The 137,246-nt window shown below is 40.3% G+C and overlaps 6 protein-coding genes and 1 long non-coding RNA gene across 12 annotated transcripts; 3 read left to right on the forward strand and 4 right to left on the reverse strand.

The window, feature by feature from the left end:
• Positions 1-1,450: 1,450 nt before the first annotated feature.
• nsrp1 (nuclear speckle splicing regulatory protein 1) lies at positions 1,451-5,414 on the forward strand. The gene is made up of 7 exons (XM_080866958.1): positions 1,451-1,677; positions 2,520-2,610; positions 2,808-2,864; positions 2,963-3,091; positions 3,252-3,459; positions 3,589-3,691; positions 3,789-5,414. Exons 1-7 carry the CDS (start codon positions 1,658-1,660, stop codon positions 4,603-4,605), a joined length of 1,425 nt encoding a protein of 474 aa, XP_080723084.1. The 5' UTR covers positions 1,451-1,657; the 3' UTR covers positions 4,606-5,414.
• Positions 5,415-6,157: 743 nt separating this feature from the next.
• Positions 6,158-21,684, reverse strand: LOC308387150 (calpain-2 catalytic subunit-like). The gene is given in 17 exon segments (XM_080867047.1): positions 6,158-6,199; positions 6,527-6,579; positions 6,650-6,763; positions 6,875-6,953; positions 7,115-7,183; positions 7,328-7,386; positions 7,485-7,542; positions 7,629-7,697; positions 7,701-7,703; positions 7,802-7,847; positions 15,318-15,325; positions 15,327-15,521; positions 15,648-15,659; positions 15,930-16,087; positions 16,235-16,392; positions 16,574-16,751; positions 21,410-21,684. Coding segments are annotated over 17 exon segments (1,533 nt in total). The 5' UTR covers positions 21,657-21,684; the 3' UTR covers positions 6,158-6,172.
• Positions 21,685-26,863: 5,179 nt separating this feature from the next.
• Positions 26,864-29,257, reverse strand: LOC308387095. Its single transcript, XR_013969886.1, has 7 exons — positions 29,118-29,257; positions 28,637-28,721; positions 28,210-28,440; positions 27,959-28,013; positions 27,455-27,499; positions 27,209-27,264; positions 26,864-26,970 (listed from the first exon to the last, which is right to left on the reverse strand). It is a non-coding gene; the product is annotated as an uncharacterized lncRNA (long non-coding RNA).
• A 44-nt stretch (positions 29,258-29,301) lies between these two features.
• Positions 29,302-38,182, forward strand: rab34b (RAB34, member RAS oncogene family b). 4 transcript variants are annotated; one of them, XM_080866965.1, is made up of 12 exons: positions 29,302-29,558; positions 29,735-29,832; positions 30,265-30,322; positions 30,793-30,884; positions 31,497-31,562; positions 33,543-33,644; positions 34,050-34,114; positions 34,217-34,268; positions 34,358-34,439; positions 34,813-34,903; positions 34,996-35,103; positions 37,747-38,182. In XM_080866965.1, exons 2-12 carry the CDS (start codon positions 29,738-29,740, stop codon positions 37,803-37,805), a joined length of 870 nt encoding a protein of 289 aa, XP_080723091.1. In that variant the 5' UTR covers positions 29,302-29,558; positions 29,735-29,737; the 3' UTR covers positions 37,806-38,182. The 4 variants fall into 4 exon arrangements, with proteins under 4 accessions (XP_080723091.1, XP_080723090.1, XP_080723093.1 ...); XM_080866964.1 differs by having other exon boundaries at positions 29,302-29,832; XM_080866966.1 differs by having other exon boundaries at positions 29,307-29,832; positions 30,207-30,322.
• A 559-nt stretch (positions 38,183-38,741) lies between these two features.
• On the reverse strand, positions 38,742-55,811 carry supt6h (SPT6 homolog, histone chaperone and transcription elongation factor). Of its 3 annotated transcripts, none has more exons than XM_080866951.1 (37): positions 55,675-55,811; positions 54,218-54,328; positions 53,965-54,135; positions 51,944-52,017; positions 51,655-51,832; positions 51,474-51,555; positions 51,004-51,259; positions 50,812-50,913; positions 50,038-50,151; positions 49,843-49,932; positions 49,562-49,704; positions 49,313-49,458; positions 49,120-49,227; positions 48,753-49,033; positions 48,505-48,659; positions 47,517-47,712; positions 47,178-47,317; positions 46,941-47,058; positions 46,770-46,846; positions 46,526-46,661; positions 46,242-46,379; positions 45,153-45,320; positions 44,938-45,065; positions 44,590-44,797; positions 44,183-44,330; positions 43,873-44,015; positions 43,627-43,767; positions 43,258-43,453; positions 42,984-43,129; positions 42,700-42,792; positions 42,517-42,630; positions 42,269-42,393; positions 41,989-42,101; positions 41,817-41,894; positions 41,542-41,717; positions 40,788-41,047; positions 38,742-40,501 (listed from the first exon to the last, which is right to left on the reverse strand). In XM_080866951.1, exons 2-37 carry the CDS (start codon positions 54,315-54,317, stop codon positions 40,309-40,311), a joined length of 5,235 nt encoding a protein of 1,744 aa, XP_080723077.1. In that variant the 5' UTR covers positions 54,318-54,328; positions 55,675-55,811; the 3' UTR covers positions 38,742-40,308. The 3 variants fall into 3 exon arrangements, with proteins under 3 accessions (XP_080723077.1, XP_080723075.1, XP_080723076.1); XM_080866949.1 differs by having other exon boundaries at positions 53,965-54,138; XM_080866950.1 differs by having other exon boundaries at positions 53,965-54,138; positions 55,671-55,793.
• A 1,140-nt stretch (positions 55,812-56,951) lies between these two features.
• Positions 56,952-63,446, forward strand: sdf2 (stromal cell-derived factor 2). Its single transcript, XM_080866975.1, has 3 exons — positions 56,952-57,866; positions 59,419-59,615; positions 62,639-63,446. The coding sequence occupies exons 1-3, from the start codon at positions 57,683-57,685 to the stop codon at positions 62,936-62,938; spliced, it is 681 nt and encodes a 226-aa protein (XP_080723101.1). The 5' UTR covers positions 56,952-57,682; the 3' UTR covers positions 62,939-63,446.
• Positions 63,447-68,355: 4,909 nt separating this feature from the next.
• Positions 68,356-95,348, reverse strand: caln2 (calneuron 2; the record flags this gene model as incomplete). Its single annotated transcript, XM_080866984.1, has 5 exons — positions 95,210-95,348; positions 86,488-86,631; positions 84,496-84,608; positions 72,916-73,069; positions 68,356-68,483 (listed from the first exon to the last, which is right to left on the reverse strand). The coding sequence occupies exons 1-5, from the start codon at positions 95,325-95,327 to the stop codon at positions 68,356-68,358; spliced, it is 657 nt and encodes a 218-aa protein (XP_080723110.1). The 5' UTR covers positions 95,328-95,348.
• Between the last annotated feature and the right edge of the window lie 41,898 nt (positions 95,349-137,246).

Here is a 137,246-nt window from a genome sequence, read left to right on the forward strand (position 1 = left end):
GCTCTGATGCGACCCGAGTGCTCACACTGTGCCTCCATAACATGAAGGTTATAACAGAAAATCTGTCGCTCTCTCTGTCTTTCACTCACACAGACACACACACCACCACCATCAACTTTGCTAAATTGCTAATGAAAAACATGATCAGGCAGCTGTGATTGAGCAGCAATGTAAATCCAACTATTTTCATGGTTGTTGTGGTCGTGATAATTTTGTGATGCCACATCGAAAAGGCTCGGATGAGCTTTCCAAAGTTCTACAAGTTGTGCCTCCATCGCTTGTGTCCAGATCACACGCTGCACAGCCGTGCTGCGCCGTCTTTTTCACCGACGTTTACGTGTTTGCGCGCGAGCAGTGTGAGCGGCTGTGGTGACACGTCACGAGCGATTGATGATCGGGAGCTGGTCGTGAGGTGTTAATCGCTTCTCGTTACCCCACGTATACTACACGATGCACGATGAAGGCCAAAATCGGGCCGATCACCAAATCGGTCGCACGACTCAAAAATCGTCTCAAAATGGGCCAAAGATCGCACAGTGTAAGCCCAGCATCAGAGCAGCAATGTTTGTTCCCCTCAGAGAAAGAAAAAAAGGAGGAATGGGAAAAGGGAAACACCTGGCTGGGAAAGTGCACGATAACACCTATACAGCGCACTGCACTGTGTGCCGGCGCACTTTTTCCATAGGCATGCTTCTAGTGGTGGCACATGAAGAACATGAGGGGCGTGAAAGCTCGGGGAACCCTTAACCAATTTCTTGTCCACCAGGCCACGGCAGAAGCAGATATGATATGTAAACATTGGGGTTAATATGGGCATGTGCAGTGAATATCAGCGCTATGTGGCCAGAAGTGTGATAATATAATTTATTTTGTGTAATAAACAACTGCAAGGATAGATGATTACAACAAATAGATGACTAATACATAAAAGTAATACATAGATGAATAATGATGATGAGTTATGATGCGCAATCATGGGAACAAGCGGGTTTACAAACAGGAGCAGCTGATTAGCTTTAGAAAAGCTGAAATAATACCTCAACTGGAGCCAATTGTACTAAATGCACTATATGTGCACTGTTACAAGAATATTTTTCGTTCTATTGTTTTCTATTAATTTATATAATTTTAAGTTAAGCAGGACAGAGTTCTTTTAAAGAAAGATTTACTTATATTCTCAAAAGTTAAGCATGACAGGCTTCTGTTTAAGAAAGAGGCCTGTTTTACTGTGTTAATGTTGTCATTTTGAGCTAAAAAATAAATGGCTAAATGATCATTTGTTTCCCATACGGTCATATCACAAAGAATATGCATCTGCTTAAATCAAATTCAAGTCAAATGGTTAAAAAATAATTTTACACACAAAAAAAAGAGCTACCACACTGGGAAGGGTGAAGACAACTGGGTCGCCCGGCCCTGGCCACGAGGTGTCCCTTATTTATCTTTCAGGGAGTTGGCAACCCTATATGCGTTAGAAGTCCGTACATTTGTCAAGAGGGTCAAACCCATAACAGCAGCAAATAACACTCCCCAAAAACATGGATATGGCTCCTTCATGCGGTGACCTTATTTACTGCCTGCTGAGTTGAAGCTTGTGTTTGTAGCCGCTTGAAATTGTGTCGAATCTGCTGTGCGAGTCCACAGCCAGCGGAGCAAGATGGCGGTCCCTACGAAACAGTGAGTTGCAGACATGCTAGCATGATTATAACAACATGTTATTATATTGTTTCAGGTTGTTACGGTAAAGCTTAGAGTCGTGCTAAAAGAGCTTATTTCACTATATCAGCCGTGTAGTACCAGCTCGGGGTTTTGTATAAAAACGTCGGCTCTCCTTGCAGCTAGCGACCCAGCTAGCGAAATGCTAACGTTATGCTAGTCTCTCTCATAACTTATTAAACAGCAGCTCCTTAACGTTGGTTATCAAAAAACCCGTTTTGTGTTTTTCATGGTTACCACTCCTCTGTCAGCTTATTATTTTTTTTTAATTTTATTTTAACCCGAACAGATGGTTGTAGTTGGGAAGAGTTCACAGCAAATGCTAGTCATTCAAAATACAATTTGGTCTATTTCGTAAAAAAACAAACAAATAATATGCTTGCTTGGTGTCACAGTCAGTTTAAAGCCTTTGCTGTTGTCCCCATTGAAGATGCATAATCATTATGATAACCAGTGAAAGCTTGTCAAATGTGCCGTTGAATCTGTATGCTATACAGATCATTTGTATAACTCTACACATGTATACATCTGTGCGTTTGTGCGTAGTACATCTGTATATTTGCTCTCTGTATAGCAATATAAACATCTGTATACTTATTTGTCAGAATCCGTTCATAATGATTCCTACCTTTTAAACTACCCTTATCTGTGTATAATCGCACTTTTGCACTTACTGCTCTTGCACTTCTGATTCGATGTAAACTGTATTTTGTTACCCTGTACTTATACATGTGTAATGACAACAAAGTTGAATCCTAATCTTAATCCTAATTTAAGAACCTCTGTTTCGTGATTATCCTCAGGTATGGGCTCATTTTGCCACAAAAGAAGGGATTATCAAAGACCACTACCTTACCAAAACCCTCTGTATTCGATGATGACTCCGATGAAGAGGTGGGTAAACAGATTTGTTATAAACAAGACATTACAATTTGTACTTTGTCACTTAGTAAAATGAATTTTATTCAAGTATTTTGTCTATTAAGAAACTGAAAATAAATAATAAAGAAGTTTATCCACTAACTAGCTTGCTTGTTAGCAGGCTTCTTTCTAAATATACTGAATTTATTTTTGTATGTTTTTTCCCTCAGACCTCAGTTGGGGAAAGCCTGCAGAGAGAATCTATAAAAAAGAAGATGATGAAACAAGTAAGAAGAAAAATTAAAAGATTCAATTAAATTAAAAACAAACAAACAGTGATTTGATGCCTTCATCTTTCTGTCTTCCACTTTCCTTCTTTCTGAAGACGCGTCTGGAGATGCAGAAGGCTCTGGAACAGGACAGTACTGTATATGACTACGATGCTGTGTACGATGACATTCAAAAACAGAGACTAGAGACCAGCAAAAAAATCCTGGGAGGCACAGACAAAAAGGTAAATTAATTTATGCTGAATGCTTATAAAGCTGTGCTTGAAAACTAAGCAGCTGGAGTAGTAACAAAACCTCAGTGCTGCTGTTCGGTTCAAGTTGTTTTCTGATGTCCATTTGACGTAATATATGAGATGAAAATTTGTCTGTCTCTCTTTGTTACAGCCAAAATATATCCACCAGTTAATGAAAGCAGTAGAGGACCGAAAGAAAGAGCAAGAACGAAGGGAGGAGAGGAAGATTCAGAAGGAAAGAGAAGCAGAGGGAGAGAAGTTTGCGGATAAAGAGGCTTATGTTACATCCGCCTATAGGCAAAAACTGCAGGAACAGAAGGAGGAGGAGGAGAGAGAGAAGAGAGAGGCAGAGATGGAAGGTTGGAGTGATACTTAGCAGTTGTTATTAATGTCTGTGAATGACTGATGCAACTTTTTGTAATCTTTGAGCATTTTGGATATTTTAAATACAAAGTATGTGTGATTTGTTAAAATTTGTGTTTACTTAGCTGCTTTGGATGTGAAGAAACAAAAAGACCTGAGTGGCTTTTATCGGCACCTGTTGAATCAGACTGTAGGAGAGGAGGCAATACCAGATCGCTCTGCGAACAAGTCAGTCATAGCTTCTCATTACTTGCTCACCGATGAACATGTGCATGTTTTTTTGTTTTTTTTCGGAGTCTTTATTATATCACTGTTTCTTTTACAGACCTCAAACTTCAAAGGATTCAAAAGACACAGAAAAGACTTCACCTGCTTCCTCGCCTCCATCCAATGAAAATATCCCAAGTTCAAGCAGTGACATCGAGGAGGCACATGAGCAGAAATCTGGGTTTAGCAAGCCTGGGGGCGGCTCTGCACACTCAAAACGCCAGTACAGGCAGAGGTCACCTTCATCAGGGAGCGGTGACGAAAAGGAGAGGGAAAAGGAGAAGGAGCGAGACAGACATAAAAAGAGCCACAGAGACCAAGACAGAGCAAGGAATAGAGAGAGAGAGCGAGAAAGAGACAGAAACAGGGGAAGGGAAAGAGATGACAGGCATGGAGAAAGAAGAAGCGACAGAGATAGAAGGAGAGACAGAGACCGAGGTAGAGAAGACGACAGAGGTAGAGGAGGCAGAGGTGATACCGAAAGGGACGACAGGCATGGAAAGAGGGAGAGGAGCTCCAGAGAAAGAGAACGGGATAAGAATGGGGAGAGGGAAAAGAGAAGGAAACCGGATGAAGACAAGAGGAAAGACAGACATCTGGAGGAAGAGCAGGCACTACGGAAGGAACCAGAGAAGGAGAAGGGCATGAACAAGGAAGAAAATGAACTTGAAAGGAAGGAAGAAGTGGAATGCACAATAGAGAACAAAGATGAGCAGAAAAATCAAGGTGAGGAGAAAGAGGAAGCGGAGGAGAAGACAAACAAGTTTGCAAAGCGCAGCACAGATCAGACTGTGAGTTCGGCAAGAGAGAGGTACATGGCCAGGCAGATGGCCCGCTCTGCATCTAAAAGCTATATCGAGAAAGAGGAGGACTGAGAGCACACACAGAAAACATCTCCAAACTGCACTCTGTGTTTTGAGAATATTTATATTTTGTTTAAAAGACATCCCTTAAAAAAGCAAATGATTTTTTCTTTCTTTAAACACTTAGTGCTAACTGAACCTGTAGGGTGGTTCCTACTGAAAAATAAACATTTTAACATCTTAACATGAAGCTGTATGTAAGAGACTTATTTAAATGTTTAGGGGGAAAATCCTCAAACTGGAGGAAATTGGGAAAATGTATTTTTAAGGACTATTTTTCACTGTGGGTTAATGCATACATGGTGGACTAGTGGGGCTTTAAGACTAGAACAGGATGAACTGCAATGTTTGTGTTCATTTTAAAGACCATCCTCCCACTGCAGCAATGTGGATTTTTGATCTTCATAATGTTTCTGAACAGCAGTAAAGCTCAAACTGAGTAAGATGACAGTACTTGTTAGTAGGGTAAGTTTATTGTTGGTTATAGTCTTTTCATGGTTAATATGATTATAGTACATTACCAACCTTTTCCTGTAACCACCATACAATGAACAGACTGAAAGTGTGCAAATATTTCACAGTCCCTGGCAAAGAAATGCAGATTCGTGTTTTATCTTTGTAAAAATAAAAATGTTGAATATGAGGGGTTTTTTCTAGAGAGCCTCTTGTATCCTGTCCTAAATGAATGAGTGTAAATCGTACGTTTTATCTCAGCTGCTAAACTGCAGATTTGACTTCTGAACTGGTGATGTGTTCATTCACTTTTTATTTTTCTGGTGTATTCAGTGATGGACTAATAAAATAAGGTCTGATTCACAGTTTCTACTGCTCCTGGTCAGACTTAATTCCATACTGAAATAAGTACAAAAGAGAATTCAGAGGGTATCATTTTTTATTGCTATATAATCATTGCAAAGGAAAGTTGGAGATACAGAGAATTGACAGTTAAACATATTTATTTGCTTTCACCATTAATGCTGCTGAGTCACTATTATGCCTATTTCACAATATGTTTTACTTAACATGGGCATTTTTTTAATGTATAATTTGCTCAAACACAGATATTGATCACTGTTAACTGTCAAATAATCAGTTTGCTCATTTGTGTCACAACAATATTAAACAAAAAAGGAAAAATAAAGAAAATGGTTTACATTTTTTGGTCTAAATACTTTGGGGATTCCGCAAGTAACCCCCCCCTCTGAAAAAAACAAAAAAACCAAACTGCACCCCTTAAGCTGGCTCTAAAACCTAGTTCTAGTATGTTATAAAGTTACTAAGCACCAATTAGCAGGTATACCTATCTGACCATGGCACCCTAATAGTTTATGAATGGAACTTTTGCTAGCCATTGCTGGTAACTTGAATAATGATAACATTTTGTATTATGAAAATTATGAAAGGAAATGGACAAAAAAGATCACATTTTTGGCCTACAGTGGTTTGGTTTGAAAGAAAGAAAAAGCAAAAGGAAAAAAACATAATCTCAGCCTGGTCACCCCTGTAAAAGCTGGTGCATTAAGACTTAAAAGCAAGTATGATTGCAGGAATCTTTTTAGTTCTCCTGATTTGGTCTGGTCTAGTTATACATGGAGATGAGAGACCACTGAAATGAAAGAAAAGGCAACTTTTAGACGTACAATTTATTTCGTTTATGGCTAATTTCTGCACTGTAATGGTTCTGTATTACAGTTCTCTCATGTGTTCTGAATTTACTCTATAAAACTATAGTAACATGCATGATTATGCATGGATAAAAGACTGAAAGAGTCATTTTCTTAACACACTTACACTTAACACACCTATAATAGTAAAAGGCAATTCTTACTTATCCTAATATTATAATTACACACAATAGCAAAGGTTAATTAATAGTGACACTTTTATTAAAGTGCACCATTAAAGAGTATTAAGTGGTATTAAATATACTCGCCTCATCCCAGGTCAGGTGGATCTCACCATCAGATGATTTGCCCTTGAAAATGTCTGGAGAAAACCCCCATGCAACAGACGTCTAAGCACATTTTGGAATAGATAAAAGATGTGGATTTATTACCTGACATCTTATCCAGGCGCAACATGAGAGTGGTGAACTCCTCCAAAGAGGTGGTGGAGAAGCCTGAATACCGAGACGACATCAGCCCCACACTGGCATCATTAACATCCATTCCTGATAAAGACACGAGGAGACAGTGAGGAGTTCTCCAGTTATAACACGAAGCAAGCTCCAAATGTGTTACTACACTTAAATGTGTTCAAATGTGACAATAATTAGTGTTACCTGCGGCTTTAATCGCCTTCTGGAGCTCATCGTCAGACAGGGATCCATTTTCATTCACATCAGAGCGATGAAAGAGATTCTACAAGCAGGATGAACTTACATTTAGAAGCAAATAGTAGTTTGAACATATCTCATTTTTAAAATTTTAAACTGAAAGTTTTTTTGGGGGAAAAAAACTCTAAAAGTTGAAGAAATAATTAAATTATGTATTAATCTTGGAGACTATACTTGCTGCATTACTTTGTATTCTTGAATCTTCTTCCAGAGAATTGAGAATTCAGTAAAGGTCATTGTCATCCTTTGATCGAGCTGTGCAGGTTAAGGATATCTTACAAAAAAGTTCTTACTCCTAATAGAAATGTGGCCAGTTGTCAGTTTGATCATCAACTTTGATCATTTTGGGTGTGGCATCACATAAAAGCAAAAGGAAAATAACTGTATAATTTAGGATACATCCACCAAGGCAATCATACACCTGCGGGCATCCAAACTAAAGCCCCTGTGGCCATTCCCTGTTGAAAAACATTAATTTTTTCTATAAAAGCAAACAATCAACAACAAGATATGAATGATGATTTTGAACCTTTCATAGCACACATGTTCATCTTACCATGAGGGAATCTGTCATTCAGGAGCTTCTGGAGTTGTACAGAAAGCAGCTCATCATTCTACCAAGAGGCAGAGAAACAACTAAAATGTATCGATGCATATCAGGAAAAAGTAAAGATTTGAAGAAAGAGAAAAAGATTGACACCTGATCAGCATAGAGTTTAAATAAGGCATAGTTTGGATCCTCATCAGTGGCTTTCTCATTGTCTTTGTCTCAGATCTACAAGAGAGCAAAATTTATCTCTTTCTTATCAGCAGCAGTGTGAAATAGAGGCTATAACACTTGGAGGAAAAATATACAACACAGATTTTTCAAACCTCAGAAAGATGGTCATCTTTTTCATCTTCCCCTCCTTGACAGGGCCTAGAAGCAGAAGAGAAGGTTTAAAGCTTTACAATTAACATTTGTCATCAAGCTATTTCAAGATCTCAAGAAAACAGGATGTGACGTTTCAGGATCATGATAGCCATAAAGAGTCTTAGCAGGACTACTGAAGTCCACTGAAGGTGAAACCAAACCATTCTCCTTAAGTCAGTGGTTCCCAAACTGTTTTGCTAGGCCCCCCTTTGTTTTATAAGAAAAATGTTTGCCCCCCCCCCCCCCCCCCCCCACCACCACCACCACCTAAACAAAGATATGCTTCACCATATTTTCTAGTCTTTGGCTTGAAGGAAGTTGGTTTGGATTTGTGTGGGAACCCCGTCCATTATGCTAGCAATGTCCAAGCATTCTTTTTTCATACCACCCCTCCTGGAATGTACATGAAGGAATGTATATGATGAAATTGTTTCCCAAGTTTCAGTGTATGTTGTTCAAGTTAAATCAATGCTGACTAAATCTGTGAAGGTTCTCAGTCATCCAGGTCATCGTAGTCTAAGGAGCTTGGAAAGAAAAGCGTCTGGACGTTTCACCTCTCATCTGAGAAGCTTGAGAAAGAGGAGTGAAAGAAGCCATTTACGTCCACTGTGAGCGACCATCTTTGAACAGAGGTGGTGGTTTACGACACCAACTGTCTGCCATCTATAATCCAGTTTTGAGATCCCTTCCCAGACACCTTAACGCCCACTCACACCCTGGGCCATATGACCTCAGGAAATCACATGATAGGGTGGGGCTAGGTTTCACAATGAGCTCACCCGAAACCTTGGCTGATTGTGACCCACACCTGTTTTCACACCTTGGCTCATGTGTCTGTAAAGGTTCTCAGTCATCCAGGTCATTGTAGTCTAAGGAGCTTGGAAAGAAAAGCGTCTGGACTTGTTTAAGTTGCTTGAAGACGTTTCACCTCTCATCCGAGAAGCTTCTTCAGTTCTAAGGGTAAATGGTGGGGAGTCCCAGATTTAAACCCATTTTTACACCTCGGCTCATGTGATTAGATTGAGGATCCCTCTTTGGGGGGTAACTCGCACTGGGTTTAAATCTGGGACTCTCCACCATTTACCCTTGGAACTGAAGAAGCTTCTCAGATGAGAGGTGAAACGTCTTCAAGCAACTTAAACAAGTCCAGACACTTTTCTTTCCAAACTCCTTAGACTTTGCTCATGTGATTAGGTAAAGAATCATCAGGGGGTCCTTTTGTCCCTCTTTGGGGGGATACTCCCACGGGGTTTAAATCTGGGACTCTCCACCATTTGACCCTTAGAACTGAAGAAGCTTCTCGGATGAGAGGTGAAACGTCTTCAAGCAACTTCCATATTCATATTCCATATTCCAACTTCCAACCTAAACTTGGTTTATATCTGACCCAGATAGACTGCAGGTCATAATTTCTTACCTGAAGTTCAGTTCACCTGACACTTGGACCGGCGGCTGCCTCGGGTCTCTGCTCCTCCTTGACTCCCCTCTCCCTCATCCACCTGCTGGCCTCCACCACTTGTTAATTTTACTGAATCTGTGGAAGCTCCGCCATAGCCACCACCAAACAACTGAGTTATTTTTAGTAAAAAGAAGTAATTGTAAAAAAGTAATTGTCATTACTCAATGATGTCCAGTGGTCTCCTGTCAGAGCCACGCATTCTGTGTGAACTAAAGCCTCTTCTTTTTTCTTTTTCTCCGTTTCATACAGTTCGTGGATTCGAATTGTTATTGTGCTTCTCGCTGGGGGCTTGTAGGACGCGTCCTGAGATGCAACCTTTAAAACATCCGCAAAGCCCTTGTCCTCCACAATGCTTAGCGGTCTACAGTCCTTTGCTATCCATTTGGCTATATTGTCGGTCAGTTTGTCCAAAGAAGACTTACCGAGTGGCCTGCGTTCACTAAGAGTGGTCTGACGCAGGCCAGGTGAAGCAGCTGCCCCGACAATCGCGTGTTTGGCATTAAGGTGGTATTTTAAGGTCGAATTTGAACGGTGAAATTGAAACTCTTTACTACAGTGAGTGCAAATTACAACGCGTTTGTTTATTGTCCCATCTATGTTCTTCTTGTATTTAAATTCCCCATCCAGAAGGCCATCCTGTTCCTGCTTCTCCATTTTCAGTGGCGCGGTAAACAAATCAAGTGGAATTATGGGAGCGACTTATCTGCGTGTTGCGCTAAATAGTTAAATATTCTAACGTAATTAATTCCAAAATTTAATTATCGCAATTAACGCGTTAATTTCGACAGCTATAATTTTTACACATCGGCCAGTAGTGATGTGCGGATCGATCCTGAAATATCAATTCCTCCGATACCAATCATTTATGTTGTAGAATCAATTCTCACATTAAAATATTGATATTTTAGTAATTTAGGATAAATTTGTAGTTTATCATTAATAGGAACACAGTGGAAAGAAACTATAACATTCGGATATTCTACATTCAAAGGAACTACTTCCTCTTCCACCTTTCATAGTCATGTGCGAAATACTGCTGTATAAATGTCTCGCAGCCCCTTGGCGTGCGCACTCACAACAATGGCTGAGCATAATTGTGCGGATATACTTTACCTCCACAAACCGCTGAGACGTGGTTTGCGATACATGTGGCAAAAAAGTGAGGTGTTGTGGCCATACTTGCCAACCTTGAGACCTCAGAATTAGGGAGACATTCAAAAGGGCTGTTGGGCGGGGTGATAAATACATTTTACAGTGTTTATTTATCGGATAAAATACGTTAAATGTCACTGTTATTATTGGCCAGCCCGGAAACAGCGGTGGTGTCCAAATCCAGAGGCTGCTTCCACCTTCGCGGTCTAAAGAAAGCCGGGTAGTACGTCATGAGCTCCCTCGGTGGAGTGAAACTCTGCTGTCTGCTCCTTGCTATCTAAAATATAACCGGGCGCTGACGTAAACTCTCGACCGTCTCACACTTTGTTTAATCAGTTTTCTGTTTGACGTTTATTCAGCTGTGTGAAAACCCCAGAGGAACCCTCCCGAGGGATTAATAAATTGAATCTAATCTAATAACTTTAATCTCAGCCAAACCGATTTACTCATGAAGAAATAAAACACTGAAAAAGCCAAACAATAAAATTTTTAAGTTATCAAAGTGACTTATATATCATGTTTAACCCGAGTAGCGGAAGACCGCGGGGGTTTGAAGACGATGTGTCGGTCGGCTCAGATAGTTGAAGTTTACACAGCTACATTCTCACCTGAAAATATGTTAAAAGATTTTTTGCAACCCAGAAAGAGAAATAAGAGTAATATTAAAACTAAGTAGCTTCCGCCATTGTTGGAAACTGGAACTGGCTGGGCCGAGCTATGAATTCGGCGATATTGTTTTTCAATTTTGTTGTCCGGGTGGAGAAATTCGGGAGAACGGTGGCTCCGGGAGATTTTCAGGAGGGGCACTGAAATTCTTGATTCTCCCGGAAAAATCGGGAGGGTTGGCATGTATGGTTGTGGCAACACCACTAACCTTGTCAAACACCTCAGAGTAAATCATATCACAGAATATGACGAGCGTATGTTGAGGCGAACTGAAGAGGAGGAGAGGGACAGGTGCTGCTAGGGCGAGACAGACGTCTCTCACGGAGTCCTTTAGTGCTGCATGCAGGCACAACTTACGTTTTTTTATTTCTATATGATGAACTCTGCATTATTAAGTTATAAGAACAAGTAATCTGATGTCCTGTAATCATTATGACGCTATAATTTGAGATACAATATATAAAATAAGTTTTTGTACAAAGTATCGGTATCAGTATCGTCGATACCACCCTGAATTTTACTTGGTATCGGATCGGAAAGGAAATCAGTGGTATCGCACATCACTAGTTTTCAGTTGTTTTCACAGAGTTGTGCGTCCACATTAAAACGGCCAAAAGTGCTTACGTTTTTTTTTGCGCATGCGCAAAAGCGATTAAGTATTAAAGAATTTGAAGAAAGATCTGGAGCATGTATAAGCTGATATTAATCCTTTTTAGGGCTGCCAAAATTGAGAGCAATTAAAACAACTGCTGTATAATGCACTCCACTATCTTTGTTTATTTGGTCACATGACTGCATCACATGACTAAAATGCGTCATCGTTTTAGAAAGTCTGCGTTTTTGAGTGTCCACACTGCGACTGAACGGCTCTGTTTTGAAATGTATGCTCTGTCGGGGAGGGATTTCAAAACGTTGCGTTTTTCCTTGGACAGGAGGCCAAAACGGAGAGAAAACAATATGTTTACGTTTGAAAACGCATTAGTGTGGACGTAAGTCTGGCTTCATTAGCCATTTCCAGGTCCAAACTCTGCCTCTGGTACCTATGTCAAACGAACACTGCGGCATCGCTGAGAGTTAAAAAACTGTCTAAATTCTTTGATCTTTAATAAAATGAGCATTGTGGCTGCTCTACCCGGTGTAACAATTAAGTTTAAAATCCAGGCATCCATGAAAACAGGATTTATGAAGTATAACAGAATTAGAAGGTAGCAGGGCATTAGCTCGCTCGTTTCCATCTAAAGATAATATAGCATGTTCTGACTGAGAGATTTCTGAAAAGATTAAAACGTACAGCTCTGGTATCACTTCTGACATAAATTTAGGCAGAAAACTAAACAACAGTTTGTAGGGTTACTGCAGTTGGGCTAGCTCAGACCTTCACAAAGTGTGGGGCCCGCCCCCTAGGGGGGGCGCAGAGCCATTGCAGGGGAGGCACGGTATGAAAAGGGGGGGAAAAAACCAAAACGCTTGGACACTGCTAGCACAAGCGGCCACAGAAACGCAAAGCAGGAGATGAAGCATCGCTGAGTATGTTTCCAAACCAACTTCATTCTAAGCCAAAGACTATAAAATATGATGAAGCATGTCTTCCCTTTGGCTTCACCTGCACAAGTGCCAAGGTAGGTCTCCTCAGCAGAATTGGTTTTCCCTGCGTCGGGAGCACGCGCTGGGCTGTTCAAATCACGGACAAACAGTATCCCACATTCTTAATTTTTAGTTCACAAACACTTGTTGTAATGACTAACTACTCCTGACATGTTGGAGATGTTTGCTCTTTATACAGTAAAGTTACAGCGGGATACAAATAATATCAGGCTGATCCTGCCGTGATTTGTTCCCCTGGTTCAAACCACAGACAAACAGTATCCCACAGTTGTTTATGTTTTTGAACCCCTTTTGCACAGAGAGGCATTTTTTGAAAAATGTATTGATAGCAATGTTGAATATTATTACACAGGTAAAAAAACAACTACACATAAAATATTCACAACGTGACGCCTCTGCCTTCGTAAATGGAGGGACAGTAACTGCGTGTGTATGTAAGCCTGTAAAAACTGAAGATAGTCAGATTAACAGTATTTTGTCTCTATCCGCCATTCTGCAATTCATCTCATGTAAACAATAACGTGGCGCACAGTGTGACGTGAAAAAAAGGTACATACCTTTGACGTTGTGTGACAAACTCTGTATTCTTCGTCCACACGTAAACGCAAAAAAGGAGTTTTAAAAAATCTCCGTTTTCGGTGATTCAAAACGCTGTTTACGTGTGGACGAAACAGCTGCGTTTTCAAAAATACCCGTGTAGGTGTGGACATAGTGTAAAAGAGTTAGTAGTTTATTTTATTACTACCTGTCATTTTTAATTGTTTACTAAATGTTTGAGGTGTGAAATAAACCTCAATGGAGCAAAATAAGGGTGTGTGTGGTTGGAGGATGTGTTTGTGTTTCAAATTGGTCATGTGACTGCATGGCCACATCTGATTGGTAAAAAAGTTACCGGAAACTCCACTGGTGGCATGTTATTTAATGTGTTAAACTAATTATTTTTTTTAAAAAGTAACGAGTTGAATTTTGCAAATATAGCGGAGTAAAAGTACCGTTTCTTCTTCACAAATGTACTCAAGTAAAAGTAAAAAGTATCGTGCAAAAAAGGTACTTTCAAAGTACTTTTTTTTTTCAAAAACTTACTCAAGTAAATGTAACAGAGTAAATGTAACTCATTACTACCCACCTCTGACTGGCAGCCCTTTATAGAATGCTGCTAATTGGCCATCAAAACATACTATTATCTGGGGTTACATATTAAGCTAAACTAATAAGCTACACAAGCTTTATTTACACAAGCTTGTGTAATTTTCCAACTTTCTTTTTACCTTATAAATATTTTCCTTATGGCAGCACAGTGTGTGTAACGGTTTATACTGAGGATGACATCACTTAATGTTGCAAATAATATTTTCTATTGAAAGTAGAGGGGAAAACAAGAACAGACAGAGTCAGAGCTGAAAAATCATCCTGTTTTATTTTCAGTGTTGGGAAGGTTACTTTTAAAATGTATTCCATTACAGAATACAGAATACATGCCCCAAAATGTATTCTGTAACGTATTCCATTACGTTACTCAATGACAGTAACGTATTCTGAATACTTTGGATTACTTAATATATTATCATGCTTTTTACAACAACGTGAATGTACTATTGCTGTGTGATTTATTACTATTACTGAAGGTCCGCGACTCCGAACTGTAGTAAAGGGACCTCTGACTAGTACGGCGGGGTCCCTGTCGGCTCGTAGCCGAAAAATAGCTTTACTTTGTTGTGTGGGTCAACTTTTCTTGCGAGAGACAGAGAGAGGCGTCGAAAGTCTGCTCCAACGGAACTTGTTGTTTTCGGAGGAAAACACGAACACGGTGTACAGTCGAGTCTTAATAGCTTACTTACAACTGGGCTCGTCAGGCACTCTTCTTGGCTGAAGTGGTTATTATTATATTTACATGCTTCCAGCTCCCGTTTTTCCTCGATGACAACTCGTACCTTTCCACTCCCCTTTTTCTCCCTCCTCGCGCTCACAGACACATAACGTGTATGGCAGTCCATTCTCCCTGCAACATGGACTACACTGCCCATGATGCTACATTCTTTAGAGCTATGCTTGTAGCATTCTGCCTGTTAGCTTAGCACAACAACAACAACAACGAAAAGGCGCTCTCTCACCCAGGAAACACACAGTCGCAGAGAGAGAGAGAGAGAGAGAGAGCGTCGCCCTGTAACCATGGCAACCGTAACGCTGCCGCCTGGAACAACAGAACGTAGCTGTCAAACAAAACCCAAACAGTCCTGACCCGCGACAAAATGAAACGGGAAAGTACCGCAGTGTAATCCATTTATTTCAACAAAGTAACTGTATTCTGAATACCACCCTTTTAAATGGTAACTGTAACGGAATACAGTTACTCATATTTTGTATTTTAAATACGTAACGGCGGTACATGTATTCCGTTACTCCCCAACACTGGACTCATGTGACCATTTTGAACCCCACCGCCCATATTTCACAGCCAGCAGAGATAACACACCTGATGTCTGGCTAACAAATAGGAAATTACCCTATGGTGTCTTTTGTTAAGTAAATAATTCATGTAGTTTATTATCCTGAGTTAATCATATTAATCCTTCATTATGTGAAGGATTCTTTACATGATATTATTCATCAGTCTTGGTGTAGACAGCGAGAGCGAAATCTGCAGTGATGTTGGGTTCTTTGGTGGATGGGATGATCACATACTCTCCAGGTTCCAGACTGTGGAGTTCAATGAGATCTCGCCGAGTGCTGTAAGTCTTTTCTGCCTTCACAGGGCTGTTCCTCTGAAAGAAATCCTGTTGCAGGCGTCCTTGTGGGGTCTGGGAGAAATATGAAGGAACTTTAGTGAAATAGTCTTCTGAGTCTAAGTATACATTGTTATTAAAATGCTGAATTTACTTTTGGTGCACAGACAGTTTCATATATTTGTTATTGTTTTCACTTACCCCTGGTGGAATCTGTTAATTGGAAAATGGCAAGAATAACTTCATTAAACTGTTCCACAGGAACCATTTTCCATAGTAACTTTAAATAATGAATGTGAAATCAGTGAAGGCATTTTTTATTATTATTGTTTTACTAACTCAGCTGCTAAATTAGGAAAAGCGCTTGTGTTTTAATAACAGGGTGATACAATTGTTTTAAAGATTTAGTTTCTTGTCCTTTGGTAATCAGTTGCAGTATTTAACAAGTATTTAAATTAAAGGAAGCGGATTCAGAATGAATACCTTATAGATGGTAAGTGTAGTTTTGTGGAGGCGTATCTCAATGCGATTTCCCTGATGAGGTTTCTGCATCAGGGAGAGCACGATGTTTTTGTCTCCTGGCTCCTTCTTGTCTATAACAGTCACTCGAATGCGATACTGAGGGTTTGTTGCAAAGGTGGCTACAGAGAGGAAACAGTTTATTTGTTAGTTACAGGTTTTAGAAATTTATGGTGGGTTTTGTGTTTGTACAGGTAAATGAAAAATGTAAAAACCAAAATATTCCTTTAGTGATAGTTAAAGTTTAGATAGGAGTGAACTTGTCTTACAGTGTTTCACATTGCCACCTGCAGATGTCCCTGCTACCCAGCTCCCATCGTAAATCATGCAATTCCACTGACATTTTAAGTCTCCATCAAGAAAGTTAGGGGTCTCACAGCAGATGTATACTTTAGCAAAACAGGAACAGAAGTCCTCCATTTGCATCCTGACAGCCAGATGAGCAGATAGAGATAAAATAGGAAATAAACATTAAATATCAAGCAGTAAGACATAAACTCTTTGGTAATGCATCAAAATGATTGTGTGATTGTTTTGTTTGTTTTTGAGTTTTTAAAATGCTTTTTTAAAATATTGAGAGTAAACAGTGTGCAAAATTTCTAATTTACCAGAACTCTCCGTCGTCACGGTCGAAACACTTTTTTTTAACTTCTGGACTTACTTTGTCCCACAAATCTGACCTGACCTTTTGCATGTCAGTGGTCTTGGGTTTCCAATCAGGGATCTTGTCCTGTGTGAGAAAACTTGGCAGGTGGCAGCTAGTCCTCATGCAGCAGTCGCCCCTACCTTATGTCGGAGCAGGAGATATTCACCCCTATGCGTACAAACTGCAAATGAATTGTGCATGTGCAAAGCTGTTGCTTCCCTTGGCAACACTGCTCACAAAATGTCAAAGCAGCCTCTCCCTATTTGAAACTGTGTAAGTGTTTAGCCATTTACCTCTCCTGCCTCTGAGTTAACCCTTCACACTGTGTGCTTATATCTAACGAGGAGTGTATCAACTCTATTATTAGCATATATTGGAATCAATGTTAAAAAGAAACTATCAAAAAACTTCTTTCTAACAGTTACCTCCTACTGAGTTTTTATTAAGTGAGATGATGCAAAGAGAGCTGGATATGTTTTAACTTGCTTTGTAGTACATCCATCTGAACCACGTTTATATTGTTGTTGCCTTTTTAATGAAATTATTTGAAAACAAATGGTGAGACAGTGGAGGTGTCACATGGTGAATGTCTATGTTGCAGTCATATTTATATGAAAAAATGGTAGAAGGGACTGATCACAAAAGATTAACTGGTCTACGGTGATTCTCCAAGCAAATCAAAAAGGGTTATGTTGTCAGCCTTGTCACCCTGACAGAAAATGTCCTGCTTTCCCATTGGTGAAGGAAGACGTTATTCCTGTAACAGCAAGTCTCCTGATTTTGTTGGGTCTAGTTGTACATAGAAATGATGGACCACTGAAAGAAAAAAAAGAGGCTTTTTTTTTTCAATTTAAATTTGTTAGGGTTATGTCCAAAATCTGCGTTGTGGACAAAAAAAAACTAACCTGAATTGAAATTCAAATTAATACTTCAACAATCATGTTTTGCAGTGTTAGTCAGTAAGTGACTGGCTGCTCCCATATGGGATTAGAACGATGCCACCTTATCCCATAGTTCAGCCGATACGTATATACGCAGCGAACGTCATTGACAGGCTATGAAGTCCTTATGTGCCGACACCGGTGTTGGTCAAGTTACTTGAAAAAAGTAATCAGTAACTAATTACTGATTACTTCCCCAAAAAAGTAATCCAGTTACTTTACTGATTACTTATTTTCAAAAGTAATTAATTACTTAGTTACTTAGTTACTTTTTAAAAGCACGATTTACAACCTGAATAGGTAATAAAGCGATAGATCTTTCAGCCCAATTCTACTTTTTCTGCATAATCCATCATACAAAATGTAATCAAATGGAAAAGTCCCTTTTTAAAACTTGTTTTATTAGTTTTAATCTTTTAACTTTATGCATCAAGCAAAAATTAAATTATATGCAACATTCTCTGACTGGAAGAAATTTGTTTAACATTTAAACCTATTTTCTGCACATTCCAGCACATAAATTTTTTTGTGTGTTTACACTCACTCTTTCAAATAGATGCAAGTAAAACACAGCAGAAAATAAATAAAGTCAAAGACTAGCGGTCCTTTTGCTCTATTTTCACCTGTAAAGCAGGAGTGGCGTAGGCGGAGGTTTACCCTGGTGCAGGTGTGCCGCAGCGGTCAGTGGAAGAATCCGCGAGTTTCTCTGTGAGTTTCCCATTACGTGGTAGCGCACTTGGTGCTTGCTTGGAAGTTTAGGGGGTTTTTTTTCGCTGTAAAAAGAAGTTTTCTTCCCACGCGCAACGGAAACTAATGTTTTTGTCACTTTTTATGGAATCAAACTCAAAGTAAGGTCAGTACTTCCACGCTTTAAACGCTGCACGCTCATAATCTCTCCCGCACTGGATATATGATCCACTGTTGATCTGCACACAGCTTTTGTCACGAACATCACACTCGCTTCCGTCACTGTCATGAGACATTCTCGCAAAAAAAATAACGGTTTTAGTAACGCAGTAACGCAGCGTTCCTACGGGAAAGTAACGGTAATCTAATTACCATTTTTGCAATACTAATCCCTTACTTTACTCGTTACTTGAAAAAAGTAATCGGATTACAGTAACGCGTTACTGCCCATCTCTGGTGCCGACACCGGTGTTTTAGCTAGCAAAGCGGCGTGGCTGATGTGGAGTGAAGCCACGTTAATGACAACGTGTACAAGCATTGGAGATGTGAGCAGGACAGACGGAACAATTGACAGAAAAAGTGTTGACTTTATACCAGTTTTTAAATTGTGTTGATAGGCCACGTAAAACCAGAGTTGTGATAAAAATATGCAATGTTTGGTTTTCTTCCTGAATACTGTCGTTGTTTATATTTACTGCGGGAAGAAACGGTAAAAACGGCGTTTTATAAGGAAAACGCTCGAAAGCCTGTGAGCAAAAACAAACTCCACCCCCCACCTTTCCTATTGGTCCAAAAAAGTACCATGTCGACCAATCAAAAAATGATATGGCAACGTGGCATCTTGTTGTTAAGAAACGGGGGGAAGTTTTAGGAGTGACGGCGGTGTTTTGAGATGTGAGAGATTTGAGACGTTCAGCGCAAATCTTGTGTAGTCAGTGTGCAGTGTAGTCAATAGTTTTGTTGTGTGTGTCAGAACAATGAGGCGACTGCTGAATGTTACAGGTGTTACAGGAGTGATACATCTCCTGTTGTCAGGCCTGCAGGTATCAGGCTTTTTTTCTCTTTTATCTCATAGTGGACAGAAATGTTTTTTGGAGTGGCACAAATAATTTGTGTGGCATCAGATTTGATGCAGAACAGCTGATTGTTCTGTAAATAGTTTGAAATGTTTATTTAAAAGCGCATTGGCTGCGTTAAAAAAAAAAATAGCTGCAAAAAACTTTGTTGTTTGCCAAACTGAGTTACTTTTTTGAAGAAGTAACTATATAATTAATTGCCCAAAATTGGTCATTATATACTGTATTTTGCAGACAGAGAGTTACAGACTCTCTCCCAGACCACAGACTCATACTCATACGATTGCATGGTTGCCGGTTCGAGCCCCGGCTCGGACAGTCTCGGTCGTTGTGTCCTTGGGCAAGACACTTCACCTACTGCCTACTGGTGATGGCCAGAGGGGCCGATGGCGCGATATGGCAGCCTCGCCTCTGTCAGTGCGCCCCAGGGCAGCTGTGGCTACAACTGTAGCTTGCCTCCACCAGTGTGTGAATGTGAGAGTGAATGAATAGTGGAATTGTATAACGCTTTGAGGTTCTTGAAAAGCGCTATATAAATGCAATCCATTATTATTATTATTATTATTATTATTATTATTATTATAATACAAGTCAGAGCTTTATAAAAAAAAAAGTTGTGTTTTCGAAATTGGAGTTCAAGTTATTTTTACTTCCAATAGTGTTAACACAATACACAGCTCATGAACAAGATTTATTTATAATTTTTTATTGTAAGTGGGCTAAAGCAGTTAATTAAAAGTAGTCTAACATAAATGTAAACGCTGTAATTTGATTATTTTAATAAACCATGTACTGTAACTTGGATGGATAAGATGCCGGCGTGACCACAGTGCACACGTCTGATGTTGCTCACAGTGGTCAAAGGGATTGCTCAGGGAGTTTGTGTGTTCGCTCAGACACGTGAAAAATTAGAGGGAACATTGGTTATGGCTAATGTCTATGCAGTAAAATTAATTTTCTCTGTTTACTTGTGACTTAACTGACTCTGAATGTGTTATGGATGTTGGTACCAGAGAGGCTGTTCTGAGTATTTCCGAAACTGCTGTTCTACTTGGATTTCCCCGCAAAACGAAATCTTTGGACAAGATGGTCCACAAAGACCAAGTATTCAGTGAGGTGCTTGAATGGCCAGGCTACTTCAAGTTGATAGCAAGGCAACAGTAACAGCACTTGTATGCAGGTATTCAGGAATGCAGGAGAGCATCTCTGAACACACAGCACTTCAAAGGTCGAAGCAGACGGCCCAAAGATGAAGGATACCTCACCAGGTACCACTCCTGTAAGCTGAGAAAAGGAAAAATACCCTACAATCTTTATATATGGATGGTAGGTCATAAACAACACAAAAAACATGGACCCATTCTACCTTGTGTTAATGGTTCAGTCTGCTGGACCCTTAAGCATCCCTTCAACACCATAGCCCACATGAGTATTGCTGCTGACCATGTCCATCCCTTTAAGCCGCAAAATAACTGTTTTCTGATGGCTGTTTTCAACAAGATAACACATCATGTGACAAAACTCATCCCAAACTGGTTTCCCAAACATGACTGTGAGTTCACTGTACTCAGTTGGCCGTCACAGTCAACAGATCTGGAAATGGTGGAATCGTAAATTCACATCATGGATGTGTAAATGTGTGATGCTATCATATGAACATGGACCAAAATATTTGAGAAATAACCAAAAAAGAATTAAAGCAATTCTGAGGAAAAAAGGGGATGAAACCCAATACTTGCAAGTATAACTAATGACCATTGTGTATGAATGTTGTTTAGTTTTGTTTACACATTAAAAACTGTAACACTTGCATATTACACACAATTGTAAATGACAATAGTAACACTTATCAAAAGAAACTGCATATTTACATTTTAAAAAATGTATGGAAATTACGGAAATATACTTGCCTCATCCCATGTCAGGTGGATCACTCCATCAGATGATTTGCTCTTGAAAATGTCTGTGGAGAAAAGACCCATGCAGTCTAAGCGCATTTTAAAATAGATAAATGATGTGTGTTTATTCTTTTAAATTATGTGATGTGTGGTTGCCATGTCACTTACCTGACATCCTGTCCAGGTTAAAATGATTAAAATGATTTTACTGCTGGTCGAAGCCATTTCACTTCACTCTCCTGTGAGGAACTCATATCACCCAGGTCACCCAAAGAAAGACCGTTTGGTGGGAACTCATTGTCCACAAACAGTTCTCCTTTCCGGAGGCAGTCAGCTTTTATCTGAGCGAAGTCCTGATTTTTGAACTTGGCAGGGTTGGAGGGGCTTCCCTCGCTGCCATCCTGGTAATGCAAGTTGACGAGACAAGTTTCAGATTTAGCCATGATGATGATCAAAGTCTTCCGACAGATTCTGGTGCAAGGAAAATAATAATAATTCAGAGACACCTAACTCCGTGTGAGAGCTATCATTGAAAGGAACAGAGATTATTACCTGTGCACGGTGACAACCAACTGATCCCTCCTTGAAATTGCAAGATGTGACATGTGCAGCACACACCCTCTTTTATATATTGACAATGTAATACATAAGACTGGAGTCCCAACCCTAAACATGTAGATTGGATATAATGTAAAAAAAAAAAAAAGATAGAAAGGCCTCACTCTGAGCCTGCTGTTTTGTCAGATTTGATGAATTTCCACAAATCTATGTGGCAGACATGTTAAAGACCAGTTAGCTGATGCCCTTGGCCCTCTCGCTAGCCATCTCTCGCCCACTGTAAGAAACCTCGGAGTGTTCCTGGATGGCTCTTTTAAACTTGAGAAACAGGTGTCCACTGTGGTAAAAAACAGCTTTTACCAGTTGCGTCAGATTTCCAAAGCAAAGCCATTGGACTACAGGGAGTGCAGAATTATTAGGCAAGTTGTATTTTTGAGGAATAACTTTATTATTGAACAACAACCATGTTCTCAATGAACCCCAAAAAACCCATTAATATCAAAGCTGAATGTTTTTGGAAGTAGTTTTTAGTTTGTTTTTAGTTTTAGCTATTTTAGGGGGATATCTGTGTGTGCAGGTGACTATTACTGTGCATAATTATTAGGCAACTTAACAAAAAACAAATATATACCCATTTCAATTATTTATTTTTACCAGTGAAACCAATATAACATCTCCACATTCACAAATATACATTTCTGACATTCAAAAACAAAACAAAAACAAATCAGCGACCAATATAGCCACCTTTCTTTGCAAGGACACTCAAAAGCCTGCCATCCATGGATTCTGTCAGTGTTTTGATCTGTTCACCATCAACATTGCGTGCAGCAGCAACCACAGCCTCCCAGACACTGTTCAGAGAGGTGTACTGTTTTCCCTCCTTGTAAATCTCACATTTGATGATGGACCACAGGTTCTCAATGGGGTTCAGATCAGGTGAACAAGGAGGCCATGTCATTAGTTTTTCTTCTTTTATACCCTTTCTTGCCAGCCACGCTGTGGAGTACTTGGACGCGTGTGATGGAGCATTGTCCTGCATGAAAATCATGTTTTTCTTGAAGGATGCAGACTTCTTCCTGTACCACTGCTTGAAGAAGGTGTCTTCCAGAAACTGGCAGTAGGACTGGGAGTTGAGCTTGACTCCATCCTCAACCCGAAAAGGCCCCACAAGCTCATCTTTGATGATACCAGCCCAAACCAGTACTCCACCTCCACCTTGCTGGCGTCTGAGTCGGACTGGAGCTCTCTGCCCTTTACCAATCCAGCCACGGGCCCATCCATCTGGCCCATCAAGACTCACTCTCATTTCATCAGTCCATAAAACCTTAGAAAAACCAGTCTTGAGATATTTCTTGGCCCAGTCTTGACGTTTCAGCTTGTGTGTCTTGTTCAGTGGTGGTCGTCTTTCAGCCTTTCTTACCTTGGCCATGTCTCTGAGTATTGCACACCTTGTGCTTTTGGGCACTCCAGTGATGTTGCAGCTCTGAAATATGGCCAAACTGGTGGCAAGTGGCATCTTGGCAGCTGCACGCTTGACTTTTCTCAGTTCATGGGCAGTTATTTTGCGCCTTGGTTTTTCCACACGCTTCTTGCGACCCTGTTGACTATTTTGAATGAAACGCTTGATTGTTCGATGATCACGCTTCAGAAGCTTTGCAATTTTGAGACTGCTGCATCCCTCTGCAAGATATCTCACTATTTTTGACTTTTCTGAGCCTGTCAAGTCCTTCTTTTGACCCATTTTGCCAAAGGAAAGGACGTTGCCTAATAATTATGCACACCTGATATAGGGTGTTGATGTCATTAGACCACACCCCTTCTCATTACAGAGATGCACATCACCTAATATGCTTAATTGGTAGTAGACTTTCGAGCCTATACAGCTTGGAGTAAGACAACATGCATGAAGAGGATGATGTGGACAAAATACTCATTTGCCTAATAATTCTGCACTCCCTGTATAGTAACTCCCTCTACTCGGGCCTCCAACACTCTTCTCTTTGCCGGCTTCAGTTAATTCAAAATGCAGCTGCGCGTCTTTTAACAGGTACGAGAATCCATGAACACATAACTCCAATTTTAGCCAAATTACATTGGCTCCCTGTTAAATATCGCATAGATTTTAAAATTATTTTGTTCACTTTTAATATTCTGAATAATTTAGCGCCCACCTATCTCTCTGAACTACTCCACTTATACAATCCCAACAGAGCACTTAGATCGTCCAACCACAGGCTCCTAGCACAACCTAGGTCTCGAATGAAGTCGAGAGGTGACCGGGCCTTTGCATCCGTGGCACCCAGACTCTGGAATAACCTCCCTGTCCATATTCGTACTGCCGAGTCTATCCAGTCTTTTAAATCACATCTTAAAACTTATTTTTTTACTTTGGCTTTTGATTCTGTCTAGTTGGCTGGTCTAGCTTGTTGTGTTGTTACCTATTGTTTGTTGTCCTCTTTTATTGTTTTTTTTTATTGTATCATGCTTTTACTGACTGTGAAGCACTATGGTCAACACTGTTGTTTTAATATGTGCTATATAAATAAATTTTGATTTGATTTGATTTAAAGAATATACATGATCACTTGCTTTTATCTCACCCTGTTCCTTAGCATACTCCTCTGTCATACTAATGCTCTGCATGGCCTATCCCTGTGGTGTTCCCGTTTCCTTTTGTGTCATAGCTCCTTATTCAACAAACTTAGACAATGTTTCCACTATGCCTCCTAAACTTCTGAGTTTTTCTCCAACTATTAAACAAGGTATTTAATTTATCTACCGGTAGATAAATTAAATACCTTGTTTAATAGTTGATTCGACATAGTGAAGGCCTTCACTATGTTGAATCATGTTTCTGCAGCAGAGGCAATAAGATACACGTGCATTGCCTCTTTTTATTTACACCATCAGACAATATTGGTGACTTTTGTTCAACGCTCATCTGAAAAGAATGTGAGGTGTAGTGATGGGTCCAGCAACACTAACGCACAGGCGCATATATCAAGCTCACAGAGTGAAACCTGTATCGGTGCGTGTGTCGCTTTAAGAAAAAGTCACGTGATCGATACAGCTGCTGTATCGCTCATTTCCAACGCGCCAAACTGTGTTTAAAAGGTACCGAATCCGCATCCGCCAACGGAATGAGTCACCAAAACAACAACACGAAATTACTCTCGCAAAGATTAAAAAAAAAAAACAACAACAAACAAATTAAAAAAAATTACACATCTCTCCATAACAAAATGGAGCCCGAAAGAAAAAGAAATGTTTCTGCTGTGTGGGATCATTTTGATCTTTTAACTGCAAATAGTTTGTCTGTCTTTGTTTCAGTGTAATCCATCAGCGATGAGACTTGCAGTGTAAATTATTTATTTCATTTTATGCAGGTTAAATGTCGTATCTGTTCTGCATTTCTTACACAAACATAAACACCTCAGTGTTTAGGCATTACAGAGCCAAACATGAAAATGAGGAGACAAACACACCGAGAATGAACACAGGTAAACCTATATAGACACTGAACAGCTTTATCATCTTTTTTTTTTTTTTTGTATTAATGTGTGTTATTATTTTGAAAACAAGCATCTAGGAAGACCGTTCTGGATCAGGCAGTCCTGAATTGTATTATAGAGGACTGCCAACCTCTTAGTATTGAGGAGAGTGTCAAAGAGAAACATTCCAAGATCAGAGGATCCTTTAACGTACTGGGGGAATAGGATGACCTTTTCCACCTGGCTTTACATTTTTTGTGTACCCCAGCTTCATCTATGCCTGTCAGTTTTCCAAAACTGGGGAAATGGTGTCAACCCTCCCCCCCCCCAAAAAAAAAAAAACACGCAATAAACTGAATGCAAAAACTTATTTTTTTGAATAGAAATTTATAACAAACTCTGAGTCAATTACATTTAAATGGGTGATATTCAGAATACTTTGTTTAATTTTCACTTAATGTCATTCACAATATATTTTAAAGATGTCTACAATATGTAAAAGATATAAAATGATTCCATAGAAAGTACAATACCTTACAGTGTATACAAGAATGACTAGGTCATTAAATCAGTGTCTGTTGTGTCAAGTAAGTTGCCTGCAATGATATTTAAGGTCCAGCAGGTGTCAGTATGGAGCAAAACAGCAACACTGTGTCTACACAGTGTTGCTGTTTTGCTAGTTTGAGGAATGTGCTGAAACGCTTTATGAAGCCTCATCTACCCATTACTAGTGAGGTGATTACAGCCTTAAGAAACATGCTCCGTTTGCCATTTGTCCCTATATTTACAGCCAACTATATAAAATGCTTTGCTCTGCCAGCTGCAGAGAGCGCAACTGTTAAACAATTCTAAGATAAAATCACGAGTTCACTCAGTCATTAAGTAGTGGAAGGAGAGTACACACAACGTAAAGTATTCACCAGTCCAAACTTGTTAAAGACATTTTCCTGAAACAGACGCATTTGAGCTTTAGACTTCAATTTAAGTTGATTCAACTTTATTGCCAGGGCTGACTTGGAGTTGCTCATCTTGCTCATTAGATTCCGATGAAGAGCCAGGAACAGAGCTACCAATTCTGATTGTTGAAACATGTTCTGAAAAGTCAGTGACTTTACACCTAAGCTAGCTAAATTGCCATTTTTTGAATGACTTGAGTTCTGAAAGGTGCTATACAATAAAAATAAATCTAATAGAAGCATGATAAACACTCACCAGCCACTTCATTATTTACAGCAGCCAGACTGCTTTACAACTCAGTAAATGTATGTAGATTTAGTTCAAACCTGACAGTGATTATCCAGAGTAACAGGGTTGCTGATGGCAGGTTCTCATTTCAAGCTGCTGTGATGCAATCAGACCCAAATCTGATGTTCCATATATTTTGTCAAGTCCGTTGTTCATTTCAGAGCAGGACTCTTTGCAGTAAATTTGGAGTAAAGCTACAGTCACCTGATGTGGTTCAAGTCCAAGTCAGATAATATTGAAAGCCAAGCCATTAAAACACTTTGAGACTAAAAAGTAAGCCTGTATTTTACTGAGCGCCAACCAGGTGTTGATAATTCAAGCGTATCGGTTTAACACAATGATGAGAACACTGGTTTCATGTCAATATTTTATTCAAATTACAGCAACATCAGCTCTTAAACATCAAGCAATAAATGCTTTCCATCTTCACATAAAGATCCAGTCCAAGTCCTCTTTTCACCTGAGAGAAAGGAAATAGACTGAACGATGTGCAAAATAAAAAGCCAACACAGATTATAGTGAAAATAGGCTAACAATTCCAAAAAGTTTCTTTATTGCATCATGTTATTTTTCAAACTTCATCACTGCATTTCTCCAGCAGAGGTCACACTAAACAGACCACATTATTGCTAAAAGACAATTATAGGACTTAAGACATCTGACCCTTTAATCAATAACTCAACATGCATGTATCTTACCGAGCTCTGGATTCATGTATACTGAAGCAGCGTCTCTGCAGCCACTGAATCAAGTTCTGAGACATAAATAAGAGGAAGTTAATGTCAAGAAGCTTTCGTCTAACAGCAGAATGTAACGCTTCCAACTTTCTGTTCAGAAAACCAACAATCACCACTGAACAATCTGACGGTAATTCCAGCTTTTCAGTTTAGGTTTCATCACCACAATTAATGATAAGTACTTGTCATATAGAGGAAAAATGTTACCTGATAAATTCACTGGACAGTGAACTAAGTCATCATTTGACAGACCTGATAATAAAAAAGGGAGACATCAGAATATGCAGCACACTTTGATAAGCATCAATTTCTTTAATTTGAAGAGACTCAGAAAGGTGGATTAGAGACAATCGTCAGTTGTCGCATCTGACGGCACTTCCTATTCCAGGTTTTCATCATTGATACAGCCACTCAGGGCTCATAGGACTCTTAGGAAATGCATTTCCAATTAACTCTCCTTCGCACAACAAAGCACACTGAAGTATCACACAATGATGAATAGCATTGGATTCAATTTTAAACAGATTTTGTCATTGGACAAAATGTGGAAAGCTTTTTAGGATCAGACACAATTATACAAACAAATCCCAGCAGGATTTAAAATGATGTCAATTCCATGTGGTGCACAGTGAGTACTTTAAAAATCAGTCCTTGTTGTACAAAGGTGAGCTTATCTTTAAATACAGTCAGGTTTGTTATAAGTGTACTTACGAAGACTGGCTAGGCGTGTCTTCAGATGAATCTCAACCAGCTCACTTAGAGACATCTGAAACAAAGTTCAAAATGGTGAGCCACTTGAACTGATCAAGTCAATTCTAGACAAATTTATTCTCACTTTGTGTTCAGAAAACCAATGATCAACACTGAACAATCTGCCGGTAATTCCAGCTGTTATCAGTTTAAATTTCATCACAACAGAAGCAGCCAGTTTTTCTTGCTTATGGGCAGGAATGGAAATTTACCTGTGTGTAACAAATCCACATCTGTCCACTAGTTCAGCTGGGAGTGCACGCACCATGCAGACAAACATCCTTCACCGATGCTCAAGTTCTCTTCCTTTACCCGGAGGAGGAAACCGTGAGCGTGTGAGTTCATTTGTTTTGACATGCATCAGAACTACATGGGTTCAGAACTATTAAGCCAACCTATGATCCTGGTTTGTCATCCTCTTGATCTGGCATCTTCCGAGTAGCCTGAAGAGCAAACAGAAGTTAACTTCTACTCATGTGAACAGGCTTATTACCACAGAGCTTTTTTGAGACTGAGGCTCAGAACAGTGAGTGAGAAACATCGTCAGTTATCGCATCAGACGGCACTTCCTATTCACAGTTTTCATCACGGTTACAGATGTATCAGACAAAGAGCTGGGTCCACTTTATGGTCACTCACCTTCCAAGGACACAAGGAGACCACAGGATGACTTGAACAGAACAATTTTTGTACTCATACTGTGACCCAAAAGCGCTAGGTCCACCTGAGAGAGTGAGAGGAAAATAATTATTATTTTTTAAATCCTTCTATGGTGTTCATATTGTTACTCAGCCATTTGACAGCTTTCTGAGAATTCAAAATTCACTATTTTAGGTTCTTCACACAAAGATAAAGAGGATGAATGGGTTTGAAATAATTTGCACAACCACTTTTTATCAGTAGCATAAGTGCGTCAGACTTTCAGAAATATGATTTTCCAGACTCATGGCAGACATGAGACATCGAGGAGGCATTCAATGCTTGCATTAAGATATGCAGAAAGCAAAAAGCACAGGACCAGCAGTCCTCCCCACGTGGCTACAACATCACAACTAAGAACAATGCTAACCTTCAACTTTAACGAACTGAAATCACGACTTAAACACGCTTACAAACTAACCTTTAACGCAGGGCCTTTCATCTAAAACCACGGCAGCCTTCTCACGTATCAATGCACTTCGCAAGTTCAGCGAAACTAGCAACAATGAACCACACCGGACGAGAAGAGACCAAAAGGGCGAACAATGTGCGTTTGGGCGTTTTTATACTGCGGCTGTCGCGGAAATAAAACGTCAGTGCTACTTCGGCTTTCTTCGCATTTTGTCGGAGAAAACCGTCACTCACTTGCTCCAACGCCTCGCTAGCTTTGATAATCCTTTTCTTTTCTTTTCTTTTTTTTAATAACACTTTAATTGTGGTGATAGATACTTTTTTAAATGCGTGTATTTTAACCATTTGAACATTTTTGTTTTATTTATAACAACGTGCCGGATTTTTTGTTAGCATTTTAGCATTTAATTACCAGCTAAGAGCTGTATTATAGTGGTCATCACCTACTTTTGTGTGTTATTTATTTGTTTATGTGCTCAAGCTAGTAATTTATGTTTGTCCACTTAACTGTGAATTTTATTTTTTCTCCCGTTAACAAATGCAGCTATTTCTTAATATAAAATGTGACCTGTGACCGCACATTGTCGCTGTTTGACAGCTAACTCTGTGTCTCGTCGCTCATTTCAGAGTATGTGGGTCTTCTCTCTGAGGCTGTGGGACCGTCATTTTGTTCTGAATTTGTTTCCTCTGCGGACTTTGGATAACACATCTTCTGAGTGCTTCAGGTAAAGATTTTTACAACTTGCATAATCCTTGACCAGCAAACAGGCCCGTAAGGAATGTTAGTTTGGGGTCTGCAGTGCTGCCATGAGAAGTAGTAGTAATGACAGTAGTAACTTTGTTCAGGTGACTGTCTACGTTTCTACAACATTTGGTGAAAATCCATTAAGATTTCTTTGTTAAAAAGAAAAACTTTATTTGTTTGTGTATTTCTGCATTACTGTCCATTGACTACTAAAAATAGAATTTAAATTTTAAATTCTGACAAGCTTAGAAGGCATTGTGCTGCGTGGATTCTGTAGTTCTGTGGGTGATTTATGAGAAAGGGATAAATACAAGAAGTGCGTCCTCTTGCAGTGAATGAAACGTGTGCTTGTAGTGGTGATAGCGGCTTCTTGAAGGAGGTGTGTGTTCATGCGTGTGTGTGCATCGATCAGCTGCATCAGCATGTTGCCACCTGTGAAGAAGGACCGGGTTATTACTCAGCTCCCAAAGGTTAGTCAACACACACACACACACACACACACACACACATATATATATATATATATATATATATATATATATATATATATATATATATATATATATATATATATATATATATATATATATATATACACGCGCACACACACAAACCCCATGATTGTAGTTGAATCTCCTACCCTTACCTTATTGCAAACCTGAACCTAGTCTTAATCCTCAATAAAGGTACTCCACAATGACTTCTGTGTTTATCCCCATGGTAACAAAAATCTCCATGGATACAAAAAGGCACAGGCTGTTAACCTTGCTGCCATCTGGCAAGTGATAAAAAAAGTATCTCCAGCCGTGCAACCTGATCTCAGAGCATGAAGAGACGGAATCTCCAGTTTTACATCATGACTGAAATGAATGTTGAGTCTTTATTCCTGAATGGGTCAGTTTATCCAAGCATGATAAAACATGGACATGTTTTTTTATAGTGTTTTAGTGCAAATGCAGCACTGCACACCAAAGAAGGCTTCCACCCGCACGTGAAGGCTGCATGCCAGGTCCAGAAAGCAGACACAGTGAGGTAAGGTCACATAAGGATTAATAAACACTCTCTGCCTCCCATCATGCTACTACACACATCTCTACACTGTGGGTTTAAATTATATTAATGAGTTTCTGATTAATTTGGTCTTCTAAATCACATTAGACTGACTGTGTCAGCTGACGCTCCTGCCACATCTGACCACTTTCTGTTGGTGGTGTTTTTAAAGAAAAGGCTAATGGCATTTATTTTTACAAACCACTTTTTTTTTTTAAAAAAGGCCAAAACCATTGACTTTACTTAGATGTTTACTCCTCGTAAAGAAGTAAATCTGAACAAACTAGTCTCACGTAAATACAGTAAGGTTTATGTAGGATAGGTACATTTTAGCCTCTCTTTACCATCCCAGTGTGTGAAAAGGGAGGGGGGGGCTATGAATAAAAATAGCTGTAATTCCTGCATTACTGAGGCAGTGATGCAGAACTCCTTAAATTAAGTCTTCATTTCACTTTACTAAATTCCCAATGCTTCCAACATATCAAGTATTTATGTAATTAAATGTTTGAGTGATTTCTCCATGCTGTGGAATACCCTGCTGTGTATTTTCATGATTTTGAGTGAATGCTGACAGTTGTGGATTTCTGTTCTCAGCTTTAATGTTGCTAAGGTCATCGTCGTGGGTGATGTTGCAGTTGGCAAAACGTGTCTGATCAGCAGGTAAGAAGCTTTTATATAGCTACAGCTCTATATGTTATATAGCTTGATATATAGAGACATGATGAACATGACCTCCTGAAATTAAAACTGAATGTCACAATGGGGGAAGAAATGTGATTTAAGTGAACATGAATAGTTTTTGGTGTCAGACTGGCTGTTCTGAGTATTTCAGAAAATGCTGATCTACAGTTTACAGAGAATGGTCAGAAAAAGAATCTAGAGAATATCCAGTGAGCAGTAATTCTCTGTGGAAGAAACACCTTGCTGATTTCAGAGTTTAAAGGAGAACGGCCAGACCGCTGTTAGAAAGACAAAAACAAGTCAAGCATCCACTGGTATGCAGAAGACCATCACTGAGTGCACAGCATGTTGAACCTTAAAGCAGATGAGCTGCAGCAGCAGAAGACCACACCAGGTGTCACTCCTGTCATCCAAGCAGGAGACTGAGATTTACAATTCACAGAACCTGAAAAAATGTTTCCTGGTTTGATGATTCTCAATTTGTGCTGAAACATTCAGAGGTAGGGTCAGAATTTAGGGTAAATAGCATGACAACATTGATCCCACCTGCTTTGTGTCACTGGTGTAATGGTGTGGGGCGTGAATTTACCTAACACTTTTTGTTCACCTAAATTACACCTAAAGCATAACATACTAAGGCAGAAACTTTCAATCACACCTAAAGACACTGAGCATGTGCACAGAGCTGAGGCTCATTTGTTTTTCTCATCCTCATTTCTAGGGATGGGTATCGTTTAGGTTTTATCTGATACCAGTGCCAAACCGGTACTTTTGAAACGGTGCCGGTGCTTAAACGGTGCTCGAACCGGTGCTTAAAGAATCAAGAACACAAACTTTGTCCAAAAACCTCTCATGTTCAGCTATTTTTTATAAAAAGGGTTATCCCCTGCAGCTATAGGGCATATATGGTATCACTCTTTGCTGGAAGCAGTGGAAAAAACACAAACTTTGTCCAAAAACCTCTCATGTTTAACTGTTTTCCACTTTTTCTTTGGTCTTTTTAGCCTTTTTGGCCAGGGTGAAGGGAGTATCTGCCATCAAACAAGAGGACAGTCGCATGTAGCTATGATGATGTTTGCTAGTTCACCTTACATGCATTAATGTAATAACGTGGTTAGCCTACTCAACGTAAATTACACTCGAACAACATTAAGCTACTCACGCAGAGAAGAACGGCTGCTGCTGCATCATCATCCTCATCATTTCTGCTACACTGGCAGGGCTAGGGGCCAGGACTCTCCTCTTCGTCTTTTTGGGGGATGTTGCTAACTCCGGGTCTGATAACTGGCAACCCACCCGCAGTAGATGTGCTCGGTGTGAGGTCTCGCAGCAAGCTATCAAATATGGCGCATTTCTCGGCTTTTAAAAAAACGCTATGCATCGCCAGGTGTTTCATCAGATTCGAGGTGTTTCCTCCTTTTCACAGTATCACAGTATCAGCTTAAAGCACTTGTTGCAGGCTGCTGAGTTTGCATATTTTACTCTGAAGTACAGCCAGACTTTGACCGCTTTGCTTTGGGCATTTTTAATCTGTAGCTCTGCTCTAAAAGAACGTATGTACCTGGGCCCGCCTACTACGCTCGCAAAGGTGAAATGATTGGCTAGAATCCAAAGTGTATGACATCTTAGGAAAACAAAAGCACCGAAATGTGCGCTGCGTTTCGGTCTGGTTACTACCGTTTATGTCAGAACCGATACCCATCCCTACTCATTACAGGTTAATAGTTTCAGCAGAAACCATGCCACTCAGGATGAAGACTTTTATGATACCACAAATGTCATTTACATTTAATTACTAATGAATATTTGGAATATTTTGTATTTCAGTAGTAGGATGGAATCAGTTTACTGTATTGTTTGGTAAAAATGCTTAAGAAATGAAGCATTTTATTCAACAAATGTTAAAAAGATTTTCGTTTTACCTTTCTTAGTCTGCCAGCTGTCCCCTGTTGCTCTCAGGTTCTGTAAGGGTGCGTTTGAGAAGAACTACAAAGCGACTATAGGGGTGGATTTTGAGATGGAGCGCTTTGAGGTGCTTGGTGTTCCCTTCAGTTTACAGCTGTAAGTGTACTTCTTAACCAGAGAGAAACATCCAGTTCGTAGACTGAGCCCTAGGGTCATATGAGTAATCTCCACGAAGAAGTTCAAATATGAGCAGTCTGTGTGTAATGAGATCACATAAATAGATAATTGTGGGGCTGTGCAGCATCCGCCTGATAATTTCACGATCTGGTTGTTCAGGCTGCTCAGTGCGACTTAAATGACATGCCTTGAATTCACTATGTCACCTTCAGATGTGCGTGTACCTGCTGTGAGTGCACATGTAGAATCAGTGTAATATTAAGGTAATCATTTTGGCATCTAGTCAACATTAGGACTCTAGTTCACTTTTAATCCCACTGTTTCTTTCACATTCACCAAATATTCCAAAGACGACCATTAAAGCTCTCGTGTGATCTGTTTTAGGTGGGATACAGCAGGTCAGGAGCGCTTCAAGTGTATCGCTTCCACCTATTACAGAGGAGCACAAGGTGAATGAAGATTCAAAATATTCATTTTTGTCTTTTAACTAAAGCTGGTGAAAGATTCGTGTTCTCGTTCTGACCCATATCAAACTGTCTGCATTTCTCCAGCCATTATTGTCGTGTTTGACTTAAGCAGTGTGGGCTCACTGGCTCATGCCAGGTAAGGCGTTTCCATTACAATGTCATTGTCAGATATTTTCTCTAAAAAGCCGATAAAATGTATGTGTGTGTATATGTGTGTGCATCCAGGCAGTGGCTGGAAGATGCTATGAAGGAAAATGACCCGTCCAGTGTCTTATTGTTCCTTGTCGGTACCAAGAAGGACCTCAGTGTGGGTGAATTTTATGAAAAAATTATGAAACACTGAGATTTGACCTGACATTTTTAATGTAATAGTTGATTAATAAGTTGAAAATGTGAGGTGAGATTGTGAGGATTGTTACTGATTCAAAGCCTTTCATTCAAAATGAAAGGCTTTGAATGATAGGAATTTTTTAGTTAATAATAAAAACTCTTGTCGTCATACATGACAGACTTTAACAGTAATAAAAATATTTCTGCTTTCAATTTTAGCCTTCTGTAAAATGCCAGATATTGGGGAGTTTCGTTCTGATCAGTCAGATTGTTGATAATGGGTTGACTGGTTGCTGAAGTTGCCCTGCAGTGACTCATCACTCTCGCTCTGTCTGTGTTTTGCTCTTCAGTCTCCTGACCTGTTGGCTCAGATTGAGCAGGAAGCCATGAGGCTCTCTGAGGAAATCAAAGCAGAGTACTGGGCCGTGTCTGCAAAGTCAGGTGGGAGATAAACAGTCGGTCATCAAGCCTGAATGCTTTTCATTTTCATGTTTTGTTCTCTCAGTAAACTCTGTGACTTTGTTTTTGTCCAGGAGATGGTGTGAAGGACTTCTTCTTCCGTGTGGCTTCTTTGACTTTTGAGGCCAATGTTTTATCTGAGCTGGAGAGGAGCGGGTCGAGGCATGTTGGTGACATAATCAGTGAGTCCACATTATTCAGTGGTTGTTATCTGGTTGTTAGCACAAAAATGAAAGGGGCTGTGCTTTATCTGTTTATTTTTTTTGTGAGTAGGCAAAAACACATTTAAAAAAAATCTTTTTTGCTTAGACACACGGAGTGTTTTCTAATCTTACCTCCATTGACTGTCACTGGAGTGGCTTTCGACCAACTCACTCCACAGTGGGTCAAAGCCAGACCTTCTCCAGTGAGGTCTGGAGACTCTGTAAGTGCCCCTGTAGCACAGTGATCCACCAAATAAATTGCTATTAATCAAACAAATGTGGTATGCCACTGAAAATTGTTAATACGTATAAAAATGATCTTGGCAGCACTAAAACAAGCCCACTGTGACCTTTACCCCCTCTCATTAAAAAAGAGAATGATTGTGACATAGTAATCTGGGATCCTCTGTCATGAAATCACTCTCTTCCTTTCTGTGTGCAGAGATTATTGCTTTTCGTATTATCCAACTCGCTGCCGGAGGAGCTTCGGGAATGTTTTGAGCAATGTTCCCTCTAAGCTGTGCGCCTGGGCAATTGCGCACTGCTGGCACGATCTCTGCGCAGAAAAAATCTGCATTGTGCACAAAAATAAAATCTAACCTGAACTGAAATTAAAGTAAATATGTTAACAATTCTGCTTTGCAGTGTTAGTCAGTAAGTGACTGGCTGCTCCAGTATGGGATTAGAACGATGCCACCTTATCCCATAGTCCAGCCAATAATGCGCACCTAATCAATGTCATTGACAGGCCATGACGTCCTTATGTGCCGACACCGGTGTTTTAGCTAGCAAAGCGGCGTGGCTGATGTGGAGTGAAGCCACGTTAATGACAACGTGTACAAGCATTGGAGATGTGAGCAGGACAGACGGAACAATTGATGGAAAAACTGTGGACTTTATACCAGTTTTTCAATTGTGTTGATAGGCCACGTAAAACCAGAGTAATGATAAAAATAAATGCAATGTTTGGTTTTCTTCCTGAATACTATCGTTGTTTATATTTACTGCAGGAAGAAACGGCTAAATTGGCGTTTTATAAGAAAAAAGGCTCGAAAGCCTGTGAGCAAAACCAAAAACACCCCCACCCTTTCCCATTGGTCGAAAAATGTACCATGTCGACCAAACAAAACATGGCATTTGTTGTTTAGGGAGGGGGAAAGTTTTAGGAGTGACGGTGGTGTTTTGAGATGTGAGAGATTTGCAACGTTTAGCGTAAATCTTGTGTAGTTAGTGTGCAGTGTAGTCAATAGTTTTGTTGTGTGTGTCAGAACAATGAGGCGACTGCTGAATGTTACAGGTGTTACAGGAGTGATACATCTCCTGTTGTCAGGCCTGCAGGTATCAGGCTGTTGTTCTCCTTTATCTCATAGTGGACAGAAATTAGTTTTTGGAGTGGCACAAATAATTTGTGTGGCATCAGATTCGATGCAGCAAACCTGATTGTTCTATAAATAGTTTGAAATGTTTATTTTTAAAAAACGCCTTGGCTGCATTTTTAGGTAAACAGCTGCAAAAAACTTTGTTGTTTGCATAACTCAGTTACTTTTTTGAAGAAGTAACTATATAATTAATTGCCCAACACTGGTCATTATATACTGTATTTTGCAGAGAGAGAGTACCAGGACTCTCTCCCAGACCACAGACTCATAGTCATAATACAAGTCAGAGCTTTATTTAAAAAGAAAGAAAGAAAGAAAGAAAGCTGTGTTTTCAAAATTGGAGCTCAAGATATTTTTACTTCCAATAGGGACTAAGTTAAGTTATATAGGAAAAAACTCAAATCATTTTGTGTCCTTGATATTTTACACCCCTGAATGCTAACCACTGCTCTGCTATTGATGTTTCCTACTATAACACAAGCAATCTCTGTTTGTTTGTTTATCCACCAACTCCTCCTACACAACCGTGAGCTGAGAAATCAAAAGTCAAGGCACGCGTGTACATCTTGAGCCCCTACAGGTTCTTATATATATTAGATATGTCAGCATATTCTCTAGCAACCACCTAACAACAGGCTAATATGACCCATTTTTAGGTTTTGTGTACTTATGACACTTTATAAAAGCATCTTGATGTTTACAGTATCATTATTACAGATTTTGACACATTAGCTTATGAAGTTTACTGTATTTAGAGATTATATCAAAAGTTTAATGTCAGATAAATAACTGCGTTTTTGGTGAAGTGGTTCCTCACTAAATTTAAGATGTAAATACATTTTACTGCTTATAAACTTACAATCATTCTTATATTGGTCTTCTATATATTTCTATAAACAACACCCACCACCCCTATGTTTTAACTTTTCTTTGTGTAATTAACCATATCAATGTGCCGATAGCATAAACAGACCAAACAGTAATGTAGCATAGGCATGTATTTGTACTGATGAAGGGAGAACTCCTGCGTAACCAATATGCCCCGTGTTCACTGCATCTGCCAGTTCAATGGTGTGACTTCTGTGTGTTAACATAGATATATCTTTGAGGAAATCTAACCGTTAAGATCCATTCACAAATTGATTGTTCTATTGCTTCCAGTGAGAAAAAGAAAGCTCACATTGCTTATACGAATAACATAAAAGTGAAAAAAATTATATGTTTTTATTTATGTTGCTCACAGGGATCACAGACAGCACAGAGACCAGCCATAAACCAAAGAAGAAGCCCAACTGCTGCTGAGATTGGATGAATATCTGCTGGAAATTTTCTGAAGCAAAACGAAATGGGACGTGCAACAGGAAAATTAAGATAAAATGCGGACTGTACGGCTCGCTGTGAATATCATGAGTAGAACCCATGAAAGAAAGGTCACAGTGCTGATAATAACCTGAGAAGGATTCAGCAATAGGTCAAGATGTAAATTCTAAGTGGTTCCTGTAAACAGGCCTGTCAGCTGACTGATCGGAGCAGTGTAATCTCAGGAATGTTTACAGCTGACTGCGGCGACAACAAACAGGCCATTGTGATGTCCCTGATTATGTAAACGTTTATGAGAAGAGGAAGATTATTCTCCACTACAACCACCATTAAATTGCACTTTGTTGATGCCTTTAAAACATCTGTTTGAAGGAGCGTTTTTCTCCTGCTGAAATGTCAGTGATGGGCTGACTGCATTTTTTTAAAAGAAGGGGGGAGTGGGCCTTAGAGGCCTCCTGTCATGTGTCTCTCTGCTGCTAATTTGATGCGTACGCCAACTCCAGTGACCACGGTCACACCCGTTACACATCCCTCTCCTCTGAGATAACTGTTCTCATGATCTTGAAAATGGAGGGATTGTTTGCAGGAATGGGAAAAAGCAGCAAGCTCAATCTGCTTCCACTGAATTTCGTCAGTAAGCCAGACAGCAAGAACGTGGGTGTGTCTTGGATATATTGTTTTAACTCATATTATACAGATTCTTTAGGTATTGAAATCTTTCCCACACCTCCACAGTGTTGTAAATAATATAAAAGAGGCTAAATTAAATTGTTATTATCACATCTCTAACTATAAACCAAGGTAAAATTACATTCTCTATCCTATTGTTGACTCCAAGGTTGGACGTAAGCTGCCAGTAAGGAAATAAAAACAACAGACAAACGTGCCCATCATATCATCAAGAATAAGACACGAAGCTTCATATGAACACTTTTATTAAAGGGATCACAGGTAGAAAAAGCCATCAGCAGTGCTGGAGACCAGCTACTGCCGACAACCAATCACAGCCTCGCTGAGACACATGTGAGATCTCCACCTGGCAAGAAATGTAAAACCCAGAGCATTTACTCCAAAACCATAATTAAAAAGATTATGCATATTATGGGACCATGTTGCTTCGCACACAGCAAAATTAAACACACCTCTGAATACCAGTGCTGCCTGTTTGTACTCTGGCACAAACAGCAAGAGTAAAACTGAATCCATGAATCAGGAGAGAACCAGGGTGGCCATAAACTGTCATGCAGTTCAGAACATTACACAGAGTTCAGGAATATAAGCAGTGGGAAGTCAGTCTGATAGTATATTCGGTTGATAGTGTTAGAAAAACTTTAGCTCATCCACTGGAATATTGGAAATTTTGAAGGCTGTGATATCAGTGAGAAAAGAGATACTGACTCAGACAGAATTACAGCAGCAGCACGTGGCGATCACATCTTTTAAGATGGCAAACATCATAAACCAGTATTCACTGAACTGCACACATTTAACATACACGAAATTCAGATCTGGGTAAACTTTAAAATCAACATCTGACAGACTAATGAAAGTTTCGTCAACAATCTGCCAGTCAGAGAGCAGGTACTAAAAACAACAGTTTTAAACTGAAGACAACTTCTGCATATTGAAACACAAGAAGTCATCAAAAACACCCTGTTTTCAGTGTGGCACTTCATTAATGACCACACAGAACAGGCCACTTAAATTTCAGCAATACATTAGAGGCTATCTACAGGAGCCAATCACACGGTGTCAGCTGATCATATCACAGCGTGTGGTGGAGACAATAATCTGTAACTCATGCCTGACAGAGGCTGGCGTTATAAATCCTGTCACCGGGTGTGTCTGCTCAGTAACATGTGTGTTTGCTTTGACAGATGTGAAGATTGAAGTCTTAAGATTCAAACAAGAAAGAAAAAAAAGTCTTTATTCGTTCTGACGCATTCATACAAATACTCAATTTCCTCATTGGCTTGGCAAAGAGCTCTTTTGGCAACTGCTCATAAAACTCCGCCAAACATGACCGGGTTGTTGTTCCCCATCTGTCAGACCTATTTCCTCGATCAAACTAAAACCAATGGCAATGTCAGTGTAGGTCCATATCCTATACGTAACTGCTTCCACATACTTCAAGTGTTTTTTTTCTCCTTTATTTATGTCATTCTACTGACATTTTGAATGATGTATACAGTGTTATTCTGACTGTACAAAATACTATGCAGCCATAGCATGAGGTGGCTGGAGGTGAGGTTATGAAACATTTGATGGGTCGACGGGAAGACGAGATATGGGCTGGGTGACACCAGAGTGAAAACTGCTGCTACAATATCATGAGGTGAAGGGGAAAACATGAAGAGTCAAGGTGAAGATGGGGCTGATGGGATGTTGGGGAGAGAAAGGGTAATGGGTTATCTGGATGAAGAAGCAGTACAAAGGGACAAAGTTGGGTGTGTGGGGGGGGTACAGCAACGCCCCCCTTTGTCCCCTATCGGTCCATTTCATCCAGCAGGGGTGTGGCGTCTCCAGTGATTGACATGGGTGTGCTCTCGATCATAGGGCTGGGTGACGGTCGTGGCGTCATCCTCTGAGATTTCTTTCTGCCCTCTGCTTCCTTTTCCTTCAGCCACTGCTCGGCCATCTTGCCCCAGTCTACTGCGGTGGAGCTGCTGCTGCTTGGCCTGCAGTAACAGAGGACAGAGGGAGATGGCTTTATTGGACAGCATATGAAAGGAAACCCAACCGAACATTGGGAGGCTGTTTAGATTTTATATAATTCTTACTACAGGTTTAGCACCGCCTTGTGGCAGAAAACTGCAACATGAACATAAATTGTTGCCTGGCAGAGTGACAAACTTCAAAACAGACATTTCACTTTTAAGAGTTGGAGGTGAGGGAAAAATCTGAACTGCAGATGAAGTCTTAGCACAAATAACTAAGACTGAAGGACTGCCATTTTGTACTTACTTTGGCTGCTGTTGTGGCGTCCGTCCTCGGGATGAGGTGGAAGATGACGGTGTGCCCGATGAGTGGCCGTGGTGACTGCTGTGATGGCCGTGATGTGACATGTGGCTTCCATGTGGGTGGGCGTGGGCATGAGAATGTGAAGACTGAGGGGTGGAGCCTGGGTATTGCGGTGTGCCCAAAGCTTGCTGGCTCGGTGTGGTATACGAGTAGCTGGGCGTCATCATGGGTGTCGCCATAGGTTGCTGAGGTGTGGCAAACACCTGCAGGAAATGAAGTACACATCGATTGTGAAATGAGTCGAGGTAAAACCACATTCAGTCGGCTTTAATGCTGCCAAAAAACTTTTGGGTTCCAATTTCCTTCAGTGATGGGGACCCAAAGGTAGACAATGTCACCAATTCATTCTGATCATGTCAACAAACATGCTAATGTTTTGGTCTTGTGGCCATCATCAGAAATAGTCTGATAGATAATATTTAATGTGGCAAAAACCTTAGGAACTCAATTATTAATAATTAGACAAAGGGTCAATCTTATCTTGTAATTCAGGTTTCCAATAGTGTCCGGGACAGGTCACCATATCAGCTAATGATCCGTTTTCCAAACTACACCATCGCAAGCTGGTATTTACCATTTCCACAGAACCCAATTTATCTCTAGTGGACACCGTGCACAACTCCCAACAGTCTGTTGGGAGTAATCACAATCCCCAAAACATCCTCTTCTCTTTTAAAAACAAGAAAGCTGTCCTCACATGATAGGCAGACGAACTCCCTCCACCTCCTGTGCTGCCACCGTAGCCGTACTGGCTGGAGCCCCACTGTGCAGGTGTGGTGTTGGGGTTCTGACCCTGGCCCGTGACTGCGGCGATGGCATTGAACATCTGAGATGTCATGTTGCGTGGGAGGGCGTTGACAGCTCGTGTCAAGTCTAGTGAGAAAGGAGGGAATACAGCAGAAAACTGTAAAATTAATAGAGCCTAAATTGAAAATCTAGATTAATAAATTGGGGGAAGACTGCGGGGCTCACCTGCAATGTTAATATTGGCTGGGGTAGCGTTCAGGGAGGCAGGCGTCCTTGTTCGGCTGCTGTTACTGGGAGTGATGCCTTGAATGAAGGAGAAAATGTTTAAACAATCACCTATAATGTATTTTAGGAGCTGTGATACATTTTATAATGTATAGTTATAGCACTTTCATACCTGGCACAGGGTCCTGAAAATGGTCCTTAAACCACCGGAAAAGCCCATTCACCGTAGGAAAAATCTGTGAACGGTAGCGGAATCCATCTGGGGTAATAGTCACATACTCAATCCTATGGAGAGGATAAAAAATAAAGCATTTCACATGAAGGACAACCTTCCTGTTAATCAACCAGAAACCTTTCAACAAATAAATAAAGAAATGTATATTTGTACCACATTTATACATCCGACTTCACATTTTCTTTCATGAAAGTAGGAAACAAACATTTCCACATACCGTGGTTTTGCACGTGGTTGGTAGCCCAGGATGAATTTTCCTGGTAGATCTTTGCATGCTGAAATAAAGTAAGGGATGAAGGTGGGCTTCTCCCTCTTTGTCCGCATCAGCAACTCTTCCATTTTCTGACAGATAAAGAACAAGATGAGCAAGATAAGATGTGCAAGCCAAGACAAAACAAACAAACAGCTCACAACTCAATTATAAGAACAATGTCACAAAAAAAAAACAAAACTCAATATACATACCTCCCTGCTTCCCCTGTTGCACTCCTGGAAGTACTTATGCCCCAGCATATCCCGGGCAAATGACGCCATTGGCTGAATGTACCGAGCAGTAATTTCATCCAGATCTTCAAACTCCTGCAGTGAATCAAAAAAACTCTGTAAGCAACACTTCAACACCCCCCCCCAACAACAAAACCAGCTTACCTCATTGTTGATCCACAGAGTGTGCCCTAAGCTGAAAGCATTCTCTTTGCCTTCTTCTCTCACATCAACATGCTGGTAGATGCCATCAGCCACCTATAAAACATTATATTTAGTCAGAGTGGAGCATTTGGTACCAAAGAAATCATTTAAGTCTTTGTCGCATCTTACTGCCAGGTCTTGCTTAAAATGCTTGGACACAGCATTTTAAGCAAGAAGCATTTTATTACATTTGTTATTTTCAATCAACCAAAGTTTTAACCCTTCTGCAGTGCTCGTTTTCTTACCTTCCAGGTGACTGTGAGGTGGTTTTCTCCCTTGCTACTGGGCCTAATAATTAAGTCACCCTGATCCAGAGTCTCCATCATCTTCTCTGCCTGGTTGAAACTGATGTTGTGGAAGTTGGGGTGGGCAATCACACGCTTTATATATGCTAAAAAGCCAAAGACAAATGGTATAAGAATTAATTTTGTTAAAGTCCACACTACTAAGATTTTAAAAAATGCAGTGCTGTCTGCAACTTCAACAACCAAATATGTTTTGTATACTTCATATACTCACGTGTTCGCTGTTGTTTCTTTTTGAACTCCTCCTCCAGCTTTTGGTCTTCAGACTCTGTGTCAAAGTCATAGTAGCTGTCCTTAGGGAGCTTCCATTCGTTGGCCTTGTCCATTAGATCAGAGGTGCGACACGTGAGGTCAACGCTGAATTTCTCAATGTCGATTTTCATGATTCGACAGTGAACTGTCATGCCCACCTAAAGTAGAAGGAGGGAAAATCTGTTAACACACCAACCAAGGCTGAAGGATGAAAAATAGAAAGTAGTAATAATACAGCTCTATCAGGACTGGGCAGTGTAAGTGGACAAACAGGAAAACAATTGCAGGTGAGATCAACCAAATAAAGGGGGCACAACAAAAAATGCCTCACCTTGACCCTCTCCTCAGGGTGTTTGACCACTTTGTCACTGAGAAACTTGGTGGGAATGAAACCCTGAACACCATTATCTAATCTGGACCGTACTCCAATGGCCTGACCTGGACATGACCCACTGTCAAAGTGGTTCCACACCTGAAGCACCACACACAATCAAAATTATAAACATGATCGTCATGGCATATCTGTAACACAAAGTTCACTCAGAAAAAGAAATAAAGAAAACTCGATGTGTGGTACCTCGCTCAGTTCAGGGAAATTGTCCTGCTGGCAGAAGGGGCACTGCCAAAGGCCTGTAGCATCATTACGGATGGCCTGGTCATAGCTCTCTCCCTGAGGGCGCCGGTGAGCGATGCCAGTTACTACACTAGTGATCAGCTTACCTGAAAGAAAGATATGAAAAACCTTAATCATAGGCTAAATTATGAATTACACATTTCTACCATGGCAGACAATTGACCAGCATCACTCCATTGAACAAGTGAATGAGATTCTTATTGATGAACTGAGCTTAATTCGAGGCATCATATCTTAATGTAGTGTATATTACCGATATAAAAGGTCTCTGGAGTCTCCTTGGTGAGCATGTTGAAAACCTCCTCAGTGTTAGGGACTCTGTACGCAACTCGTAAGTCTTTATACCTACAGCTCAGCTCGGCACGGATGTCATACAGAGTAATTCCTTTGTTTCCGTAACCCTGCAGGCACATAACACAGTAGGATGACTGGTCACAATATTTTTAAACCTGACTCCTGAATCCAATGGTGGTAGAAGATAGAACTCTCCCTTTTCTGAATAAAAAGGTAAAATGGACACATGAAAGACAAATAAAAAGAAATGCTTGTTTTTCTTGTTTTTTCTTTTTTTGGAGTGTTGGTTCCTCTTAGGCGTATTTTTCTTTGGCAGGATAAAGTATGATACTAAATTAGTCAAAGGTACAACACACAGACACTGACCTGTCTCTCAAGCTCTTCAGCAAATGCATCCAAGTCCAGGTCTTTGAGACGTTCGGGATTTTCCAAGATCTCCTCCAGAGCTCCGGCTGGATTGGCATCTTCTGCCGACTCATCATACTCGAGCGCGTCTACAGCCATCTTGCGAGCCCACTCGTATGTCTCAGGGTGTACACGAGAGCCATCCAGGACCTCAATGTAGGAGTCCGTACTGCCAGGAGAGTTTGAGAGAATGAAAAACCGAGGCTGATTTAAAATAATTCACAGAAGCATAATAGACTCAAACATGTGCACATCCAGCCCTTTGAGAAATATCGAAATGGTCTGAAAATTTCAAGACGAAGTTCCAACCTGTCCCCAAGCGAAGCCGTGTCAATTTTGATGAAACCAGCACAGTTGATAAAAACCTTGGGTCCCATGTGACACATTGTGACGAGCTGTGTTCTGTTTTCCAAACGAGTATTGTTCTGCTTCAGAATCTACACAAAATAAAATCACAGTGGTTAATAATGTTATCAATGATATCTTGCACATACGCTTTACATATCAGCAGCAGAAATGTATACCTTGAGAAGATGTGAACCCTTCCTTGGTCCCAAACCACACACATACTGAACCAGGCTCTGAGTATGAGGGTGTGCGATGGCTCTGTTCACATCTACTCCAACCTCATTAACACGGTTGATGAACTCACAGTAAAGAGCATCGAGCAAATCCTCCTTCACCACATGTTCCTAAGACGGACAAGAGAGGACAAACTACTTTTTACATATGCACTGTATGTAGCTGCTGAAAAAAAACAGCAAGTCATGCTATGATTGAAGCTGGCCTACGATTGATGAATTCACATTGACTAATACACGATTACAAGACAGAGATCGAGAAGTGTCTGTCCTGCTTACCCTGTACATTTCTAAGTTTAAAAATTCTTTTTACTAATACTGACATTACAGTGGGACACCGTAAAAACAATTTCACTACAATGGAAAAGGCTTGCATATGAGTTGAGTGTAGAGTTGATAATGAAACTGACATAAATCTAATTTATTATAATTTGTTCCTACAAATGATGCGTTTGACTAGGCTGAAAACTTGACTGAGAGGTTTCTACAGTTTAACTTTGCAGGACAAGCTTTGATTGCAGTAACAGGTGTATATGATGCTACAGAAGAAAACAAAGTAGACAAACATAGCAGTAAAAATCTCATGTTACCCACAAGAGAAAATGAGTAATGGTATCTTTGTAGTGAAGCAGCAGCTGGTATAAAACACCTTGTGATACCTAAAAATGCTAAGACAATACTGAGCAAAAAATACAGGGAATATAAAAAAAATTGATTTCAAAAAGCTCTCTTTGAAAGTACATATTAAAATAAATGGCTTAAGTTTTGCATCCAAAAATGACAACGTTCACAAGGTTAATCTGCCCCTCTCCAGACACACATCCATGCAATACTCAAAGTCCCAGACTTTTACGAGCATGTCTGGAGTCAAAGCAGCAACTGCTGTTGTTATGCATTTCACCAGCAACCCTGTGAAACTCAAAAATCCCCTCTTTCTAACATTACAGTAAAAGCATTTTGAATTTGGATGATTCTTTTTGATTTACCCTGTATATACTAGCCAATCAAAAATCAATGTCTTCATTCACTCACCTGCAGTGGGTGTAGTTTGAGGCAGAGAATATCCTCATCAGTGCTGCAGACCTGAGCATACTCCACCAGCGGATCCTGGATCTTCCTGGCTATTGAAACAGCCTGTCGCAGCAACGGAGGATAATCCCTAAAATCAGCCTGCAGACAAAAAGCAACAGGATCACAAGAAATAATGAGAGCTAACACAGGGTTGAAATTGAACACGCTTGCCGGTTGACTAACAAACAATTAAACCACAGACATCTTTGTGTAATTCTATTGTAGGTGACATAACAAATATGTACCTCAGACTTCTTGCTGTTCATGTACAGCGTGGCCAGTTCATTGTCAACAAGTTCCACTCCTACAGCAGGCAGAGAGGACTCCTGCTCAAGCTCGCCGATAGTTCTCTTGATGTCCTCCATTATCATTTGGGCATCTCTGTAAACACGTTCATGTTTTTAACATTTCTGCTCTACATTGTGAATGCTGTTAAAAATGTGTACAAGCATACATTTAGAAAAAACAGGAGGTAATCTGGTGATTTACCGGTTTTCTCCAGCAACAGCTACTACATGAGGTTTCTTGCCTGACAGAAACCTCTTGAGATTTTCAATGTCACTGGCCTGATTAGACACAATTTAAACAAAGACTTTTAAGTGACTTGTTTTCAACAAAAAACCATTACAGAGGTGCTACAGCTGTGTTTTCTGCTTCTACCTTCTTCTCTCTCTCATCCTCCCTGAAGGCGTTCCTTCTCTTCATGAAGTAGGGTAGACGAAGAAAATCCATCACCTCTCCTTCCCCGTTGATCAGAGCACAGAATACTGGAGTATCTCTGCCAGAGTAAAGTTTATATACACGAAAAATCTTACTACTTTTTTTCGTATATGCTATACTTAAATGTCTGTGCTTTGCTGAACGCACCAACAACTCAAGCTACTGATATATACACACCTGCTGGGCGCATAGGCTACACCAAGCACTCTGATGCCTTTTCCCTGATTCTCATCCATCAGATCATCATCTTCCTCAACCTGCTGATCTGGCCTGTACGGAGCCACTTTCAGCCAGTTATACAGTCGGCGACAGCAGGACTTCAATGATAAATGGGGGGGGGGGGAGAATAAATCATAATTAGTTTTCAGATTAAAAACACAAATAGATTTTATATCTACGACATCACAAACGTAGTCCAGCTTCTCAGACTGTGCGCTTTTGATTGTCTGTGCAAGACTGATAGGGAATAATAGCACAAATGGAAGAACAGATCACATCAATGTGATAGAAAATTACCCTGATAATGCTCTCTTTGGCCTCAGCAATCAGTTTGCTCTTAAGCTCCTTGGCCATCTGAGGGTAGAGGAACTGATTGAGAGCTCTTTCTATGGCTAAAGTTCGCTGCCTGTTCCACTCCTGCACCTGGTGACTGAACTCGTCCCTGTAGTAGAACTGTTTGATCTCGTCAAAGTACGTCTGGTCCCCTGCATACCTGTGGAGAAGCACAGAAAAAATGTAAAAAACGTGGACAAAGGGCAGAGTGTCTTAATATTTCCATTAATAATTCAAAAGCCTAATTTTTTCCTGACAAGGATGAGAGAAAAAAAAAAGAAAAAAAAAAAAGAACACGCTAAAGCCAGAAACTCAAGAAATTAGACTCAACGGGTTTATCCTACTTTACTACTCTTTTATTGCGACATCCAAGCAAGGTTTCTATGCAGGCGCTAAAAATGGGACAACCGTTAGTCACATCAGAGCCTGTGTTTGGTGTCCAAAGGCCAAGGAATGTTCATTAATTACAAAACTGATAGGATTCATAAGAACTCAGGATGTTTTATGATGATGCTTTTTTATGATTCTCCTCAAATGGTGAAATAAATCTAAACATTAATGAGCTTAAAAGATTAGCTTAAAAGATTAGCTTAATCATCAAGTCTAAAACAAAAAACACATATACAGTTACTCTTTCTTAAAGAACTATTTGACACCATTGATAAAATTAGTTAAGAAACAAACAGTATTTTAAATGCAAAGGTGCCAGAGACTTTTGACCACGCTATACTGCACACATGTTTAATTTTCCCAGTGGGATTAATGTTAATAGGGGTTCTGCCTTGTGCTTAGTGGTTGAACTTTACACCAAACAGTTGTCATTAAACTACAAATATTTAAAAAAAAATTGCGTTTAAAGCACATTCCTATGTGTTTCAGCTTCTGCAGCTAAGCACACCAGAATACTCTAAAGATTTTGATTAATATGCACTAAAAATGTCACTCTATTTACCCTTTAACTCCTATAAGGTCTATGCAGATATCAATGGTAAGTAGCCCCTCATCCTCTGCAAGGCACATCTTCAAGAACTGATCCCCATTCAGTTCTTTTACAGGCTTGTTCTTAAGATACTTGAAAGAGTAGGCAAAGTGAGCTTCGTCTACCTCCTACAGGGAGAAAGAAAGGCAGGGTTAGAAAGAGCATGGTTTATATGTCTTTTTTTTTTTTTTTAAACCCAATTCTTATGAATAGCTGTGTACCTTTTTGCCCTTTTTTGTAGGTTTGATGTTAACCTTGGCTCTCTCCTGAAACGTCTGTCGGAGAACATGTCTGACCAGAGGTTCCCGAGCAATCTGCATGGCTACCATATACCTAGTTCCCTCCAGCACTGCCTCTGGAGTAGAGAACTGACTGCAAACGTAATCTTTGGCCAGCTCTACGGGCTCAGCAGGGAACTGCTCTGTCTCGTGACGTTGGTAACTGTCCCTCAGATTTTCTCCAAATTGCTCTGGAGTTAAACCAAACTTTTTAGCCAAGCCATCTGCAGAGAGAAAGAAAGCAGAAAAGAGTTAGTAATCCTCCTTAACCACTGAGATTACATTTTCCAAAGCAGAAAGGGAGACTAACCAAGTCCCACGCTCTGGCAGATGCTGTACATATCCCTACGGGATGCCAACTTGAGATCAGGTCCTTTCTGCTCTTCTTCTTCTTCTACCTCTAATTCCTCCTCATCTCCTAAAGAAAGAGCCATGGTGATTTATTTATTTATTTATTTTAAATATATAGCTATCCATTATTTAGTGAACCACGTTTTTCTTACCATCCTCTGACACTTCTTTGATCTTCTTGAGCCTCTTCTTGTTGGCTTTGGCAGCGTTCTGCATCTTGGGGATGTCTCGTCCGTAGTAGAGCAAAAAGTGATTGTAGACATCACCCAGCTCTTCAAGAGTCTGTACATCCTTCAGCCTTGAATAAGGACAAAGCAGAATTTCAGAGGAGAAATTAAATAAACGATTACTTTTCTAGCCTACGTTTCACCAGTAGGCTCAGTAGTGCTATAAAGTCATACCTCTCCATGTCAGTAGTGTCCAGAGGACGAATACCATCGGCCAAAGGTTTGTCAGGGTCAGCAGAGATCTGCTCAAACTGATAAGATTGCATCTTCTGAAACAGACGGGTCAGGTTCTGCTTCCGGGTCTTTAGCTGAGTCCACTGGTGAGTGGAAGAGGAAAATATTAAAATAGAAACCAGAAAACTTTGCTGTTTTTTTAATGCAGCTACTGGAAGCAATGTAAACGATTACTGATGGATTAGTCTGTATCCATTTCTTATTTGACAACGCAATTATACCTTCTCATCCCACTGCCACACTTTCCACAGGTCATTGATGTTGAGCTCTGGTTCAACATATTCTTTTCTGTAGAAAGCTATAAAAGGAACCTGGGGAAAAAGATACAAGAACTCTTTACAGTGTCCCATATTTTACTCATATTAAAATAACACTGACAAGCTCGTATCTTGAAAGGAATATGCAGCTCACTCTACCTCAAATTGTTGATTCCTCATGAAGTTAAGGGCCTCTTTGATCTTGGCAATTGTGCTGGGACCTTTTCTGCTGAAGTTTGTGGTTGTGCCCCTGTCTAGGTAATCTGTGCTCTCCTGTTAAAGGCATAAAAAATATTTCAGTGAGGCTTCAGGAAATTATGCATCTCTCATCTGAGTTCCTGTATAAAATATCTGCTGTTTTTTCCTCGTCTCTTAAGGACATGACTTTCAAACATTGTTAATCTGCTATAGACAGTTCTTCTGTCCTTCAGAACAAAAGGAACAAATGCCACAGCATGCTAAAATTTGCCAGATTTTCAGCAATAAACTCTTTGGAAATCACCTTGGTGCAAAGATACTATTTTATGGCTGTTACATTGTGAGATTCAGCAAGAGAAATGAGAAAATATTATGTGTGTGCAACAGTCTTCTAGTAACAAAATGCTAGAAAATACTATTTAAAATTGGCTCTTTGCCAAGTTGTCTATTGTGTGTAGAATACCGGTTCACTCCTTGAGTTACGAGCCTTTTTATGCTTGAATGATTCATAGTTCAGTGTTAATTAGCTTAAACAAAAAAAACATTCCTGAAACTGCTAAGGTACAAGGGCTGGACTGAAAATGAGTGAAAAAGTAGTCAATGCCCAAAGAAAGGCTTTGAAAGATCTTCAGGAAACCTGGAGAACTATTGCACAAGACAAATCTAAAGAAATGAGGAGTGGCTCAAGACTTTTGCACAGTACTGTATGTATGCCATGGGGCATGAAGCCTCTACCTGCATGGAGATTGTAAGAGTGGAAAACCCATGTCTGAAGATCCATTCTGCTTCCTCTTCCAGCTCATCATCCTCAGCAGGTTTGACAGGAATAGCTCGCAGCTACAAGCCAAAAAACGAACAGTCATGAAAGCAGCCTCAGGTTCGCAGAGAATAAGTACGTTTACAATAAATTAACCCCAAAACACACACCTGGAACCGCTCAGGCATGTCTGTGGAGCGGATCTCATTGTCCTGGTCAGTCATGTGACTACTTTCGAGCTCACTTGGCTCGTAGATCTCAAAAATGCTTTTCCTCCCCAGCCTCCTCTTAGTTTGCTTCTTGGGTCGGTCCCAGCCTTCTTCATCTTGATCCTCTTCCTCCTCCTCACCCTGGTCATATGCATCAGCATCAAAGTCAGCAAAGTCAAAGTCGCCACCGAAAATCTCCTGAGCTTCCTGGAGCGCACTGTGGAGACACAGAGAGAGAGCTTGTGACTTTTTATTTTGTGTTTAGTTTGATTAAATATTTCACACTAATTGACACTTGAGACAAAATAACTGAATGCAAAGGAAATAATAGAAAAGTGCATTACCCTGCACTGAATTATATATATATATTTATTTTTTTTTATTAAGGAATAAATCACCCAAAGATCTTCAGCATAAACTCCAACACTCACGCATCAGTGTATCCTGAGAACTTCTTGCCCCTCTTTTTGGTGATGGGCTGGCCATCATCATCCACAATGAAGTCATCGATATCTGTGGAAGTATAACACAAACTTACAACCCCACAGCCCAATCCAATAGAACATCTCAAATAAAATGTGTTACTTTCTCATTATTTTTTAAGACTCCAACCTGATTCTTCATCCTCTCCTTCTTCATCATCATCAGGCTGTTGCATAGGTTCATCAACAGCCTCGCCTTCCTCCAGCTCCCCTTCACCATCCGGATAAAATATCTCATCTGCGATCAAGTCCTTCTCGTCATCATCTTCATCATCATCCAGTGTTTTTACACGGTCATATTTCTTCTTCTGTGATTCAAGACAAGTCAGTTCAGGTGGATTCAACTCTTTCAAGTGTACAAAAGTGACTTGAAATTGTTAGATGTAAGGGTAAAAATAAAAATGTAGACAGGAACTTACCCTCCTTTTTACTTTGACACCCAAGTTTTCCTCAATTAGGTCAAGGTCGTCATCATCCAGGTAGTCATCGTAGCCTGCAAAGGTGAAAAGTCTTAAACAGAGGAAACAACTTCAAGCTACCACTGCCAAAGCATGTTTATTCCAGTGTTTAAATACAAGACTGGAAATATTTTTTAATGTAGATATAAAGATTTACTTGACACATTAACACCAGAGTCACTGAAAATCCCATTTTGTCACTTCCTATAAGAACGGCAAATAACTCATCTGTGTTAGACCTTTACTTTCTTTAAAAATGGACAACATGAATGTTAACTGTAAAGCACACCAGCAGAGAACTAGCATTGCATCAAACATCACCCGCCTGGGTAAACACTGGGATGCATCTGGATCCACAACATATGGAGCTAAATGTGAAAGATGCAACATGTGGCCAACAGATGCCTGGAATCTGTTTAAGGTCAGCTCTCATTATTTAGAAACATATTTTCCCCCGACTTTAAATTCTACTGTGCAAAAAGAAAGGCCATAACACTGAAAACTGCAACTACAGTATAAGAAAACAGTCATAAATTTCAATCTATTGCCTCATTAACTATATCTGTATTATATTAGAAATACACTACTGGCTGAGGTACCTGTAAAAATGACAATATGAGGCTATTTTTCAGTTAAGATGTGACAGAATATACTTTGTTTATCCTATATTTGTAAATAAAATGTACTTTTCTGCCAGAGCAGGCATCAGAATTTCAGAGATTTAATATTATGCTAAGAACATAATTGAAAATGTTATATCTTAAAATCTATCAGTGCTCCTTGCTCAACCACCTAAGTAAAAGGTACCGCTTTTCCAAAATTACTAACCTCATTTAACATTTTTCTACTACTTAATTTTTGCAGTAACCTTTAATATATTGGCATATTTAATGTCAACTTCTCAAGGAACCGAGCCAAATGATCACAATTAATCAAGCAATGTGTTTATACAGACTACATTTGGTCTCAGAAAGAAAGAAAGAAATACAAAAAAGCATTTATAATAGGGCAGGAGTGTCAACTCATTACCGTAGAAAAGATATAGTCAAATGTTTTCACTTTTGAGGCCTTACTGCACCTATAACTCAAATCAGCATATCATTTGTTCTGATGTTGGTACTCTAGATTAACCTGCTAATGAAGCCATAATATTGGGTAAATTTGTGTATTTGTGGTAAGAAAAACAAACTTTAAAACTCTGTTGTGGGCAAAGTCACTAAACCTTTGATTCTTTACTTTCCTTCTCATTTCTTCGTATTCTGCTAAAAAACCACTGGCCTGAACGTTAAGACTCCACTAAACATACCATGTGGTGGCTGGCAAACAACACCATAGGATAAAAACGACATCACACCTGCTGTTGCAAGTAACCATTTCTAATGGTCATGCACCCCTCGATTTTTGTAACCTGATGCATAGTGCTGCCGCTGCTGGGTTGGGGACACATTGTCACACCCGATCGTGTCAGGTTTGCAATTTTTTAATGATGTATCAGTACAGAAGCTGAGAGTTGTTGCAACTGCTTAAAAAGACAGATTTTCTGGAAAAAAAGGCACTGCCTTTAATTCTCCTTTACATGGTCTCCTGAATAATAGGTGTTGCCTGAGTGGCACCACCTATTATTCAGGAGAATACTGCAGCTGCTACCAGCGCTATAATGGCGAACATAGATGGATAAATGGATTTGATTGTGTCATGACCTTCTCAGCAGAGTGCAGAGTGACCAAAGCGGTGGGTATACTGTGGCCTTATGGTTCTCCTTCAATGCATTACTTATAGGATTCAAAATTGCTGCTTAGTAGGGTACCAACATGGCTGCAAGACTGAAGTAACCAAGATCATCTTCCACTCACTAATATGGTGTGATATGGCATAATAATGGGGCATGAGTGTTTTCACTCTATTGACTGGACAGGTTAAATAGATATATGTAATTAATCACACAGGTTTAACAATTTTTTAAAAACACCAGGTGAACTTACTGCGCTTTTTTTTATGTCGACGCCTCACTTCCTCCTCTGAATCACTCCCCCCGCCACTTCCACTTTTTTCTGCTTCTTCCTCCTCTTCTACCTCGTCTCCATCATCAATGAAGTCACGTAAATTCCCTTTCTCATCCTGGTCTTCTGGGTTATCGTCTTCTTCCTCTTCATCTGCTGAGAAATGACAGATGAGGGGTCCACATGCCATACAACTTCAACACACATTCCCAAATTTAAAGAAATCAGATCTTACCATCTTCTTCCAAAAATCTCTGGTTCTTCTTAGGTTTTAAGTCCTTCTCCTCAAACTCCTCCTCTGACTCTTCTGCCTCACTTTCAATAAAGTCCGACATGACTGCTATTCCTGAGAAAGGGGTTAAAATGCTATTAATAAAAATGTCATCAATCAGGCAATATTGGGTTCTCCCAAAATTCTCCTGACAAAAGCCAAATACACACAAATCTTACACTATACTGGATAACATTGTGCTAGAATAAGAAATGTAATCCTTAATATAAAGATTGCTTAATGTCCCTTTAAACTATTACTTTTTTTTACATATCTCAATGTATTACCAAAGATGTTATAATGTCTCCTGTATTACATATAGATTATTTATCAGGTTATTACTGATTATTAATGACTTTGTGATTAACATGATAACAATTTGATAGTAATGTATAATAGTGCTGTGCAGGAATTTTGATTCTTTACTTTCCTTCTCATTTCTTCGTATTCTGCTAAAAAAGTGTTGCATTCTACTGAGACAATTTTTGATGATGCTTTGGCATCCTGATCCATCCTGATGCATTTCTCATATCCTGTGTCAGGTGTTTGATGATTTTTCTTCTTATTTCTTGAGGACATGTCTTCCAGATATTGTTTATCTGCTGTAGATAGTTTCCCTCAACTATTTATGAATATACTACACACCACGCTGAGCTATGTAAAGTATAAAGAAATGAGGGTTTAGCTTCAGACTTTCACAATAAAGCGAAAGATTACATCTGAAAACGATGCCTTTTGAGAGCTTCATAAAACATATGTGTGTAATGTTGAGAAACAACGCCTAACGTTAACAGCAACAAAAGGGTATATTTTAGTCAGCCCTTTGAATGATTTTATTCTCTAGCACTGTTATAATGCCAGAAAGACTTAACAAGCGGGCTTTAACAATGACTTCACCTAGTCATGTCGCAATGCGTACACACACACATACAAAACACTGGCCGTGATTACCGTACAAACAGCATACTTGCTTTAAATATAACGGTAGAGTGAGTTATCCGGGTGAAATCTTCAAGTTAAAGGAGTAAAAGGTTGTTGTATAAACATTTTTTGTTAATAAAGGTAGCTAAAGCTAACGTCTTCGCTAGCAACGAACGAGGCTAAACGACAATTAGCAATGCTAATAAACTAGAAAGGAACGTTGCTGCTAGTACAACGGTGGCACGTTGTTGCTTTGAAACGTGTTGGCAATAAAAGGCTGCTGTACCTAAAGTAAATTCACCATTACATAAATTAACCAAGGCCTCCAAACCAACTTCGCAGTTTAACGTTGGCTAGTTAACGCTTTAGCATGTCGATATGTTAGCCTGGCATTAGCTGGGAAGACAACAACAGCCATCAGCATTAGTACTAACTACTTGAAAAAGAAGACATCGCAGTGAAGACATAGCATATAATCACGCTAAAAGAAACTTACTTACACGTATCAGTGGGGTAGCGTACTCCGAATATATTAACGGTAACAACTGAGTTGTATTGTATGTTATATTTCGAAGCTTGCACTTGTAAAAATGGCCGAGAACGAGCGGCGTGATGACAATTCCGGGATGCGGTAAGTGAACTTCCAACCTCTTCCGTTGCAAGGTTTTTATTTTTTTATTTTTTTTATTAGTAATATAAACATACAAACAAAATGCACCATATATTACAGATTCAGAGAATAGACATTTCTTACATATTAGCAACTTTCATACATAGTGAAAATAAAATATAAAGATGGGGTCACATAATTTAACAAATTATTAACTCACTAAATCAAAATCTTCCATAAAGGAAACAAAAAAAGCAGCCTTTTTCTTTTTAACTAAAGTCAAAGATTTAACCAACAGGTTTAAGTCGTTTTTCCAGTAAGCTAGTGTTGGTTTAGTCTTAAATTCCGTTGCAAGGTAGTGATGTGACGTTCTTCGAGGCTTCGAAGCGTGATGTCACGGGGGTGGGCGTGGAAAGGATTTTGGCCGGGGCTTCATTTATGGGAGGAGCTGAAAATGATGACGTCCGAAGCCTCGCTGCCCGGCTGTACCACGTGACTGGTTCATGAAGTGGTTCGAACTTTGCCGCGAGGTATGACAGATATAAACCCCTCAGACTTCATTCAAAAATGTGGGTGTTTGATGGAGAGTTGCGGTTAGTGAGAGTTTGGAGACAGTTTGGAGGTTTATGAGAGTGAGGAGAGAAAGTCAGGAGAGAATGGAGCCAGCTAAGAAGAGGAGGATGTCCTCCCTTGTGTGGGAACATTTTGATTTTATTTCTCCCAACAAGGTATGTAAATTTCTACATAAGATGTATTTTCATAATACTGATGGTGCAATACAATTTATGTTAAGCGGCTTTACTTTTGTACAAGGTGAAGTGTTTGCTATGTGCCAGGGAGCTGGGATATAACAACAACACCTCATCCATGCTTAGGCACTACAGAGCTTTGCATGAGAATAAGGGGAACACCGATTGTGGAGCAAGACCAGGTGAGCCATCAAATGCCATGATAATATAGCATGCAGTAATGTTACTAAATAATATAACAATATTATACAGCTGTTATAAGTTACGTGTGTGATATTTATATTTGTGCTTTGTCTTTATTGTCTTTCCTCAGGAGAACAATCTCAAATAGATGAAGACCTGGTTAGCATAGTGATTGAGGACTCCCAGCCATTTAGCATTGTGGAGGACAAAGGATTTAAAAGACTTGTTAAATCATTAAATCCTAGCTATGTTCTCCCCAGTAAAAAGGTCATAAAAGCAGTGAAAATGTTGTTTTTACAGAATAAAATGTGAACAGGCAGGACTGAGGCTCAAAGCCTCAGTGTGTAGCTGTCCATACCTCAACGTTACAAAAGCACAACTACTGTCCACACCCCCAACCACACCTCACCTCACAGTAAATGATCATTTCCATTTTAAGCATTTCCAAATAATCATTTCCCATACTGCCAGTATAAATATACACAGTATACTGCCATCACTACAATATACATGTTTTACACACTCCTTTTGTTGTTGACATTTACAGGCTGTGTGCAAAAGGCCACACTCTTCTAATATTTTTACGTCCAGTAGATGTCCTACTAGAGCAAATGAAGCTTCAAGAAGCTTTGCGCTCATGAAGCTTCATCTGCCCATCACTACCCTGCGGTTTACCTGGATTCTATACACACATAAACAACTAAAATAACACCATGCCATATGACAACCTTTACTATCGTTAAGGTATTTTTTCTAGTATAAATATCATTTAAGATGCCAAACAGTACGCTTAAATAACCCCAAAACCAAATAAGACCGCGCAGATGCCGTTCCGAGCCGCTAGAGGCGCTGTCTCCTGAGCTCAACACTGGCTTACTGTACGTTTTTAATGACGTAGCGAAAAATAAGGCAAATCTCTGAGAAGGATCAACGGCTGGATGTGCTTGGCTTTTAAACAAAGAAGGAATGGGTAAATTAAACTGTGAAAGTATGCCACGCTTTGTACAGGCCATTTTGTTGTTGTTTTCCTGTGTGTTTGGACTCTCCCTTGGCACGGAACTGAGCTTTGTGACCTGCGGATCAGTCATTAAACTGTTGAATTTAAAGCACAACGTGAGACTACACTCGCACGACGTACGCTACGGGTCCGGTAAGTTTGCTGTCAAAACTAATCTTTTCATTCATAAACACTCGTGTTTTTCAGCTAACAATAACTACAGTTATTTTCCTTCGTAACTAAGTTTGCATTGTTGGATAAAAATACAATTCTGACTTTTTAATTTTCATCCATTAACTGTGTCAGTGTGAGTTTGTCATAATGTTCAACTTAACTCCATCATGTTTGCAGTTAAATGTGACACGTTTTAGGAGGTCAGCTCAGTTTCTAAGGTTTGCTGGTGAGACAAATAAAAACGTTTATGTGCACAACCACAGTTAGAACACAGTTACGACTGTTTCTGTTTCTTTGTGGTCTTTTATTGACAGACAGAAGAAGCGAAGGTGAAATCACATCTCCAACACAAAATGCAGCCCCTCTAAGTCAGCAGCATAAACTGTGTTTACACTGGTTCTTTCCATCTGTACTAGCTGACAGAGCAAGAACCCAGGGTGGTGTTAAATATGTGCAAGTACTAGTCAGCGATAGAGGTTTAGAGGTATCAGTTATAACAACCCCATAAACTCTGAGTACAGATGCAAATGACACCTGTACACAGTAAAATACTATCATGATATGTTTCCAAGAAGATGGATGGTATCATGATACAACAATAATCAATAAGCTGGTGCCCTTGCAATGAGAATCAGCGCCTCTGAGTCTGAGGCCTTGATCCTCAGCTGGTAAAGGTTGGAAGGCACACTCCTGGTCAGGAAGTGGAGATGTTCAAGTATCTTGGAGCTGAGTGTAAAAGCGAACCTGTTGATTTACCAGTGAATCTTCACCCCTACCCTCACCAGCAGCCATGAGCTCTGGGTAGGGGTCGTCACAGCAGATCATCTGCCACCATGTCACTCTTTTTTCCTCTGTAAGAAACTCTGCATGTCCTCAGCCTTGTCTCTCTAACTTTGTCTCTAAACTGCATGACCTCACGTCTCCCTCTAATATATAAATTTCTAATCCTGTCCATTCTGGTCACTCCCAACAAAAATCAAAGCATCTTCTACTCTGCCACCTCTAGCTCAGCACCCTGTGTTTTTGTCAGTGTTACTGTCTTCAAACCATACATCACACCAGGTCTCACTGCCATCTTGTAAACCTTTCCTTCTCACACCTTCTGTCACAAATCACCCCTGATATTCGTGACGTTTCATTCCTTTTGTCTCCAGTGAATACCTCCACCTCTACTGTTTCCTATTAGAGTACCTGCATGTTTTAATCCTAATATCAGCATTTGGCACTGGTGTATGCAATAATGCGTCACAAAAGGAAATAACAAGAAATGTTACTGTATACTCAGAAAACTCTAGGTATAACATTGTTTCACTGCACTGACTTGTAGTTGCACACCAGCATATGGAATTGTTGTTTGCCAAAAACCGACCAATAAAGCAAACCTAACCTTCATCACATACACAAAGTTCATAAGTTATGCAGAGGACTGGTTTTAAATAACAATCTTCTATTCTAGATGAAATTTTATTTTTTTATTTGAACTGTCTCTAATATCTTTAACAATCCTCTGCTGACTGTGTCTCTGAGGCAGGTAGTGGACAGCAGTCTGTAACAGGGGTTTCTGCAGTAGAAGACAGCAACAGCTATTGGAGTGTTCGCGGGACCAGTGATGCCTTGTGCCACAGAGGTACCCCAGTTAAGTGTGGGCAGACGATTCGCCTCACTCATGTCAACACAGGACGTAACCTGCATAGCCACTACTTCGCCTCCCCGCTGTCATCTAACCAGGTGGGTGGTGGGAGAAGTACAAGGGAAAAGCTGAGAGCTTTGGGGCTATGTGTGGGATTTACCAGGTTTCTCTTTGCAAAAATTGGGGAAGGATGTCAGTGTGTAGAAGATGGACTTTTTTTTTTTTCTTCTTAATCAAAAAAGCTGATAATAAATTTAGGAATTAGGAAGATTAGGAAAAACACTGAAGCGATAAACAGCTGTAACATTTATTAATGTGTAGTCTTGTGTAAACACACACACACAGACACACAAAAACAGGGTGCCTGCCTTTCACTTTTATTCAAAACTAAACCAACATTTTTGCAGTGAAACTGAGTTGACAGCAGCTTTTATACTTAACAAACTCTCTGGGAAAACAGCCTCGGGTCAGCGTAAAACTCCCAAATCCTGAGAAAGTGTGAGAACACTGTCTGACCAAAGTGTCAGAGGGTTGGAAGACGCGTACCTTAGGAAAACAGAAATTTTAGTTTATATTTCTTTACATTTAATATCTGAGATATTAAAATATAATAAAAAGAAGTGCAATTACAACTGTACATCATATTTTTTCTACATGATAAAGAAATGCTGAAATTGTAATAATTGGGTGTAACAATATATAACCTCCACACACTGTCCAGCTTATCATCATTTTTTATTGACTTACAACATTTCAGTCTGTGTGACCTTCGTCATGTACAAAAAAAAACAGTTTCCTGGCTAGACATCTCACACTGCATACTATCAATCAGGTAATGAATGAGTCCACTCGAAACTTCAACACAATCTTCAAAAAGCCAAATAACATTTAACATCACCACCTGATCCGAAAACTGGACCATCCATGTCTCCTGTTCTGAAATTGTCACTTAAATTCATAAATTACCTCAATTATAAAACCAGTTTACAACAAATATTCATACTTTGGACAAATCAGTGATGTATATTTTTAAAAAAATACCAACATCCCAATATTAACAAATCACATCTCAAAACAAATCTAATTTTAAAAAAAATTATGAAGAAACTACATTGAGTACAAGTTCTGCAAATTCTTTTCTCTTCAATAATAAATCCCCAGGGGGTGGTGGCAATGCTCAATGCCACAAAATTGTCAAAAGATGCTATATCATGTTACATATTATTAAAATGGGCTGCTATCGCATAATACTTATGAAAGTGGCAAATCGCATTTGCCACTTTCATAAATTTGTAATCACACTTATAGTCTGACAATATTTACCGGTAGGTGGATGAAAAAAACTATGTGGTTTTACTAGTATGGCACTGGGAACAGTTTCCACACCTATAATTTCCATTTGTATGGGGACTCAGAAGGATCTGGCATGGCTGATCGTATCACGTGTTTTTGGCCAATAAATATCTGGGTGTGTTAGATCATTTTGAGTGATCGAAAAATTAGTGGAAAAGCTTGCTTTGTGAGTTACAAGACTGATTCATCCAGATCGATTCTGATTGAAAGATTAGTTTATCCGGTCAATAGCCAATAATAAACATTCCTATAATAATTTTTAAGCTTTTAGTACAACTGTATATCAATGTGAAATTAGCACAATAGTAAATAATTTCATTTACATAGACAACTATGACTGCATAATATACACTTTATATTGACAGGAGCTCTCATCCACTCATGAAGCCCAGTAATTTGGTATGAGCGGTACTAGTACACCATTCAGTGGACTGGGATGTATTTCACCGAACCTTTGGTGATGAGATAAGACACCAGATTAAAAAAAAATGGTATACATGGCGTTGTGATCTATTAACTGATAAATATTAAAATCTGTGAAGGTTGTTTAACACAGTCAACAGCTATATTTACGCAGCTGGGAAACTGCAAAGGACAGAATAAGGATTTTTGAAAAATCTAAAAATTATAAAAAAAAAAGGAAACCATCACTTTCTTTCTCAGGCCTAGAAACTGTTTGGTGACCCCTGGCAACCACAACCAGCAATGCCTCGTGCCATCAGGGTACCCCGTTTAAGTCTGGGCAGATTTGCCTCAGTCATGTCAAAAGATGAGTGATTTGCACATCTGGATTTTTCATATATAAAATCCAAACATGTAAATTAGATTCAGACAGTATCCCACACTGCACAAGTCCCAGGGGCAGCCCCATTCACACAGGGGCAGCCACAGTCACACAGGTCTAGAAACCACTTGGAAACCCCTGACAACCACAAGTTGCTAGGAAAAAAGCTGTATTCCCCGACGCTAACCACAAATGAATAAATTTTTTTAATTTCAGTTGGTCTAGTGTTTGCTGGAGGTTGCAAGGATTTTGGTTTGCCAGGGTACTCCCCAACTGACTTCTAGGTCTGTGTGACCGAGGCTTTAGATGCAGTAAAGAGCAGGACATTGGTCAGATATGGACAGGCGATTGCATCTACAACAGATTTGTTCTCACTCCAGTAAATACCCCTGAAAAAACAGACCGAAGCTGGTTAAGCTTCTGAATAGGATGTGATGTGCACATTCAAGCATCCATGCATGTATCTTCTAAACCATTTATCAGAGTCAGCGTGTGATTAACCCCCTTTGTTTTCATTTGGATTTGGAGGGAAATGAGCCTATTGGGTCAAAGGGGTGGGGTCATATAGGGTGGATGTATCCTGCAGGTTAAGGAATTTTACAGAATTGTGATTTAATAATTTTGTTTGGTTTAGGTGAGAGGTGGCACCTTCAGAGTTTACAGGATGCATAATGATCTAATGCTGGCTGTCAATTTTGAAGACAGTTCTATGGGCTCAGTCTAATATTACATAGATTAGGGGGCTGCCAGGTAAAAGATTGTTGTCTAATCTGACTGATCTAGATATTTTCATTCCCACACACAGCTCAGTAATGTCTAGTAAAGTTTAGTCTGCCGTGCATGCATAAAAACATCAGGAGGTTATTTTGTTTAAAAATGTCTAAACATTGTAGGGTTTCAAAGAGCTTCCACAAAAGAAAGCACCTCATCTTCTTCTTTATTCTGTTTTCACTAGTCCTCTGATCTCTCTCTCATTTTTCACAGGAGGTGAGCGCATTTGGCGAAAACGGAGAAGGAGACCACCTCGATGAGTGGACGGTTCAGTGCGGGGGATCCGTATGGAAGCGGGAGGAGGCCATCCGCTTCCGTCACAGGGCCACTGATGCACTGCTGTCTGTGACGGGGGAGCAGTATGGACGACCGATCCACGGTCAGACAGAAGTTCATGCTATGTCAAGCCCCAGCCAGCACAGTCTGTGGAAAGCCATGGAGGGTATCTTCATGAAGCCCAGTGAGAGCCCAGGAGGCAGTCGAGACTACAGTCACCCACACACAGAGTTCTAAACTTCACTTTTCTTTCTCTGCTTCTGTCTTTTTCTATTTTCCTCTCTACCTATTTCTGTCTCTAATTATATCTGTTCCAGCAGTCCCTTTCCTTCACCAGAACATACTTTGGAAACAATGCAAGAAACTCATAGATCCAGCAGCTAAGCAGCTACACTCAGACTTAATCTGTGAATGGCACTATAATTTGACTTAAAAGGTACAAGAAGACATTGAGTATTGAACGTACTGTTTTATTGTATGCCAACACTAATGTTTTTTTTCTTTTGCATTTTGTAACAAGTATGTCAAACAAGAAGTTGTCCTGTTAGCTTTAATTTATTGTTAAACTATAACACAGAAGACACTGCAGGTTTTCCACATAAAAAAATAAATAAAAGTCGTCCTGTGTTTAGTTGATCTAAAAAGACATTGTTACAGTTGTGCCTTTATGCTAAAAACATTGTAATTGTTTACATAGTGGAGTCTTTATTGTATTTTATGGTATCTTATACCATGTTTTACACAAGTGACAGCGAAGCAGTATTAATACAGAAAATGATTCCCCCCCTTTAAGTCAGTGTTGCATATGATTTACCCCACACTGATAACGCATAAGAAAATAAACAGTTTTTTCTGTGGATATTTGTTAATGTTAACGGGGACCTATACTCCATATTTTTCAGAATTTAAAGTCCAATATAATCTTTATCTTTATTTATTCTGTCCTCTTCCTTGGTGCAGACCCTCACTTCTCAGACAGTATCTCCCTTACCCCTCCCTTCGAGCCAGCTTTCTTCTGATTGGCTACCTCTTACAAACAGTAGGTCTGCACAACAAGTGGGCAGGGATCTGTGCTTATTGTCTGGACTGAATGTCTGTATAAACATGTAAAGGAAAAAATCTGTTAAATAGACTGTAATTTTGACCACATTTAATATGAGCAGAACCCACCATCATATGTGAATGACAGAAAGTTTGGAGAAAATATTATCTTTGTTTGCTCAGAAGTGTAGAGGGAAAGTAATGTTTGACATTCATGCTGCCTGTGCATTTATATGTGCTCCAGAGGTTCAAAGGAAAAATGAATCTGCAGTGAATACCTCATATTAAAGAGTTTTTTTAATGCAAATCATTGTCAGTGTGACTTCTTTGTTCCATTTCTTACATTATACCTTAAAGCAAACTGGAATTAACTTATGAAGTCCAACCCGTTAATTTCACCCACAATGATAACAGAGTGAAGGATTTGCAGCTAAGCCGGGCTGTTAATATCTATCTGGACCATTACACTAAGCATAATGCCTTGTTTGTCCACCTAATGGCATCTTTGGTTCATTATTTGGCGGTTAATGGAGTTCGGGTGCATCTGCTATGAGGCTGTTCTCACTAGAGTTTGACCTATGCTCCCTAATTATCATGATTTAGTGTTAGCGTTGATGCCAGCATTGCTCCACTGGAATCCTCCGTCTGACACGAGCTGACAAACGTGTTAGTTCCCCTCTAGACATTACAGACTGCATCACGCCAAATCGAGTTTTAAGAAGCAGTTTGTCTGTAACACCCACTAAGATTAATGGCCTCAGAGCATTTGTATGAAGGTGATGTCATACTGGGCTTTCACTCTGGGACGTTGCTGTATGTGGGGAATGAGAGGAGCTCAGAGCCAACCATGCTGTCATTCTATTTTTAAGCCTGATATTTAGAAATGACACTGCAACGATGATAGCAAGTGACAAAGCAACAACCTGAGCTTTAAATTATAAACACTAAGTGAAAGCACTGCTGCTTACAAACTTACTTTGAGCCAAAAATTATATGTACAAAAAAAAGTACACTCACTTTCAGTTCTAAGGTTTTATGTGTCTGAACATAATAAAAATACACACAAACATCTTGAACATTTAACGTGCAGGCTGAAGCCTGTGAAGGCTGAAATATAGCTCCTCTGTTTTATTTCTCTGAGTGTTGCACGGTGTGACCTTGGAGGGAATTTGCTGGGGCACCCACTTCTTGGAAAATTGGCAGTTGTCTTGAATGTTTTCCAATTGTTTTCCACTTCAGTAATCTTTCTCACTGTCGTATGATGGACTTCAAATTGTTTGGAATTGCCCTTATAGGTAACCCTTCCCAGATTGACAGGCAGAAACAATTGCTTCTTCAAGATCACTGCCAACACCTTTCCTTCTTGGCATTGTGTTCACAAACACAGGAATCTTCCTGACTGGCCCCAAACTTCTGCTGTTACAGAAGTTCTCACACTTGAACTGATGTTAAGTTTGACCGTTCTGTGCTGCTTTAATTCTTGTAAGTTGTTTCAAACTCTCTTGCACATCTTTCAAAATAAACCACAGTTACTATAGTTTTTCTATCAAAACAAAATTTTATTGCATAAACATATATGGATATAACTTTTTTTTAAATTTTTTTTTTAGATTAAACAGATTAAACTCGTTATTTGCATTTTTAAATATCCATTCAGTTGGTAACTATTGCTGTTTTCTTTCTCCTTTTCTAAGCAGCATGCCAAGGTTGTTTTACATATCTGTGTTAGGATTTGTCTTTACACAATCTACAACTGGTAAAAACATGTTTTGGTAAAAACAAATCTTAAAAGCAACTTTCAAAAACATGAAAATCATGAATTGATCCTGTCCTGATACAGATGTACAGTATAACAATGTAAACATCAAAAGTGTCGATAAAAGGTCTTGTTTCCCTTACATAGCCATGCAAGGATGTCTGAATGGCACAATTATCGGAGAATTGTTAAGATAAAGCGCTCTATGCTGGTTTCAAAAGGGTTGTGATGCTAATCGACAAAGGCGAAGAGATGGCCCATTGGTCAAATGTCAATATCAAAGACGAACCGACTTACAGGAATAAGTGTAGCATACATTATACAGCAGTTTATACAAGGACAATGAGGCAGTGAGAACATTCCAGTAAAACCTAATGTGAAGAAAACACACGATATATTGAATTCAATATAAAGTTTAACCATCCACAGTGAGGCCTACAGACTCTACCCTAGGTGACGTGAAACAGAGATGTTGGTGACGTGACCTTGTATTTGCATATTTATGAAAATGCCCTCTTCCGCACTCTGATTTGATTAATAGCTGGTAGAAACTAGAAAAATGGCTATTACTGTATAAATTGGAAAGTCAAATACAGTATGTGACAGTAGTACATACATACCTACATTTAGACCAAGGCTGTGCCACCACAAAGAAAGATTATTGGATTCCCTGTCTTTCAAAGACATGAAAACCTAAACAAGAACATGCATACTGATTTACAGTATTATACATTTTTGCTGTAATCTTACAAAGCTTTCTTAAATTTTTTATTTATTTTTAAAGAGAGCCCTCTCCCCTCTTACCTTCTTTATATTTTGTCTAAGCCGGACTTGTGGTTGCACATTAGTTTGACTGAAACATCCAGTTTTGTTTCTCTCCGCCCTGCCAAAGTGCTAGAGTGAAATTGCTCCAAGTTCTAAGTGGAAACAAACAAGTCTACAATAATATCCCAGGGGAGCACAGTGCAGTCCGCTTACACTGCTGTTATGGCGTGTTGCAATCGGGAATAATAAACACTAGCATATATAAAGCTACATCTACATAGGGCTGGGCTATTTGGTTAAGATAACTGTAAACAATATTTGCTGTAATTTTCACTAATTCCTTAAATTTGTTTATGAAAACGTAACATTTTGCTCAGTCCCCACAATACTGTTCTAATCTCAGCACATAAATAATGATGTTTATTTATTCCCCAGCCCCAAACCAACACCACCGAGTACAGCTTCATCCTCAGATTTAATATATTGTGTCACTGAGATGTTCAACCTTGGCTGTCTCCATTACGCAAGAAGAGGAGCATGATTCTAATCTCCTACAAGGTCTTTCTTGGACTTTTTCATCCCAGTAAGCCTTGTAAAAAATAAAAAATAAAAATCTCTATTAAATCTGAACCATAGAACACAGCATTGACCCCAGAAACTACAACAGGTATCACCTTCAGTCTTTCATCCAACCTTGATCAACTGTTGCAACAATCCAGTTTGGCAAAGAAATGTTTGTTAAAAAAAGTGACCAATACAGACCAAAGTGCCCTTGTGACACTGACACAAAAAACATATCAAAGCTCAGATTTATTGGCGGTGTTCTTCCCCCCTGTAGACATAGTAAACATGGCTGTTCAGGCGTTTACCTGCAGTACTTATTTTCACCACTAGACGGCAACCTTGTCCAAGAAAACAACTGTATTAGACAGCATGTCACAACTCTATCCCTGATATAGCTCAGTAGTTTCTATCTTTCATACATTCTGCTGTTGAGAGGAATAATACATTACATAAGCTAAGTAGTATTATATATACAGTGAAATCCATGGGGAACAAGTAGGGGTAATGTTTGGTATGGCAGTGTGTATTGTGGCATGCTTTTGCTTGGTTTATGTTTACCACAGCTGGGCAGTATTACAGTGACATGCTGAGATGAAACATTTTCTCCCAGTACATTCCTAAACATATTTTTCAGTCCTCACTCCATTTGATTAGATTTTTTTTAAAACCTTTCCAAGCTTACTCGTGGACACCACTGTTTTCCACATCTCACACAAATCTTCCTTGACCAAGCAATCAATCAATGAATCAATCAATGAATCAATCAATACTACTAGTGGGATAGCAATGACTGTTGAGTGGGTTGTCACTGAGTACTGAGTTGTGCTTCTTGTAGATTCACATAGAACGTATGTGACCCAAGACTGGTGGACTAATGTAAATGTTTCACAAAGTCTTTTGTATACATAACTATATATATATATATATATATATATATATATGTATATATATATATATATATATATATATATATATATATATATATATATATATATATATATATATGTGTGTGTGTGTGTGTGTGTGTGTGTGTGTGTGTGTGCATTTCAATACTGTGCCCACCATTCACTCATTCCACATTCAGTGCAACTTCTGAAGTTGTCCATAATAACCATTATTTGTTTTCTGTAATTAGGAATGGCTCAAAGCACCTGATACACATTTTCGGTAATTAGAAAATCAAGTTTAAAGGGTGGTCTTGTTCTTGAAAACAACAAAATAATACCCTCCCCCCTTAATTTCAGTGTTTTATATAAAAACAGAATTCTTTTGCAGTTCAGGTTCCTTACGATCAGTAAATCCAGTGACTCTATGTGGTGACATCGTCAATACAACTCCTTTCATTTTACTTATTTTACTCATTGTCTGCCTTTGTAAGTTCAGTTCAAATAAAACTTAAAAAAACAAAAAAACAAAACTCAACTGATTGTTTAGAGAAGTGCTTGGGTTGTGGTCCAGCTTTGGCTGCAAAGACAAGATGTGAGGTCATGGCTGTTCTGTCCACTCCCCATGCTCACAGTGCAATTGGTTACTCCATGCCGTTCCGCAGCATCTGATTGGCTGCGATAAGCATGACACTGATGATGAAAGCCATAGCAAAGGCGCAGATCAGGCTTTTCCTGACACACGTTTGCCTATTCTTCTTCTTGGGATGAACTGAGAGAAGTGAAAAAAGAAGAGAAATGAAGAGATTATTATAATTTGTCTTTTTTTTTTTTGTACATCTTATTTTTTGTCATGGTAAATTCAGTTGCTACTGCATTCAGTTTGAAAACAAAGAAATAGAAACTGGACGTTCAAATGAATAGTCTTTGTGACTTCCTGTTTTAGTTAGAAGTCACTCACTTTCATGCACTGTGGTTTGTTTTACTTTCTCCCCGTGTTTTTCCCACCAATTTTGTGCACCACCTGTTACTAATCTAATCCATCTCCCCAGTGTACATATCCCTAGCTCTCCAGTAATAAGCTCCCAGATTGTCTCGTTCCGCTCAGTCGTCAAGTTATCAAACAATTTACTTCCTTCTGTGTGGTATTCTCCTCATTTCTTTGATTTACTACATGGGTTGTCTGTCTGTTCCTCTTTTTTTCTCCCATTACATCTTCTGCATTCTTTGCTATGCCAAGTGGCCATCTGTATATGACCTCAACTTGGCAAAATATTTGAGGTTTGGATTTTATCCTGGCCCTGGTTGCCTCTATTTGGGTCCTTCTGTCATGTAAGGTGTTTGCTTGACATTTCGGGAAAAGAGCTCCCTTGCAGGGAGTTAAACCAGAAGATCAATATCACTTTTATGTTAGGAATTAGGTGTGGAGTCAGAGCTAAGAGGCAGTCAGCTTAACTCACCCTAAAAGTCAGGTGAAACTACAGCATCTCTAATGCTCTGCCATGCTTTAAAATTTGTACCCGTGAATAACCTTCTAACATTCGCAAGCAGCAGATACTCGAAGTCAACACAGGTGGCCAAAAATAACACCTGGTGAGTTTTATGGTTGCTTGTAGGTAAAATTGATCGGACAATTTCTTGGAAGGTCTTTCTTTTGTGTTAGCATATATGCTAAGCTAACCACTTGCCGGAGCTAGCTTCACACTAAGATCACAGGTGCAAGAGATATCTCACAAGAAAAACAAGCACAGTATTTTCTCAAAATGTTGCATCATGGTATGAAACAGGTAATAGATAGCCCCCTTGGTTTTCTGCTGCTCTCACAGTTGATTGTGTCTTTAAAAAGAAAAAACAAAACAGTTAATTGGCTTTATATGGAGGCAGGCCTTGTTACATGCTGATCTGGTGATTTATAATGGCTATACAACCGCGTCTTGGTGTGCAGCATTAAAAAAGAAGTCAGTGGATGTTCTCACAATCTCAGTGAGGCAGTTTTAGGGGATACAGTCTCCCACCCATATGCAACCTCCATGATCATATAATCAAAGCTCATGTCAAATCTAAGTGACTTCCACTAGCTGAGTGAAAACTCCAACATATTACCAAAAGCTTCAAAATGCAACTAAATGGACCTTTGAGTTGAGACTGTTTTAACACGGCATTCAAGAAAGAATGTGTGAAGGTTTAGAAAATGAAGTCTGCGGAACAATAAAGGTAACGGGCATTTTCTCTCCAAGTGTCTAATGGTCTTCATGAAGAATTCAGCTTTTACCATTTTAACCTGTTCCTCGGGAGACATGTTGGTTCTTTGACTCAAACAAATGCAGGTGAAGTAGCAGCTAACATTTCTGGTTGCCATGTTTTGCAGCTTATCTCGGTGACCCAGATCGTCGAGTTGAAGCGTCTCCAGTGTAAAGACAATCAATTCATCAGAGGCAAAAACTGGTTACAACGCACGCAAAGCTGCAAAGCAAAAACAAAGACAAGAGGCGCAAGGTGGAACTTTTGTTCTGCTTGGGGTGTTTGGGATGACAGGCCCCTGCTTTCCTCCTTAAAGACATTATCTTTGGAGACTGAGAGAAAAAGATGAGCAGAGACAGATGTGTCCTCCAACAGGCCTTGAAGCAGGAGTAACAACCAAAAGTTTCCTTGCTGTCAGCCTGCTTGTCTCAGGTTGTTAGTATCACACACTGCATCAATAAATCAAGTCAGCGCTCAGACTTGGGGATCTAAGAGGAACTGTGAAAGGCACTGGGGTCCCACTGGACAGGACGCAGATGGGAACGAAGCAGCCATGAAAGAGGGAAGCTGAGTATATGGGAAGAGGGTTAAATGTGGAGAGGTGTACAGCTGTCCTTTAGAAGTGATGTCTATACCTCTTCATGTCTTCTACATCCTCCCCCTGCCTATTTTCCCACTCTCAACATTTTTATACTTTCCATTTTGCTCTCCCTAACTCCACGATACAGCCTTCCCTCAACACCAAAAACTTCGTGAAAGAGAGTGCCAAGCCAGCAGTTCCCTGATCCTCTTTAGCCTCTTATCTTCTGTCCCTTCTCTGCTTAGTTTCACCATTTCCCTCCAGCTGTCTCTTTTTAAGGTCTCCCCAAGACTGAGTCCCAGTGGATTCATTAAGGCTTTCTAAGTTTTTCAATGTGTTTGATCTTTCTTTACCTTTGTCTTAGTCTTACTCAGTGGATGTTTCACAGCAGACAGGCAATTTTGGGCTCTGCAGGGTCAGGTTTAGGCTTTCATTTCCCTATTCTCCCTACAGCGACATAAGTTGTTCATAGGCTGGAAAAATATTGCCTGTCTTTCAGCTGTTCAGTCAAACATTTAGCAGGGCGTCAATCTTCAATCTGTCTTACTCCTGGCTTCAAAAACTTACAGACATTAATTTATGACTGCAGGATGTTTAGATTTTATCATCTAAATATTACTTCAGCAGTCTTGATTTTTCATAGTCTTTTTGACATGATCAACACTTTACAGGTGAAACTTCTGTGATGGATATAGCAACAGATTAGAAAATGAAGGATTTCACCTCAAAGTTTTGCTAAACAACACTTAAAAGGTTGCTTCTGCGAGCCTGAGGATTCACCCATAGCACAGTGCTATGTAGTTTCCACTTTGTTCCAGTAGCACTAAGTTTTCTCCTTTCCTCAGACTTTTCATTTCTCTTAACTTTATTTCTCGTGAGCAGCTGGTTTGCTCTGGCACATCATGACTCCCAGTCAAGTCCCATAGCACATTCACTCATTTGTTGAAGTTGTTTTGATTCAGTCAAAAGACTGTATTTAAAGCAAAGGTTTTAGAATTTTACTTGTTGCTGTCGGCTATCTGTACAGTCAAACCTGTCTTTGCAGTCAGAGGAGTTAACCTTCTTTTGGCTTAAGCACTTCCACATCAGCCAAAAGCTCACATACAGTCCATGATTCAGTCCTTGGTTTAGTTTGTAGACAATGATAAGCTGGCTGACAGCACACACTTGCATCAGTGGCTCTCTCTAGACATAGTCAAAATGAAACCAGGGCAGCTGTCAAGATCATGTCTGACTAGACAAGCAGAAAAACAAAATCAATGACTCTGTGCAGGTAAAGTGTGCACGAGGGCTCCTGTAAGAGAACTGATCACTGCAATAATCCTTTGCTGATGGTAAATGGCTAGTATAATGTTTGGAGTGTTGCTTATTTTCTTACACACTGCTGAGATCAGACGACTCGTGCCTGTGCCTCAAGTATGAAGGCATAAAGCTCACCATAGCGAAAAAGTCTGGAATCAGAGAGCTAGCCTGGCACTCTACAAAACTCCACACCTAAACCGTAAATACAGCTATTTGTGGTGTCATGGCAAATAGTTATGAGTGTTATCGTGTGCTTTAATTATTTGCTTGAGACGTTTCACTGAGTTTGCCAAGCAGACTTGAGGAAGTCAACACACAGTGTTCTGCAGCTTAACCGCTTCATTTTGTGTACTGATAAAAGACAGAAAACCCCCCAAAACAAAACACACCAAACTGTGAGTGTTAGAGGCTTTTTGGGTATTATTCTTTGCAGACAACCAGGTTAGCTGCCAAAGTGAAATTGCATTTCTTTTTTACTCCGTTTACTCATCCATTTAACTGTGGTCAAGTTGGCCAGAGGTATGATTTAGTTTTGTCCAAAACAATAAGTAGCAGCTGCCTTATCTGTCTTGTTACAGGCATTTTGGTGAAGATTTTTCCACAGTCACTGAAGAAACAAGTCAGAGTTTGCATTAAGTTAGCTCACAGCAACTTGTACAGATGTCCTGATCTTATACATGCTGACCATGTTTTTCTCTTTCCATTTTTAATGAATATGGCTAGTTAGCAATGCAGGAAGATGATGCCCTAATTTCCATCCTCCTGAGCTCTGATTGGTTGATTATCTCTCATAAACAGCCACCAGGGATAATCCAGAGATGTGGAGAGAGAAAGAAACTGGTTTCCCCCTGCTTCTTGTCTAATTGCCTCTTGGCTGTAGCTTCATAGCACACAGTAATAAAAGCGATATTGATCTACTCACCAGGCTCTTGGCAAAAAAACAAATATGTGTACTTTGGATTGTTTAATCAGTTCGAATAAGCATAGTGCATGTTGTTATTTGAATCATTAAGAGATTACTGTTTACTGCCCAAAACACCTTTTTATACCAACAAAGTTTCCACGAGAACTGCTTCCTCACCTCCCTCATACTCAGGGCAGTTCCCTGAGGTTTCATTGAGGCTTTCCTCCTCGGTGATGATAATGTTCTCTATGTCCTTCATTGTCAGGTGGTCCCGGAAGGCGTGGAACAGCACCTGCTTCAGCTCATCCAGAGACAGCTGCTGCATGTCGAACTGCAGGGGCACACAGCAATCAATGCAGATACACAGTCAAACACAGGCCGACTTCACGAGGGCAGATAAATATAGAAGAATGAGGTGTAGGAAATGACGCTATATATAAATATATTTTTAATTAGTCAACAGCGTAACGCAGGGATACAGTATGTAGGTAGGAACTGTGTCAGTTGTAATGTAAAGAAAACTGGAGCTATTTTTGGTGCATGAGTCATGATATGATCCTGTTTTTCCTGTTCACATGTATAGGCGGAGAAACTGGCATGTTGGCTTCCATGTAGGTGGTCGTTTTGTGTAATTGTTTCATATTATTAATAAGGGTATCAAATATCCATGACTTGAAGTCTGAATCTTTGCCTCTGTCCAACATCTATTCTACCCCCCAACCACCCAGGGGCTCAATCCAGGGATACTCATGGACATATCCCTCAAGCCCAGCATGCAGGCCTAGATTATTTACCTCACTGACTGCCTGAAATACAATCAGTCGCTTGGTTTAGCACGGCAGATGGACACAGAGAGGCAGGCATGGCGAAGACGAAGAAAAGAAGGGTTTGATGGAGAAAGGAAGAGAGAGACACAGAGATAAGAAAACAGGAAAGCACGATGAGGTCAAAGAAAAGGGAGATGTGTGAAGTAGTGGGAGACAGATGGAGAAAACAGAACTGGCAGACAATGGTGGTAAAAAAGTAAAAGAGCTGCGTTTGTGAAGAAGAGATGGGGCGATCGTGGCTCAAGAGTTGGGCGTTTGCCTTGTAATCGGAAGGTTGCCGGTTCGAGCCCCGGCTTGGACAGTCTCGGTTGTTGTGTCCTTGGGCAAGACACTTCACCCGTTGCCTACTGGTGGTGGTCAGAGGGCCCGGTGGCGCCAGTGTCCGGCAGCCTCGCCTCTGTCAGTGCGCCCCAGGGTGGCTGTGGCTACAATGTAGCTTGCCATCACCAGTGTGTGAATGTGTGTGTGAATGGGTGGATGACTGGATATGTAAAGCGCTATATAAATACAGGCCATTTACCATTTACCATGCTCATTTTAACGAGAAGATAATCCTGCTCTTGCTTTACTGACTTGCTCACTATACGCTAAAATACTAAAACCAGTGTGCTTTATGACTAATGACTTTAGGGAAAACCACAGATGTTGAATGAAAAGGGGAGGGAGGGCTTATAAATGATTTTAGAAGCATGACTGTTAGATTTGTATTGTTGATTGTCATTTATGCTTAGAAATATCTACTCATATATGCTTATATGCTTTGTGTGTATGTAGACGTCATATGTTAATGAACCTATGTATATTCATGTAACCTCAATAAAAGAGCAGCGTTACGGGGGAGTGGACGAGAGCAACTGGGGTCAAGCGAAGGAACGGCGTTTGTCCAGTTCTCTCCCGTGCAGGAGAAACATAAAGAACTTTGCCTACTCGTGTCTTGCTTTTGCTGTGTAGTAGAATTGTCTTGAACGTTCCAGCGAATAGGTTTACGCTGCAAACCTATCAATGACCTTGCGTGAAACCTAAACATGTCTTTGGGACTTACAAATTTTTGGTTAATCCTTACATCACCTGCCTGGTCAGGCTTGAAGTTGAGGCCCATTTCTTGTTTAATCGACAAGTTTCACATTTTGGGGAAAAAACAAACAAACTGATTTGCTTTCTTTCTGGAATTTCAATGTGCAGTCTCGTCTCTGTCCATTAAATATGATGCTAAAGCCAGTACATAGTTCGCACAGTGATATGGAACAAAGGGGGAACAGTCCTTTGCCAAATATAGGCTTGTATAGCTCACAAATTACAGAGTCAGAATAAAGGTTTTCCCATTTCCAGACATTAGTGAATACAGCTGTGACAGCATATTTGGACAGATACTGTATGAGAGTGGTATTAAGCTTTTTTTTTAAACTCTGTGTCAGAAAATAATTGATTTATAGCATCATCTTCGAGATGTATTAGTGAGTCTTGTCCTGACTCTGAGATCATTCTTTGTCTTTGTTATTATTTTTTTCTGTGTCCTGTTGTATTTTGTCATACTTACACTTCCTTTCATTGCCTGTCCTGCCCTACTGTCTGTCACCTGTGTCTAATTGTCCTTCATTTATGCGTTTAGTAGCCTCTCCTCTGCCTAATTGCCTTTGTATCGTGTGTCATGTTCTTCAGCATTTCTCTTTGGAAGTTTTTTCTCCCTTAACATCATGATGCTCAGTAGTGGTCCGAGAACGGATTTGAGAACTAAACATAACAGGAAGAAGAAGTTTGATTTTTGTAGTTTTTTCCCCCGCCATGGCCACTACTGAAGCCGCTGATGTCAGGCCTCTCTTTTCCACGGATGCATTCCCAGTGTCCAATCTAAAACCAGTTCCACACATTTCCACTGACTAAAGACGGTGCCAAAAAGCCGGCACCAGCATGGCATCACAAAATTACTGGGCCCAAAATCAGGATCGATGCCAGCAGTGGATAGAGGAGGGGCAAGAACATCTCAGATGATTTGCAAATATGAAGATTGTTTAAGCTTCTGTTTCTATTTTGTGCATTTAAGCGTTGTGCTCATGTTTTGTATTTTATCTAGGTTCCTAAATGCTAGTGCTTTGATTACACTGAACATTTGAAAATTGTTTTGAGAAGGAACAAAATTCTGTGTCATAAAATGAATTCCTTTTGGTATCATAAAGAAAAAAAAAATCTTACACATAAAAATCCCCAAATTATTAGCTAATTTGGGGAATTTCTGATTTATAACAGATCTCAAGACTGCAAGAAAAGAAAAAAGTGAATCATAACTGATATATTGACCCATTAATAGAAATGTCCTTGAACAGGCATGGATACACATGATAACAAGGACTTGTGTCAGGTCTTTATGTATTTTGCACGTCCACTTCTCTGTGCTCTGCAAATGTGTATTGATTCCAATCTAACTGTTCGTCTTGCCTTTCCTGGGGATTTATGCTTTAATTATGGAAACATGCATTTGGATGCATACTCGCACACAAACCCACACAAATGAAAGCAAACTTGAGACACTGCAGTAAATAACTGCAGACACAAAACTGCACAGACAGACACCCTCTCTGGGTTTCTATCTCATCCTCTTCTCCCTCTCTCACACACACACACACACACACACACACACACACACACACACACACACACACACACAATTCAACACCCACGCATGCAGATGCTTTTATTTGGTTAGCTAAGGTAAAACAACCCATAGGAGATTATTCACAATTTGGCAAACATGAAACTAAAGCAACTTTTATTTTCAAAAGGACAAAAGTGACAGGAGTGGGTAAAGATAGAGGGGCTGTAAGACACAACAAACAAGATTCAGTGCAGGGGTATGAGTTGTAATCATCTTAGCCAGAGCTGAAAAACAAACTGCAACAACAAATCATAATTCCTGGCTTAAATAAAACTGTCACTCTACCACCCAAAAAGCTGGCAGTGGAACAGGGATCCATCTTCACATGCTTTTCTTGATTTTTCTCTCATTTCTTTCCATGTTGGGAATTTTTTTTTCTTACTTCAATGAAACTCACAGAGGGAGCTGACTGCAATGTAAAGTACCTTCAGGCAAATTTGTGATATTGGTCTATGAAAATAAATTGTCTTGACTTCTGTTAAATTTGCAATTAGCATAAAAAAACCTGTTTAGACTTTTAACTGAATAATGCTGCCTTGTCTGGTGCTCCAGGGCAAATAAATAGGGTTTGGTAGCAGCAGTTGGAGGGCATGAGCTGACTGACTTCTGCTATCTTTCTTGCCATAGCTGTCTCTAAATTGAATAGATACAAGGAAATGGAGGAAAACCTCTTCGGACTGCAGCCGCAGGACAGACGACATGACAGGTGAGGCAGGAGCATGGAGAATGTACAATGTTCCTGACTGTCTATCGACTGGGTGAAATCCACAGTGGTACTTGTTACTAAGCAGCAGAGTGATTTCTCCTCCTGCCAGGTCTCTGACATCCCCCCTCCCCAAACACACACACACAATGAAGACCAAGAGTTTTCCTGTCAGAGCATTTTGTCTTTCACTGACTGAGCTCAAATATGTCATTTGTGTGTCTCTCTATATAGAAATGTGTGTTTGTATGTGAGTGAATGGTTGACAGAGAAGCAGCAGGGGATCGCGAGCAGTGACCGGTGACATATCGAAGGAGCCAGGACACATCAATCAGAGGAACAGGTGCTTACACGCCGTCCTTCCTTACTAATCCTCCTGTCCTCGAACAACACAGGCTTGTTTCGTCATTCGTCCACCTGCTTCGTCTTCTGACCCTTTCTCTAAAAAGTCACCCAGAGCGACATCCCGAAAGCAATGTTTCTTTTATTCTGTACACTTCCCCCTCACCACCTAGTTCTTCTGTCTTGCAGCAGTGCTGTCACAGTTAGGCGTCATCTTCAAGTTCAAGTAAAGTTTTTGGTTTGACTGCATGTGGCAGTGCAAAATTGACTTAAAAAAGGCAGAAGCTACAGTCAACCAGAAATGAATAATAGATAAACAAGAGCCACGGGAACAGAAATCAATTGCAGATGTATGTGAGGGAATAAAACTGAAAATAGGAAAATTCTCAATTGAAAGTTGCTGAAACTCACTAGGCACCATACTGGTCACTTTTCAAACACGTGTTAAAGTAATCCACTTAATCTCACTGCACTTTAAAATATGGGGAAGCAGGGACACAACATTTTTAAAACGCACTAATCTTTGCTTATTAGAATGAACACTGTGGTGTGTTTTTAACAGCTGTAGATGCAGACAGTCTTTCCTTTGGGTTTCAGTTTTCATTGATAAAATAACTCACAGCTGGCTACGCTTAAAAAAGATGAAAACTTAACAAGTTGATGATAGAAATTTAGAACCCTGACTTAAATATCAGTTAATATTTTTAATGAATATTTGACACAGATTAATCATCTCTTTGACACATTACATGACTTGAATGAATTGAGTGCAGTCCCTGTAAAAATTCATCTCTTGTATTTTAAATGGCACTGACTCCAGAGGTGGCTAAAGTACACACTTTCTTTACTGAAGTAGAAGCACAGACACTTGTGTTTAAAACAAAAACAAACAAACAAAATAATACCAGCACATGAGAATGAAATGTCATGCCAATCTAAATCTATTGAATGTACTTAGCTGGAATCTCTTATGTAAGACACAAGCAGGGAAATAGTTATATTTTCTGCCTACATTGTAGATGGGTGACTATTCAGGTGCCTCCTGAATCGAACCTACAGAGAGGAGTGCTCCAGGGTGCCACCAATTACTCACCCGTGTAGTTCCACTGCAAACCTCACTGTCACTCACACTGAAATCTAAATGGTGCAATCTACCTATGCTCGGTGTGTACACTCTTATGCATCGGGGAGGGGATTCCACATCGTGCCTAGCCCCTCAACAAGCGACCACACCGCCACTAAAGACACAGCATAAAACCTTAAACAAATTAGTAAAAGATAAAACAAATACACCCTAAGTTACAGTACTTTATAAAAGCAAGATTTAAAATACAGAAAATAATTCTGAGTAAAAGACCATAAAACCAGGACTCAGTCGAGGCCAGTCCATAAACGTTTGTAAGATAACAGGCCACAACAAGACAGAATAAAACCGAACAAGACCGCAGCAGTATGGCACAATCCACTTTCTAAAGGGCGATACTAAAATGAACAGCTTTCATGAGCAGACCTGCAGTGCTTAGCTGCCTAACGGTCTCAGCTACCTTGGATGGGAAAAGACTGCCAAATACCTCCATGTGGTAGAGAAGCGCAGCTGTTTCTTATAGGGCCTCTAATTAGCAGCTGGGAAGGTGTGGATGTTAGTGCTGCATTTGCGGACATCACGTAAAAATCTACTTCACTACATTACCTTTATATCTAACCTCTCTTCTTCCTGTCCTGCCCTGTCTTTCTTACATCTTTCTCCATCTCTGAGAGAACTTTTTTCTCTGGCTGGGAAACAGAGTAGCTACAGACACGGTGAGTGACAAACTGCGCACAAACAGTCTGTATATTTGCTGATATTTCTTGAGCTGCATTTGAAATGTTGCATTTGAAATTGCCTGCCACTTAAAAAATGTTGCTCCCTTTATACTTGCTCCTCTTCTGTAGAGCTAGCTAGATACTCACATACTCCAAACTAGAGATGTACCGATCCGATATTACGTATCGGTATTGGTCCGATACTGACGTCAATTACTGGATCGGATATCGGAGGGAAATAAAAAATGTAATCCGATCCATTAAATATCAAAAAACCTCACAAAACTTGCAACATGGCGTAACTCGGCTCATAACCGTAGCACGTCGGAGCAGTGTGCATCACGTGATAGAGCGGCCATCTGGCATTTCATCTCCAAGGAAGTTATCCCAGAGAGAAGTAAAGCAAGTGCGTAAGTTCGTCTCTGAATGTTTATAAAGCATTTCCGCGTTAAGCTTAACAACCGATATATGGAGCGACTGCCTCTTCTCTCTCCCTCCCTCTCCTGCTGCTACTTCAGTCATGAAACTGATCAATGATCAGCTGATCGGCTTTTCTGTCAGGAGTCCATCTCTCTTGTTTGTTTTTGGCCCACTTCACACCAGAAAGAGGAAACCAGCAACTGAACAACAGCAGCACGTTTAAGCTTAAGCTGTTGTTAGAATTTATTTAATATTACTTTGTACACCAGGATCCTTTTCTACGTAGCTGACGGCTGGTAACTGTGCAGGGGCGGATCTAGCAAAGTTTAGCCAAGGGGGCCGATAGGGCATTAACAGGGAAAAGGGGGCACAAAGACATACTTTTCTTTCTTATTCTCATTTAAAATGTCTAGCTTTTATTAAATAATTATCTGACACCCAAAGTTTTAATTTGATGTAAAATGAATAGAAGTCCATTACTGTATATAGTAACTATTAAGTCTAATATATACCCCAGTAAGCTTTTCCTTTGGGAAGGTACCATCTGTGCAGTCTGCAATTCTGTTAAAGAAAGATGTTGAATCTATTTAATTATTCTTGAAAAATAATTGATTTCTGTGCATTTTCTTTTCACACTGCATCAAATTAAGGTTGATTACGTCGATTAAGTATCATGAGGTGCAGCGTGAGGGGTAGTTCCCTATTTTGTTTTTGCTTTTTTGTTGCTGGGAGTTGGAACCCTATCCGGTCGTTAAGTCTGACGTCACTAGCCGTGTCTGGGCCTAAACTCCGCTGCAGGTCCATATATCAAACGATCACTATGGCATTACTGAGAGTTGAAAAACTGTCTAAAGTCTTTCATCTTTAATGAAATGATCAGCGTTCTGCTCTACCAGGTGTAACAATTGAGTTTAACATCCAGGCATCCATGAAAACGGAATTTATGACATTTAACGGAGTTAGAAGTTAGCAGGAAGTTAGCTCGCTAGCTTCTATCTAAATACAATATAGCATGTCCTGACTGCGGGGTTTTGGAAACAAATTAAAACGTACAGCTCTGTTATCACTTCCAACATAAATGAAGATGGAAAACTAAACAGCAGTGACGTTTGTAAGGTTACTGAAGTTTGGCTAGCTGGTATATAATGATGTGCTACGTGACCGCTAGCGACACAGCTATGTTAGCTTAATATAAACAAGCTAACTTTTTTTTCCACTCGATAAAAGTTAACGTGAGTGTTCTCGGTGGTCAGGAACAAATGTAATCGCATGGCAGGATGCTGTAAAAGGACCAAACTTCAGCCACGAGAACAACTGAGATAATCCATCCACAATACGAGGTTAGTCATTCATATACTGCTGCATGGGCTGGGCTGTAGTTACATCCTAGGGTTTTAAAAACTGAGCTTAAATAAATGATTAGCGGTAATAAAAGCCGAGGGAGGTCAACAGTGATCACTGACTGTTTTAGGAGCTTTTTGAGATCAAATAGAAGAAAATACAAAACATTAAACATGTTAATAAAACAAAAGCCATATTAAACACAGACTACTTTAGGCCCGGAAGTAGGATTCGTCATGTCATCACTTAACGACCGGATTAGTTAGGTTGCTTAATATTTACGCTAAGTACTCTTTAAAATACCAGAATAGGGAGGATGGAGTAGGTTTAAGTTTATTAGATTGATCAGTATTGCTGAACTATGAAAATTTTTTTTTGCATACAGGTATAACAGAATACCTTTAGTCTTGTTGTTTTTTTAAACTTGAGTATGACTTTGATCATCTGAAAGGCAGGACTCCTGCTGTGTCAAACATTACTTCCTGAAAAAAAAAGAAAAAAAAAAGAAGAAAAATAAATAAATAAATAAATAAATAAATAAATAAATAAATAAATAAATAAATAAATAAATAAACTTCAGTATGAACTTATACAAAATGCAGCAAGATAAAAAAAACAACAGTTTTATTGATTAAAAAACACTATATCGGATTCATATCGGTATCGGCAGATATCCAAATTTATGATATTGGTATCGGACATAAAAAAGTGGTATCGTGCCATCTCTACTACAAACACAACTTACGGATATCTACACAGCTCTGAAGTTTGCCCTGCTGAAGTGTAGATTTTACTACAGCAAAGTAGAACCAAGTTCAGTCTCTTGAAGATTTGCAGGAGTGTTAAGTAACACTTATTATTACACATATTATTCTGTATGTCAGCTGCGATACACACTACCTAATTATTTTTGTACAACTTGAATGAAAAACAACAACAGCAACATTTGACTTCAGTACCAAACACAACAATTTGACAATTGTTGCAAACATTTGCACATATACTTTTTCCACAGTGAAAACAAAAACAAGGCTACAGCACATTTTACCTGCAATGCCTGGAAAGAATCTGCTGACAGATTTTGATGACATACGATGCTGCTTTCTGAAAGCTGTTGGGCTCATCAGCTATAATTCACAGTGAAGTTACAACTACATGTATAGCAAGAAGTATAGCAATACACAATTTGAGATGTTGTTTTTTTATTTTTAATAAAACATGATGTTTTAAAATAAGTCACTTAAAAATCGTTTTGTTTCATTTAACCCTTTACCTCTAATGAATAATCTAATCCTTTCTGTGCTCTCGATTACCTTTTCTTTCCTACTTAATCTTCTTTTTATAAACTATATCTGTGATATTTTTGTCTCTTTTCTCTGCTCCCTGCCTACTCTGGTTGCCCCACTGGCTCATAAACCTTGCATGCCTCATTACAGGTTTGGGCTTTCTACTCTGGTGGCCAGTGTTTGGGTCCTGTCATCACTGTAACATCACACTATACATGGTTTCTGCAAATGAGGTTAAACATGCTTTGGTGGCAGGAGTAGCTTAGGTGGTTGAGCAGGCTGGCCATTAAATGTTGGGTTGGTTCAATGCCCGATTCCTCCTGTCTGCATGTTGTGCCTGTGAACATGAATCCAGGAAATGCTCCTGGCATGTTTTGGAAAAATGTGGAAGCCCATTAGGACAAAACATGCCTGCCAAATAAATGTAATGAAAGGCTGGCCACAATCATAACACGATGGCGATCCCACAGACCTCCTTCCCACTCGCTCAGCATAAACATATTTCTCATAAGCTATAAACACTGTTAAGATATTGGTTTAAAAACTGTTGTTTGTAAGTGACTGTCTTTAGGTGCTGCAGCTTAATTTGCAATGGAAGAGTGGGTGCTAGCTTTCTCAAATCTAATTTACTGGCTGTCAGAGCGAATGCGGTAACTTGATTCGGGAGTTTTTCAAAGCAGATATCTAAAGCTCAGTGAGATCGCACTCACACCACGCTACAGTGGAAAATCAACAGTGAACCAGAGGAGTTTTTTCAGAGGTACACCAAACAAAAAGAACGCAGAATCACACGACTGCGCAGAAGTCAATAAACAGGTACGCACGGCAGTTCCACTCTCCCCAGTGAAACCATCATGCATCTCTCAGAGCGCAGATATTATTCGAACATACTGAACTGAGTCATTATGGCCCATCACAATGTATCCATCATGGCGGACCTCTTCCATCTCTCTCAACATGATGGCTCTGCCTCTTTTCCCGTCTCCCACTGAGGTCTGTGGAAAATAAACAGGCTCACAAACACACACACAAAATCCCCCCCTTTTGCTTTTCCTACATTGTTTTGCTCCATTCTCTCCCTTGTGCTTCTTGACTCTACTGTCATTTCCCCCATCTCTTCTTCTTGTTTTTGTGAGGTGAACATTTCAAATCACCCTTGAGATGCACACTGTCTGCGACCTTCACAGTTTCTCTTACTCCGTCTGTCACCCCCTCCCCCCTTTTTTTTTTTTCTTGTGTGCTTTTCCTTTGTACTTCGATATCTTTATGTGGGGCATCCCCCCACACCACCCCCACAAACTCCCCGCTTATTGTCCAGCTCTTCTCTCTATTCTGTCATCTCTTTCAGCCTCTCTGGCTTGCACACTGTCTGTCTTGCTCCATCTATTTGTCAGAGATTCAGCGTGTCTCATTTATAAAAGGTGTTCTGTTTCACACAGCATTCCTCGTTTTAAAAATTGCCTTTTTTTTGGTTGTTGTTTTTTGCAAGAATTTTCTTTGTTTTGTGAATGCGCGTGAATGGCTCATTGTTTCACCAGTTATATTGTCTAAAGTAACTGAACATTGAAACCTAGGATGAAGAATGCAAATGTGGCCCTGTGTGTGTTTGTAACCTGAAAGGCACACACACACACACACACACACACACACACTTCTTCATTTCAATGAGTCACCCTGTTTCTCCTCTCATTTGACTCAAGGAAAGCACTGAACAGCTTCCTGAGCACTGTCGCTGTGCTCATCCAACCGTCCTCGCACTCAGCCTCCTCCCTACACATCAAAAGCGCACGTACACAAACTCAAAACTTTGCACTTTTCATTATTGTTGCATGTCTTACCTACGAGGCACAGAAAAAAGACTCGGAGAGAAGCTAATTTCTGTCTACAACAATTTTCAAAAACAAAGTAAGCACATGCAAATGAGCTTTATTTACTGTGGTGCCTAATTTGAACAGTGCATCCCCAAACCCCTCATTATGATAATGCTCTCTGCAACACATTAAATGATAAACACATGTATGCCCCAAAATCTCCAAAAACGTACATAAAGAAACACACTTAATTCTCAGCAGGTCTCTTTTCCTTTAAGACTCAGATCCAAAAAGGGGGGGGAAAAAGCTATGCAAGGGAACAGCAAAGGCAGGTAGGGGGGCTGAGAGTGTATTTTGTATGTGTGTATGTTTTATGCTTGCCTGCAGAGTTCTTGGAGAAACTAGGGCTGTTCTCAAAGATGTAAGACTTGTTCTGACTGTTAAAATACATAGTCAGAGGTGAGGCGGAAGAAGTAAGAGGAAGCATAAGGGATTGAACTGATAAATGATGAGGAGAGTGAGTGATGAGCAACAGACTGTTGACCAGCTGGGAGGAGGAAGCTTTGTCTCTCACCTGCCAGAAGATGTTGTCAATGGTGTTGCCTAGAAATCCTTCTCTGTTGTCAGATGACAGCAGCTTGGGCCCCAGTATCGTCATGAACTCCTCAAAATCCACCTGGCCGTCCCCTGCAGGTAGACAAACACACACACAGAAAAAGAGGAGCAAGGAGACAGACCAGCACAAAAAAACAATCAGATACTGAGACAGGAAGGATGGCAAAGCAGAGTTAAATAATGCATTTTATGACAAAGTTCATTTCTTTCCAGAAACAAAGGAGATAGATCAACAGATGGGTGTGTGCTTTCATCCATGACGAGCACTCGTGCAGCATCGGCCTTAATTCACCTTTCGGATACAATGCGTGGACCTGCACGAGTGTGTGCCTGTGTGTGTCTGTGTGACTGATTTTTGTGACAATTCAGGGATCATTTGGCAGATTTAAATTCAAAAGAGACAACTTTGCGTGTGCTTGCATTATGTATTCTGCAGCCGTATGTTGTTATAGATAACAGTCAACAGGCAGCGCCCCGTGGAATAAATACACGCACTATGGCAGCACATTGTAAACACCATAAAACACCCAGACTTATTACACTGTATATTGCCAATATTGATTTTATGACCAGTTAAAATTGTTATCTAATGTTCGGATTATTACGTGTTATCGTAAGGAGCATATTAGACGCATTAGTAGTCTGGACAAGGTGCGGTAATGTTGTGTGAGAACACCGTTGTGTGTGTCAATTATTTTTTTTATTCCCTCCTGAAAATTATTTGTAATTTGGAAGATATAATAGAGAAAAAAATGATTCAAACAATACCCACAGATAACGCTAGAGAGCCTGAAAATGTTCTATAAACACACCAACAATTCAGTATGTTGAATACAAAATTAAGTTTTTGGTATATGAAGTCATTCTTCTGAAGAAAATATATCTTCCTATACTTATTACAAAATTATGCATTTTTTGCAGTAAATGTCTTATTATCACTTTTAAATTATTTTTCAAAAATGACTAGGAGATTACAGACCCATAAAATAAACCATTATCTTGTATTATAGGATACTGCGCACATGAAAGAGCATCAGCTTGGTTCCAAAGCCTGACTACAGCTTCTCAAAAGAAATTTGAATTAACATAATATAGAATAATCTTATTTTTTTAAGACTATATGCCTAAAGCTGAGGGAAAAGGATAATGCCGGATATCAGAGGATCAAGAATGCTTAAGAACTGATTTAATTATACATATAAAATACATCCGAAGAACTGCGCAGGTTTTCTGACACCTTATAAAATTTCTCATTCTTAAAATAATTTTGCCTTTCAGTGCTTTATGAGCGGTGACATGGGGATGATAGCAGTCAGGGGTAAAGGATTTTAAAAGAGATACTGTCTCTCAGCAGAACAAATGGCAGTGCTGCTCTCAAGCTGCTCATGGACGCAAAAAGCTTCTAGCTTTGACCTTTGATATTTACAGCGAGCCGTGAAATCAAGAGCAGGCTGATAAGAACCGGCCGAAAGACTGACTAGCTGGTTTGTGATTCAGGGACTGCTGATGAGAAATTGCGGCCCTCTGAGAATTTACAAGCAAAGCAGGAGTTTAAGGAGGAGGCAGGTTCTCTCTCTGTTGTCTCCAGGTGAATTAATTTTAGATAAGTGACCACCTGCTGCCATTTAGGCTCTTCAAAGTTTGAAGGACACTGTAACTAAAACTAAAACCCCTTTTTAGCCTCAAGCAAGTGAAAGAGGAATTAAGTTCTGCAAGACTGCATTACTTAAGTCATTTACACTTCATTAAAAATGCAACACATTTAAACATAATGATAAGCTTCTCTCTAAAAGGATAACATTACAACATTTTTTATTCCAATATAAACACAAATATTTTATGTAAAACAGTCGCACATGCAGAGTTGCACTCTGTGTTTTGCATATGTGAAAATGCATGGTTTGCTGCTCCATGCATGCACCCAAGAGTGTGTCCTTATGTAGCATCTTACCATCCATGTCCAGTCTCTGCATGATGATGGCTAACTCCACTTCACTGGGCATGTAACCCAGGGAACGCATGGCCATGCCCAGCTCCTGTTTGGAGATGAAACCATTCCCATCACGATCCAGAACACGGAATGCCTCACGGATCTCTGCGCAGCAAACATACAACACATCGCTGTGCATCACTGTCAGTCTCTCAGCTTCTTTATCTTGTTTGAGGAGATAAGACACATGTTTTAAAAGTTAAACCTACACACTTATCATAGATAAAACTCTCTGTAAATATTTATCTTGTTGAGGTCAGTTGGGAATAAAGTTGCAAACTTCTTAATTTATGTTATAAGCTGGAAACTGAAACAGCCAGTGAAATCTCTTTATTGGCATTTCCCAAACCTCTTTCTTGTGTTTATATTAAATTATGTTTTGTTTTATTCATTTACATTAATTCATTCATATTTAAGTTACTTTGATTGATACGCAAAATGCAATTGCGTTAATAGTAATTGTTTCTGTCTCTGGGAACAAAGCAGCATGGTGTCGATTAAATGTCTAGCAGCTGAACTGCACGGATTGTTCATTAAACAAGATTACCATGAACCACAAAAAAGTGGCGAACATCAATATTTTTCACATCAGCAATCGATCAAATGCCTACTTGTACGTTAAATGGGTCACAACGAGTGACAGTCAGTTCCTCTCAGCTCTATAGAGTTTCTGCTCACATTTTTGAATTTCCAGCCTTAAGCGTGACTGTTTGCATTCAGTCTCGCATGCTGCTGCATGATGCAGCTGTTTTCTGCATCGTAGCTTCCCACCTCACAATCTACCACATCTCACAGGTTATTGGCCGTAAAACAACAAATATGACCTTGACCTTGAGCATAATATGGGTGATCATTGTGTTTAAGTGTGATTAAATTCTGGGCAATGCTGCAGAAGGAGCAGTAATTCTTGTGAACTCCTGACAAATGAATGAATGGATAAAGATACAATGAAGGTTCTGTATGGCATGGGCTCACTGGTCATTTGGATGAATGAGCTAAAAGGCTTCCTTGACCTCTTTGTGCACAACCTGCTCAGCTCCAAACAGCAGACAGACAAATTAGCTGCTAACTGATGGACATGAAGCGGCAGGACAGAAGATCATTGAGAGTTTATAGAGACAAAAACAAAGTCCAAACGAAAAAAAAAAATGTATATCTATCTATATATATATATATATATAAACACCCAGCACGCCCCTGCGGGCGGTTTATCCTTCAAGCTCGGGTCCTCTACCAGAGGCCTGGGAGCTTGAGGGTCCTGCGCAGTATCTTAGCTGTTCCCAGGACTGCGCTCTTCTGGACAGAGATCTCCGATGTTGTTCCCGGGATCTGCTGGAGCCACTCGCCTAGCTTGGGAGTCACCGCACCTAGTGCTCCGATTACCACGGGGACCACCGTTACCTTCACCCTCCACATCCTCTCGAGCTCTTCTCTGAGCCCTTGGTATTTCTCCAGCTTCTCGTGTTCCTTCTTCCTGATATTGCTGTCATTCGGAACCGCTACATCGATCACTACGGCCGTCTTCTTCTGTTTATCTACCACCACTATGTCCGGTTGGTTAGCCACCACCATTTTGTCCGTCTGTATCTGGAAGTCCCACAGGATCTTAGCTCGGTCATTCTCCACCACCCTTGGGGGCATCTCCCATTTTGACCTCGGGACTTCCAGGTTATACTCGGCACAGATGTTCCTGTACACTATGCCGGCCACTTGGTTATGGCGTTCCATGTATGCCTTGCCTGCTAGCATCTTGCACCCTGCTGTTATGTGCTGGATTGTCTCTGGGGCATCTTTACACAGCCTGCACCTGGGGTCTTGCCTGGTGTGATAGACCCCAGCCTCTATGGATCTTGTGCTCAGAGCTTGTTCTTGTGCTGCCATGATTAGTGCCTCTGTGCTGTCTTTCAGTCCAGCTTTGTCCAGCCACTGGTAGGATTTCTGGATATCAGCCACCTCCTCTATCTGCCGGTGGTACATACCGTGCAGGGGCCTGTCCTTCCATGATGGTTCCTCGTCTCCCTCCTCTTTCTTGGGTTTCTGCTGCCTGAGGTATTCACTGAGCACTCGGTCAGTTGGGGCCATCTTCCCAATGTATTCTTGGATGTTCCTTGTCTCATCCTGGACTGTGGTGCTGACACTCACCAGTCCCCGGCCCCCTTCCTTCCGCTTAGCGTACAGCCTCAGGGTGCTGGACTTGGGGTGAAACCCTCCATGCATGGTAAGGAGCTTTCTTGTCTTTATGTCAGTGGCTTCTATCTCCTCCTTTGGCCAGCCTATTACCCCAGCAGGGTACCTGATCACGGGCAGGGCATAGGATCTTGTTCTTACCATTCAGCTGACTCCTCAGGACTTGCCTGACCCTCTGCAGGTACTTGGTGGTTGCAGCTTTTCTAGCGGCCTCTTCATGGTTCCCATTCGCCTGCGGGATCCCCAGGTACTTGTAACTGTCCTCTATGTCTGCAATGTTGCCTTCTGGTAGTTCAATCCCCTCAGTTCTGACTACCTTCCCTCTCTTTGTTACCATCCGACTACACTTCTCCAGTCCGAACGACATTCCAATGTCATTGCTGTATAGCCTGGTAGTGTGGATCAGTGAATCGATGTCTCGTTCACTCTTGGCATACAGCTTGATGTCATCCATGTACAGGAGGTGGCTGACAACTGCTCCGTTCCGTAGTCGGTATCCGTAGCCAGTCTTGTTAATGATCTCACTGAGGGGGTTCAGGCCTATGCAGAACAGCAGTGGGGACAGAGCATCTCCTTGGTAGATCCCGCACTTGATGGTGACTTGTGCTATGGGCTTGGAGTTGGCCTCTAGTGTTGTACGCCACATCCCCATTGAGTTCCTGATGAAGGCTCTTAGGGTCCCATTGATCTTGTACAATTCTAGGCATTCCAGTATCCAGCTGTGGGGCATTGAGTCATAGGCCTTCTTGTAATCAATCCAGGCAGTGCACAGGTTGGTCAGTCTGGTCTTGCAGTCTCCGCTGACTGTTCTGTCTACCAGTAGCTGGTGTTTTGCGCCTCTGGTATTCTTGCCAATTCCTTTCTGTGTCCCGCTCATGTATTGACCCATGTGCCTGTTCATCTTAGCCGATATGATGCCTGACAGGAGCTTCCATGTAGTACTGAGGCAGGTTATTGGTCGGTAGTTGGAGGGGACCGGTCCCTTCTTGGGGTCCTTGGGGATCAGGACCGTCCGACCTTCGGTTAGCCATTCCGGGTGTCTCTCGTTAACTAGCAGCTGGTTCATTTGTGCTGCTAGACGCTCGTGGAGTGCAGTCAGCTTCTTTAGCCAGTAGGCGTGAACCATGTCGGGCCCTGGTGCTGTCCAACTCTTCATACTGGAGACCCTTTCTTGGATATCTGCCACTGTGATGGTTACTGGATCCTGTTCGGGGAGGTTGCTGTGGTCTGCCCTCAGATCCACTAGCCACTGAGCATTGCCGTTATGGGTTGCGTCCTTCTCCCATATGCTCTTCCAGTATTGCTCGGTCTCCAGCCTTGGTGGTGCTGTTCTCTTATTGTTCCCTTGCCACTGAGAGTACACCTTTGCTGGTTCTGTGGAGAACAGCTGGTTTATTCTCCTGCCTTCTATCTCTCTGGTGTACCTTCTCAAGCGGCTGGCCAAGGCTGTGAGTCTTTGCTTGGCAGTTTCTAAGGCCTCAGGTATGGACAGCTTGCTGTATTTCTTATGCACCTTCTTTGTCGCACCTTTCTGCAACTCCGTTAGTTGGCTAACCTCCCTCCGTGCTACTTTGATCTTGCCCTCTAGCCTCCTTCTCCATGGAGGGTACTGCCCCTTGTGGCTGTTCAACTTGTAGCCAAGCATCTCACTGATCACTGCTGCCGTATTGTAGATCAGCTTGTTAGTGTCGGTAATCGTGGTTGTAGGTATCGTCCGTAGTGCTGCATTAACATCATCTAGCAGACCTTCTGAGGGTACTTCACGTAATCTTGGTAACCGGCTACGGGGGATCCAGGTTTCAAGCTTGGCCATGATCCTATCTTTCAGGTCAGTTCCTCTCGCACTTAACGATCCTTCTCCTATCGCACTTGGGGCTATGTACCCAATCTCGGGTGGGGGTGATGATATCGCCCCCCTGACCTGGCGTCCTGACTCCTCCTTGCCGTAGCATTTGTGTTGTACCTTGTCAATCTCTAGCTGTGAGAGCAGTCCCTTCTTTCGAATGTTGGAACACTGAGCTACTAGTTGTTTCGCCGTCATTGTGGATGTTGGGTATCGAAGAATCCATAGGTCCCTCAGCCTATTCATGTAGCCCCTTCCGCCAGGGTTACTTGCGTAGTAGCATTCCAACAACGCCCTGTTTTCGTCTCTTGCCCACCGATGCCTTCTTGTTATATATATATATATATATATATATATATATATATATATATATATATATATATATATATATATATATATATGTGTGTGTGTGTGTGTGTGTGTGTGTAATTTAACCCAACAATTTCTGTGCCACAATCAATGCTAATCATTTTAATCGCAGGTCAAAGTCATGTGACTTATTTGAAATGTTGTCAGGGAAACTAAAATACATTTTAATGTTTTAAATATGAGGGCAATCCGGTTGTTCAGTGATGACGTGACGAATCCTACTTCCGGGTCTAAAGTAGTTTGCGTTTAATATGGCTTTTGTTTTATTAACATGTTTAATGTTTTGTATTTTCTTCTATTTAATCTCAAAAAGCTCCTAAAACAGTCAGTGATCCCTGTTGACCTCCCTCGGCTTTTATTACCGCTAATCATTTATTTAAGCTCAGTTTTTAAAACCTTAGGATGTAACTACAGCCCAGCCCATGCAGCAGTATATGAATGACTAACCTCGTATTGTGGATGGATTATCTCAGTTGTTCTCGTGGCTGAAGTTTGGTCCTTTAACAGCATCCTGCCATGCGATTACATTTGTTCCTGACCACCGAGAACACTCACGTTAACTTTTATCGAGTGGAAAAAAAAGTTAGCTTGTTTATATTATGCTAACATAGCTGTGTCGCTAGCGGTCACGTAGCACATCATTATATACCAGCTAGCCAAACTTCAGTAACCTTACAAACGTCACTGCTGTTTAGTTTTCCATCTTCATTTATGTTGGAAGTGATAACAGAGCTGTACGTTTTAATTTGTTTCCAAAACCCTGCAGTCAGGACATGCTATATTGTATTTAGATAGAAGCTAGCGAGCTAACTCCCTGCTAACTTCTAACTCCGTTAAATGTCATAAATTCCGTTTTCATGGATGCCTGGATGTTAAACTCAATTGTTACACCTGGTAGAGCAGAACGCTGATCATTTTATTAAAGATGAAAGACTTTAGACAGTTTTTCAACTCTCAGTAATGCCATAGTGATCGTTTGATATATGGACCTGCAGCGGAGTTTAGACCCAGACACGGCTAGTGACGTCAGACTGAACAATCGGATTGCAAACAACCCGCTCTCTGGTTCGATTTAACAACAATGTTCATACCGTCTCCAGCCTCATAAAATGAAAAACTAAAAATGCAATTGTGAGTCATCAGATGGTGTCAGGGAGATGGACTAATCCATGGGAAAGAAATTAATCATTAACAGGATTTAGCAGGTTTGTAGCTGGTGCTGAAAGGTGCTTCCCTGGTGTTGATAACAGGCTTCCCCATTAACTGGAAGTGCCACAGACAAATCAAGGTGAGAGTGATCTCCCGCCCTCGCTCCCTTTGTCCCTCTCTCCCTGTTCTTGCTCTTTTACATCTTTGTGTACTTAGTGTATTTTACAAACCCCGAGGGAACTGTCCCAATCCCTCCACGCAGCACAATCACCACAAGAACTGCCAAGAGCATTTCCGACTCTCTCCTCCCACATAAAAGGCTTACTTCTATCTTCAAATTGTAAGTAAACACACGGCTTGCAAGGCATCTATCTTTTCATGCAGCAGAATTACTCAAACCTCCGAGGACCGTCTTACAAAATACATTGGTCAATCTCGGGGCTAATTACCTGTCAATCAGTTAGCGCTGTCTGAGAAGAGGAGGGAGCTCTGATTTGGAGTTAGGGGTCGAACTCAACGACGCTATAAAGACGACAGAGGTGGGACAAGCTTTGCAGGACTTTATCTAATATCTTTTAGCGAGCAAGCATTCAGTGCGTTGCGGATCTTTTTTTGCTTCAGGGGTCGGAGCGGGTGCCATTTCACCTAGCGTTCTGCAAATCTTTACAGAAGGAACACAACCAAAAGCACAATTTCCCAAAGACTAATCCCTTTTTCAAACCTTAAACAATGAATTTTACATGAAGTTCATCTCTCTGTGTCTCTCTCAGGCCTCGTGTCATTAATATTCTTATCCTGACATGCAGCTCCTTCCTTCCTTTGTGTATTAAGTCAGCCTCAGATCTGTCTCCTATGCCTGTCTTTTCACTGTCAGTTGCGTGAGAGCTGAAGTTCAGTCACAGCCCCCGCCTAAGCCTGTAAATATCCCCTACGGCTGATAACTAGACTCAAGCACCATGCCACTGCCTCCCCCAACAAAATAAAGTGAGAAACAGAGGCGAGGGATTGGGAATGCGGGTGAATGTGCGGCCTCCCAAAACAAAGTGAAATGTATTTGTATGCAGCTCAACAGTGAAGAGTAGATTTTCAACAGGGTACAAATGAGCTAGTCCCTGATATATTACTGTGAAATGCCTGCGTGTGTTCGTGTGTTAGGCTCCAACCCTGCCTGTGCATGACTCGGTATTATGTGGTCAACCCCCAGGACTATACATGTTCTTGATGTGATTGATGAAATGCCTTAAAACTAGAGAAATGATAGGAGGGATCTACACAGGGGTGATTAACTAGCTTTCTATCTGCAGTAACAGATGATCCTAGAAGAACCTTCAGCATCTCTCTGAAGTGGGATTAGGAGTTTTCAAATGCTGGCAGCATATACCACTGATATTTGGTCCACATCAAACAGTCCCATTGCTTACAACGAAGCTGTAGCTGACAGGCACTAGATAAGACCACATCAGGATGTCTGGAACCTAAGAGTCCAGATTCAATTTATATAAAAGCTCTACACACGGCCAGACTACTTTCACGTTCTTGCTGCCCTTGACTAACAAGACACAGACAGAGGCCAACCAGACTAATGATGATGAGACGTTTTACTGTACCTGCTCTGCTCGCAGTAAAGCAACTGTTTTATTGAACTGGGTTGAGTTTAGTTGTGCACAAGGGACGCTGGATTAAAAGATTTATACTACAAAGTACTTCATACTAAAGCTCATTCGAGCAAGCTACAATGGGCCACATGTATAAGCACAAACAAACAGGCACAGTCAGAGAGTCAGAGACAAACGCTCATGCTCTCATTCCTCGGTCTATGGCAGGATTAGCTGTTTGTTTCATATCAAAGCACAACCACAGGGTAAGAAGTCTTTGTTTTTTACACCTGGTCAATCACATCAAATCAGGACCCAGATGTACTGCATGCACAGCACGATTTTGGATCGCTGCAGAAAAGCTGGCACTCAGTGAAGTGCGCCCATGATGTATAAATTCAGTAAAGGCCAGTTTAAAGGAAAACCCTATTTGTTTTCCCAGGTTAAAGCACAATAAAGATAAATTTTCACTCACCAAAGTAATCGCCGGGAAAGAAAAGCATAATTACGTCAGATTAGTTGCCATTTAATTTACCAGCACTACTGGCAGTTAGCACCTACAGGGTTGATAACGATCAACCCTGTAGGACACATCTACTGTTTATTTTGGATGTCGAATTTGATTTAGGAAGTCTTTCTTCCTACTGTGGTGAATGTTTATACGGTTACATGCGCATCAACACAAGAGTCGAGGCAAGTCTTGGGCTGAAACAACCCAGCATTCACTAGAGAAAAATAAACAGCCTGCACATTGCAGCTCTTCATCAGACCTTTATGAGCCAGACGCTCAAAAAGTTAGTTTTCATGATGCAATAAACAGATAAAACTTGGGCCCCACAGTGGGTTAGATGTTGATTCTTGTGTTTATAACATGGCTGCAGTTTTATCACTTTTCTTTCGTGGTCCTTATAAATCTGACTAACTGTGGGGATTTGTTTACAAAGAGTCTATGAACCAGTTTAAAGGGAACACTTGCTGTACTGAATCCATGTTTTTTTTTTAGTAATGTTGCTAGATTCCTCATAGTAGATTAAGATCTTAACTGATAAAAGTATTGGTCAGAGCTGCAAAAATAAACCTCCTTAAAATAGTCTTTTTCTGGTTATTTACACACACAAACATTACAAAAAGGTGTATTTTTGCTCAAATTATTAATGTGTAGCGTTGCTTTCCAAGAATCTATTTGCCACATCAAAGCCTTTGGTGTGAACACGTAACATCAATTTTCATGGAAGATGAATTTGAATTGAAAACTTAAATTACCATACCAGTATCAACTGGTCATATATACATTCTGTCAGACACTGCTTCCTTCTGAGCCCATTGAATTGATTTTATTTCCTGAGCACTATAATTGGAAACCAATGAATCCAGTCAAGCTCAGACAAAGTGGCTAAATGGAAAAACTTTTCCTCTGGAGACTTGGAGCAGTGTAACTGCATTGTTCTGGCAGCGAACCATTAATTGCTAGTACCTCACACTTCATTCTGCATCCCCACACACTCCCCCCTTCTCTCGCTCCCTTTGTCAGCACACTCACCTCCCAGCTCCTCAGTGGAGAGGCTGGTTAGCTGGAAGGCTTCGTTCCCCTCTGCCAGGGAGCTGCTCAGGTAGTTGTCTGGATAGAGCAGGCCCGCCCGCACATGGTGGAATGGCATCTTCTCCCTGCAGAGCACACATACACACAATCTAAATAAGCTATGCATGCCACAGGTAAGAATGAGGTGAGAATGTGTGGCAACGCATGGGTATTCTAAGCAGTCATGAGCCCTTTTTTAGAAACACGAGGTCCTGCTGAGGCAACATTGTTCCTTCCACACTTCTAATGTTCAATCCAGTCTCCTCCTTTCAGAATCGCAGTGACAAATTATGTAATCACATTATAATTCAACGGAGTCACAGAAAATATTCCACTACTATTGTTCTGATAATACCCTCATAGTACAGTCAGGCGATTCATCTCCTTTTGTCTTTGTCCTGCTTGGTCTTTGTTCAGTCTCCTTGGTCCACAGAGGAGAAGCGCCACACGCTTGCCAGATATAATTTCTTCTAACCCTCCCTGTCAGATCTACTGACTAGCTGTCCCTCCAGACAGTCCCAAACGCCACCCAACACCTCGCTGAGACACCTCGGGGCGAGACAGGGCATCAATCAACCGTGGCCCACGCTGTCGTATGATCAGAGCCATTCTCTGTTTTGATTCATGAGAGTCATGCCTCTGAGGGCTTGTAATATTTTGACACTTTGGCGATATGCTTCATGTTATATTCCTGCCAATAGTACACAGTGAACTGAGCTGAAGGGAGGGAGAAAAAGAAAGAAAGATAGATGGATAGATAGGTAGGTAGGAAGAGATAGAGATCCCAATAGGATTTTGCGAGCCAGCCACTGCCAGACAGGAGAGATAGATTTGGAAGTGGGGGTATCTATGAGATGGGAAACATGGCAGAAATATAAACCATCTCCTCTCCTTCTAGACTGAAATCCTTTTTGGATTTTGGAATTGGAGCAGAGGGAAGAAAATTACCCAAAGTGTGCAAAGACAAAAACAGCCTAAAAGGTTAAGAGCAGTGCGATTGCCTGTTCTGATGATCTGTGGAGGGCATCAGGGGTGAAAATTGCATATGTGCATGAGACAGAGGCAGACAGCAAACAAAGTGCGTGCGGGGAAGTATTTATGTATCCATAGTTTTGTGCGCTCGGAGGAAATTTGCTCTTCGGTCCATCTGCTCCTGGGTCTACTCGTGCCTCACCTGCACATTAAAGGTACTGCGGTCACCGTGGCAACATATATCTGTTCTGCAGACATCGGTCTCAGCCAACAAGACGCAAACACACACAGACACACTGAGGCCTCATTATTAAACATTTCCAGGTACTACCTGCAGTGGCTGCATGTCACATGGAGAAATAAAATGAAAGCTTAATGTGAGAATATTTGCGTTAATTCATAATTAAAAAGTTCAAATGTTTCCAAACAGTTTAATAGAATCACAGGGCTTTCTGCTTCAGCTATACTTACTTTGGTGTGACCAGTGGAGGGTGGTTGTTACTAACTACTGTTGCTTTGTAACAGACACTGAGCTGTTTTCACACATAAACTTCAAATGCATTCTCACTACTAGAGCTCCAGTTGGTTTTGGAGAAGGGTGGTGCTTACTTAGAGCATGCACAAAGAAGACCACATGGGCTTGACTGGTCATCTCGCAGACTTTAAACTATAAGGAGCTGCAGGTAAAAGAGGCTTTGATATCACATCAAAGCTATTCGGACATTTGCTTTGTCACATGCAGCACTACAGAGAAGTGAGAAACAACACAAAAACACTCCAGGGCTGCAGTGCATGTGTGATAATGGCTCATTAATTCTGTTGCTTTTACCCCACATTTACTGCACTTTGCTGCCACGCTGGCTCCTGTTTTCCAAAAATTACTCGAAGGTGCTTTGTGTGGATTGGCAACATCAGTGAAATACAACCACACTGAGATTCAGCTCATTTAGAAACTGGCTTGCATGGCTGCAGGTTCAAATCCTTCATCTTCACGTTCTCACAGCAGAATTTAATAACTTAAAGCAAGGTTTGGGTCATACTTGTCAAGTCATTTTGTTTCATTGTTGCTAAGCTCAGCAGCAGCAGGTAGGTAGTTGAACAGCTTTATAAACTGTCTTCCCCTCACCTAATCACATTATTACTTAAGACTCCTCTTAATTTTGTCTATGTTAGCCTGCTGCCCATTAACGAAATAGTATTAACAATAAATTAAGACAATTAAAATGACTCTTACTTTGTATTGTGGTAGAAAAAAAATGTAATAAAATAACTTAAAATGAATATTTCCCATTAAGTAACCCAGCACTGGGATACACATGACATCTCAGTCTGAACTAAAACTAAAACAATAAACATTGCATCTGGGAAAATGTGCAAAAGATGAGAAGGTGACAATCTCCTAGTCAAATGCAGCATTGATGCCGAATTTTATTGCCACTGACATCATTTTTTTTCATTCGACTTATATCTTTCATGCTCAATTAATTTTTTTATTTTTTCTGTCAGATTTTGTTCATTCACAGTGACATAAATCTAACCCCATATGTGAGCACTATGAATGCTGTCCAGCCTAAAAATGTGGCATTATCTGCATATTTGATAAGACACTCCACCCTCCAGTGCTGCAGTTAAAAGCTATACGATAGTTACTTTTGATTTGGGGGATTCAGAACAAGTCATGTGCATAACCTGATCCTTGCTTTTGGCACATTTGTTCTGATGTATGCATGCATGCTGTTTATTTGTCATGGTTTAGCAGTCTGCTGCAGATATCCAGTATTTAGCCTATGGGAACAAAACGACGACGGCAGTAATGAAGATTTAATGTGTGAACATTAGCCACAGAATAAATTCTCAAATTCTTCAACGACTCAAATGAGCAGGAAATGGGAATTATTCAATCAGCGGACAAATAAATAAGACATATGATATGAAATTAATATGAGAATGTATTGCAACAGTCCATCTGTTCACACAATTGTTCCCCTGACAGAAACGCCCACTCACTCGTGGCAAAAACCAGCAGACACGCGTGCACAAAAATCAAACACTTGCACACCGGTCCTTTCTCTCTGTTGTTTTCCATCCTTCTCCTGTATATTTTTGGATGGTGGGTTTTTTTCTACTTGTGAAATCACCCACTGTTGTCACAGAGATGGACATTAGCGCTGACATGATTTAGCAGAGAGCCACCATCTGATAAGCTTCATTCACTGTGTGAGAGCAGGATGAGGAATAGTGGAATAGTGGACATAAAGGCAGGTGTGTTCGTGGGGCATGCAGGGGCAAAGGGGATGAAAGGAGCGAATCAAAGTGGGCTGACTGACAGTGTTTGAACTGTGGGGTCACTTGCACCCCAGGTAGCCCATTTTCAAGTCTGCAATGGTGGTGATCAGAACAGATTTGAGCTCAGAGAGGAGAGGCTGAGATGAAGCGAAACGAGGTACTGTGAGTGAGAGAGAAAAAAAAAGCGTTGCATAGGGAAAATGGAGAATAATGGTTTTTTTTCTCACCTTCCTCACCTCTTCCCCATGGAGTAAAATGCATTAGCAGAATAGTAGGAAAGAGATGAGGGGATCACACCATTGCTTTTTTTCCAGCAGCATATGCACAGTGCAACCATCAAAAGCAGGCAATCCTACAACAGATTAACAATATCAGATTTTCTCTTCCACATCAAGGAGAACAGGTTTTTACTTCTAATGCAGCCAACAGTTAACCATCGAAACATACAACTACTAACTACAACTAAGCCATTAAACATCATCCAAGGCTTCTCTGATGTGCACAAGAGCTGTAAGCAGGCCCAGGAGATAGATACCAGATAAACGAACCAATGATCCTCTCTGCACTTCAAGCCAGTAAAACATCATTTTTTCTCTTCATGTCTCCTTCACTTTCAGTTAAAGCCTATGCCACCTGCCAACAACAATGAAAGAGCACAGCTGATCATCTGAAGCACCAGTGCTGGAAACAGCTAAAATGCCACTCTGTGATTCATCATCCTTCAGTTACTATAAACCACAAAGGAAAAAGAAATATGGAGAGAAGGTCTTGTGAATTTATGGATCAAAGAAAGACATGTGTAAGATCGACAAGAAGCCCACAATAAAGTTGTGTCTTATTAGATTTACAGATTTTAAACCAACAGAAATGGTTAATTAAATAATTCACTGTGCCTCTGCACAATGTCACATTGTCAGCATCCCACTGAAGTCACCTTGGGCAAACTGTCTAGCTGTCACTGCATAGCTGTGATATCAGTTGTCTTTCTTCTGCCCATCAAGGCTGTATTCTAAAAACATCTCTCCAACAAGGCGCTGTATGGGCTGTGAATCCTGCCGCCCCAAACCCCCTCTGCTGGAGTTCAACTTGGGTCAATTTCAATCCCCATCTGCAGCTGCTGCGCTAATTGAGCAGCTCTGCTGAGTATGTGATCTTATATCAGGTGTTTTGAAAGAGGCTGTTAGCATCCCACCCAACAAGGGGGAAAAAAGCTGGACACTCATGATAGTGTTCCATACTGCGCGCCTCTGCGGCGGAGGGAGCGCAGCTGGACACACACCACTCCAAGCTGCCAAGCTGCTGATCTGTCACACACACTCACCGCATAATGGGGTGTGCGAGGATTTGAAAATAAAGAAAAACATTCATGTATGCTAATACCCCCCCCCCCCCCCCCCCCCACCTCAACCTCTTTAAACGAAGACTACACGAAAAAAAAAAAAAGTCAAACTAAATCTACACTCCCAATTACCTATAATACCCACCATCCGTTACCATCCACAGGCGAGTCTCCTCCAGGGTATCAGATGATGAATGTGTGTAAGGCAGGTGACAGATTTGGCCATCACGCTTTATGACTGTGGAGTTTTAGAGCATCTGGCAATGAGAACGAATACAACTGGGCTTTAGACTGCAGCCAGTCTCCATTTATCAGAACCAATATGTGAGCTGCTAAAGCCTGAGAGAACCGGAGAACGGCTGAAGAAGCCACAGAGCATAATGCATAGAGTGAGATGGAGTGTTATGCACCCTGCTGCGTACTGAGACAATCATACTGTAATTACACTTATGGCGCGTGTGAGATGGACCTATAATCACCTAATCATATCGATCAAACCCACACAGCGCTCTGACTCGCGCAGACAGAAAGATTTTAAGAAATAATATATATTTTCAGATATGCACACACACACACACACACACACACACACACACACACACACACACACACACACACACACACACACACACACACACACACACACACCACGCTGTTTTGTCACTTTGTCACCCATTAACAAAAAAGCACGGCTCACACCTCGTCAACGCATACTGAGGTCTATATGTGCTCCGCACGCGCATACGCCCACGCGCACACAAGCCCTACACATTCACACGGACGAGATTACAACAGGTGCAGTCGCCTGCGCGTCTCCACGGCGATCAGAAGGACCGACGCATGGGCTCTAGGTCGCGGTAATCACCTTTATCACCTTTAACACGCCGCCCCGGAGGCAGCACGCTAATTGGCCGTGAGGGTATAGCCTACCTGCCCGTGAAACGACTTTTCCTCCGGTGTGCGAGTCACCCCGTTCTGTTAGAGCACCGTTGGCGGAGACGCTGAAGGTGTTTGTGTGAATTGCCAAGATGTGTTTATTCTGTTTGCATCCGTCCTGTGCTCTTGAGGAGTCCGTCCGACAGTCAAAGATGGACTCATTCAGTCTCTGTGTTGGACCTGCCTGGGGAATTCACCAGCGTGTCATGTGTTCCACACTTTTTAGATAGTTATTTTAAAAAATCAACTGGTTAGATGGGGAGGACGCTGGTGGTGGTGATGGTGTGAAATGTTGTCCGTTTTGGCTGAAACACAGACCCACATGAATGGCCTTATGTCCGCTTCCTACATCTCACTTCTCATCGCCATGTCTCGAGAATTTGGGGTCGTTTTGGGATGAAGCAGTTGGTAGGTAGAGTGCCAAATCTGCGTCCTATCAGCTCGCCCAGACGAACGCCACCCAGCCGCCCACGGGTCTGGGTCTAAGAACCGGTGCTGCTGTTGCAGCTGCTTCTCTCAGTCGCCTGTTATAAAACAAATTTTAAAAAGAAAGAAATGAAGAAAAAACACGATCTAATTCAGTCTTCCTTGTTGAATTCAAACCACAGCGTGGATGATGCACGGCGAAAGCTTTGAGCGCAGATTTGTCAAGCAGCAAAGGGACGGGAAGGGATCTCCCGACGCTCCTGGTGCATCTATCACGGCTACTCCTGCTGACAGATTTAACCCATTTGTCAGTCCAGTCCGGTAAGGGAGGGGGCACATAAGGGGGGCGACGGCAGCAGGCTGTGTATAGGTGAGCGGGAAGATATGCGACGCCGTCCTCAGTGGGAGTTGCCCTTCTATCAGGTGTGTGTGTGAGAGAGAGAGGCTGTGAGGTCCGAGCAATTAAGGGTTCAACGAATCACTGAAACAAAGCCCCGGGGAAGTGTGTTTGTGTTTTTTCATTTAGCCATTCTTCACAGCTATAAGAGTCATTGATGACCAATTATGGTGTTTAGGAAGTGACATCAGCCGCAGTACTTAAATGATGCAGTGTGTCTACCCCCCACTCCATCCCTCACTCCCACCACCCTTCCCAGGTCTTCATCTTTTTCATCTTCTTGCAAGATTCAAGGCACCTTCCTCCACCCAAGCCTTTTTCTTTCTTTTCCTTTTATTTTTAAACCACTGTTATTAGACCTTCCTTTCGTTCTTATCAGGCTGTCTGTGTTTCCAGCCTCTGATGAAAATACCCCCATTTTACACTCCGTATACTAATTATATAATAGACCATGTGAAGCCTCAGCTTCCCCCCATCAGTGGGACCGCAGCAGCTCGATTGCAGTCTTTAGCCTTGAGGTTGAAAACTGTGTCTACCGCGCTGCTCCGCCGTAATATTTAAAAGTAGTTGGAGCAGCCCTTTTCAACACCCGGCGCACTCTCCTCGCGCTGGTCGCAAAGGGTTAATACATTATGCGTTCGCCTCAGGGATGTAGCAGCGTGATGGGCCGCTAGACTGCTGTTTCTCCCTGGGATTTGAGACATCAGTGAAAAGTAAAGACAACACAAGCGAGCCATAAATGTTTCACCGTGGCGCTCTGACGGTGCTGGGTACAGAGTTAATGAGGCTATCGAAGGTTTTGAACCTGACCTACAAAGCTCTGAACTTTACCTCTGTTTTTCTAAAGTTTCCTAAACATGAGCATTTTTCTTGAAGGGGGCGCTGTCCATGGTGCTGAATGGCTCCCCCTTGTTTTCCATTAGAGGCGGGACAAATGAAGGTGAAGTAAAATGCCTCAACATTTAGAAGGATTTGGGATCTATTACGATATTTTTTTTAAAAACACGTAAACATATTATCATACTTCATCTCTAAAATAACACTCTATGGCCACTCGCTGACCTTTTTAAATGTCAAAATCTAATTTCTGTACTTCTCTAATACTTTAAGATCCGCACTTTAAGGACAGAACTATACAAAAGGTGTCTTTAAAAAATAATAATGTATTTTTTTAGTACAGTTGGTGGACACTAAAACACGTACCACAAGGAAACATCTATGTATATATGTAACTTAAACATTATGACAGGACATTGAGAAAGGTGTTGTCCTTTTCGAGGAAATTCTGAGCATCAGACTGTTTATGCCCTGCATTCATGTGAATCTTTATGCATCCATGTGCATCACTATGCTGAAATACTTTCTGTATTGGTTTCAAATAGATTTATTTCTTAACATTTCTCATTTTGTCTTATTATTCAAGACACACAAAGGAGCGATTTAATCTTCTTCCTTTTCTGTTAGCCTGGGTTCAGATGTTGGAGGGTAACAAGATGTGCATATATTCTGATGTAGTTCTGCAAGATTTCAAGCTTTCTGCATATTCAAAACGTGTCTTTCAGGATGAGTTTTGTTAATCTTGTCCATCTCAACTCTGAAACACAGAGCATGTTGGATTTATTTAATTCAATAGTGGACATTGGTTGCACACAATTGTTTTGCTTTGGCAGAAACTTAAACAACTGAGTTAAATCAACACAACTCATTCATATTCAATAAACCTGTGCATTTTGTGTTGAGAAAACATGATTGAAACATGTCTAGATGAAGTACAGTGGGGCAAAAAAGTATTTAGTCAGCCACCGATTGTGCAAGTTCCCCCACTTAAAATGATGACAGAGGTCAGTAATTTGCACCAGAGGTACACTTCAACTGTGAGAGACAGAATGTGAAAAAAAAAAATCCATGAATTCACATGGTAGGATTTGTAAAGAATTTATTCAGGGTGGAAAATAAGTATTTGGTCACCTCAAACAAGGAAAATCTCTGGCTCTCACAGACCTGTAACGTCTTCTGTAAGAAGCTTTTCTGTCCCCCACTCGTTACCTGTATGAATGGCACCTGTTTGAACTCATCATCTGTATAAAAGACACCTGTCCACAGCCTCAAACAGTCAGACTCCAAACTCCGCCATGGCCAAGACCAAAGAGCTTTCGAAGGACACCAGGAAAAGTATTGTAGACCTGCACCAGACTGGGAAGAGTGAATCTACAATAGGCAAGCAGCTTGGTGTGAAAAAATCAACTGTGGGAGCAATCATCAGAAAATGGAAGACATACAAGACCACTGATAATCTCCCTCGATCTGGGGCTCCATGCAAGATCTCATCCCGTGGGGTCAAAATGATCATGAGAACGGTGAGCAAAGATCCCAGAACCACACGGGGGGACCTGGTGAATGACCTGCAGAGAGCTGGGACCAAAGTAACAAAGGTCACCATCAGTAACACACTACAACGGCAGGGAATCAAATCCCGCAGTGCCAGACGTGTTCCGCTGCTGAAGCCAGTGCATGTCCAGGCCCGTCTGAAGTTTGCCAGAGAGCACATGGATGATGCAGCAGAGGATTGGGAGAATGTCATGTGGTCAGATGAAACCAAAGTAGAACTTTTTGGTATAAACTCAACTCGTCGTGTTTGGAGGAAGAAGAATACTGAGTTGCATCCCAAGAACACCATACCTACTGTGAAGCATGGGGGTGGAAACATCATGCTATGGGGCTGTTTTTCTGCCAAGGGGACAGGACGACTGATCCGTGTTAAGGACAGAATGAATGGGGCCATGTATCGTGAGATTTTGAGCCAAAACCTCCTTCCATCAGTGAGAACTTTGAAGATGAAACGAGGCTGGGTCTTCCAACATGACAATGATCCAAAACACACCGCCCGGGCAACAAAGGAGTGGCTCCGTAAGAAGCATTTGAAAGTCCTGGAGTGGCCTAGCCAGTCTCCAGACCTCAACCCCATAGAAAATCTGTGGCGGGAGTTGAAAGTCCGTGTTGCTCGGCGACAGCCCCAAAACATCACTGCTCTTGAGAGATCTGCATGGAGGAATGGGCCAAAATACCAGCTACTGTGTGTGCAAACCTGGTAAAGACCTATAGTAAACGTTTGACCTCTGTTATTGCCAACAAAGGTTATGTTACAAAGTATTGAGTTGTATTTTTGTTATTGACCAAATACTTATTTTCCACCCTGATTTACGAATAAATTCTTTACAAATCCTACCATGTGGATTCATGGATTTTTTTTTCACATTCTGTCTCTCACAGTTGAAGTGTACCTCTGGTGCAAATTACTGACCTCTGTCATCATTTTAGGTGGGGGAACTTGCACAATCGGTGGCTGACTAAATACTTTTTTGCCCCACTGTAAGTTGAGCTCTTGGAATATATTAATCCTTCACAATTTTGTCATTTTTATTCCAACACTATTCAATAACCAGTACTACTTGGTCACTTAAATACTACATGTTGTCTTCATATTACATCAACAAAGTCTAGTTAACATAAAAAATTGAATGGATTTACAACAACTTCCATATCTTTATCTGGGTTGCAGGGGCATAACCCCAAAGTGATAGGTTAAGAGGCAGGGTCCACCCTGGAAAGCTCACCAGTCTATCACATAGAGACAAACAACCATTTGCACTCACACATACATGGGTAGTTTAGAATGACCAATTAACCTAACTCTAATGAGTACAGGACTTCTAACTGTGGGAGGAAACAAGAATCCCCAGAGAGAAGCAACTGCAAGCTAGTTAGATTGTAGATTTGAACCCAGGACCTCCTTGCTGTGAGGCAACAGCACTAACCACCACGCCACCAATCCAGGCTTAACAACAGTAAGAAAGCTATGATTACAAGGCTTGATGCAGATAGCAGCTAGGATGGTGTGTGTATAGTTGTCTGCCTCTTATAACTCCAGTGATTTTCCTGCAGTTTGAAATCTTATGTGATCTTGTGAATTTCATGAGTCCAGCTACTAACCACTCTTACTAGATTCTATCATGTCATCTCAACAAGAACAAATTAAGTTGCTGAATTTCATTAAGACCCTACATGATTTAATTGCGTTCACCATAGAAACATGAAATTATTTTGTTCAAATTACAAGTTAGACTTTTGTAAATGAAACAAGTACCCAATTTCCTTTTTTGGTATACCAAAAAAAGCAGAGGCGGCTGCTTGACTTGAGACTCGAGATGGACGCCTTCCTCAAACCACAATCCAAAGGGCGCGAGACAAAATCACGTGCGGTGTCGCGAGATTTAACATTGCTATATTATTGACGTACTTCACTCGAACAAGATATGAACAACTTAATATACCCTCTCTGCATATCATGTAATTTCTATAGTTACACTGAACTTTAAAGCATGAGGCAATTGTGTTAAATACACGCAAGATGCCTACATAAATCCAAGAGATGGCCAGTCCCCTTTTTTCAGTATATGTTAGTGAAGCTGTAAAAGAAAAACAAGGAACATTAACTTAAGATTAGCGAACCAACTAAGAACACTGGTTAAACTGCAAAACAAAATTGAAACCTTCTCCTCTGTTTTTCTTTCTGCACCTGCAGGTTTATCAACATGCCCTGAGAAGTGAAGGTGATCCTGAGTGTGTCTGGAATACTGAAAAAATAAGCAGCTGCGGGACTTTTGGAAGAGGAATATTGTCCCACTCCTGTCTGACACAGGATTCTAACTGCTGAACAGTACTGAGTCTTCTTTGTTGTATTTTTCATTTCATGATGCACCAGATGTTTTTAATTGCTGAATGGTCTGGACTGCAGGCAAACCAGTTAAGCATCCGACTTTTCCACTGGAAAGTCATGGTTTTGTAATAGCTGCAGTATGCAGTTTAGCATTATCTTACTAATGTATCGAAGGCCTTCCCTTAGAAGAAAATGTCTTCTGGATGGCAGCATTAGTTGCTCTAAAACCTGTATATTCCTTTATGCATGGATGGAGCGTTTCCAGATGTGCAAGTTGCCAATACAATAGGTACTAATGTACCCCCATTCCATCAAAGATGCAGGCTTTTCACCTGAGCGCTGATAACAAGGCAAGTGGTCATTATCCTCTTTAGTCTGGAGAATGCTTTTTCCACGAGTTCTAAAAAGAAATGATAAATTACAAATTTTGATTAATCTTACCACAAAACACTTCTCTACTTTTGATCAGCTGATTTTAGATTCGCTTTAAGATAGCTGCATGCTCTCATTTGGCTTCTTCTGTGCATGATAGAGCTTTGACCTGCAGTTGTATTTTTTATATTTTTAAATAAATAATGATTGATTTTTAACACTTGGATGAAAATCAGTGACTGCCTGAAGTTTAGAACAAATGGATCACCGAATGCTGCGTCTCCCCTGTTGAGGTTCTCTTCCAGGCTTTTAATGCAACCTTCAGTTGCTGCTTGCTTGTAGGCCTCTGTGCTGGAAAAGCATGCTCTTGGTCACATGATCTCAAAAATATCCTATTTCTTTGATCTGGACAAACGTTTGGGTTGCTTTTGGAGCATCCTTGGGTCATTATCCATTTGCACTGAAACACTGATCAGTTTTGCAACATTTGGCTGAATCTGTGCAGAGAGTATAGCCCTGCACACTTTAGAATTCATCCTGCTTCCTCTATCAGCAGTCACATTATCAATAAACACTAGTGACCTGATTCCACTGGCAGCCATACATACCTTTTCCATAATGCTACCTCCACTATGTTAGACATATAATGTTGTATGTTTAATTAATTTAAGACCATAAGCTGTTTCTCTCCTACTCCTTTATTCCCATCATTCTGGTTCAAGTTCATTTTGGTTTCATTTGTCCAAAGACAGATGTTGCGTTGTTGTTTTTCTTAACTATAGAAATAATTCTGTCATCATGCACTTTTCTTCTTTTTTAGACCTTTTGGGTCTTTAGATGTTGCTAAGCTGGCCAGGTTCCATTGATTGTTGATTTGGCCTCTTCTACATTTTTTAGTATCTCTCTGAAAGGTTTATCTATTTATCTATTTATATTGGCAACCTCACTAACTTACAAGCTCTTTGTTTGGCCCTCATTTTTATCAATACAGTAAAAGCCATAAAACACATTTCAACACTTTTTCAGATGCGACTAACTAATTTTCTCAGAGATTAATAAAATATGCTGATTCTGATTCTTATATCATGTCTGCTTCTTTTCTCATTAAATAACAAGTGGACAGCCCTTACCTGGCCACAAAATAGCTGGACAGTCAGTAGCCCAATTAACTTTAAGCCTTTGAAAATGGGCTGATTATATCTCCAGTGAGTAAACATTTACTAGAATTTTTTTGTAAAACCCCTTGAATCTCAGCTGAAACGTGGACAACATCTGCATATTAATTAACCATGACTGTTTAATTTTAAAAGAACTGTAACAGCATCCAGAAGCAAAAGTACAAAAAAATATATCTTCATCCAACAAAATTATCAACCAAACACTGGTATTGTTTTTTTTCCCTTTTCTCCATGTAGCCTGCATGTATTACAAGTATCTCAAATATAGTGCAGAACTGAGAGCTCTTTAAAATATATATTACCTAATTCCATTTTTAGATGAATGTGGTGTAAAAGGTCTACAATGTAGTCCGTGCCTCTTCTTTACAAGTTAGAACTTTGGCCTTTTTCTGCCACTATTGAACTGTTACAGCAGGGATTCCTAAATACAAAATTCTAAATATAAAATTTCAGAATTGAAAACTCAAATTCAGCCCACTACTGGATTCTGTCCAGTCCCTTCTTTCATCATTGCCATATTTCTGGAGTCCATCTGTCCATCCGTCCTTAATATCCACTTGACCCAGCTGTGCAGATGGTGTCTGGTCATAATCTGAATTTTATGTTGAACTCACTGTGGTTTTCTTCAGTATTGAGAACTCAAATGTCAGCAGTTCTTTTTTATGTTTGCTTCATAACTGGTTTCCACGCCGAGTCTAACAATCTGAATTATTTTCAGCATCCTCATTCATGCTTTTGCATTTCCCTGCTGACTGAATAATACACCTCACCTGGACTATTACATGGATTTCACATTCACAATTGGATCCTGCCAAGTGACCTTGGAGAACTGACAACTGGTGAAACATGCAGCTTCAAATACGAACAGAGGAATGACGAGAAGAAGTTTTAAATCTGAACATCTATCCATTTTCTTGTGCCTATTCAATTCAGAATCAGAGTCAAGCTGGAGCCTATCCCAGCTGTCATAGGGGGAGAGGCAGGGTACACCCTGGACAGGTCAGCAATCCATCACAATGGTCTGAAATGATCATATATATTTAGTTACATCCATAAATTATTGGACACTGACTTCTATTTACATTTACATTCAAAGATCTCATATTACCAGATCACCCCAGTAGAGCGTTTCACTCTCAGACTACAGGCGTACTTCTGTGAATGAGAGGCGGAGCCTTCAGCCTTCAGGCCCTTCTACTCTTGAACCAGCTCCCAGCTTGGATTCAGGAGTCAGACACCCTCTCTACTTTTAAGATTAGGCATAAAACTCTCCTTTTTGATAAAGCTTTTAGGTAGAGCTAGATCAAGTGACGCGGATCCACCCTTAGTTACATTGCACTAGGGCCAGGCTGCTGAGTATTTCTTCTACACTCACTGTTTTTACTTACTATGTTTTTTCACCATTCTTCATTTAATCATTAGTTGTCATTAATATCTGGCTCTCAACCCCAGCATGTCTTTGTCTTGTCTCCCTCCCCTCACCCCCAACAACAGATGACTGCCCCTCCCTGAGCTTTCTTCCTGTTAAAAGGGAGTTTTTTCCTTCCCACTGTTGCCAAGTGCTTGCTCACAGTGCTTGATTGTTGTGGTTTTCTCTGTATTATTGGGTCTTTTACTTTATAAAGCACCTTGCTGTTATGATTTGGCACTATAGGAATAACTAGGGGTGGGTTTTTATAATCGATTTATTGATTAAAATCGATTCTGGCTTGGATAACGTAAAATCGATTCATTAAAATCCTGAATCGATTTTTTAATATAAATTTATTTTGCCCGAAATGCCAGAATCTCTGGTGACATCTCACAAAATTTCAACAACCACCAAACAGCTAAAACAGTAAATGAGAGCAGGAACATGGATTCTGCACAAAGACTTAGACACACAGCGCGACCCGCGGATCAGAATCAGTTAGATGTCGCCTTTCTCACAGTCGGGGCTGAAAGCCGACAGCTTGCTGATTCTGATCTGTCGGCAGGTCCGCGCTTTGTGTTCACGCCCTTTATGCGCTGATTCTAAAGCTGTTAGTTTGATGTCTCTCCAAACAATATTGACCGAACCAGCAGCAAAAGAAGATCCAAACTAAGCTTCACATAAACATCGTCATGAATTCACTCTGACTTTTGCTGTTTTGCTTCGACCATGATGCACAGCTCTCTCTCTCTCTCTCTCTCTGTACTTCAACAACAGTTTCCCGTCTAAAAATCTGTTTTCTTCATTATTCGCTTGTTTATTAAGCACAAGTCTACCACAGCGCTGTCGGCCGACGTTTTTTTTTTCCGTTTTATATACTTCCGAAAAGAAAACCTAATTTCTCAATAGGTTCAATAGGCTTCTGAGCAAATTTAAACTTTTTAAAATTACGCAAAATGCAAAACGGCTAGCCGTGTCTCTAGTAAAACCTCTGTAACTTCAGAGGCAATGTTCATGTGTTGATTAATGGTTTTCTTTCGTTTTTGATGTACTGCAGAATATTTTTATAAAATCCCAGGCCAGGAAAATCACCTTCATGTTTTTCTGTTTTATCCTCAGCTACTTTGACACAAAGGCATCTGCTGTGACGCTTACACCTTTGATAAAGTCTTGCGTGTGTCAGCTTCCTTTTTACAGATACAAAAATATGTAAATCTACTGATCTGAATTATAATATTTCTGACTGTCAGAATTTCCCAGATTCAAATCGAATCGAATCGAATCGAATCGAATTAAATCGAATCGTGGATCGAATCAATTCGGGACCTTGTGAATCGGAATTGAATCGATTCTAGAAATCAGTGACGATACCCAGCCCTAGAAATAACACTTAATTGAATTAATTTTCTTCAGTATACCACCAAAGAGGGGCTTAAATCAAATATTCAAGATGTGATTAAACTGCAGAATTTCAGTTTTAATTCAAAGGGTTTAACAAAAGTGCTGCATTAACTATTTAGGAATTACATGGTTATATAGCAGACAGAAGCTGCATCCCGGCACTCGGTTCTGCTGTCCTGTATCTCAGCTGGAGGATCATCCTGCTGAACACACTCCTCCTGAGGGGTTGTCAATTATAGCTCCTAGTTTGGACAAAGTCCTTCTCTCCACCGCTGCACCCAGAGTGTCCATGGAGCTTAGGACAGAACTGGCAACCCTAAGGAGCTTGTTAAGTTTACTAACCTCCCTGATGTTCAACCATCAGCATCAGCAAACTGCACCATATAAAATTGCATCTTCTACCACGGACATGTTTTGCTCTCACACACCATTTATTGCTTGGTAATAGAGGCACGCTTTTGGCCTCCTGAGCTTTAATCACTACATAAATGGGACCATGACCAAATCATAGCCCGGAGAGACAGACTTCACACATTTAGATTGTTGACAGCAGAGAGTGCCAACAAATTATACAGAAAGACATGCAATGAAACAGAAAGGTCAGAATTGAAACTCTGACCTGCCATCAAGATGCCCCTAAGACTCAAATCAAGTCAAAACATATTTGGCATGTAAGTAAAATAACAGTATCAAGCGTTTCAAGTTAAACAGGGAAACAGAATTGTGCAGGAGCAGATCGTTAAGTGAAACAGGCCAGATTAAGTATACAGACTGAAAGAGTCTCTGTTGAGGTCATAGTACATCAGCCTCCTAGCAAGAACATTAGCATTTCAAAGTCCACGTTCAGATATGGCAGTTTATTTCCTCCACCAGAGTGAAAGGTGATGATAATGTACTGCTTTAATAGCCTCCTCCACAGTTTCATGAGAATGAAAGGACTGTCTTGAAGGACAACAACGTTTGTAATTTCAGTAGAGAAATAATTGAAAATGAACTGTGACCTTATGTTTTGTTTTTTTTACTGCCGTGCAAAAGTGTATAAGACACCATATTCTATATCTGGGTGGTACTTGAAATACTTTTTACATAAACTCTGTCTACTTAGTAAACTTGCAGCTGGCTGAGGAACTGGGCCTTAATCTTGTTTCCTGCTCCCTCATGCAGTGGAAACCTGAGAAACCAGATTACAGTTTCAGATCACTACCCTGCTCGATAATACGTGCGTCATCTCACCAAATCCAACCTCATTTTCATTTGCATTTAAATATTGTCATCATCCATTCCACTCCACCTCCCTGCCATGCTTATTTGAAGTCCTGAAGCAATGATGACCTTCCATGGGGAAAAAATTTATCCTGTCAGCTAGAGTTTAGCACCGTGGGCATCATCGAAAATTAAATTTAAACTCCCTATGCGGGGTAATTCACTTTCACCTATGTACCCAGGATCGGGAACATTATGAGGAGATACTCAAAAATCAGTGATATAGTGCCTTTTTGGCTCTACCATATGTGTTTGCATACATGAATACATACAGGTTGAACAAAGGGACAAAGTGTGTAAGTGAGGAAGAGATCACAAGAAATCTGTGGTAAACAGCTGGATGCCTGAAATGGAACAGACATAAATATACTACACATAACGGTACGGCTGAAAGGTCAGACAGCCAACAATAAGCCTGCCCATCGAGTGTTCTTATAAAACTCTGCCTCAAACTGTTTCCTAAACACAAATAAATATGCTTTCTATAAAAAGTAATAAGCTCAAAAGCCCCGGGGCAAAACGTAAAGTTCCCTCTCAGAAGGTTACATCTGCAACACCACATCAATAATACAACGCTTATGGGATTTCACATCTAGACCTTTGGAGGAAAGAGTGTGTGCAAGCATGTGTGATGGAGAATGGGGGTGGAGGGCCAGCTGCTGACAGATGTGACACTGAAAAATAAAAAAAAGAGAAAGATAACTAACATCATGAGACATGTAGCTCTGCACAAATAAAATAAAAAACTTCAATCACCACTGCACATGAAAAAAAATCTGAATACAACTTTAATGCCACTTACATCTGAATAGTTTTAAAGTAATCCATCCATTCTCTTCTTCTTATCCTTATCAGGGTCAGAGTCGAGCTGCCTATCGCAGCTATCCTAGGGCACGAAGCAGGGTACACCCTGGACAGGTCACCAGTTTGTCACAGGGCTAACACATTTTTTCAGATAATTATGTGTATTTTAAACTCACATTCATGCTGTTTACACCAGATTCTGACTCATCACACCACTGCTTCAAGGTTTGATGCCTGGTGAGTTTAAATATGCTCTGCTGCATATTGGTTGTAACAAGTAGTTATTTATTGTAATCAGCCGGTACCTTCCCATCATCTGAAAGCACTCTGGTCCTTCTCCTCTGACCTCTGACATGAAGGAGGCACTGTCACAGTGGAAACTGCTCTTTGCTGGATATTTTCTCTTTTTGGACAATTCTCTGCAAATACTGTGGTTATTTGGGAAAATTCCAGTGGATCAGTATCTATATCCCTAAATGCACTAAGGTGCTGCAATGCGGTTGGCGTATTACATAGTTGTGTTAGCAAACAGTCGATCAGTTGTACCAAATAAAGTGGCTGATTAGCGCATATACAAGTAGTGCATATAAAATTAAGATATATTTCCAGAACCATCCACTGTTTCCACAATTTATTTTCAGTGATAAATCCTCCATTTCCTTTGCAAATTGAATTAGGGTGTAACAGTGTGTATCAGTGCCACACTCAAAATGAACTTGGTTTAGCTTGCATGCTTTCATTATTAGGCATATCTAATCTAAAACTTTTTCCACTCTAAAAGTGGTGTATTTGCACAAATGAAAACACAGTTTGAATTGTAATGGGACAGAGAGTGCCTTTGGGAAAGTCAATGAAGCTTTACCTGCTCCCTGTTTGTAAGCTGTGAGCTACACATCTAAAGCAAAGTCTGTCTGACAGCCTGTAATGACATTAGTCACGGTAACTTTAACATAGCTTGTTGCCCCCGCTGCCCACAAGACCATAAAATTAGAAATTACTGCCCCTTTTAGAGCAGCGGCTGGCAAAGTCAGAGTTGGTAGGACAGCTAACAAGTTAACTGTGCACAGGGACTACCTTGATCACCTGCAGGTACTTCCCACAAACATGATGGATATACCCTCAAAATGTAACCCACTGTCATTTGGAGATTACCACTGGTGACTCATCATCTGCTTGAAATAGCTGGATACACTTAGTGATGCACATGAGCGGCACACAAACACTAACAAGCATGAAAGCTCGCACAATAACGGAGCATTTAAATCACCCTGCTACACTGACAGTCAGTGTTTATTATTGTGGATATGTTGATGCAAAGATCCATCTCTTATGTTCTCTGCAGATCTCATTCCTTCGTTTAATTACCTAGTAATGTTTCAGCAGATTAAAAACTCATTTTATCCCAGAGATTTCCTGAGCATTCAATAGAGGCTGCTAAATCCTGGAACAGTTACATATTTAATGTGTTCGAGAGGAACTTTCAGTGTTTCAGTGCCCCTGGCTGCTAAATGCTACCTCCAAAGGTTCATATATATGTATGTGTGTGTGTGTGTGTGTGTGTGTGTGTGTGTGTGTGTGTGTGTGTGTGTGTGTGTGTGTGTGTGTGTGTGTGTGTATATGTGTATATATATGTGTATATATATGTGTATATATATATATACTGATATAGTGCATGTCCTTTTCACCATGAAATGCTCAAATGTAATGCACCAGCTGCAGGAAACTTTAGTTCAAAAATATCAGAAAATCCAAAAAACCCATATCAGCTGAACCTCAGCAGACACACACCCACACACACACGGCATGAATAAATCTCACACCTTGGTAGGTTTAAGCTGTTCTAGTCTGTTTTCTCTTCTGAGCCAGGCAGCTGCCAGTCCATCATCCCTTCAGACATCCGAATCCAGCAGCAGCAGCAGCAGTTTTCTTCTCATCCCTGTCAAGTTCCAAATGGTTTGAGTTTGAATCAGGTGCAAGTTATATCCAAAAAGTGCAAACGCAGGCACAAGCAAACCAATAGAAATGTTTCACGTATTATTTCCGTGTTCATATATTTGGATCTTTGTGTATAACAGTTTTAAAAGCTACATTAAAGTCACACAGCCATACCTGATTTAATTTAGGCCATTGAAAGGTAAATACAAAAACCCCAGAGTGAGAGATAAGTGGCAAAAAGAAAAAAACAAACAAAAAAATTAATAAATGACATAAAGAGAGAAAAGTACCCTCTTTCTGTGTGAGCATCATCACAAACTAACAAGAAGAGTTCCCCTAAAAAGACAGAAAAAACCCATCACACTGTGTAAAGCACACACACGCATGTGCGCACGCACACAAACACACACAGAAAGAGAGAGCGATATAGAGAGAAGGCTCAAGTCTGTAGACAGTCATTTTTAAAAAACCCATCTTCCACTTAAACAAAGACACATGCACATACACACACCCACACACGCTGGCAACAGACCCAAATGAGGTTTAATTAAAACACGATTAAATTACTTTTAATTCATGATATGGTAATGCTGCTGGCATCCCTGCTGCTCTCTGAGAACGTCTGAGGGATAAAACTAACAGGATTACAAGTTCATCTGAGCTCAAAACTTTGAGACTTTCTAGGTAAACAAACAATACAGAATACACAATGGTGAAGCAAAAAAGCAAAGTGTCAATTGTGGACATAAAAACACACTCTGAAATTGGATTTCATATTTTCCTGTATTTGTATTGCTTACTTACATTTGCATTCTTTATTATGACAAGTAACTACATCAGGAAACAATTCACTCTATTCAATTAGCAAATGAATATGTAAGAGAATATTTCTAGTCATACAGTATATGTACAAAAGTATTGGTCACGCACACTACACACCTGCAGGAGCTGATCAGCCATAGAAATCCACACCATGAAACGTGGGTTTCCAGGCTTCCATGACTTTCCATGATTTTTGTGCAGATGTTAATAACAGAGGATGTTTGGAACTTGGAGAGTACTGAATCAGCAGAGGACTGATTACATTTATACACGACGTGCCTCAACACATAGTCTGCTCTGTAACTTTATGTGGTCTCCCACTTTGTGCCTAAGCTGTTTTTACACACCTGTGGCAATGTGGCTGAAAACACCTGAATTCACAAATCAAGAGTATTATCACAGTATATAACATAAAAAAAGAAACAAATGTCCAACATTACTTCATTATTTGTGTTCACCGGCATGCTGTATTGTACTGAAGATATCTGAAAAATATCTGTAGTTACAATCAATTTGTAACTTTATTCCTCTCGTAGCAGCTTTGTGCCAAAGGCACCTTATTCCAACAGATACATATCAAAGATAGTAATGCAGAAACCAGATTTTACTTTATCTCATACATTGTGATCTGTCCTCTGTAGCTTGGAGTATGTCCACTGGCTTGAATTTTTAATGTTCAATACACTTCTGTCTTGATAGTCGGCGTCTATAGCAGCATGTCATAACAGTCTGGAGATTATTGCAAGTGAAAAATGTTCCCTGCAGCTAATACTTTCCTTGTCAATAATGCATGAAGTCATATAAATCACAATACGTCTATTTATCTGTCCTCCCCAAGGTCACTCGTTGTCTTCTTCCCCTTCTTCTCACCATGTATTTCTCCTCCTGCACCCCTCATTTATTTGTAAGTATGGCTGTCTAAACATTACCCACATCATCTTTTCATTCTCATTCTCCCCACTGTCTCCTAAATCTTACTCAACCATGTAAATAAATGATGACCATCTTGGCATGATTGTAAGTTCGTTTGTTTTCTCAGAGACAAACACAGGCTGCAAAAATTAAACATTTCTGCTCTGCCGAAGGGCACATCCGTGCATGTGTGCACACTGCAGACTTGTGAACGTATGCATATGTGTGACTGTACACATGCAGAGACACACAGACACACATAATAGTGCAACAGTGCAGCTACACCCCCGAATCCCTGCTGAGCCATCACAAGTCACTGCGCTCTAAATTAAATAACATCAAATTAGATTAAAGTAAATGAAACATCACAGCGGAGCATGGACGAGAGGATGGAAGAGTGGCGTGGGGACAGTGAAGGGAAGGAGAAGTGGCAAAGAGAGGCAGCAAAACTGATTATATGGCTTTAAGGTGAAAGAAAGGTCGTGGAGGGAGAGAGGTGAAGATGGGAGAGAAGAGGAAAGGGAAGTAAGGGAGCAAAAATGAAACAGGGAAGGAGTAACACGAGGTGGTGAGAAGAGAGATCAGAGAGGTGAGAGTACACAAGCACACACAGGAGTCAGAAGGACCTTCTGTGTGTGCTGGCTTTCTTACCCATGTGTTCTTTGGGACAAAATTAGAGATAGCACTAATTTCTGTGACAATATTATTCCAGATTTTAGAGTCAGACTGCCACTGAGTTTAGTGCAGCATTACAACAAAAGGCTGTTTTGTTCCATTCAAGTTCTGCTGAAGGGCCATTACAACTCTGTGGAGTGTCGCTATTGCAAAGCAGAGATATTTTGCAACTATTATAGCACCACACACTTTTGCCTGAGTAATGCTCTTTCTCTCTGCCAGTGCGGGGCTCCATAAAGTCCCTGCTACAGCAGGGGAAAAGGAGCACTGTGTTTCCTCAGGTGTTAATATCACCTCTGGGAAGGAGCAGTAAACTGGGGAGATGGAGGCAGATGACCGTGGAGGGTATCTTCATTCGGTAGTGGGCAGTAAATCAACTCCTGCTAGAGGCACAAGGAGGATGAAACAAGAGAAAAGGATAGCACTCCAACTCCTGTTGGCAGTAACTTACCCTTATTTCGTTGACCTCTCTTCTCCTTTAATCTCCCTCTCTTTCCCCCATACTTTTCCACCTCCTGGCCTCTTCCTTTTTACATTCCTGCAAGTTTCCTCCCCCTCCCCATTACATTCCAGTGCTTCTGCAGATTTCATTTAACTGCCTTACCTCATCTGTGCCTCCACCAACCCAATTTTCTCAGTTTTTCGTTGACAGTTGCCTTTTCCCTTTTCCCTTCTCCCCCATCCTCTCTTCTCACCTCCTACTGGCAAAATCTCTCGAGACAAGGAAAAGGAGGTCAGCTTTGTCACAACATAGATTCTCATTTCATTGCCACTGCGATGGGGCTGCCTGGATCTTGGATTGATGGTTTGGGGCTTTTCCACTGGGCTAGAGAGCAGCTGTAAAGCAGACATCATCATTTAGAGAGAAATGAATCTAAAGAAGACCAAAGATAACAAAGTAGAAAGAAGATAAGTCTGTCTTTCAATTTAGGTTGTCATGAACGTAATGGTGGTGTGAGAAAAGTCATTAATGTACAAATAGAGAAACTGAGGCGCAACTATAACATTCATGTGTTTGTCCACCTGATGAATGAAGTCCAATATTTTCTCTTGTTGAAGCTCTATTTTGGTCAAGTCCAGAGGGAAATTTCTGCTAAATGCTTCACTAACACCAGCTGTTTTCTAACCTGTTGTTTGGTGCTGAAACATTTAGTACAGTGAATTTTTCTTATGTTGACTAATGGAAACAGCTGCTGGCTTAAAACAAGACTGAGTAGAACAACAAGTGAATTATGACAGTACAATTATGGGCAGTGAAAATATTTTAAAAAAAGACTTTTTAAATGTTGAGTGCAGGTGCAAAATTCACATCACTATGCTGCAGTGATTAGCAGGTTCATCACGTTGTGGGTACAAAACTGCTGGTTGACTGGTGTCTCTGTGTGGAGACTGCACACTCTCCCTGTGCCCGTGTGGGTGCATCTATCGATTTAGCCTTGTGATATCCTAACAGTCTGACCAAGGTGAAGAAGGACCATCAGCTGGGATCCTTGCTACCACACAAAGCTAAGCATAAGTAACTGGAAAAATGGGCAATATTTCATCGACCTGTTTTCCAATTTACATTTATAGACTTCTCTCATTTTTTACTAGTGCAGCACATGAATTGAACGTGGCATCTCTTGAAATAGCCCTGCGATATACTGTCCAAGATGTACTCCAGCTTTTGCAATATGACAGCACAGGTAGGCTCCAGCTATGAATTGGCGAAGTGGAAAGATGGATGGATAGCTCTGTAGTACTTTCTTTGCTGATTTTTCAGGGCCAGATTTCCTGAAGTGCAGTTTTCTGGCCCATAGTGGCCACTGGTAACATTTTATGGGGCTCTCAGGCACAACAAGGAAAGAAGCATTGCTGTACATTTCATTCCTCCACAATCCATGACATACCATGATGCAGCAGTGCCCAACAACACTAAGGAAGCACTTTTCATAAATTTCAACTTTTCTAATTGAGTCATTATAGCGCAAACCATCCATTTTCCCAACTGCTTAACTCAGGGCTGCAGGGAGGGCTGTAGCCTATCCCTGGCTGTACGATACACATACAGGGTTCACCCTGGACATGTGACCAGTCTATAACACAAGCAACACAGAGACATAGACAACCATTTACTTTTACAGTCAGACCTGCAGCCAATTTAGAATCACAGTTTCACCTAATTTTAGGACTGTGAGAGAAAGCTGGGGTACACACAGGGAATGCATGCAACCTCACAAACCCACAACCTTCTTACTGTGAGGTGACCACTGCACCATTGTGCTGTCCCAGAACAAACCCTCCTGACTTTGATAAATACAGTAGGAACCAAGGAAAGAAGTAACCACCTCAGTAATGCTTACAAAACATTTACACTAGCACAGAAATATCAGGTAGCAACATAAACGGCCAAAGACTGCACAGACACGTTACAATCTTTGACTGTAGTGTGAGAATTTTTCCTGTAAAGAGCTCAGTTACATGCTGTGGTCCCAAATTGGCACTCGGTCATCGAGATTTCGAGAAGCTCTGTCTCAGAGTACTAGGTGTACACTAAACTGTGCTAGCTGCTGCTCACTCTGAAAGCAGTTTGCATGGTATCAACAAATGGCTAAAGCTCTCTAAATATCAGACATGACATCCATATTTTTGTGCTGAAGTCTGAAGGCTGATCATCCATGGCCATGGTCATTATAGGTCATAAATATTGATTTTCTGTCTTTCCTGTTATGTGCTTTATATTTTGTTTCATGTTCACTAATAATGTCTCTCTGAATTCATCTGAAAGAGACAGAAATAATAAGATGCAGCAAGATTCATTAATACTAATTTATAAAGCGCAGATTAGCAACATCAAGCAGGTGTGAGTTCACTCTCTCGCTCTCACTCTCTCTCACACACACACACACACACACACACACACACACACACACACACACACACACACACACACACACACACACACACACACACACACACACACACAAATTTGCACAGGTTCAAATGAGACCAGGAACAAGACAAAATTACCCTTGCCCTTGTTGATCTTGAACTGCGGGCAAAGGTCTACATTTGGTTTGGGTTTGACGTCACACATTTTCTGTTCTAACAAAACGAAATCTCCAATACTTATCCACTCATTAGGGTGTTGTAGGAAATTGAGTGAAAGTGAGGGGAAAAAAATCTCTAAATCTTGTTGTACAGGTCTTCGTTCATATTTCATTAGATCTATCTTCTTTGCCGCACCATCTGCCATCAGCTTGAGCAAACATACATGCAGCATGTACACATATCCAGGTGTTCATAATAAACTGCTTCCTCTTTTACTGTGCGTGCCATCAAACACAAATTAAATTTGAGTCTAGGTGTTTAACCTTCGCACAGCTGTAAAATCAAGTGATGGATGGATGGATGGATGGACAGCATACTGAAGCACAGGCTGCTGCTTTTAGTTGCAGAGACTGAAACATGAACAGAGCAGAGCAGGGTAGATGTTCAGGGACAACTTCACCTTGGTATGAACAGCCAATCAAAGACCAAGCTATCTATCCTTTTCATGTGGTGCCAGAAAAACAACAAGCAGAAGAGTGGGTTAGCAGTGATACCATCTCTATGTCACATTGTCAGGGAGCGTCATGCACCCACTTTGCACACACAAACACAAAGCATGGTAAATGGTAAATGGCCTGTATTTATATAGCGCTTTACTAGTCCCTAAGGACCCCAAAGCACTTTACACATCCAGTCATCCACCCATTCACACACACATTCACACACTGGTGATGGCAAGCTACGTTGTAGCCACAGCTGCCCTGGGGCGCACTGACAGAGGCGAGGCTGCCGGACACTGGCGCCACCGGGCCCTCTGACCACCACCAGTAGGCAACGGGTGAAGTGTCTCGCCCAAGGACACAACGACCGAGACTGTCCAAGCCGGGGCTCGAACCAGCAACCTTCCAATTACAAGGCGAACTCCCAACTCTTGAGCCACGATCGCAGATGGTGGCAACTGATGTCTGTCTGTTATAGGTGTGAAGAGAGAGAGCTACCTTCAGATTGAAGAGCACTGTTTTTTCCTACATTCACTTCTTCACTTCTTCGAGAGAGCCAATCAAAACACTGAGATTGAATGCGCCAATCGATTATGTGTGAATGCCGGCGCTTCTGTGTGTCCTCATTTGTGACGGTGTGCACGTGCTCGTCAGTACGCATCCATGTGTGTCTCTAAACACAGTATTGATTCTGCAACAAGAAGATCAAAGGCACGTGGGAAGCAAGCTTTTGAGCGAACACTTGGAGGTTAGTTTGTGTCACTCACTGTGACTACAGAGAACTTCACCCGCTTGCTGAAGGTTACCTCTCTTCCTTTAATATTCATGTGGTCTTTTCATGTGTGGCGGATGTTCCAAGAACATGAAAGAGAGCTCGTGGAAAGGAAATTGGGGAGTGGAGGGTTTAGAGAGAGAGAGAGCGAGAGACATCAATCACTTGTTATTTCTGGGATTCAGCCCTAAATGGTGCATGTTAGGAAAAAGAAGGTTTTTCTGCAATTGGTGCTGTGAGTGGAAATAATGAGGGTTGTGTCTAAACTAATTTTTTCATTTCCTCTGTCATTGTCTGCTTAGTAGCGTCATCATAAAAGAGAGACCATGAGCCAGCGACGTAATGTGGAAAGAATGGGGAAATGATAAGCGAGTGGATCCGATAGAGTTTGAGTGAATGAGGTGATTGGACTTTGGATAACATAAAACAAGGCTGGGTGAATGGGCGTGTGTGCGTGTTGTTGTTTGTGCACGTGCGTGGATTTGTGAGCTTAAAATGCACGTGTGTGTACATGTTTGTGTGTAATTATAATGTGATTCAGAAACACACTGGTGGAAGGACGACAAGATCAAGGGCGCACTTAATATGGAGAGATGCTTCCCATTAGCATGACAGCAAACTGAAGAGCAACCAAACGAGAGCACCTGAACACCCTCGCTTTACTCTTTTTGTCACGGCTATTTTCAGGAGAACTGTGAGCAAAAGAGTTTTTTTTTAATGTATTTATTTTTTTATTGAATAATCCCTGCTATTGACTATTTAGCCCAGGGGAGGGGTTAGGTCTTCTGCCTTGCCAGACTAAAACTGCTGCATAATAACCTACCGATATAATAAAAAATGTTTCATTCTTTAGTGTAAACAATTTCAAGTACCGTTTGACAAAAAAAAATCGAATTTAATTATATATCTGTTTACACAGCAATAGATGAAAAGTATGAGAAGTGTTAATGACAAAAAGACTTGACAATTACAGTACGGTACATGACTTGAGCCATCATTTCTTTATGTTTTGTATCCAAGGAGCCAGACTTTCTAATGATTTTTAAAGTGCTCTTGAGCAGCAGTTGTGATATTCTTTCGAAGTTTTCTCTTTGCTTTTTCACTCATGTTTTCACTTTTGTACCTGGCAATTTCAGAGGTATGTTGTTTATTTTGTTTTGTTTACTATTTTGTTTATTAATTATGAATCCTTCAAGCATAAAAAGAGAAAACTTTGCAAAGAATTACTTTTAAATTGTATCTGTAATCACTTCATTACCAGCATGTTGCAATCATTTGTATCATTTATTCCTATTTTTTTAGTTAAATTTACAACAAATTTACAGATAACACAGTTTGACAGACATGAAATAGTACTTTTACACCAACAAGGTGATTCTCGTAGAGCTATTACCTGAAAACTTGGCATATCTCTGCATGGTGTGTAGACCACAATTAAAAACAAACAAACATAAAAGCAGGAAACTTTGGACAAGCAGAGGACAAAGAAGTGACACGTCTAAAAATCTATCTACAGCAGATCAACAGTATCAGAAAGAAATAATTGGAAAAAATCTAGCAGAGACCTACATGAGAAATGTATCTGTTCCCTCAGTTGATCCATCTATTTTTCACTGAAACCTCATCAGAAATGGTCAAGAAACCATCGGTAAGGAAGGGAAACGAGGACAAATTCCAAATTACACAAGAACAGGACAAAAAATCATTGGCAACAGCTTTTATAGAGTGAACAATTCAAATTTTACATTTTTTGTTCAAGTTATGGTCAATATGTACATAAGGTGCCAGAGAATTACAACAGTAATTTTCAACATCCGTCTGTCGGAAATTGTCCAAATTGATGGAATTATGAACACAGAAATTCACAGTCTGATTTTGATCCACCATACGGTAAAAGCTGAAAAGGATCATTTTTCAGCATGACAGTGATCCTAAACATAGTGCAGATGCAGTAAAAGCATACCTGGATAGAAAAACACAGAATAGAGTGCTATCAGTCATGATCAGTCAGTATTATTGAAGCCGCGTGCAATCATCTCGACAGAGAACAAAACAAAGGCAGAAAACATCCAATGTCCTTTAGGAAGCCTTGAGAATTATTATTAAAATGTGCCAGAAATTACAAGAAAGTGTGGCTAAGAGAGCCCAGTCTGTGTTGAAGAATAAAGGTGTACATGCCAAATGGCCTTTCAAAACTAGAATTGTACAAACTCTGTTTTTGCTGTGTTTACTTGTTTGTTTGCACATGTTTGAATAAAAATATGTCCTATTTCCCTAGAAAAAAATAAAAGATGTAAAGGGTCACTCAACATTTTTGCACAGAACTGTATGTTATTAATAGTTTTTTCACATTTGACTCGTTCTGCAGAAACTTTACTTAAAGAAATCTGTACGCATGGCTTCTTGACTTAAACGTCTTAGTTTGCTGTGGTGTGGCAGGCCATGGGTACAGTTGAAAAACAGACAATCATTGAGACCTCTGGTCTGGATGAATTTAAAAACTGAGAGAGCATTTTGTGAGTTAATCTTAACAAGACAATCCAATGCAAAGTAAAAAGAAAAGTTAAAAAATGATGCTCTCTTTATCTGCACTTAGTGGATCTTGCAAAACCCTACAGTTGGGCAGGTTGGACTATTAAGAAGGGCCAGTTGTTATCCAGGGGCCGCATGTTTGACACCCTGATTTAGCCAGAAGGATACAACTGAACATATGTCTTGCTTGCTAGTCATTTCCACCTCTGATATACATTCATCCTGACCCTTATATGAATGGAAATAAGTTTGCAGTACAACCTCTGTGCTCTCCTTTAACGGTAAAGCTGAGGTCACAGAGCAGATGTTTTAGAAGGAGACATATCTTTTATTTCTGTACCGGCACAAAGTAATAACTGTCTGACTTTGCTGAAGAGTGGGTAGGCAGCCTAACAGAATACATTTTATATTGCTAAATTGGTTGCATTGCATTCGGGAAGCACACTAAACATTTATACTAAAATGACTCTGATCTTCTGCAGAGAGCTTTTATAACTGACCAGTGCATGTATTCTGTTACTATCCCGAGCTTACAGCTCTGGATAATGCAGGTTTTATTTTTTCATTTCAAATACAAAATCCAGTTGCCTATGGGATCACTGTGTAGACAAAACCTTTGCAGTGCTAAATGAAGCAGGTAGCTGTTAATGTGGAGCTAATCTGCTGTTTGCTAATGAAATTACAATGTTAAGATTTCTCACTCTAATTGTAGATGAGAATCGCTGGCTTTGGACCTCTGTGTTAGCCCCATCAGCCCTCAGTAATGTAATGAGAAAAGTGAATAATTTTTACATTCTCTACAATTAGCATGCGATTGTGTTCTCTGTTGAGTCTAGAGGGATTTGTAATGCTGCTAAAGACATTCAGATATCACTTTTTAATTCAGTCCCTTCACAAAGCAACTGTAGTTCTTTAAAAGTCCAGTCAGAGTGCACTTTAGTAAGAAATTCCACTCTTTTTAAATTGATGAGTGTCTGCAAAATGCCATAAAAGGACATAAGTACATCTGCAACAGGGATTTTATTGCTGCAGAGTGTGTTCCATTTTGTTCACAAATGTAAAGCACTTAATATACAAATACACAACAACTGGAGGTTTAGACTAAAAGCGGAGAACAGCTCGGGCCTGGATATTCTCTGTTAGAAGTGCAAACAAAAATCTACCTATCAAACACAGAGAAACACACACACCAGAGTTTTTGTAATTACCGACAAGAGGATTCTCAAGAGGCCAAAGAAAGCAGAGCAGCGCCCCATTCCACCCCGGGGCCTGCAGTGCCCTTTGGCATCATTAGACCTGCAGTTCTCCCACTCTCTTACCTGCTGGTCACATGATTAGAGAGGAACTAGGCCATAATAGACAAGCAGGGAAAACCACAAGTGCATGAGACAGGGGTTTTTGTGTGAGACAGAGAAAGAGCAAAAGCATAATTGAGAAAAAAAAAGAGAGAGTATTAGCATACTTAGACCACCAGCACATATCAAGACACACAGAGGCACACATACACACACATTTTAATATCTAAATATACATACACAAACAGGGAGAAGCTGCCAAATCTCAGATGACAAGATGAACAGCCCAAGGATTTATGAGGCTGTGCCAAATCAGACACACACACACACGGCTTCCATCTTTTCAGAGGACATTACATTGGCTTATATTCATTTTCTGGAGACATATGCTCATTCAAGCCATAAGCAGTACTTGGTACAGTAAAAGTAACTCTTAGCTTAACTCTAACCCAGATATTAGCTTATTTTAACCTTTAAACAACAGTAAATGTGATACATTTCTTTCCCTATGACATGAGCATACACACATACACTTCCTCACCCTCAGTCTCTCAGTCAAATCTACTGAAATCTCTTAAAGATAAGCAGCACCTGATCCCCCCCCCACCACCACCACCACCACATCCATATCTTTTGATTTTATTTACACGTTTTTGAAAAGTGTTACATATAGATAAGTACAGATCTATTTTAGATGGCATCTTCAAACTCTGACAGCGCAAATGCGCACAAGCATTTTATGTTTTCAGAGATAAGGAAAAAATCCTCCTCTCGCACCAGCCTCTGACAACAGAGGCCAGAGCTGCAGCTTGTTGTTCTGTGCAAACATCTATCATTCTGCAGCTTTGTCTGCTGACTCATCTTCTGCAAATTGTCTTTGTTCATTCCAAATCATTTTTTAAAGCAGACAGCTGAAACTGTGGCTCTGGCAGCTCCGACAATCCCCTAATGTAATTAGTAATTTGTGAAATTGTAAACACAGTTTGGCATAAAGGAGACTTTAATTGCAATAACACAATATAGAGCGATTAGACACGATATTAAAATTAGTATTGTTTAATATTTTATAGGTCCCACTCAGAACTTCAACTGTTACTTCATGGACACAAGATGTCTGGAGGTGTCCTGCGATGTTTGGCACTGGGAGAACCTGACAGTGATGGGGTGGAGCCTCTGTTAGTCAGGTTTGTTTTGAGGCCAGTACCTTGGACACAGTATCACAGTGTTATGGAGGGGCCACCGGTTCAGGCCAGACCAAAAAGGACACTGTACGTCCTCAGCACAACTCTACTAAAACTTTAAGTAAAATGAAATCATACAATTCTGCAATAAAAAGGTTAAAGACCCCCTTAGCTGATAAGTTATCGCAGTAATAACCAAGCTTTTCAGTCAACAGTAAATTAGTGCATCAACAGCAGTTGAGAAAAACACTGATTTTAGAGTGGAGGGCGCTATGCAGGTCAGACATCCCTTTTATCTCTCTTTGGAAGCAAAGAGATGTCACACATTAGCTTGTGCAGCTAGTTTTAAAGCATGATTCCAGTCACAAATTGCAAAACAAATGGAAATGTGTCAAGGAGACTCTGCACTGACAGTTAGTGACGCCAACTTGTGCAATTCAGTTCTGCACTTTGAGAAAATGTCTCTCCTGTATTGTACACTTTGCAATCTAAGGCACATATTTTTGCAATTCTATAACGGTGGCTACATTTCTATATTAACATATTATATGTGGTTGATTGCAATTAGTTCAAGATGTGATCTAAAGTGGGTTGTTTAGGCCTGAATTTGTTGTGCATGTTGTGCAGGCTGTAAAGAGGATTATGAATATGAAAGTGTTTTAGGATGGTGGTACATACCTGGGCTACAGGCTTTCAAACAGAACGTGTTATTTTGTTGATATGTCAGAGGTTTCAGTGTTGTGGCTGATGTAATCATATAAGTGGGTGGCTTTCATTGTAAACAGCTGTGTCTGTCTGTGTCTGATATATATATATATATATATATATATATATATATATATATATATATATATATATGGATGACATCAAGCTGTATGCCAAGAGTGAACGAGACATCGATTCACTGATCCACACTACCAGGCTATACAGCAATGACATTGGAATGTCGTTCGGACTGGAGAAGTGTAGTCGGATGGTAACAAAGAGAGGGAAGGTAGTCAGAACTGAGGGGATTGAACTACCAGAAGGCAACATTGCAGACATAGAGGACAGTTACAAGTACTTGGGGATCCCACAGGCGAATGGGAACCATGAAGAGGCCGCTAGAAAAGCTGCAACCACCAAGTACCTGCAGAGGGTCAGGCAAGTCCTGAGGAGTCAGCTGAATGGTAAGAACAAGATCCGGGCCATCAACACGTACGCCCTGCCCGTGATCAGGTACCCTGCTGGGGTAATAGGCTGGCCAAAGGAGGAGATAGAAGCCACTGACATAAAGACAAGAAAGCTCCTTACCATGCATGGAGGGTTTCACCCCAAATCCAGCACCCTGAGGCTGTACGCTAAGCGGAAGGAAGGGGGCCGGGGACTGGTGAGTGTCAGCACCACAGTCCAGGATGAGACAACGAACATCCAAGAATACATTAGGAAGATGGCCCCAACTGACCGAGTGCTCAGTGAATACCTCAGGCAGCAGAAACCCAAGAAAGAGGAGGGAGACGAGGAACCATCATGGAAGGACAGGCCCCTGCACGGTATGTACCACCGGCAGATAGAGGAGGTGGCTGATATCCAGAAATCCTACCAGTGGCTGGACAAAGCTGGACTGAAAGACAGCACAGAGGCACTAATCATGGCAGCACAAGAACAAGCTCTGAGCACAAGATCCATAGAGGCTGGGGTCTATCACACCAGGCAAGACCCCAGGTGCAGGCTGTGTAAAGATGCCCCAGAGACAATCCAGCACATAACAGCAGGGTGCAAGATGCTAGCAGGCAAGGCATACATGGAACGCCATAACCAAGTGGCCGGCATAGTGTACAGGAACATCTGTGCCGAGTATAACCTGGAAGTCCCGAGGTCAAAATGGGAGATGCCCCCAAGGGTGGTGGAGAATGACCAAGCTAAGATCCTGTGGGACTTCCAGATACAGACGGACAAAATGGTGGTGGCTAACCAACCGGACATAGTGGTGGTAGACAAACAGAAGAAGAGGGCCGTAGTGATCGATGTAGCGGTTCCGAATGACAGCAATATCAGGAAGAAGGAACACGAGAAGCTGGAGAAATACCAAGGGCTCAGAGAAGAGCTCGAGAGGATGTGGAGGGTGAAGGTAACGGTGGTCCCCGTGGTAATCGGAGCACTAGGTGCGGTGACTCCCAAGCTAGGCGAGTGGCTCCAGCAGATCCCAGGAACAACATCGGAGATCTCTGTCCAGAAGAGCGCAGTCCTGGGAACAGCTAAGATACTGCGCAGGACCCTCAAGCTCCCAGGCCTCTGGTAGAGGACCCGAGCTTGAAGGATAAACCGCCCGCAGGGGCGTGCTGGGTGTTTTTTTTATATATATATATATATATATATATATATATATATATATATATATATATATATATATATATATATATATATATATATATATACACACAGAGCACTATAAACATTCATAAGCATTCATTTGAAGTCATCTTTCTGCCCACCTGGGAAAAGTAAGTTCAGCGCTCTCTCGCTTTTATCTCTGTTTTTGGTCTCTTCAGAGAAATATATATCTCTTTGGCTACTAAATGCTCCACATGTTCACCAGCAAGTCATTAAGTCTGTCTGCTGTATGGTGCTGAGCAGGTAGTATACAGGGGGATACTGGGGGGGTTTGTTCTTTTTGTGCTGAAAACAGCTGCCTGTGTCGATGGAAAATTTTGCTGATCACACCACTGAGAGTGAGAAAACAAACATTAAACCAAAATAATGAAATGGAAAATGTTAAAGCGTGGAGCAGGATGATTATTTATCAGTATAGGTCACCCCCTTCACAGTGCACATTGGATCCACCGCTAATATAGAAACAATCAGGGTGCAGTACAGTTAAGTTACTGTAATTATCATATATTACAGTTAAAGGGTAACTCCACCAGTTTTACATATCAAAGTCTGATTACCTCTCTTGGGGACCTGTAAATGGCAATATATGAAAATAAAGTTGCACATGTGTGTGTGTGTGTGTTTTTTTAAAATCTAAATTGCCTTAGGTGAAGCCATATATGAAAGCCGAGAACGACAGTGCTTCTGTAATGTCTGATGTTAGAGAGTATGCCTATTCCCTGGATGTAGTATATAGGGCAACCTTGATTAGCATAGAAGCAGCAAAACGCTCACAAAAACTTGCACTGATTTGGATCATTCTCTATAAATTTGTAATTTTCCTGGTTATAGAAGTTGAGTGTCTAGAATCACTTAATATCTTGGAAGTTCATCTTTCTTTTCGACCTTGTAATCTGACCAGCCTAACTCAGCGGCTTCCCCTCTTTATCTTACTTGCCTTTTAACAATTACTAATTATCCAGATTGTTAACATCATTTAATGTCTAATAATATGCACACTACTGAGTTAAGGTCTTTGCTTGTGAATTTCTTTTCCCTAAAAGGAATTAATATCATTAACAACTCCCTTCTGCTGTGCTGTAGCTACATTCTCATAATAAAAACTTTTCATAAATCTAATCATCAGAGGCTCAGCCGCAGACATCATAGTGCACTATAACCTATTCATTCATTCAGGTGAAGTTTTTAACACGAAGGCCAACTAAGGGGATCAAATGCATCATGTTACAGACTGAAAATATCTAAGCTCAAGGAAATACTGAGGAAGCTAGGTAATGATTTCTAAATAAATTATTCTGGACTATTCCCTTTCAGAGCAGAAGATACACAGAAAATGCAGTAAAAGTGTACAGTCTGTATTTAATTTCAGAGATTTGATAGCATGGCAATAATAGAGTATAAAAGTGGGCAAAGAGTTAGACTTTGTTGAATAATAAAAATAAATTATTGGACATTTACTTCGTTGCTAAAATCTCCAAAAATGATTGAGAGCTTTTATAGACCCTGAAACTATTAAACTGAAAAAAGTCCAAATAAACTTTTATGTGGCAGTTCATGTGTTTCACATTGAAAAATGGATCCTTATCCTCCCCACATTTTAGCCTTCAAAATAAGTAATCAATAAAATGTATTCAATAAACACCTGATGATGCAAGATGTCTAATTATCCCCTGGTTTGGCAGTATCCTGTCCCATTGATCCGCTATTGAATTAACAATGTCACCTCCTGCTGGTGAGCAGTGTAACAGATAAAAAGAAAAAAAGTCCACCTTCAAATTCAGAGTCCGTCCACGTAAACGAGAATTGATTCATTAATATTTCCTCAGTGCAACACACTCACTCACTCACTCACATCACTCACAGAAGAAAAAAGACATCAAATATTTAACAATCTGCTGGCTAATTACCAACATGCCTCGAGCTACTTGCTATCAAAGAATGACCTGCAGCTTACAAAAACTATAAGGCTATTAAGGTAACCTGATTATAGGGAGACCGGAAAAATAAGACTACATAAGCTCACACATGAAATCAATATCTAATCTGACAGAGCCATCCACTTCACAAGATCTGCGGAGCAAAGCAAAACACAGTATGACCTCCGAACAATGAGCAGTGACCATACAGGTTGTTTTCAGTGAGTGGGAGAGATCATAGCGCCCCCTGAGTGCATGCAGGAACACAGATAACATTCATTTCATTCTCAGTAGTGTGTCATAAAGTATCATCCATATTGTTATGTGCTGTTGTTTAAATAATTGAAAACAAGAAAAGACTCAGGTCTCTGGTTCACTAAAAGAGTTGCAAGTGAAGAAATTGCAACTTGGACATCTTTTCATTGTTTCAGTCTGTGTAAGTTGTTTACATATTATTTATATTTTCACCAGTTGTTGTTTTTGTTGTTGAGCATTTTAATTGTAAGTTTTGTATTATAGTTTCTCAACAGTACTTGTTTGTTTTAATTTGTTTACTGGTTTGCGTGCACTTTTTATTTAAGTCTTCTAAAAAAAAATTGATAATAAAGCATTTTCTATTTAATTATAAACTTTGTCCTAATATGTCCTGGGTTTTAACTATATAATAATAATAATAATAATAATAATAACAACAACAACAACAACAATAATAATAATAATAATAATAATAATAATAAAAGTAAACATCATAAAAAACACTTCAGGTCATGAAAATTATTTGAGATTTAGCAATTCAATGACGCATCAATTCAATGACGATACCGGTACTATTGAAAAGTATCGGTATCGGCCATACTGGCCTGTATTTACTTGGTATTGGATTGATACCAATATATGCAGTATCGCACACCCCTAGTATTTAATAGCACTTAATAGCACTTAGTAGCACTTAATTTTGATTATTTACAGAAATTTCAGTTAATATTGCTGCCACATAAGGATGAAAATCTAGTGTTACAATAGTGATAGTGCTGCTTGGTTGTGTTTAACTGTTACTAGTGTTACGGCCCTAGCAGGGCCTCCTCCTGAAGTTGCCTGTGTGGGCGTGTCCTACCAGCTCTCCTGCCTTAGGTGCCACCTTTTTCTCTTGTACAGCTGCCTTCCCCCCCTGACAGCCTGGAACCTTTTAGGGGAGCATAACAAGTGGGGGCTCGTCCGGGATCTGAAAAGGGAGAAGAAAAGGAAAAGGAGAGCTGGTAGGACACGCCCACACAGGCAACTTCAGGAGGAGGCCCTGCTAGGGCCGTAACACTAGTAACAGTTAAACACAACCAAGCAGCACTATCACGACAAAGCCTGTGATAGACACTTCGGTCTACCGTGTCCATTTAGATATGGACATGTTTTCAAAAACCACATTACTGCATACAGAAGTTGCATTACCAGCAGGGGCAGATAATATATTTGAAGACAAGAAGCCGGTAGTGAGCGAAAAACATTTGCAGCTAATATGTATTTACATGTAAATGTGTTAATAATGTCTGTTTAAACACTTTCTTTTTACTGTTACTGCAGCTTACAGCAATTTACTGCAACTTCTGCATGCGTGTACATTTCATGCTTTGGAGAGGCAAACTGTGAAATGGACACGGTGGACCGGTGTGTCTATTACACATACATAATAATTGCCTTTTTAGGGTTATAAAACCAGTATCTCTCATTTGAGACATTGTTTGCTGTTCTTTGATGAGAAACAAATTGTTTTTTTACCATCACAGTGGGTACATTCATACAGGATAATGGTATGTCAAACTCTCTAAACATGACAAGTTGCACTAAATATCTACAGCAACATTTCATTGTGATGTTTTTTGTGAAGATTTACAACTTGTTTAGCCTCAGTTTGAGCTACACGTGTTACCCTAAATTCTTCTACATCAAGTACAATTTATCCAGACAACACACAAAATGCCATTGCTAGAAAGCAACTACCTAGCAATGCGTGGCTATCTAGCCAATACTAGTGGTAGCATTGGCAACACCATCTTCACTGACACATTTTCCAGTGACTGGATGAAAACTGAGAGTTGGCCCCTCTATGAAGTCAAGATAGAAACCATTTAGTCTGCAGTGTATTGCATTTCCAATGAAGTATTGCACTGTTATTAGCAGTCTTGGGTGTAACACATTCCAAAGTAAGACATTGCTCATATGAAATCTTTTAAGTAATGCAGTAATGTAACACATTACTGTACTAAATTCAGTGATTACTTTAAGTCAGAATGATGTCATTGCTTGTGTTACAAAGGCTCTTCAATTATCTGAATCTGAATTATTCTTCCTGCACACTTACACTACAATCAGCCGATTGTTCTGGGAGGAGGAAAATTATATGTGACTATACAGCGTTTTTTAATCGGCAAACACTGACATTTGTGTGTGTGTGTGTGTGTGTGTGTGTGTGTGTGTGTGTGTGTGTGTGTGTGTGTGTGTGTGTGTGTGTGTGTGTGTGTACGTGTGGCGGGGGTAAAAGTAAATTCATTGTGGTGATCATTTAGAAGTCTTTTCAACCAATTTGTGTTGTCATTTTTGTGTTCATATGCTAAAGCTGAAAGAAAGATCATATAGGACAGAGATTTGTGTTGGTCTGTGGAAATGTAGCCTAAAGTTTATAATTTTTACTTGTAATTATGTCACAGTGTATTTTAGAGCTATTCTCTTAAACCAAAGAGCTGCAAAATGATTTTTCATTGTTCATATAAATTATTATGTTATCTTATGGAGTAACACAAAAGTAACGTAATACGTAGTATAATAAGTTACACTCTTTGTCAAGGAATTGAGTAACTTACTGAATTACTTTTTTTTTTTAAAAAAGTAACAAGTAGTGTGTTATAACATGAGCAACAATCCCAACATTGGTTATGAGCACACTAATCTTATACTCATATTGCATGGCATATAGCTTCACTTTCCAGGGTCAACATGTGTAACTACCAAAAATTGTTACACACTGAACTTCTACTGTATCTTTTCCTCCATTACTTTTCTTCGCAACTGCAAATATGGAAAGACCTCTACCTCATTGTCAAATAACCCAAGGCTATATTCCAAACATATCAAGAAATGTATGTATTTCTTTTAGAAACATTCTTATACTGTAAATTCAGACATGTTGTGTGGGTGAGTCTCTGGAAATTTATTGACTTATATTTTGCACTGAGCATTTCTCTATGACTTATGATTTATCTTTGGCTTAATATTTCACAGCCACTATTTAAAAAAAAAAAAAGTAAACAAAAATACATTGTGTTTTCAGATCCATAAAATTAGTCACACATCAAAAGCAGGAGTGACAAAATGGTTTTACACTCACTGATGTTCGAGTCGGTGTCACAGTAATTGCCTGTCTTCCCAGGCTGAAGCCCTCGTTACCGAAGACAAAATGGCACAAATTCTACGAATCCTCAAGTTTCAAAGTGTTGACTTTTCTAAAGCTTTTACACTAAAGCTTTTCTAATTTACACTAATTGCTTTTGTAACTGCAGCTCTGCTGGATTTACCTCCAGGAACATTTAACATTGATTGTGATAATAGCATTTACAAATTAAATCTCATCAACCCCTCTGAGTTAACTGAAACTTTTGGTTATATATTTTAAATCTGAAATGGATATATCATGTTTTGGAATATAATTCCTCTTTTATTGAATAAAGCCCCACATGGCATATCTGTATTGCAGAATGATTGGATTTTGTGAGGATGATTGGCTTGATTCAATTTGTGCTTAGGATTGCCCAGACGGCTTTGTGTAGCTGCAGATGACACTGATGGTGTGTGAATCACTAAGTGACTGATCAAGCAGGCAGACATTTTTACGATGCAGTGTCTCAGAAAACGCATGCATGTTTGAAGAAGAAAGTCAGGCTTTTATGTGTGTGTGTGTGTGTGTGTGTGTGTGTGTGTGTGAAGTTGCCCAGCTCCGCTGGCTCTTTTTCTCCTCAGTACTGCATGGATTTGCATCTCATTGACAAAGTTTATCAGCTAAAGAAGACCCTCTTTTTTAGTTGCACCAAAAAGGCCCATTTAGACCACAAGAAAATCATTGGTTTCCTTAGCTGTACTCTCTGTGTCAATTTAAATGGAACACGAAGCTCTCATTTTCCTTCCTGTTTAGTCCGCTCTGCGGCTGCAGTGATTGCAGTATCACAAATGAAATACTCATAAATAGGTTTGTCTCAGCAAACCACAGACGGAAGAAAAGTAACGCACAACCACGCATATAAATTGCATTGAAACAAGCCCTTTAGGTATAAAACAGAAAGTCTACATCTGTCACTTGTTCCATGGAGTCAAGTGATGCCAGATTTTGACAGATTAGAGGAATCCCAATGGCCTAGATGACTGATGAACAGCATTGACCTTGCAAGGTACAGAGAAATGGTGCACACACAGAAAGACACACCAAAATACACACACACATGCATAACATGTTTATGCAAATACTCTGGGATATATTTATATTTTCCTTTGCTTTGCCTGTTTGTGTGTGTGCTGTTGATACTGCAGTTGTATCTGTGTGCCTGGTGTCTTCATGACTATCACCAGTCAGCAACAAAGTAAAGATTAAAATACTACTGACTAGACAGTCAACATGTGATAATATCAATAGTATTTTGTGTTTAACTGTCAAAATTCAAAAAACATACAGCAGTCATACTTAGGTAGACTGTGGCATTGAAATGATGGTCAGTTTGTATTAAAGGGTGCAAACTGTGTCAAGAAAATATATACACATGTATAAAAATTGTGCCTGTTACTGCTTCATATTACATATCTAATTTTCAGTTTTAACTGATAACTTCTTGGATATCAGTTAAAAAATATCCCCCAGAACATAACACCGCCATAAGCCTGAACTGCTGATACAAGCAGGATGGATCCATGCTTTCATGCATTTGTCCTTTATGGAAAACTCTGACCCTACCAATCCGAATGCTGCAGAGGAAGTCAAGACTCAGAGAGAAAGCAGTTTTTTACGGTGCCATTTTGGTGAGCCTGTGTGAATTGTAGCCTCAGTTTCCTGTTCTTAGCTGACAGGAGTGGCACTTTGTCTAGACTTCAGCTGATGTATCTGCTTTAGGGTTCAATGTGTTGTGCATATCTTGGGTGTAATGAGTGGTTATTTGTGTTACTGCCATATTCATGTCAGCTCAAATCAGTTGGGCCATCCTTTTCTGGTCTCTGGCATTAGCAAGGCATTTTCGCCCAGAAAACTGCTGCTCGCTGGATATTTTCTCTTTTCTCCACCATTCTCTGTAAACCCTAGAGGGGGTTGTGTGGGAAAATCCCAGGAGATCAACAGTTTCTGTTGTCATATGTGTGGCTAATGAGATATTTGCATTAACATGCAGCTGAACAGTGGCCAGTGCATGTTTTTCCATCATGCTCACTACCACTACTGATGTTCAAAAAAATTAAGAGGACAGGGTATCAGTTGATAGAAAAAAGCCAATGACTCACATTTCAACATTCTTTTTAAACGTTGGTTTATAAGCTAATAATTTTTTACAGTTGGAGAATATAAAGTATGACTTACAGTTACGCTAAATAAATATTGTTGGTGTCTGTATTCAGTAGCCGCTGCAGATGAGGCATATATCTGCAGGTTAGAGACCAATCAACCAACACTGCAACACTACTTCAATCTTAACGTGTTCAACAGTGATACTTTTGAATGAAATGGGTTAAATAACCTAAGCTCAGCTTCAGTCAGTTGTCATCAGCAGAAAAAGGATGAATAAAGATGAACTTGTCCGTCCTTGCTGTATTGTTCTATAAACCACAGCCCAGTTGCTGCTAGAGTAAGTCACAGGATTACATTCAAGTGTTCTGATTCCATTTCTTTCTCAGGAATTCATTCGTTTATCATCAGGTTCACCAGGATGATACAAAGCAGGGCAGCACATGGCTGCTCAAAGCAGAATAGCCATGAAAGGATGGAAAAAAAAATCAATATCTGGGAAAAAGCAATACACTGTGTACATCCCTTGATACCTGTGGATAACTTGGCTTTTTCCCAAGATCAAATTTTGCAGAAAAAAATGATTTTGTTTAGATTGAATATATGGTCTAATGGGAAAAGATAATATTAAAACCTCTTGTTTGCAATTTCGTTGGATGACAGCACCTTTCACTTTGCCTCCTTCACATGCAGCACACTCATGGAAAGAATGAGGTTTGCATTCCTGCTTTTGCTGAGACGAGGCCTCCAGCATCCAATTATTTCACTCTTTTAAATGCCTTCACAGCAAAACCCCTTCAAAGGCCTATTCGCTCATTCTCGCCGTGTAGAACGTGATTTCACTCCTTTATATCTCCGTGTCCCTTCCTCTCCAGTCAGCCCTGCCTTGAATGCAATTCACAGTCTCTAAATGTACCCTTGCCCATTCTCCACTGTTACTCTAATCTGTGTGCCAAATGCCGTGGGACAGATCGCAGTTAAAACAGATGGAAGAAACAGTCTCAGGGTGTCCAGAGTTAAAGAGGTAAA

Source organism: Rhamphochromis sp. 'chilingali' (genome assembly GCF_963969265.1).
Source record: "Rhamphochromis sp. 'chilingali' genome assembly, chromosome: 19".
Taxonomy (NCBI): domain Eukaryota; kingdom Metazoa; phylum Chordata; class Actinopteri; order Cichliformes; family Cichlidae; genus Rhamphochromis; species Rhamphochromis sp. 'chilingali'.

Excerpts from the sequence above, each read along its gene's own strand:
- nsrp1 (XM_080866958.1), top strand. The coding sequence starts at position 1,658 with ATGGCGGTCCCTACGAAACA. Across the intron at positions 2,611-2,807 it reads ATGATGACTCCGATGAAGAG|ACCTCAGTTGGGGAAAGCCT; the intron begins GTGGGTAAACAG and ends TTTTTCCCTCAG. Across the intron at positions 3,092-3,251 it reads TGGGAGGCACAGACAAAAAG|CCAAAATATATCCACCAGTT; the intron begins GTAAATTAATTT and ends TCTTTGTTACAG.
- rab34b (XM_080866964.1), top strand. The coding sequence starts at position 29,738 with ATGTGGGTCTTCTCTCTGAGGCTGTGGGACCGTCATTTTGTTCTGAAT. Across the intron at positions 30,885-31,496 it reads CAGAAAGCAGACACAGTGAG|CTTTAATGTTGCTAAGGTCA; the intron begins GTAAGGTCACAT and ends TTCTGTTCTCAG. Across the intron at positions 31,563-33,542 it reads AAAACGTGTCTGATCAGCAG|GTTCTGTAAGGGTGCGTTTG; the intron begins GTAAGAAGCTTT and ends TGTTGCTCTCAG.
- supt6h (XM_080866949.1), bottom strand. The coding sequence starts at position 54,317 with ATGTCGGACTTTATTGAAAGTGAGGCAGAAGAGTCAGAGGAGGAGTTT. Across the intron at positions 46,662-46,769 it reads GCTGTTGCTGGAGAAAACCG|AGATGCCCAAATGATAATGG; the intron begins GTAAATCACCAG and ends ACGTGTTTACAG. Across the intron at positions 40,502-40,787 it reads ACGCCACAACAGCAGCCAAA|GCCAAGCAGCAGCAGCTCCA; the intron begins GTAAGTACAAAA and ends CTGTTACTGCAG.
- sdf2 (XM_080866975.1), top strand. The coding sequence starts at position 57,683 with ATGGGTAAATTAAACTGTGAAAGTATGCCACGCTTTGTACAGGCCATT. Across the intron at positions 57,867-59,418 it reads CGACGTACGCTACGGGTCCG|GTAGTGGACAGCAGTCTGTA; the intron begins GTAAGTTTGCTG and ends TCTCTGAGGCAG. Across the intron at positions 59,616-62,638 it reads CCCCGCTGTCATCTAACCAG|GAGGTGAGCGCATTTGGCGA; the intron begins GTGGGTGGTGGG and ends CATTTTTCACAG.